The 144,179-nt window shown below is 44.5% G+C and overlaps 2 protein-coding genes across 3 annotated transcripts; one reads left to right on the forward strand and one right to left on the reverse strand.

Moving 5' to 3' along the window:
• Positions 1-11,015: 11,015 nt before the first annotated feature.
• On the reverse strand, positions 11,016-41,475 carry TTI1 (TELO2 interacting protein 1). The gene is made up of 7 exons (XM_068987744.1): positions 39,174-41,475; positions 33,465-33,674; positions 30,440-30,588; positions 26,948-27,088; positions 24,431-24,635; positions 24,052-24,139; positions 11,016-11,714 (listed from the first exon to the last, which is right to left on the reverse strand). Exons 1-7 carry the CDS (start codon positions 41,473-41,475, stop codon positions 11,531-11,533), a joined length of 3,279 nt encoding a protein of 1,092 aa, XP_068843845.1. The 3' UTR covers positions 11,016-11,530.
• A 9,362-nt stretch (positions 41,476-50,837) lies between these two features.
• Positions 50,838-109,084, forward strand: RPRD1B (regulation of nuclear pre-mRNA domain containing 1B). Of its 2 annotated transcripts, XM_068987138.1 has the most exons (8): positions 50,838-51,354; positions 56,288-56,417; positions 65,385-65,483; positions 67,020-67,035; positions 73,556-73,657; positions 75,198-75,318; positions 81,630-81,805; positions 106,506-109,084. In XM_068987138.1, the coding sequence occupies exons 1-8, from the start codon at positions 51,204-51,206 to the stop codon at positions 106,653-106,655; spliced, it is 945 nt and encodes a 314-aa protein (XP_068843239.1). In that variant the 5' UTR covers positions 50,838-51,203; the 3' UTR covers positions 106,656-109,084. The 2 variants fall into 2 exon arrangements, with proteins under 2 accessions (XP_068843239.1, XP_068843238.1); XM_068987137.1 differs by lacking the exon at positions 67,020-67,035 and having other exon boundaries at positions 65,385-65,518; positions 73,545-73,657; positions 75,192-75,318.
• The last annotated feature ends 35,095 nt before the right edge of the window (positions 109,085-144,179 follow it).

A 144,179-nucleotide genomic window follows, 5' to 3' on the forward strand; every position in this document is an offset into this window, starting at 1 on the left:
CTTGTCCTTGTTTACAGCGACACATAGTAGGTCCTCAAGAAATAGATGTGAGGTGAATAAATAAAAAATGAGTGAATTCCAGTCCCATTGACTAGAACTTCCAGTAGCCAGAGAGTATTTACCAGTTAAAGACCCCAGGAAGAGGAGGAGGCTAATTAGCAATTCATTAGGATTCGTTTTCACTTCTGTAGTCAATGCTAATCACTTGTTTGTTTAAAACAGGAAGTTCTACACTCATTAAATCCATTAGTAAATGAAAACGTTTCTCAGAAAAGTCTGGCCTCCCACACTGGAGTGTAAATTCTAGGGCTCCCCCCAACCCTGCCCCCGCTACTTTGTGCAGACTTTCCCAAAGTCAGGAAAGCAGGGACTCACAAGCTGGAATTGCCCTGGGAGAGCCCCGCTTTGCAGTGGGACCCTGGGAATCTGCTTCTTCAGCCCCCTGAGCTCAGTTTCTGCCCCTGTATAATGGGAACAACATTCAGTCTCAGGGCTGTTGTGAAGATTAGAGAAAGCTGTGTTGCCAGGAGTATCAGCTCACACCCTGGTGTTATCTTCCTTGATGGTTGATAGAGGGTCTATTTGAGAATGGCAGCCCCAGTGTCCTGAACTCTTTCATTCTTAGTAACAACCAGGCTCCTGGGACTTGTCTTGCAGCTCAGGGCTTAAGACTCTGTCTTCCAATGCAGGGTGCACAAGTTCAATCCCTGGTTGGGGAACTAAGATCCCACATGTGGGATCACTTTTCCTACATCAAATTTTGGTGAGTCTTCACAAAAATTCGACAAGATGAGCTGCTATTATTACTCCCATTTTACAGATGAGGAAACTGACTTGTCACATGATCATGGCTGGGAAGTGCATAAATGGCAGAGGCAGGCTGCCTTCAGATCCCATGCATTTCACCACATGAAGGACAGTTCTGTCCACACAAGAGGCCTCAGGGACAGTGGGAGGGGAGGACTGGGGGTGAACTCCGCCTTCCATCCAGTCCTGCAGAAACGTCACAGAGAACAACTTCCCCGGGGGCAATGCTACCAATCCATTCCTCAGGCACATACTGAGCACCCACTGGAAGTAGAGTTCTATCTGCCGTTGGGTGTGGAATAGACCAGTCTCCCTTCCTGAAGTTTCATCCTTTTGTTCAGACTTATTTCTTAAGGATTGTACCACCATGCTTAAAAAAGTTTTTTTTCTATTAAAATATTTTTTCTCTTTTTTAAAAAATGTACTTATTTTTAATTGAAGGATAATTGCTTTACAGAATAAATTTTTAATTAGAGGATAACTACAATATTGTGATTGCTTTTGGCATACATCAACATGAATTGGCTATAGTTATACATATATTCCCTTCCCCTTGAACCCCCCTCCCATCCCTCAGCACAATGCTTTTTTAAAAAAATAACATTGACTCATTTTGTGCTTGTAATGTTTATTTATTATTTATTTATATTTCTGGCTGCACTGGGTCTTCATTGCTGCACAGGTTTTTCTCTATTCTGGCAAGAGGAGGCTACTCTTTTTTGGGGTGCGTGGGCTTCTCATTGCAGTGGCTTGTTGCGAAGCATGGGCTCTAGTGTGAGTGGGCTTCACTGTGACACGTGGGTTCAGTATTTGAGGCCTTGGGCTCTAGAGTGTGAGCTCAGTAGTTGTAGCACACAGGCTTAGTTACTCTGCAGCATGTGGAATCTTCCTGGACCAGGGGTTGAACCCGTGTCTCCTGCATTGGCAGGCGGATTCCTATCCACCATACCACCAGGTAGCTATGGTTTTTCCAGCAGTCATGTATGGATGTGAGAGTTGGACCATAAAGAAGGTTGAGCCCCGAAGAATTGATGCTTTTGAACCATGGTATTGGAGAAGACTCTGAGAGTCCCTTGGAGAGCAAGGAGATCAAAACAGTCAATTGTAAAGAAAATCAGTCCTGGGTGTTCATTGGAAGGACTGATGCTGAAGCTGGACTCCAATACTTTGGCCACCTGACGCGAAGAACTGACTCATTAGAAAAGACCCTGATGCTGGGAAAGATTGAAGGCAGGAGAAGGGGATGACAGAGGATGAGATGGTTGGATGGCATCACCGACTTGATGGACATGAGTTTGAGCAAGCTCTGGGAGCTGGTGGTAGACAGGGAAGCCTGGCATGCTGCAGTCCATGGGGTCGCAAACAGTTGGACATGACTGAGTGACTGAACTGAACTGAACCACCAGGAACATCCCCAGCCTTACTGTTTACTGTCTCCACCTCCTTCCCTCTTCCCAGAGGGGTCCCTCCCTTTTTGTCTGAGGGGCAAATACTGCAAAGCCAGCTTGGATGGTCTCTCTTCCATGAAGCCTCCTAGTTTCCTTTCAGTTCACGTTCTGAGCTGGCACTTATTCCTCTAAGGTATCATCGTCGCCTGACAACCAGCTCCTACAGAGCACTGCCCAGGGGCCAGGCCCTGAGTCGAGCACTTTAATCTCACCAGGCTCTAATTCTCACCATGCTCTCAGGGAGGTATGACTTTTATGCTCATTCTGTTGAAGCTTGGAGCAATGAAGAGACTTGCTGAGGCAGCAGGGTCAGAAGTCAAATCCAGGCTGTACGTCCAGAGGCCATGCTCTTAACTGCTGCTCCCAACCTTCTTCCAATCCAGACTTTATCGCCGCCTCCTCATGATGACTGTCTTGTTTAGCTCTCCTCTGGGCTTCGCTCTTAGGAGACAGAATGTATGCCTTTTTGTCTTGGGGTATGGCACATAAAAAGCCTCGAAAAATGCTTGTTGGACGGACTTGAAGTTTCCAACCTGCAGATTCTGAATTCTGTGGCATAACCTGGTGTAACTGATCATGTAATTCATCATGTGATGTTGGCTGCCTCGGGTTTGAATTCTATCGTTGCCCTCTATTTGGTGCCTTTGGGCCCATCCCTAGGTGGCTGTCATCCTAACAGTGAGAGGAAGGTACCTGCCACAGCCCTGTCCAAGGTGCTGAAGATGCAGCCAGGAACACCATCTCTCCATAGGGACAAGGCTGCCAGCCTGACAGAGCCACAGTAGAGGCTAGGGCAGAGGGCAACGTGCAATGCTCAAGAGCACTAAGGCAGCCAGGAAAGCCTCTGAGCCTCCACCTTCTTTTAGGGCTCTGAGTGGCTCAGATGAGCTGGGGCACTGATGGGGGGATGGTCTTTCTCCATGCACACAGGAGCTGTGTGGTGGTTGCCTGTACAGTATACAACCCATCCTTTCCTTATTTGGCTTAAGCAATACCTCCTTTTCCCAAGCCTGGTTGCCCTGGAGAAATGCAAATCACATGAGAAGAAGCCCAGATGATGTTATACTCCTATCACCAAAATGTGAGTAGAATAACAGACTCACAAATGCCTTATATTTTAATAATAATTTTTTGAGTGAGTGAAGAAGTTACACATATGATTATGTATATGGCTTTAAAATGTGAAGATATGAAGGGTACAATGTGAAAAGATTTCTCATCACTGATCCTGCTATTCTTCCTAGAAGGCTGCCACTTGGGTATTCTTTAAGAGGAATTCCGCACATAAAGTATCTCTGTCCCCCATAAATATTAGCATTGCTCTGCTTGCCTTTTTCTTTAATAATAAATCTTGGTGATGTACACAGAGAACTAGCTCTTTTTTAAGTCTATTTGGCATGATAGTATGACACTTATTTAGTCAAGACCCTCTGGATGGACCTTGAGGTCATTTCCAAACTTTTATTAATGCAAACATTGCTTCAATGAACACTGTGTTCACCATCTTTGCATGCTGTGCTGTGCTTAGTTGCTCAGTCACGTCTGACTCTTTGTGACCCCATGGACTGTAGTCTGCCAGGCTCCTCTGTCCATGGGGATTCTCCTGGCAAGAATACTGGAGTGGGTTGCCATGCCCTCCTCCAGGGGATCTTCCCAACTCAGGGGTTAAACCCAGGTCTCCCCCATTGCAGATGGATTCTTTACCATATGAGCCACCAGGGAAGCCCATGAATATTGAAGTGGGTAGCCAGTTCCTTCTCCAGGAGATTTTCCCAGCTCAGGAATTGAACTGGGGTCTCCTGCATTGCAGGCAGATTCTTTACCAGCTGAGCTACCAGGGAAGCCCCCATCTTTGCATATGGACAAGCAAATCCCTAAAAGCAGGATTGCTGAGTCAAAGAGTATGTGCATTTAAAATTCTGATACCCATTGTTGTTTCGTTCATTTTGTTATACGATGGACCATAGTTCATTTAACCAGTCCCTCCCTCCGTCCCTCCCCCGCTCCCTCCGCAACCCCTCCTTCTGCTTTCTTTTTAATTCCGTATTTACTTTTAGGAAATAGTTAACAATTCATGACATTGGATGTACCATTGTTCAGTATAGCTCCCTAGAACTTCTGGTGAGGCTTTTTGGGGGGTGGGGTGAAGGGGTCTTTCAGCCTCCTCTGGGTGGATTTGAAGTCCTGTGATTAGGTTGTTTCCTATCTTTTGCTCCCAGTCTCTTGAGGTATTAATGTAAAGCATTAAGCATAATGCCTGGTGCATGCTGGGCCTTCAGTATTGTGGGTTTCTGCAAAGCAGGAGCAACCTTGCAGTGACTCGCCTGAGCAGGTACCCTTTGTGCATGTGTATCAGTATTAAATTCTTAGAGGCAGAATTAATGGTCAAAAGGTGTGTACACTTAAGCTTATGGGATATGGTCAAGTTGACCTCCAGAGAGCTTACTCCAATATACATATTATATATATATATTCCCCTAGAGAAGGGACTGGCTATGCATTCCAGTGTTCTTGCTTGGAGAATTCCATGGATAGAGGAGTGTGTGTGTGTATATATGTATATATATATACATATATACAGATATTGGCCACACTGCACAGCACGCAAGATCAGCATGAGGGATCTTAGTTCCCCAACCAGGGATCAAACCCATGCCCTCTGCAGTGGAAGCAAGGAGTCTTGCTAACTGGACTCTCAGGGAAACCCCAAGCTGGTGCCAACATACATGCCTGTTTCCCCCATATTCTTGCCAACACGTTATTATCAAGTCAGTCACCATGTAGGAGGTGGAGCAATTTTGGAGACTGCTTGGTTCAAATCCTTCATCTAGCAGACAGGGAACCGAGGCCCTGCAGAGGAGGAGGGTCTGCCCAAGGTCACCTGTAAACTGTGGCATGGTTAGATTCCCATTGCTGGCCTCTCTGGCCTCTTCTCGGGGACTGGGCAATGTCCCGGGTGGAACGTGTGAGAGCAGGAAGTGGGGTCTGTGAGGCAAGAAAGGATGTGAAATGGGGCAGAGGGGAAACGGGGTGCACCAAGGCCTGTGTCCACTGCATACCTCTGCCCTGGGGAACGTAACGGGTTTTAGTTCTTGTATATTTTTTGTTGGCTGTGCCATCCAGCATGTGGGATCTTAGTCCCCTGACCAGGGATTGAACCCGCGTCCCCCTGCAATGGAAGGCAGATTTTAGACACCGGACCCACGAGGGAATTCCCGTGTTTTATTTCTTGAAGAAACTTCTGACTCATCTCCATTACTTCTCCCTGCTCCACCTCCCCCGCCCCCCTCCATCTTTTCCCTTGGAAACGGCCTCAGAGATTCCGGAAGGTGCTTCCTTACCTCAGAGCCAACTGTGTGGGAGGAAGCTGAGGACGTGAGGGTACTGACTGAGAGAACAGGTTGAGACCCAGGAGCTGTTGTGCAAAAAGAATGGCGAATTACCCAAGGGGGGAAAACGGAAGAGGGTGTTGGAGGCAGCCGGTCATCAGCGCTTTTTAACCCCTTCCTGCTGCACAGGCGGGCAGCTCAGAGAGATTTTCATAAACGGCTGGTGCTGATGGCTCTGAAGGGAGGTGGGCACCGCTCCCTCCGAGCCCTTGGCAGACAGGTTTTGTACTCTGGGTGAAAGTGTCGGAAAAAAAGGGAGACCAGCTCCTCATCTCGGCGAGGATTCCTCAGGGAAATCAGGCTGCTTTTCAAGCATAATTTGGAAAGCCACTGCCGCCTCCAAACTTCTGTCGGGAAGGGGGTGGGGGGTGGGGAGAGGAAGGCCATTTATAAAGCAATCAGCGCTTCCATAGAGGCAGCCATCACTTAGAGTTATTTTCTGAAATTTGGCCTCTCTTCCTTACTCTGGAGGCAAGGCAACACGGGCAACTCTGCTTCCAATCAAGGCCGACACAGAGGCTGGGGTGAGTCACACAAAGGGAGAGGAGCCCTGCCTTGCTCATAGCAGCCGGAGCCGCTTTTGGAAAATCACTCCCCGGGCTTCTGAACAAGGAGGGAGCCTCATCAGAGGTTCCATTCATCTCACTTCTTACTCTTAAACTTTAAAGCACATATTTATGTGCCTCGAGTTGCCCATGAACCACGGCATGTCAAACAGTTTGGGGTTGATGGAAGAGGTATATTTTCTCGTCCTGGGACTTTCAGAAACACAATTTCATTGCCAGGCTCTCTCCTTTCCAATTTCTCCTGCATGCTGCCGCGAGATGAATATTCCTAAAACGCTGCTTTCAGTGCATTACTCATCCATTCAAAAACCCTCCAAGGCCTCCCCTCTTGATCTCTTAAGGCTGGGATCCCCAGGTTGACAAGTCAAGGCCCTTCGTACTTGTGGCCTTGGCCACCGCAACCTCCTCACACACCCCTTCCCTAGACAGCCAAGCCACCCTTGTCACCTGTCACAGACACAGCCTGTCGACTTGGCCCCTCTCCACCCCGCATCTCTTTTCCTGGTAACGGAAATGCAGTGCTTCCTTTTAGGGGAAACCACCCCAGTTCCCTCTCCATATAGTTTGGTGAGCTGACCTGACACCTGCCTCCAGGCCTGCCTGTGAAAATGTAGATCAGGGCAAACTAAGGTCCCTGGGGGGGGGGGGGGGGGGGAAATGGCCCCTGTCCTATTTTGAGGGGCTCCTGAGCTAAGAATAGTGCTTACATGTGAAAAGGTTGTAAAAAAGTATCAAGGAAGAAGACTCCATAGAGCTGTCTCCAGCCATGGGAGACAATTTTCCCATGGACCAAAGAGGAGGGAGAGGTTTGGGGATGATTCAAACGAATTGCATTTATTGTGCACTTTATTTCTATTATTAGTCCATCAGCTCCACCCCAGATCATCAGGGATTAGATCCCAGAGGTTGGGAACCCCTGTCCTGGAGAACCTGTCTGCAAAGCCTTTTTTGCCAGCTGGTCCTTTACAGAGAAAAGTTTGTGGATACCCGCCTGGATGCACAGTGCTTGGTTTGGGGCGTGGCGACAGACGGGCCGAGCTGAGGAGAGCAAGTGTTAGGACTAGAACTGAAGCTGCCAGAAGGAGGAACACACTCTCCTAGGTTTGTTGAACCTCTGTCTGGAGCTAGCGGTGGCCACCTCAGGCACTTAATAGAGAAAGGCTCCTGAGAAGGAAGGCAATCCTGGGGGAAGCAGAATCAAACGACAGAGGCTGGCTGTGGAGCTGAAGCCAGCTCGGCCTATTGGTCATACGAGCCCAGACACTTCTCTGTAGCTGAAGCCAGTTTTGAGTTGGGTCTCCTGCCAGCTGCAAGGGAAGGAGTTATGATGAGTACAGATATTGGCAGGTATGCCCAATGCCTTTGGGCATGTTATTACCTTGTCTGGAATGCCCTTTATCCTCTCTGCCTGTCTGCTTATCTTTTAGGATCTTATCTCCTCCACTGCTGCGGTGCCCTGTAGTTCCTGATGGTTCATTCAGAGACATAACCATCTACTTGCTCAGCTCTAAGTGTCTTGGAGGAGTAGGTGTTGCATCCCTAACAAAACCATGAGCAGTGGGGTTGGGAGATGGGGGAAGGACAGTGTGTTGTCCTGGGAGCCAGGCATTTACTTACTCACGAGAGACACTACAGCATTTACTCCTCCTGAAGCAGCTGCCAAAAGAGGCAGTGGCAGCGGCTCCATCTTGCTTAGTTATTTAAAATATTTATTTACTTGACTGCATCAGGTCTTCATCGCAGCATGTGGGATATTCATTGCGGTAAGCAGGCTTCTTTAGCTGTGCTGCGCGGGCTTAGTTGCCCCTTGGCATGTGGGATCTTAGTTCCCTGACCAGGGATGGAACCCACTCTCCCTGCATTGGCAGGTGGACTCAACCACTGGACCACCAGGGCAGTCCCAGTGGCTCCATTTTAGAGATGGGAAAATGAAGTAAAGTGACCCAATGAGGTCATGCCATTATGAAGAGGCAGAGTCAGAAATCAACCCCAGCTCTGATGAACTCATCCATGTTCTTTTCAGAGTATGGTGCTCCACCCCAGCCCCCGCACCAAGGGTCACATCTAACTCTTCTCAGGATCCCCTGGGTCCAGCTTTACATATCCCTGAATCCTCCACTTCCTGCAGATCAGAGCTCAAACATCTCAACCCCAACTGCAGGGCCTTTCAGCATCTGCCTATTCATTCCTCCCCTACCCGACTCCAGCCACACAGCCACTCAGGGTACTCAGGGTACACCCTGAATGAGAGGAGAAACCATCGCTGCACCAGAAATTTTAACAGGGGGAAACGATCGCTTTGCAAAGCAGACATTAACAAGGACTAGATTGAGTCAGCAGGACAGATTCAAAATTAAAGTTGCCTGAATATAATAATAACCAGAGAGGCACTCTAATTAGTTTTTTTTTTTTTTTAATCAAGTGCAACAATCTGCCTGCAGGAATCTGAAAGCGACTCGGGATATCTTAACTCTTTGAGGAAGCGGTGGGTTTTCGGAACATCACGGAAATTCTCTCGTGCAAGTTATCCCCTGGAGGGCTTCCCCAAAGCACGAGCTTTCTAATATCATGGTACAGGGTGGGTGTGCATGCACCCTGACTCCTTGGCACACCATCTTGGCCTGCCACACCCTGGCACCTGGTAAAGGAAGGCAGGCTGCTTTAATCTCTCTGGGAGCCAGGTCATGCTCGACAAGTCACATCACCTCTCTGACCTGTCTTCTCATTTGTCAGGACCTAGAGATTGAATTAGTCTATCACTGTGTCCCCAGCGGAATCGGGAACAATGCTCTGTGAATCCTTTGACAATCCCCTCAATTAGAGGGTATTTCCTCCCTTTCCCCAAAGGAAATCACTCCAGAATTTTCGAACTGGAAGAAAGTTAAGTGATTATCTCTCTCTTTTCAGGGCTTCTTAACTTGGAGTCCCTGTGGGGTCACAAGTGAGGTATCTGAAATTGGACACAGAATCTTTCGAGGTCCGCTGAGTGGACCGAGCAAGAGGTGGAGATGAGCCGTTACTGCAGGCTCAGAGGATGCTGTACCCTCCAGGGAGTGACAGGGAGGAGGAATGTTTTCGGGGAATGATTGCTAGCAGAGTCTACAATCGTCCAAGTTTAAGAGTTCTCCCTCTGGCCCATTCCGTCCACTTTCCAGGTGGGAGAACTGAGGCCCAAAGTTGTTGGCGGGGGGTGGGGGGGTGGAGGCTGATGACTCACTGACAGAGCCAGACCAGAAGCCAGCTGGGCCATCCCGCTGCCCTTGCATGGAGGCTCTGCAAGGCAAGGAGTGGGACCTCTCTGGAATGGGCTGGGGACCCTTGCTCCACGAGGTCCCCATGCCAGTCATCTTCTGGTTGTTTTTTTATTTTTAGAGCTTGGGGATTATCTATGTCACTGGAGGAGTTATCTAGCTAGTGCCTCACCATGCAACTGCTGAGAAAGCACTCATCATTCCTGCACGTGTGTCCTTCAGCACCTCTGTGTGTGTGCGCGCGGCTGTATACCTGAATTTACATAATCTGTGGGTTTTAAGTCTCCCAGCTACGAAAATCAAGTGTTTATCCTGCCTTTTCCACACAAACTCTCTCAAGGTTACTGAATGGTTGATGAAGGGACACAAGGCTCTAGCTACAAGCCAGCTGGCATGGTGGGGCAGGAAGAGCGTTGCTCTGCGATCCGTAATGAATGACTAGGTCCAAGCACGACCCACCAGTGCCAACATCACAAGAAGAGATCAGACATCACACACCTCCTGATGGAAGTGAGTGATACCACCCACAGAGGAGTGCTGCCAAAAAATAAAAACAAAAAAACCCTGATCTCTTGTTTTGCCTCATTTATAGGAAATACAGGTGACAGGAGGAGCCTGTGCAATGACCCCCAAGGGGATGTAATCAGTAAACCCAGACTGTGGGAAGTGCTGTAGAATAAATGACCTGTTTCCTTAACAAAAAACTTCCCAGGAAAAGAAAAGAGGTGGAGAATCTATAAATTAAGAGAGATTTATTAAGGGACATATCGACAATGGCAATGTACACACCTTATTTGAATCCTGATTCAAACACACTGGGAAAATCTGAACACTGACTGAATATAATATTAAAGGACCATTGTTAAAATTTTTTGAATGCTATTCTGTGGGTTAGTTGCTCAGTCGTGTCCAAGTCTTAACAACCCCATGGACTGTTGCCCCTCAGGCTCCTCAGTCCATGGGATTCTCCAGGCAAGAATACTGGAGTGGGTAGCCATTCCCTTCTCCAGGGGATCTTCCCGACCTACGGATCAAACCCAGGTCTCCTGCATTGTGGACAGATTCTTTATCATCTGAGCCACCAGGAAAGCCCAATCTATTCTGGTTGTCCATTAAAAAAAAAAAAAAACAGTTTGGATATGACATCTGGGATTTGCTTCAAAATAATGCAGGGGCTGAGTGGGGGCGTGGAGGTAACTGGGAAGGGGAGGGATGAAGCAGGGCTGGCCAAGTCCTGACTGGTGCAAATGCGTCACAGCCACCTGGCCATCAGTAGACCATTATCCATGATAGACAGTTGAAAAATACTTAAAAGGTATCCAAACAACTATCAGGAGTATTTGCCTCTAGAGAGGGAAATTAGATGTCTGGTGAATGAGGATGGGAAGAATGACTTCTCAGTGTTTTGTACCACTTGGATTTTATACCATGAGTCTGTATTATCCCTTTACAAACATAAACTCATTTTTAAAAAGTCACCCAATTGAAATAACAAACTTCAAAGTGAGGTCTTGATCATACTTTTCATCCAAGTAGTGCCTTTATTTCACCTCCTTCCAAAGAACAGTGAGGTTCCATCTCCTTATTTGAGGAGAGGGAGGTGTGTGAGTTGGTGCTGCTGGCCAGTGACCAGAAAACTCGTGGATGGGTGTCGCTTCCACGTGGTCCTTGAGCGCTCACAGGACACACACGATGCACAGGCCTCTGCCCGATGTGTTCCCAAGCTCTCAGGTACGGGTGTGTGTGTGGGGTGGCCTGTGAGGCAGCTGGGGCCGCAGAGGTGGTGCGCTAAGGAGTTAAGCCCTTAGAGCTGCCAGACAATGTCATTTGAAAACACCAGGTATGAAATATAAATAACAGTCGGCTGCTTTCCTTCAATCCAATTTCTGAGCAGTTGTGTGATCGATCAATTTATAAATCGATTGGCTGTCTAATCCACCTTGGCAGCCTTCTCTGCTGCCACCGCCACCGCCCTCGCCAGCGTGGGGTCGGCCCCACGTCCTCGTCCTCCTCGGCAGGGGAGGGAAAGGACCTCCTCTGGCATCCACTTGGCTGCCCAGGGAGGGGTGTCACTGCAGCTCCGGGAGCAGGCGGAGCACGTTAGCTGAGTAGGGGTTCTGCTGCCTGGTGGCCCCTCGCAGCTGCACAGGGTGGAGGCTGGGGTGGGGAGGCGTGAACTCCTCTGGGCAGTAAAGTTCGTTCAGGAAGAACCAGGTAGAGTCCGGGTCGACCTTCATCAGGTGGAGGAAAACGCTGTGGAGAGATGGCAAAGGACTATGGGGGCGTGGAGGGGGCTGCTGGGCTCCCCGCACCCCCAGAGGCTCTATACTGGGCTATTTGTGAAAAAAAACTGATAACCACATCACTTTGAACAGCAGAACAAAACCCGCTTTAGTTCTGAAGACCATTATGATGGTCCCAAAGTCTAACAGAAAGAGAGGTAAAGAGTTTCATTTCCGTTGACAGAGAGAGAAGGAAAGTAATTAGTCTGAGCGGAACCATATTGACATCAAACAAGCTCTTGGCAAAGAAAGTGGTTAAATTCTTGGCTACAAAGCAGTTTTTAGAAGGAAGGAAATGGATAAGGCCCACCTCCATTACAAGGTCCTCTCTGCTCACAGGACCAGTCATGGGCAGGGACTCTCTGTCCTGCTTGGGGAGCCTGGGCAAAATCCTCAACTCGTGGGCCTCAGGTCCTTATCTCTTCCCTCCAGCAAGCTGCTGAACTCAGTAGTCGAGGCCTCTGAGAGCCATGGAATTTTGGTGGTCTGGATTCACCCACAGAGAGATCTGATCCAGTTGTTTCCCATGGCAAGATCAGCTAAGCCCTGCCCTGAGACCTTTAGGAGACACCAAGTACTGGTGACAAACACAACACAAACACAGTGGAAGGGCCTGGGCTACCCAGCGCCAGGTACCCACCACAGGTGAGGTTCTTTATCTTGGTCTGAATCATGGGGTCACAACCCTTGCCTCTTATCTGCTCACATTTCATTTCTAAATGATGCCCGGGGCCATGGCACTGGGCAACCCAGGTGTAAACTTCTTATGCTTGGCTGACTCAGCGATGCAGAGTCTGGCTTTTCAGTCTCAGGAAGGGTGAGGCCCTTCCCTAGCTGGGTGGCTCTCTTGCAGCCATCCTGCCCATCTCAGCGCCTGTGCCACCTGCACAGAGAGGGCGGCCTTCCCGGCCACCTCGCCCAGGTGCTTGCCCGACTTTTCCTTCTCAGGATACTCTTCCCAGCATTTGTCAACAGCCTGTTGACTGACCATCTCCCTTCCTTATAGCACAAGCCCCTGAGGCCAGGGACGCCTGTTTCCCTGCTGTATCTCGGGTGTTTGGTGTGCACACGGTAAGCACTCAGTTTGGTTGAACCGGTTTCATGTTTAATAAGGAAGGGACTTATCACGCTGCACACTCATGACTTCAGATAGCATCCCTCGCTGAAATAGTTGTTGTTCAATTGCTAACTCATGTCTGACTCTTTGCAACCCCATGGACTGCAGCACGCCAGGCCTCTATCCCTCATCATCTCCCATCGTTTGTCCAAGTTCATGTCCATTGCATTGGTGATGTCATCCAGCCATCTCATCCTCTGATGCCCTCTTCTCCTTCTGCCCTCACTTTCTCAGCATTGGGGTCTTTTACAATCAGTTGGCTGTTTGCATCAGGTGACCAAAATATTAGAGCTGAAATAGCTATATTCTATAAAATGACCTAAAGAAGAGGTGAATGGCTCACCACTAAGGAAGGATCCACGGATGTCACTAACGGGAGTCACATTACCACAGACGTCACTAGCTGCATGATTTATCTTCATCTCAGCTTCCTCATTTCTGAAAATGGGAGATACACTTCACCCAGGGCTCTGCTGGGGTTTAACAGGGAAAATGCAGATCCGGCCCTACACAGGGCTGCCCGCATGGGATCCCTGTCTACCAGCTAACAGCAGACAGAATCTATCTGATGGATCACGTTTTTCTCTTGATGACCATTCTGAGCAGCCTCTCCCCTACTACTGGGCGTTGGACAGAACTTAAACAGTTGTGGCGTGCCTGCTCTGTCATGTCCAAAACGGTTGCTAACTGGTGCTAAATTCTGGGTTTTAATTTTGCTAATCTGAAAAGCCTGTGCCCTTGGGGGACGGATTCAGGATGTACTTCAGTGGAGCCAGTTTTGCTTCCTTCCTTGGGTTTAACAGATGTGGGCTCAGGTGGCCAGGGAGACAGGTGGAGGGGGCACTCTGGTTTTCTGACCTGTCTAGTGCCTGAAGTTTTCTTTACTCAGGATAATCTTGGGTTTATAACCTCAGCGGTGGATCCTGGAGAAGTGATTAGAATATTCTAATTCATTGTTTCCACTTCACCGCAGAAAGGAGATGGGGCCTGCGTAGGAGACAATTTTTGTTTAAAAACAAAAATATCTTTGATAATTACAGTGGCGAGGGAAGTGATGAAAAAATGCACCAAAACTGGGAAGCAGATTTCTATTTACACGTGATACAGTCGACAGTTTTCCCTGGTGCCAAAGGCTGTTAGAATGCAAATGATTTCATTTGATTTTTTTTTTTCTCCCCCTTCAAGAACTGGAACAATTCTTCAAGCGACAGCATGGGTGCACACTCTCAACTTCAAGGAGTATTTTGATCTGGGCGACACCCAGCCAAGTGGTGCTGCAGCCCAGATCAGTCACCACTCTGTTCTGCAACGCTGAAGTTCATTTTCGGCATCCCTTTTTAACTTGCTAAATTCGGGTGTTGCATTCGTTGGCAGGAAAGGAAAAGGAAGGAAGCCACTCTTTCTGCCCTTCAGGATCCCTAAATAAGACACTAACAGGGAAGCAAAGGAAAAATCACGTGCAAAGTTCATCTTCTTCTAGAAGCCAGGGCCAAACTCTTGGAAGAATTATTTTGGGTCTCATTCCTGAGCTCCTAAAGTGACAGAATCCCCAGAATGGCAGGTTGGCTATGCTAGTTTCTTCTCTCTGCGTCTGGAAGCAAATTATTTTGCCTCTGTGAACATGTTTTCCTCTTTCTCCAAAGGAAAATAATCACACTGGCCCCACCCTCTTCACAGGTTTGTTCGGAGGCTCTAAGGAGATGAGGTGCAGGAAAGCACTTTGAAGTGTATGATGAAAACAACTGTTCCTTCCAGAAAGAGTGTGTGTGTCTCAGGAATAATTATCACTACCAACCCCGGCAGGACTGCCACACCATGGAAAATTCTCAGATGCTCTGAAAGGGGCAGAACATTTGTCTTTCGCTTCAGTCATAATTTCCTTCATATTGACTTGGTAGGGGTCCCAATCCTCAGCCACTGGGGTTGTAATTTTGCCCATTATTTTCAGGAAGAAATGAATGCACTGTTCTTTGTCCTCCGTGTGCCTGAGGTCGGGAGCAATTACTGTGCCGTGCAACTGTGCCAGGTGGCTGGTAGGCAGAGCTGTGCTCTTTGCTTAGCAAAAGACATGCGACCTGCTGAACTCTAAACACTGACAAATTCTGAAACCAGACCCTCGTTCACTCTGAGGCCCTGGGAGCTGAGCCTGAGACCCAGGAGATGTTGTCTGACTACTCAGAGGCCCGGCTTTGCTCCAACCTCTAGGACCACCCTGTCCTAGGCCCGGTTCCTGCCCTTTTAGGGGAGAGGGGCACCCAGACAGGGAAAGGCAGAAAGCCGAAGACCCTGAAAGCATCCTTCTGCATAATCGAAAGATGAAAGACAAAGAGGAGACCTCTGTTTTGAACTGATTGGAGTAACTGCCTGGAAAATGTTCCTAATACATCTTGAGACATGGCTGGGATGGCTGGTGAACACGCCAAATGGCCAACTCCATCTTTTTTCAAGCCCCCCAAAAACACTTAAAAAAAAAAAAAAATATATATATATATATATATATATATATATATATGTATGTATGTACACCATTTAACTCCTGCACAAAAATTTCTTTCTCCTTCCCCCAGGCCCAAATCAGTGGCTCCAGGGGGCACAGTTATCAAGAGATTATCTGGTCCCCAGAATTCTGGGAGGCACTCGGCTGGGCCTCTTGCCTCCGAGTGTCCTGAGGCAAGTGATTATCTCTCAATAACCTGTAGGGCCATGTAGCTTAAATGATAACTTGACTTTAAAAAATTTAGAACTCGCCGTTAGGCAGTTTCTAAGCAACCTCTGTTTCCATGGCAAAGAAGCCTGGTGTTTATACTGATTTTTCACTTAAAATGTGGTTTTATTGAATTTCACTTCATGCAGGCAGCCATTTCCCTGCACTTCAGCCCTATCTACAGTTGACGGGTATCAGTAAGTACCTAATAAACTCCAGACACCAAACCAACAGAATGCGACTCATTCCTTTATGATCAATATCAGGTGCTCTGAGTGACAAAGCCGGGGGTGGGGGCACCTGGGGGGCTGGGAAACATGCTGCTTGAATCTGATTGGCTGGGTCTGGTCCCACCTCTGCATGGTTCACCAAATGTTTACTGGCGCCTGGTCCAGCACGGGGAGCTGCATCAGGTGTGTGGGACGCAAAGATGGGTGGACAAAGGCTCTGGCCTCAGGGTTCCCTGTCTGGTAGGGGAGGACAGATGGACCACAGACACCCACAGTGCGACATGAAGAGGGCCAGGCTCAGGTCACGGCTGGGCCGGAGCCGGGGAAGGACTCCTGAGGTGGGGACCCAGCAAGTCTTTCCTGGACATCAGTGGGATTGGTTCTAAGCCCCTTCCAGCTCCAACATGCCCCAGCAGTTCTCAAATCTGGGGGCTGAATCCTGGGCCTGTCCATCCCAAGTGGGGCAGAACCCAAAAGACACCCTTCTGCTGAAGACGCGAATATTATGGGGTACGTCCTCACCATCTCATGCTAGACCGCGCTGGCTTCAAGGGGAATTCTAGAAAACTGCCGGCCAATCGAGGCTCGGCAAAGCTAAATAAACCGTAACTGAAATTCAGTGCTCCCAGTTCTCCTGGGTGACAGGCTATTCTTTCTCGTCAATTACTTGCTTGAGGGATCTGCTGCTCCTTGTCTCCTTCTGGATTTATAAAATGCTCTCATGAGCTGTCTGCATAAATGCCAGTGGTAAAGAACTTGCGGCTCTGAGAGGTTTATTTATTTATTTATTTGGGGCATTGAAAGAAGTTACTCAGGGCGTCTCCTTAGGGACACGACACAGGCTGTCTCTATGTGGGTGCGACTAAACGCAACTGGAGGATAAACTCACTTGTTGGAAAGCAGGCATACTGCAAAGTGATTTTGGCTTCCCTGTGGTTCCCTTTCTGGCAGAACAGCCACCATGCTCTTCTCTTCCCCGGCCACCTCTTCTCCCATGATTCTGTACCTGCTGACTCGGTACATGCTGATGCTACAAATGAGGCTGTGTGTTTCCTTTTAAATAAACGGATGCTAAGGGTATCCACGTGTCGGAGTCAGCAAAGCAGTGGGGTGATGCTTCCATACTTGGTAATTTACTCTAATGGGTCTCGCTTCATTGGTTAACCAGTATTTCAAGCCTGTCCTCTTGCTATTCAATTTAGCCATCTTCCCCTGCACGGAGGCCGTTTTTTTGTTTCTAAATGTTGGAAATGGAGGATTATGACTTGGAGCAACGATTTACTCTCCAAATAAATACCACCAATTGCCTTTGCAGCTATACATACTCGCTCGACTTAACTATATTTACCTGTTCACAGTCATTCATCTATCGATCGCCAACCTGCATACTCAGAGGCCGGTATTAAAAACATTTTTAAATGCAACCGGGACAGGAATTAAAACCATAAACACTAGGGGAAGCTTATGATGCTAATGCAGTCCCTAAAGTACCAGAAGACAAAGTATCATAGTTGCAGTGGAATGACTCCATGGCTTTGTGCATATTTAAAAAGATATGGCACTGAGAGGCCCAATCTGTTACCGACAATTCAAAAATAAGCCAGAGCCGAGAAGGGTTTAAATCCCACTGGGGCCGGATTTAAAAGCAGTCCTTCCCATCTGGCTAGCTCTCCCGGCTCCAGGCCCCACTGACAGCCCAGATCCCACGATGGCAACGCTGCTGGGCATGGATCTCAAAGTGGCCCTGGCCGTCTGTACTCTCCGGCTGCATGCCGAGTTTCCTGGCCCTCCCTGGAAGATTCACACCCTTGCAGAAAAAGACATCTTCCTGGTAGCCTACCTGTTTTGCGGCCCCTTCCCTGCCACCTTCGAACTCTTGTCCTGCAACCCACACTTGGGCACCAAGCCAGCAGCCTCCACTGATGGAGCTGTAAGAAACAGCTCTAGGAAATGTGTTTCTGTATTTACTGTTAGGAGGCTGTTAGGAGTCATCAGTCACAAATGTACCTAGTGTTCTTCTAAGATGACCAAGGGGTTCAATACCAAGGGAATTCCAGAGAGGGCTGCCTTCTAAAAGCTTTCCGTTCTGACTTCAGTAATGACTAGAAGTCGCACAGCAGGTATGTCTTCCTCTCTGCCTCCTCTGTTAGGAAGCCCAGAGCCTGCTGCAGGCTCATCTCTAGCAGAGGTGAAGAGTTCCAAGTCTGTGTTTTACAAATGAACCTCAGCCCTGGCTTCACTTTGTTTTCCCTCTTCTTATTTTTCCTTTAAAAAATGTCTTCGCTTCTTATTTACCTTGTTGCATACACTTTGTTTGTAAGATACTCGAGGTCTTTTTCGGAATAAGGAGGAAGTTTAAATAATGAAAATGACTACTACTGATTGACTTTTTACTCTGGGCTGACATTCTGTGTTATAGACTAATATACATGACTTTGCTAAATTTTTGTAATAATTTTATCATGCAGAAAAAAAAAAAGATATGCTTATTCTAGTCTTGTAGATGAGGAAACTGAGACTTCCAGAAGGAAATTAATTTGCCCAAGGTGATACCACTACTAAGCAGTCATGTGAGGCCAACTCTACTGTGGTCTTCACCTTTGAACTCTCAGCACAGTATCTGGTGAATAAGAGACTCTAAAGCATCTTCTGAATAAATACATATATAATAAGATAATTGAGGCCATGTCCCTGGCTACTTCACTTGGCACTGAGATTGTCAACATTCACTCCTGCCTCTTAGGTGTTCATGTCAGACCTCAGACTTCACAAAGGGATGAAATGACCACTCCGTAGCCGGCCAAGGCTTTTGATATCTGAAATCCACTTGGTGCAGGCTGTCCAGCTACCAGGCTCGATCTCCCATCATGAGCATCACGGTTCCCGACCCAGTATGGCACATATCAATTGCATGCAGGCCCCACACTGGGCTTTACCACTGGGTGGTAGATTGGATGACCCTGGCAGATTATCAGTCACGTGACAACACCGAGAAAGCAGGGGAAGGATTGGTAGCATTTGATTTAATTGGTAGCACAGAGGTCCCTGGCTTCCGATCTGAAACCCAGCAACCCACTTCGTCTGTAATTTGCATGGCAGATGTCTCTTATCTTTGACACCAGGAAATCATGCCTGTATCCACACAGTGAACAGCTTCAGATCTGAGTACATTTTTAGAACAATGAGACTTGAAAAGCAGCAGTGCCTGCCAAAAGATGGATAATAGGAAAGCTAACTACTGGGTCTGGATTTGTCCACTATTAATCAAATGTCAAAAGGGAAAATATTAGGAGTGCCCTCATTTCCATGCTGGGTGTAGTCTGAGGGGGAAACAGCTCGGCAGCCCAAGCTCAAACACATTGCCCACACCGTTTAAGGGGGTGAGCTGCTAATTTCAAGCTCAGCTGAACTAACGGATCACCTCTGTGGCTGCTGATCCATTCAAATATAATAAGCCCACATGTGGGTAAAGAGAGGAGTTGGGGCTCTGACGGGGATGAAATGAACAAGCCTCTGCCAGTATGAGTTCGTCCAGGGTTTGAGGCAGTGGCTGCATCTTTGATGGGCTGAGATCCTACTGCTAGAAAGAATGTGGGGAAGTCAGTCAGCAAATGAACATTCAAACTTGGTCGTGGCTGCTCGAGCAAAAGTGGTAAGGGAAAGGTGGAACAACTAACATGAAAAAGATCTTTCAGGGACTTCCCTGGAGGTCCAGTGGTTAAGATTCTGCACTTCCATGCCCCCAAAATACCATGCCCAGGGGTATACATGTATGTGTAACAAATACCCAACACATCATATATTTGGCAAATTTATATATCTCCCCACGTGGATGATTCCCTGGTGTCTCAGATGGTAAAGAATCTGCCTACAACACAGGAGACCTTGGTTTGATCCCTGGGTCAGGAAGATCCCCTGGAGAAGGCAATGGCTACCCACTCCAGTATTCTTGCCTGGAGAATTCCACTGACAGAGGAGCCTGGTAGGCTACAACCTATGGGGTCACAGAAGAGTCAGACACGACTGAGCGACTAACGCTTTCCATACGGGTGTGCACATACAAATAAATATAACTCCAGAATGGGAGCATCATGAGGGCACAGGCCTCCTCTCCTCTGCTCCCCTCTAGTTTTCATGTCTGGAACAGTGCCAGGCACGGAGTAGCTACCCAGTCAATCAGCAGCATGAATGATTGCCGAGTGGAGTCTTACACACTAACGCTAAGCATCGGCGTGACATGTCTGGAGGAAGCTGTTATCACCAAACCCAGTTTACAGGGAAAGGAGATGAGGGGCAAGGAAACAAAGCCACCTGCTCAAGGTCCGGTCGCAGAGCTAGGAAGATGTGAACCTGGGTTTGCCTGCGTCCAGGACTGGAGCCCCGGGCCTGTCTACACAACGTCTGTGGGAGGCTCTCTCCCTTTCCCACCACATGCATAAGATCCGCAGCATCCCGCACTTGCCCAACCAGGAGGTGTACCAGCTGGTCACCACCTGCTGGCACCTTGCACCCCCACCTGGCGCCTCAGGGTGACAGGTGGAGTTAGGACTGTGGGGGTGGAAACCGGGTGGCCTGAAAGCATTGTCCCTCCCTTGCTGGGCATGGGCTTCCAAGTTTGAAAAAACAGATATTGCCCAGTTCTTGTTCTGTTTAGCCTGAGGGTGGGAGATTGACTGGATGATGTATGCAAAAGGCAGGGAACCTCAGAGGCTGCTCGGAGAGAGGCCTGAGGAGTGTGGTTTTAATGGAGCTGAATTGAACCAAGTTGAGAGCATGTACTGATTGGAAGGAAAAACAGGAATTTGGGGGAATGTGCGCTCATCTCAGATTCCTTTCATGTAGGAGAAGGAAAAGCTCCGTGGTCAGAAAGGCACAGAACCATGGAGGCCCACTGCATGCTGGGAGGTACCTCAAAGGCCACTGGGGCCACTGGGGAATTTATGTCAGTTAAGTTCTCCAAGGCTGAGATGGGGTGTGGCTGATAGAACATGTTATTTTGTACTCCAGTGCTTATTCTCAGGGACTGGGCCTTATTTATAGCTCCTGACATGCTGACCCCTCCTCCCACACCCCAAACATGGTTTTCTCATTTGTTATCCACTGAAATCACTTAACTAGGTGAACTCTGGGAGAGTTGGTATGTTTTCTTGCACAGCCAGTTAACAGTGACACCTGGTGGTAACAAACAGCAAGATTATACCCCTACTCCTACCACCCACCCCCATGCCCCCCATCCCACCCCCTCCCCCCAACCAAGCTGCAAGATTTATGTTCCTCCTTACAAGGCACATTCGCTAGATAAAAGCATTAAACTGGAATGGCATCTCCGTTCTTAGCATTTATGGCCTTGGTTATATCAACCACCCCCTGATCAATTTCCATTTCTAGAGTTTATAGCTGGGATGTAAAAGCCTGCCACAAAGGCTATATTTAATATCACAAATTAAAAAAGCAAACACAGGCTTGGTCATTCTTTGGAGCCAGGAGAAGTAAACAGGAGGAAGGAAAAATCCAACTGTGAATACACACAAAGGGGAACTTGCCTGGAGCTGTGAGTCTGCCTCCATCCCCACATGAGGCAGGGCCCCTGCCGAGGTCTCACCGAACCCCCACCTGCCAGACCTACAGACACAGCTGCTCCTCCATCTCCTTTCTGCATTGGGTTGGGGGCAGTGGGCCTCAGAGCAGCCACCTACCCTCCCAGGTTTCCTCACCAGCCCCGCCACAGCCAAAGTGAGCCAGTCACCTGCCCAGTGCTGGAAAGTCACTACCCCGGAGGGAGTTGGGGCATCTCTGAACGGCTCTAGTTTGTACTAGTTCTTTTGAATATGGAGCTGAGGTTTGAGTTTTTGTAACCCTCTGGTTACAGAACTCCCCTGTGGGCCCTGGCAAAGACCACACCACCTTTTCTTCTCCCCGAAGTGCGTAGGGGTGTCACTGACAGTTGCTGGGGGCGGGGGTAACACTGAGGGGCAGGAGTGGAAGCAGGGGCCTGGGGTGAGGCTTCTGCAGGGGATCGGGTGAAGAGATGAGGGTGCTTGGCCTGGCAGCTTGGAGGTAAGGAGAAGCAGACAGTGTTAAGAGAGATATCCCAAGTTCGATAGGCTTCACTTCTGGAATGGATGCGGCGTGTGAAGGAAAGAGGAGAATTAAGGACCAACAACTGGATGGATGTGCGGCCATTTGCTGAGCTGGGGCCTGTGTCTCACTCGGGGGACCTCGTTCGTTAGTCCCTGGAGGTCTGACTGCTTTCATACTCATTGGCCCACCCTTCTCCCTGTCTTTGCTCAGCAATCAGACTCACAAAGGGACCAGGTTGCCTATTGTCTCACGCTGCTTCTCCCATTTAGAGAGCTTATTAATTTCTGAATCAAGATGCCAAATCAGCTCTGGATCAAGGACAACACAGGTATTTTTTCCCCCTGACTTCAAAATAAGTTTACAGATGATGCGTTTGTGAAGCAACCTTGCACTTCCTCCCTGCCTGGCAGGAGGTCATCTGACTCAACCCTGAGTGGAATGTGGTGGAGCAAACAGAAGGCACTGCGGTCAGGCCAGGCCGCCTGGCAGCAACATCCTCCTTCCCCATCCGCCTCCTCCCGAGGCACCTAGAATTACAACTCAAGAGTCAGCAAGGTCCAGTTTGGGTTTGATTGCTTTCAGTGGCAAAAAAGAAAAGAAGATTAGAAATGAAAAGATAATGAATTGTGAATATTAGCCTGTTTGATGGGTCTGAATTTGAAGGACAGCTATGGGGAGGGTGGAGGAAAAGTAGAATGAGATGGGAGATGAGAAAAACCAGACCTTTCAGACTCTCGCTTGTAGCAGACACCCAGAAGAATCTGCTTCCAGATGGATCCGTCATGTTCGTGAGTTGTACTTTAAATCAGAGCACAATTAGCTTCAGGGACTCTGCCTGGGGGAGGATGATTTTCATCTTTAAGGAACGAGAATGTCTGGGGACAAGAAGCTGGTTGAGATGCGCCCCTGCGCTCGAGAAACCATGACTGATTCTGGGCCTAGAGGATGTGACAGGAAAGGGACAGAAAGAAAAAAGGGAACTGGGGAAATCAAGAGCAGAAAACTGCAAAGGATAATAAATCAATTCGAAGAGATATTTCCATCACTCCCAGAGAGCACAAGGTTTATAAGGGAGCAAGTGGGCTTTCCTCACTCACAGACAGAGAGCAGCCTTCCAGCCCTTCAGGGGGCAGCCTTCCAGCCTTCCAGATGACACCAACCCTACCAAGGAAGATTAGGGGCATGTTTCCAGAAGCTGATGGAGTGGGAGGGGCTGTTGCTTTGCCTGGGGAGGTGGAACTGTAAGGCCCAGGGCAGAAGGCAGTGCCAGGCAGACCAGCCAGCTTTCGCCTCCGCTGCAGACGTCCAAGGATGGCAGTTCCAGCGCACAGGTTGCTGCAGGCTAGAAGGAGGGCTCAGGAGTGGGGGGTCAGGGTGCACTGTGGGTCTTAAGTCGGGGGAAGGCTGCTGTGCTCAGTTTTAGTTTTTGCTGACTATTCCTTAGGACTCTAGGAACCAGACATAGGTTCTTCTGTTAGAGGTGGTAGAGCTATTCTTCAATAAGCAAATCTCTTAGAAATGAGAATCACATAATTTCAGAGTTGAAAAGGCCCTTTAAATCATTAGTCTAGGGGTTTTGAACGATTCTTGGTTCACAGACTCCTATTATATATCAGATGAATGATGTAGACTCCATCTAGGAAAAGACATGCATGTGTCTGCTTGCACGTGTGCGTGCATGCACGCACATGCACACACACACACACACACACATACACACACACACACACACACAGTGCTGCATACGATTTGTGAGGGTCTGTGGCACCCGAAGACCATTAAGACATTCTGTGGAGCCAAGGTATGCTAGATCAATAACCCAGTGCTTTCGCTTGGCGAGTGGGGGAACTAAGAGAGAGGTGCCAGGGTCACCAGGGAGGAGAGCTAGAAGCCAGTCACTCTCTGCCTGCTCCCCTCCAGGACACTGTCTTTATGCTTTTGGCCCCTTTGGAACTGTTGCTGACGCTGCACCAGAGGAAAAGGTTACTTTCAAAGAGAAAGGCGTCTAGTCAAAATGCCATCTCTGGATGTTGGCACAATTAAAGAACCCATCTTAACCTGGCGAGGAGAGAGAGAAGAGAAAGGAGCAAAGATGCCTCCACTCTGCTCGCCATTAGCAAATCATCCATAATTTAGGACAAACGTAAAAGAGATGCGGGTGATCAAGCAGACGTACCTCCTGGCCGCCTCTTGCAATTTCACAGGCTGTTTGGCACTGAGGTAAATCAAGCAGGCGTCCGCCACTTTATTCAGGTCACCCTCACCTGCAGAGAGGAAAAACAAAACAAGCGTTGGCCCTCAGACTTCATCAGGGACGAGCAGTAACCCTCTGCTGCTGCATGAAACTGGAACAGCTTGGCAAGATGCATGGGCTGTGTACTCCATCCCCAAGTCAAAAAACACAGCAAGGTAAATGGATAAATGAGGCCGAAGTGAGATGGAAGGATGTGCACAGGAAGGGAGATTGAGGGGAGCAGGGCCAAGTAAAGAGGGCAACAGAGGGGTGAGACAGAGAGGATGGGGTGTGGGTCCAGGCGAAACTGGCTGGTACCTACCGAGGTCCAGTCTCTCACAGAGGGGGCCCAGGCCCTGTAAGACGGCCAGCTGCAACTTGAAGGCCAGTGTGTGGGAGTAGACTGGTCCAGCTCTGGCACTGACGGGAGCCTGGCTGACTAAAGAGCCAGCCAGCTTTGGCAAGACATCTTTGCAGAACCGGCTCCTTAGAAAATCGCCACACTTGCCTCCCAGGGTACGCAAAACCTGCAAGAACAGTGCCTAATCCGGTGACTGAACATCGCTAAGGCAGCAAGAGCATTTAAGAGAACGTTTGGTAATTCAATTTCATCTCAGTCTCTGCTTGAAAAAAAAAAAGAATTATTGCTGTGAATTCCTTGCCCATGGTTTGTGATTCTGACAGTTATGAATTCGGAGGTCTCTGTTCCTGAGGCATGGCTGCTTCTATCCATAAATACAGATTACATGGAGAATAATTCAAAGGAATCTTGGGTTGGATGAATAATATGGTTAATACCTGGATTTTCCTCCCTTTTTGGTTTAAAAAAAAAAAAAAAACCCAAGGGCTTAAAGCAGTTCACATAGATCATCTCTTGAATCTTCCTAACAGCCCGTGAAGGAAAGACTTGTGCTTGTTAACTCTAGCTGGCTGAACACACACAAACAGGCCCAGGAGCCCAGGCCGAGCTCAGCGGCTGCCATGTGCAGGCATTAGGACGGCAGTGACTGGCCGAGGTCCTTGGCTGGGTCTGGGCAGGGACCCTGGTGGGCAGAGCTGAGTCAGAGTTCCTTCTGTTCCATGGCACAGTCTCTTATGTACATCATCCTCATTCCAACTTTCACAACAGGCAGTCTCTTTGCATGTCTCGTTTCAAACTTTCTCTAGCAGAACATATTGAAACGTTTTGCCCCACTGCACAGGACCAAGTGTACAGGATAATAAGACTTTCTTTAAAAATTGGTAAGCAAGGCATATCCAGCACAGAGAACATTGGCCGACTTTGTAGAGAATGAGGCACTTATTTCAGGGCCCTCAGCTGGACTGCACAAGGCCTGACGGAGCTTAAGGGTCACCAATGGGTCTGGCAGTGGGAAAGCAGCCTCAGTTACAGTGCATACACCTTTATATTTTTTGGTTTTTCCACACTTGCTGTCATTTCAGATAACCTATTAATTTTCTTAAAGGAAACAGCACAGATGAGTACAATTTGAGCAAGACCTCTTTCCTCCTCCCTTCCCCTAACTTCTCTTCTTCCCTCTCTCTCTCCCCTACCCGCCCCACCACCAGCACATGTGTGTGTCACCTTGCACATTTTGCTTTCGAAAATACATTAGCAATTTTGTATGTTATCAGTGTAAGCGTGCATTTTGGTCCAGTATATGTTGAAGAATCTTACAGAAACACAATATACTTCTGCCAAGCATATCTGTTGCATCCCTGGCTTCATTTTATATCCCTACACATCTTTTTTTCTTTGCTTTATCTTGCTCACCCACTTCTAATTTATATTAGCTTGCCATGGTAAATGTATCTCTGTAAACTGCCTTAAGTGCTTTTTAGAACAAGGAAGGATATAAATAAATAAGCCAAAATATGTGTGCTAACATAAGCCAAACTAACTTAGGGAGAATAATACCATACATACACAGAAGCATTTTACCTTTTCAAACCATTTCATCAAATAGTCCCATTTCATCCTCGACATCAACAACTATGAGAAAGGTGGGCTAGGTGGCCACAAGCTTCGTCCAGAGTTGCTCAGCTGGACAGAGGATGCCCACTGCTAGACTGCAGAGCCTCGGCCTCTTCACCTTGACTCTCTGTGCCAGGCACAGAAGGTGGGCATGAGCTCACAGATTCAGGTTCTATCACTCACTGTGTGACCTTTGTTTTGAATTTTGACTGTGCTGGGTCTTTACGGCTGTGTGAGGGCTTTCTCTAGTTGTGGTGAGCAGGGGGCTACTCTCTAGTTGCGGGCTGTGGGGTTCTCACTGTGGTGGTTTCTCTTGTTGTACAGCGTGGGCCCCAGACTGTGGGTTCAGCAGTTGTGGCACAAGGGCTTAGCTGCCCTGAGGTATGTGGGATCTTCCGGGACCAGGAATCGAACCTGTGTCTCCTATATCAGCAGGCAGATTCTTAACCGTTGGACCACCAGGGAAGTCCCTAGCTGTGTGATCTTGAGAAAGTTCCTTAATATCTCTGGGCTTGTTTCCTGCTCTGTCAAAGACGGGGATGTTAGTATCTTCCTTGCAAGGGTGTTGTAAGGAGATGAGCTCACACATGGAGAATTGCCAAGCGTGCTGCCTGGGGCACAGGAGGTGCTCAGTGGATACTGGTGGCCCTTTCATCTACTAGCTCACTCATTCTGATTCAAATTCAAAAGGACACTGACTTTCATTTTTTTTCTCTGTGCTTTTCTTATTTTTCTGTACTTTCTTCAAGGTATAGTAGGTCACATCAGATAAAAAGAGAACCAATCCCCTCAAAACACTGCTGAGCTTCCAGCTTACACCCCCCCATCCCTATGACTGATGGCAGTGGGGCACCAGTGCGGTACCTTGAAGGCTCTGAGCACCACCAGGGGGTCATCGTTGGTGAGTCGGTGTACAAGCGAGGGCCAGGCCCGATGAGCCAAGGGAAGCAGCTGGTTCTTGTGGGACTGCAGAACAACCACGCACAGATCCAGCACATCCAGGACCTGAAAGGGAAGAGGACGCGATTGCAGCAGACCGTAAAGGCTTGAAACCAAATACCTGCAATCAAGTCGCCACTTAAAAAGAATAAAGCTTAGACCCTCATAAGTCAAATAAACATTCATGAGTTCCTGACTACATGCCAAGCACTGGTGAGGTATACTGGGTGGGAGGCACACAGGGACAAAATACGTACGTTAGTAATACATATGTTTCCTTGCCTTCATGGGGGGCTTATGGTCAACTGGGGAAAGAGCCAAGGTCTTAGACCTTAGCTAAGACAAATAAAGGGATGAATGAATGCTAATTGTGACAAGTGCTACAAAGGACAAACTCAAGGGAGAAACGCAAAGACACTAAAGGGAGGGCTCTACACCATACAAACTGCCAGGAGGGCTGCTGGGCTGGCTTCTTCCTCTGTCAAAAGTGGGGAGGCCAGTATCTTCCTTGCAAAGTTGCTGTAAGGAGATGAGCAAGGCAGAAACAAGGTAGTAACCTCCACAAGGAGGCATAAAGGATGAGCAGGAGCTAGTCGCATAAAGAGCGGAAGGGTTGGGACTTCCCTGGCAGTCCAGTGGCTAAGGCTCGGCACTCCCAATGCAGGGTGCTTGGATTTGATGCCTGGTCAGGAAACTAGATCTCACATGATACAACAAAGATCTTGCATGTAGCAACTAAGACCTGGTACACCCAAATAAATGAATAAATAAAATTAAAAAGAAACTAGAGCAGGGCAGCCTGGAGTGTGACAGAGGAGGGGTAAGATGTGGCTGGACCATGAAGGCATCACGTTAAGACTTTTTTATCTGGTACTAAATGCAGTGGGGAGCCAGGGGAATGTTCAGGAATGTGATATAATACAATTCATGTTTTAAAAAGGTCACTCTAGATGCCGAGTGGAGAGAGGACTTGAAGTGGGAGCGAGAAGTGAGGAGGCCCTGGAGGAAGCCGAGACGTATGTCCACTTGGGTGGAGTCACACAGCCACATGCTGGAGACAGAGGCAGGGATGTGAAGCGTTTGAGATCTGTTTTGGAGATGAAATGGCTTAAATTGCTGAAGGACTTGCTCTTTGGGGAGGTGAAGAGAAGTATTAAAAAGAGCTGCTTGGATTTAGGCTTAGCAACTGAACAGATGCAGGTGCAGCTTTATGAGACAGGAACAGGGGAAGGGGAGGAAACTGGGAGTGGGGAGGGAGATCGGGTTCTGTTGCCTCTAAGCAGAGAGGTCAAGTAGGCAGCTGGGACACTGGTCGACCTCAGAAGAGAGGTCTGGGGTAGCCTAGATGTCAACTGGTTTTTTTACCTTTCCTGAAAATATGTCTCCTGATCTCTCACGTCTCAAAGTTCACTGAAGACAGACGGCCTGCTCAGGGTCACAGGCAGCAGTCACCATGATGAGCAGGCTTTTCCCCAGCACAGAGTGGGTGAGGGTGCATATATGAGTTAGGAAGACAGAGTGAGGTCCGCAGGAAACGCAGACTGGATGCCTAGTGTGTGCTGGTCATAGGAAGATTGGAACAGAAACAGAGAACAAAACAGGCCCTGCCCTTGAGGGCTGAATAGTTAGGGGAAGAAGAGAAGCCTCAGGAGAGCAGGGTAGTACTTGGGGAAATGGCTTTGGATTTCTGTTCCGTCAATAACCGGGCAAGTTAGATCATACCCCATTGACTCAAAGATGCACGCTTTCCCCCTTCTGCCTGGAGCATTCCTCCTCTCCGTTTTGCCCCTGCAGGGCTGGTTCCTTCTCAGCCTTCAAGCTTAAACATCACCCGACAACCTGGTCTAAATCAGAACGTGAGCTCCCTCTTATTCAATAGACTGTGGGAGTGAACAGGGGTGAATTTTCTATCACAGAACCTCTTACTACCCTCACAGCATTTCCTCCACGTACATGTGTGTTTCTGTGCATCACCTCTTTCCCCTCGAGAGTCAGAACTTTCCATGAAGACAGGGATCATGTCTGCTTCATTTCCTCCTACACACCCTCTGTCTGATCTGTAGCAGTCCTCAGTAAGTACTGAGCGAGCAAGTGGATGAGTATAAATGCCACATCTGATGCTACTGTTCATTTATAGCCAACAACTCAGTGAGGTAGGTCATCATCATGCCTACTTTATAGATGAAGCAGAAGATGCTCAAAAAGGTACACTGATCTACTCCAGGTGACGTGGCTAGTGAGGGGCAGAGCCAGGATTTGAACTCGGGTATGCCGATCTGACTCCAGTGATGACGTTCTCCATAGCTACAGTGTTTACATGGCAACTGGGCTTCCCCTGTGGCTCAGCTGGTAGAGAATCGGCCTGCAATGTGGGAGACCTGGGTTCAATTCCTGGGCTGGGAAGATCCCCTGGAGAAGGGAAAGGCTACCCAGTCCAGTGTTCTGGCCTGGAGAATTCCATGGACTGTGTAGCCCATGGGGTCACAAAGAGTCTGACATGACTGAGCAACTTTCACTTTCATACATGGCTGCTACAAAGTGTCCAGAAGAGGGAAGACACTTTGTTAATGTATCAACCAGACACCACTAACAAAAGGCACCTGAAAAATGACTCCTGAATGGAACAGAAAATACTAAGTATCTCTGGGAAGACTAAACAAGTCCCACAAAACCCAGATGCTAAAGTTTGAAGCAATCTGTGGGCCAGGGTTTCCCAGCCCACTGCCCCTGGTCAGGGCAAAGTGCCCTCATCGCTACCAGTAATTCATGGAGGCGGTTGTTTCTCACTCCTGCTTGGGGGTAGGCAGGAGCGGGTCAGGCTGTGCTTTCCTTTGGGTGTCAGATCTGCCCCCAGGTGATCTGAAAGCTGTGTCCCCCATGCTCACCCTGCCCCCATGCCCCTGGCCTGTTATCAGAATCACTACTGTATAGTTTAAGACCTTGGTGATGGGGAGGCTGCTTCAGAAACTGCCAGCAAGTGAGGATGTAAGATTAATAAAAGTGTTGATGCTTGGCCTAGGATGAGAATGGAAGCGGAAACAGAGATAAGGGCTACAGTCAGGCTTGGAAGAATAACCACTTTAAAGTATTAAAACCTGTGTCCCATATTAAGTCGGCACAGAAAATGATATCCTTCCCAAAGCTTATGACTCTCCCACCCCGCCCCTTGGAGATGCAATGACTCTGAAACTTTGTGCTTTTTAATTCCAACAAGGGGAGTCAGCTCCCTTTTGGCATCTGGGTCGATACAGAAAGACTAAGATGGCATCCCACAGATAAATTCCTCCTGGGGCCTTCTCTTGGCCACCGCACATGCACCAGAGATAAGGGTGGCTCCTGCTCACCCTGCAGTCACTGCCCGCAGACCAAACCTCATCCCACTGCTCTGTGAACGCAGGGGTAGTGCTGCACACTGACCTTCAAGCGGGTTTTCAGGCTTTTATCTGACATCAAGTGGATGCAGCGCTCCATCACGTCCGTGGCTATCTGGATCTGCACCGGCAGTGGCGGCTCCACATGGGGACCGGTGACATTCCCCTCCACTTCGGGAGGGCCTGACTGCTCCTCTGAAAAAAAAAGGATAACTGGGGGCAGTGTTTTCTGGGAGATGCTGCACCTCAACTTAACCTCCCAATCTCAGATCTGGAGTAAGACTTTAGAGGGAAAATGTCAAGGAACTGATCCCAAGAAAACCATGTAAAAAAGGTGGGTCAAGCTCTGAGTCAAGATATTCACCAAAGTATTACCTCTAACAGCTAGTGAAACCCTCCATGTCCACTGTATAGGGATGGTTATATAAACCACGGTATGATCCATAGAATGAATGGCATGTTATGAAGGCCTGAAAATTTGTGTTTAACAAGGGCTTTAAGGATGAGGGAAAATGCTTATGAAATACATTGTGTTAAAAAGAGAAAAGCAGGATACAAAATTGCATACACAGTGTGAGTACTATTATATAAAGTTTTATATAAAGACAGGAAGAAGTACAAAATATTAACAGAGATGGGGTCACAAGATAATGATTTTTATTTTTTCCCTATACCATTAGCCTTTTCTAAGTTGCCATTCATAAATATTTAAAATAAAAACATAAGAGGGCAAGGTTCTAATTGGGAGCCCTGAGGCTGGGCAGTTCCCTGGTGGGCCTCTGGCCCTTTATTCTCTTTCCTCCCCTTTTGACTAAGGGAGTACGTGCTGTCTTCTGTACCAGCCTGGAAGCTCTTTTGAGGGCCAAGATCAAGCCGTGTACATCCTGGTATGAGGGATAACACCAGGGCAGCTTGATACAATATACAATGATGGGGTTTGGTCAGAGGACTAGTCTTGCCTCCACATCCTACTAGCAGCTCCTCTCACCCCATGTTACCTCACCTGAAAAAAATGGGGATAAAGCATGTATATCTCATTGGCTTGTTGAGAGAATTAAACGAGATGAATGTCATCAGTTATTTATTTTCACTGCCTGGAGTGCTACATTGCATGAGATAAGTGTAAGTTTGTAAATTAAAACAAAAAACACTTGAGTAGTGTGAAACCCAGGCCAAAATTCCTTCCCTGAAATTCTTCCTCCCTCTGCTTATAGCCTCTAGCCTCCCCCACCATCTTCAATATCAGCTGTGCTCATTTCCATGGAGCTGAGCATTGCTCCCCTAACTTTCTTCCATTTCAGTTTCGTCTGCTGGAAAAACAGAATCTTAAGAGTCTACATCTGTCTCTAACAATGCTGAAAAGATAAAGGAAAATGTGTTTATAGGATGCTTGGATTTCCTGGTGAAAGGGGCCTTAGATACCCAAGGTATGCTTATGGCTAAGACAAAAAACCCATGTCAAGCCACTATCAATCTAAACATTCCTTATAATGCCAAGTGTGTGTTGTGTACTTGATGAATGATAATGATAAGAACGACAAGGCTGTGCTCTGCTTCTAGAGGAGGACTGGTTGTTTGAAATTCACCTACTGTGGAATGCTATTTGAGAGCTGTGGATTCTTGCTACTGGAATAAAAATTTGATTCATTCACTCCACTCCTGGCAAACATCAACTAGAACCAGAAGTTCCTAATCGTGAAAGAATGGATTCAGGGATGATGCTAGAATTTCAAACAGGAATGGCCAATCTGGATTACCAGGGATCAAGATGCCTCTCCTTCATAGTTTCTAGGCTTGGTTAAGGGGTGCAGTTTACAAGGATTGGGTTGGCTCCAAAAACAAAAAGGAGAAGAAAAAGCTGGATGGATTTCTGATTAGAAAATTCTGTTTCTAGAGAGAAAAACAACTCAGTTCTGCATAAACTTGTTTCTTGGTTGTGATGCTTCCCTGCTATTTAGAAGGAATTTGTTGTAGTTAGCTGCATTGAACTACTATTTCCTGTTATCCTGAAAAAGTATTGGCTTCAGTTCACCAGAGCCTCAGAGTAGAGACTGCCAAAAAAAAAAAAAAGAGAGAGAAATCTGCTCAACTCCAACCTAACAAACTAATTTGGGACTCAGTTCGATTTAGGATAGTTCTGAGACCACCAAGCTCATTATGACTTGGCATTTTATGTTTGCAGAGGAGATTCTAATAATTTATTAATCCTTCCGTGACCTGAAGCTCCAGATTGAGCTTGTGAATAAAACAACAGGCCAGAGCTTCAACTAGCCTAAACTCCCTTCTTCTTTATCATATCAGTTGGTAAGAAAAACACTGGAATCTCCTCCTACCAATAAATAAAATAAATGGACAAAGCGTATGAAAAGATAATGGGCATAAGAAAAAAAAAAAAACTGTTAGGAAAGATGCGTGCAGAAAGATGTTCGACCTTTCTAGTGATCAAAGACATGCAAAGTGAAATAACCAGAACCAATCTGATTCACCGAGAAGTAAAACTGGTGATAGCCGTTGTTGGCAAGTCTGTGGTGAAACCAGTATTAATCCTGTACTGCTAAAGGGAAGGCGTAAATTGACACAACCTTTCTGGAAGGCAATTTGGCAGGCGTAAAATAATGTTCATATCCTTGACCTAGAAATCCCACTTCTGGGATTTATAAAGAAATATGCAAAAGGAAGGAAAAGGTCACATGCACAGAATCATACACTGAAGCACTGTTTATCAGAGTGAAAGCAACCTAAACTTCCCATGGGGGAATGGATGCTTAGTAGCAGCTATTAAACATTAATTATGAAAACTCCATAGCAACGTAAAGAGTTCTTTCTTATATAACTGAATGCAAAAAGGGTATCTATACATTTCAACTGTGGCTGCAATCAAATAAAAACAGGCGTGCAACAGAATAGGATGGAAAAAAGGCAACACACAAAGTGAGAACGCCTATGTTAGCACGGTGGGCTATGAATGATGCTTATTTCCAAACTTTCTATAACGATGTTTCATTGTTTTTACAATAATCTGCTTCAAACATTAAAAAAAAACAGTTGAAGCCAAAATAAATGATAGTTACCATCTTCATTATCAAGATCTGAGACATTCCCAGCTGCCACATCCTTTTCCTTGAGGTAGTTCAGCACGAACTGTTCAATGTCTTCGGCTGTTGTGGGGTTCTCAAGGCCTTTCTCAAGACTTGCTGATCTCTGGCTCAAAGGACTTCCGTCTTCCCCTACACTTTGCTCCTGGAGTTGCCCGAGATGACCCGTGTCTGGGAACCACTGAACTGTAAAGAAAGTGTTATAACGATCACCTTGGTCATTGACAATAGGCATTAGTCCCTTCTAACTAGAATAAGCTCTTTGCTGTGGCCTGTGTGGCCACCACAGGATCCAGTCTCTACTTCTCTCCAACCTTCTCTTCTAACCACTCTTGGCTGCCTGTTCAATGACTGTCTTCTGGTTCCTCCCATCTGTCAGGCGGCCTCCCACCTGTGAACTTCTGCACGTGCTATTCTCATTGTCTGGAATACTTTCACCACCTACGTCACATCTGGTTAATTCCAACTCACTTTTCATGTCTTAATTCAAATTTACCTCACCCAGTAAAGCCACTTATAAGTCTCTTATATGCTATATTAGACATGTTCTTCATGTCAACTCATCACCATTTGCAGTTACTGTATTTACTTTCTATGTATTGTTTAGTGTCTGAATATCCCATTAGACATTGTGCTCCAGTGATCACCCCTGCAAAGTCAATCTGCCCAGCATGGAGTGGATGCTCAAAACACATGCTGAAGGAATAAATATGCCAGACTGAAGGACAGCTACAAGAGACAAAATTCTGAGTGCAGACTACATCGCTCATCAGCAGAAGAGAGGTTCAGCAGAGCCTCGAGAACTAACAAGTCTCACACAGGTGTTTGATACAAAATGCTTCAGAAGGCTGGCATTTTCTCTCCAAAGCTTTTCCTTCTTCAGTGATCCTCCAATACTTTTGATGTGTCACCACGTAATAAGCTTCAAATGGTACCGAATCAGTGGTTTTCAAACTGTGCCTTGAGGAGCCCTAGGGCTCTGCAGAAATGTCTCAGGGTCACAAGAGGAAGGGCACCCAGAGAGAGCAGGTTAAAGGGTGGGAACAGGGTTTCTCCGCCTTCTGCGGTCAGCACTGCTCTAGTTTTAACTCTTTTTATATATTGGGGTCCCCCAGGGCTTCATTTCAAAAATGGCACTTAATACTTAAAGAACAAAACAATAAGAAAGCCCTGTAGCCTGAATTTTTGTCCTCCTTTTACAGACAGCAGGGGAAAGTCTCTGATGACCTTCGGCACCTGCTAATCTCCTTTCTGCTTCCCTGGTGGCTCAGTGGTAAAGAATCCACCTGCCAAAGCAGGAAACGTGGGTTTGATCCCTGGGTCAGGAAGGTTCCCTGGAGAAGGAAATGGCAACCTACTCCAGTATTCTTGCCGGGGACATCCCATGGACAGAGGAGCCTAGCAGGTTGCAGTCCTTGAGGTCACAAAGAGTCAGACACAACTTAGCAACTAAGACAACAACAGCAACAATCTCCTTTCTATCGAGGAGTATCTGCAAAGTCACAGCAGTAGCAGATGGGCTATGCCCGGGCCAGGCAACTGGGAATGGCAGAGAGCGAATGCTGGACATGAGAACCCCTGGTTCAGTATTTGAAGGATCCTACACGAAGGGATTGATTACGCCAGTGCCTCACTGCCCAGACCTAAACCTGTCCTTACTGTACTCTGAGGGACTGCATTCCCAGTGGGTTAAGGCCAGTACCCAGCATTTACACTGCTGAAAGCAGACACGCTGTGAAGATTATTTTCTAGATTTAAGGCTACTGCCAGACATTACAAAGTCTTTGCTCACAAATGGCTTTTAAACATATGAAAAGAAGCTCAACCTCACTCTTAATGCAAATTAAACCATAATAAGGTACAATTTTTCTCCGACTGGATTAGCAAAGATCAAAAAGCTAAGGTAATATACAGGGTGGGTGGGGGGTGACAAAATTGCTGCTCTCTTATACTGCTGATAGGAGTTTAAATTGGAGTAACCTCTTTACAGAGCAATTTGAAACTGTATCTCTCTATCAAAGACTTAAATGTAACACTCTCTAAGCCAGCAATTGTCTTAGGAATTTACCCTATAGATACACTTAGACATGTCCAAAATGACCTACAAAGATACTCACTGCAGCATTCTGCCAGGGGCGGGGGTGGGGTGGGGTGGGGGAGGGCGGGGGGGGCGGGGGTAGGCAGTGGCACGAAAAGATCAGAACAAACAAAATGTCCACCAAGAAAGGACTGCTTAAATCATGGTGCAGCCACGCAACAGAGCACTATGCGGCCACCAAAATACGGCAGCTCCGTGTGTGGATGGCACGTTCTTCGGGGGCCAAGGTGTGTGGCATGGATGCTTTCTCATTTTTCAGAGACTCAATTTTTTGTTGTTGTTGCTGTTACAAATAATCAGCCAACCAGTAGCTGGTGCTAAGCAGTAATTTAACTGACAGTTCTTGCCTTCACTATGGAACCTTATGGCTTTTTAGTCAATGAGTGTGAAACACTGTGCTTATAGTAACTCGGTTTCCTAAAAGGCATACCAGGTTCTTTAAAAACCTTTCGCAAGTTCCCTGAGACCACACTTTCACTCCCATCTTAAGAGAACGTGACCATCAGTTAGAAGAAGAAAAGCCAGCAGGCAGTGCTACTTTGCTTCATGTGGGGCTGATCCGTTCCCCACAGTACTGCTTACCATTCAAAATGCAAGTGTTATCTAGGTTATTTTGAAACTTCTGGAATAGCTATCCCCACTTTGGCAGCTTTTCCTAGGATGTTCTCAAGTCAAGCTTTTGCCATCTTCATTTTCCTTTCTACAATTTAAGGAAAGGGTGCTATATAGGATCCCTCCTTTAGAAACGATCAAAGACACTGGCAATCTAAGGCAATTCCATTTTCAAGGCCCAAAATGAGATATCTCCTGAGAGAATATATATATATATATATATATATATATATATAAATAATTCCATAGACAGAGGAGCCTGGCAGGTTACAGTCCATGAGGTTGCAAAGATTCAGACATGACTGAGTGACTAACACACTTTGGCTTTTCTCGATGGCCAAAGTGGATAAACAATCCATCAGCAACGCAGGAAATACTGGAAGAGGGTTCGATCCCTGGGTCCAAAAGATCCCCTAGAGGAGGAAACGGTGACCCATTCCAATATTCTTGCCTGAATAATCCCGTGCACAGAGGAGCATGGCGGGCTACAGTCCAAAGGGTCATGAAGAGTTCACAATTGAGCAGGCACAACTATCATAGGTGTGTGTGTGCTGCACAGCATGTGAGATCTTAGTTCTTCAACCAGGATCAAACCTGAGACCCCTGCATTGGATGCATGGAGTCTTAACTGCTGGACTGTCAGGGAAGTCCCAAGGATATTTTTAATAGGCCTTTTCTTAACATATTTTTTAAAACTCAAATTAAGACATAGTAGAGTTCTCCAAAGCACTAAGGGCAGGAGTCTAGGCCCTGGAATATTTGGGCCATGGAAGCCATTCATAATCTAAGATCTATAAGCAGTCAGCAAGTGTTAGCTGCACTTCCACGAGGGCAAGGCCCTGGAACATTTGGGCCCTGGAAGCCATTCACAATCTAAGATCTATAAGCAGTCAGCAAGTGTTAGCTGCACTTCCACGAGGGCAAGGCCCTGGAACATTTGGGCCCTGGAAGCCATTCACAATCTAAGATCTACAAGCAGTCAGCAAGTGTTAGCTGCACTTCCACGAGGGCAAGGCCCTGGAACATTTGGGCCCTGGAAGCCATTCACATCTAAGATCTACAAGCAGTCAGCAAGTATTAGCTGCACTTCCATGAGGGCAAGGCCCTGGAACATTTGGCCCTGGAAGCCATTCACATCTAAGATCTACAAGCAGTCAGCAAGTGTTAGCTGCACTTCCACGAGGGCAGGGACCAGGTTCTCCTTGGTCATTGCTGCTATCCCAGTGACTAGCCCAGGACACAGGCTTCTTCGTGGTTGCAAAATACAACCCCGACTCTTTCCTTTGGTCTACAAGGCCTGTGGGATTCACATTTACCCACCCTTTCAATTTCATCTAGTGTCACTCTCTCCACAGTGACCTCTCTCCCATTCTCCAAAGACCCCAAGCTCTTTCTTCCCTCCAGGCCTTTGTCCCTGCTATTTGCTTGGCCTGCATATTCTTAAAAACCCTAAAAAGGACATGACAGCTCCATGATGAGCCCTTCTCAAACTTCGGGTCATAGCTATAATGTCCCTTCTTCTGAGAAGCCCCTCCTGACCACTCTGCTACTGTTCCTGTTACCCTCTCACAGGAGCAGGAAATCTCCTTGAGTTTATCCGTCCTGTTCACTGCTGTATCCTGATTATTTAGCACAGTGTCTGACATCTAACAGGCACCCTTTATTTAATGAATGAATCACAGAACATTGACATTGTATGTTCATGAATGAACGCTGGAAGCGGGATCAGCTACAGGGCAGAAGACTATCCCTGTTCAGTCATCTTCCTTGAGAAACTTTTCTTATGTGGTCTTGGCTTTGTCAGCTGACAGAATGAGGTCAGCGACCTTTCCACCCTAACTCTTGCCTGGAAGATCCCATGGGTAGAGGAGCTGGAGGCTGCTGTCCATGGGGTCGCTAAGAGTTGGACACGACTGAGCGACTTCACTTTCACTCTTCACGTTCATGCATTGGAGAGGGACATGGCAACCCACTCCAGTGTTCTTGCCTGGAGAATCCCAGGGACGGAGGAGCCTGGTGGGCTACCGTCTATGGGGTCACACAGAGTTGGACACGACTGAAGTGACTTAGCAGCAGCAGCAGCAGCAGCAGCAGCAGCAGCGGTACTGAAATAAATACTGGATATATGTTCTTTGCATAAAAGGAGCTCATGTATATATAGCTCATTTTTTAGTTTTTTATTTTTTTCATGCAAAGATGGACTATCCAGTGGAGGGATTCTCTTTCTTAGAGTCCAAAACTTTGCCATTTTAATGGTGGCTAATACCTCCAATAGACACCCAACAAGGTCAAAGGGAAGGAGAGAAATTCAAACCAACTCATACAATTAAAAGGTTAAAGTTTCTAGGCCTGCTCTGATGTGGCAGTCGCTAGCTACATGTGGCTATTTAAATAAAAATAATTCAGTCCCTCAGTTGCACTTGCTGCATGTAGTTAGTGTACTGGACAGAACACATATAGAACATTTCCACCATCACAGAAAGTTCTGTTGGACAGTACTGTTCTGGATTATCTGTGGACTGAATAATTCATGCTAGTTCTGTTCTCCATTAGCAAAGATACTGCTAACTCTAAATACTGTCAGAAGCAGTCTGGTATATTGAAGAGATCATAAATCCTGACTTTCCTCCTTATTAATTGTGTGACCTCGGCTAAGCAGGAGCTCATTGAGCTTTAGTTCTCCTCTGTAAAATAAAAATAACGTTTACACTTACAGTGTGCAGGGTTTATGTCCCTGGGATAGAGCAGGGGCGTTGAGCCTCTTGGGATGAAAGAGACTGTTACAAGCATAAGAACATAAGCAATGGAACCCTAGCATAACATGTGGGACCAGATAAACAACTATACAAATAATGAAACAATGTCCTCCATGGCATAACCACAAATAAACAAACCGACCAAAAAAAAACAAGATGCAGTAAACGAGGATACTAGTCCTTCCCTCCCATCAGCATTAAAAAGGGCTCTCGATTTACCTAACGCTGCCATCAGGGCGTGCAGGACACTGACAAAAGTTGCAGCTTTCTTATCATAAAATTGGTCCAGGGTGGTCAAGACATCTTGAACCACGTCTGCCACCAAAGGAAGCAGGCTTGCATCCGAGTTCTGTAGCATGACTTCCAGGACCTTCGGGGTGTGGGGGTGTAGAGAGAGATGACGCAGGTTTAAAGAGATCCCGTTCACCAAATAGTCGGAATTCTCATTGATCAGGTGCTGCAGGGAGTCGTAGCCACAAGCCTGGCAGATGTCCGTCATGGTGCTGATGGCCGCCTGACTGATGAGCAGGGTTTGGTCCCCAGCCTTCTCCAGTACTGGATAGAGGGCTGACATCAAGAGCAAACGGAAGTCCTTCCCTAGTGCGTGTGCAAAGTGGCCGATCCCTTCCAACTGGATGCATATCTGCCAGATGTTGCTGTTCATGGAGCAGACCGTGGGACTCGGCTTTGAGAATGCAGGGGAAGAGGTAGGCGGGCAGGTGTGTGCACCAGAAGCGAGGGCCTGAAGGCCTGTCCACCCCACCGTCAGCTCCTCTCCCGTGTCTTCAGCTTCCACACAAGTGACCAAATACCAGTTTTCTTGGCTTGTGTATACTTCAAGTATGGAGGTCACAATCTCCCTCAGCTCCTCTGGGTCGGCTGGAGTGTGTTTTTCATGGAGATTCTCCACCCCCAGCCCAGCAGCTCCCGCGACCAGCTCATTCAGGATCATGGCGGCCTGCTTCCGGTACACCACGGACTCGTGGTACAATTCCATAAAGTGATCCACAAGCAAGTAGAGGTTCCCATAGAAACCAAGCAGCTGACACACCTGCCTCAAGAGCAGAAAAACCCTCTCGTCGGTGAAGAAGCGGAAATATCTCCTCTGCATCTGAGCCCAGGGCCTCGCGGTTGGAGTCTCTGGAGAAGCGCTCAGATGTTCGGAGTTCCAGCGCCGCTCTTCAACAATTTTGATGTCAGCCACGTCTAACTCCAGGACTTGGATAAGTGCTTTGGAAAGGCGCTGGAGGTGGGCCACAGAGTTGAGGACGAAGTCCACTTTGGGGCCCAAGAGTTTCAGGTACCCGAGTAACAGGGAGAGAGTGGAGAATCGGCCCTGGTCATCTTGGGAGCTCATCAGGCGGGGAAGGGACGTGGCCAGGGAGTGCAGATTTTCTGACAGGATGTCAGCGAAGGCTCTGCTGCCCACCACCACCTTCTCATCTGCAAAACGCCTCAGGGCTTTATCGCACTGGGCTTGGACGTCAGGACTCTCATCGTTTACCAGACTCACCAGGGCCTTCAGAAGGGGACCAGCTGACTCAATCAGTGACCGACTACACTTTAACAGAAGGGCCTCGACAAAGTCTATCAGTTCCAGCCTGACCTTCCAGTGTGGGTGGACTGAAATGCACTCTGTTATCTTTTTAATAAGGATGGTCAACTTGTCACCAGTACTTTTTACCCAGCTAGCCTCCCTGTGAACCATCAGCTCTGCTACTCTGCGCTCCACGGCAGGCTTCACCCGGACCTCTGAGACCTTTCCGAGCTGGTCATCGGCCATAATGAAACTCACTGTCTTGTAAAAGACCTTGAGGGAAGACACGACGATGCTGTGCCCCTGTTTGAAGTCTCCTGTGATGACTCTGGTGAGGGTAGTGGAGAGTCCAGGTAAAAAGGAAGCAAACAAATCCCCCAGCTGCTTCTGCTGGAGGGCATCCAAGGAGCGGGGATGGTCCTGACAGTCACACTGAAAGAGCAGAACCTGCAGACATGTTAAGGCAGCCATTTTAATTTCCTTGGATTTCTCCTGTTCTGCGAGGCCCAACAGCAAAGATATGGCAAATCCTAAGCGAGGCAGAATGGAGGGCTCATAAAAAGTCAGAAGGATGTCCCCATAAGCTGAGTGCATCAATGTGCCGAGGCCCCGGATCACAGCCAGTTTCAGCTCCTCGGACACAGCCGCGGGTTTCCGAGAGCTGGGCGAATACAGGCAGGCAGAGAGCTCCGAGAAGAGCTCCTGGAGGAGGTCTTGTTCTTTGACGCATGTTGAAGAGAGGACGAAGGTGATGCACTCCACCACGCTCTGGATCAAGCGCTCTCTTTTGGGGCCTGGGGTCTTCAGGGTAAATCGCAAAGGGAAGAGGATGTACTGCTGAAGTTCCTGAAGGGCAGAGTCACTCACGGCTTGTAACTGGGCCTGCAGACGCTCCACGTTCTCCACCGTCTGTGTCTTGGTGAGCTGAATGCAGACCGGACGCAAGACACCGAAGGCCTCCTCCGGGGTATCAAACACCGCCATTGTGCAACAGCCTTCCTCTCATTTAGGAAACATCCTGCAAGCTGGAGGGAAGGAGACTTTTCAGTACAGAAGGCCACACTCAGAGCAAATACAAAGTGAACTTGCACTCATCACGCAACAGACATTCAGCAGGGGCCATGTGCCAGTCACTGCACGAGGTGCTGGGGGAGCAACAGAAAGGAAAAGAGCCAGGTCCTGGTCTTCAGGAGCTCCCAGTCCAGTGAGGGAAGCAGATATATAGTGACAACACGGTCTATGAAGAATTAGGAGAGACCGGTGCTTACTGTCCTACATGAGCCTGGAAGACCTACATGTCTTACACTCAGACAGACAGCCTGGGTTTCACAGGAGGAAAACGCTGAGGCAAGACTCAAGGGAGGAGTGAACAGAAACCTCAGTGAATTTCAACATATGCAGAGGCCCATGAAACACTACCCAAAATAAGATACAGAATTATTTCCAGCACACTGAATGGCTCCCTCATTCCCTTTTGCAATCAATTCCCACTTCCCCTACCCACTGGTTACTTACCCAGAGGTAACCATTACTCTTGACTTCTACCAGCATGGACTAGTTACGCCTGTTCTTATCATAGACAGGTTCTAAGCAGAGGGTGATTGGATCAGCTTTACTCACTGAAAAAGACTCCCTGGCAGCTAGTAATACAGGAGAAGACTCAGAACTGGGTGGGACTGAAAGCGACACAAAATGAAAGGGAGTGGCCGGAGAGATGGGAAAACCAGGAGCGCACTTGATCACAGAGACCACGGGAGAAGAGAGGCTGGGGCAGGATGGAGAGGTGGACGGCAGGCAGGCAGGGAAAGGAGACAGGTTTATAGGTAATCAAAGGAGCTCAGCAACTTTACGCAAGAGAAGCTCTTTTTCTCTACGAGGGGAAATGCAAAGTCATGGGCTGACAGTGAACAAGAAGGAGGGGAAACAGAGGGCTTGAGGAGAGAAATAAAAGTCTCCAATATTCCCTCTGGGGAAAGCAAAGCATGCTGGGAAGACATAAAAGTCTGGTCCCAGGGTACTGAGGACTGAGCTGAAGCTGGAGACCATAAATACATGTGGCTGTAAAAGGCAGGCACTGGATGGAGGCTTAGAGATCACCTAGCCTGGTGGTGTGTCTCTCTCTCTCTATTTGCTGGGGGCTTCTGAACAGATGATGACAAGAAAGTGTCTGCTGGCACTTCCCTGGCGGTCTAGTGGCGGTCCATGCTCCTAATGCAGGGGACCCAGGATTGATCCCCGGTCAGGGAATTAGATTCCACATGCTGCAAATAAAAATCCTGCATGCCATAACTAAGACCCAAGGCAGCCAAACAAATAATTTTTTATATTTTTTTAATAAAGGTGTCTGTTGCTTCTCCCTGTCCCAATACAGCTGGCAGGCAAGTGGTGCCTGGTAGGTGTGGGCAAAACCTGCTCAGCCCAGAGAGAGACAGCTGGTCCTGGATTTCTCCCCTGGAGTCAGGAGGGGGCTCTGGGGCAACGATTAGGTTCTCATATCCCGTATAGAGTTTGGTCCCCAGAGTTCTACGAGAGGAAGGGCACCGCTGGTCTGTGAGGTTCCTAGTCTCTGTGACCTCCAAGAAGCCAGGGAAGGGAAGAAGCTCAAATCTTCTCTTATTCAGGCTAGCAAAATGCCAGGTATGGATGCCAGAAAGCTAAGTCAAAGACTACCGATTCTCCATCAGCACCAGCTCACACACCAATGATTTGGAGGTACTAGTAACTGTAACAACAGAATGAAAGAAGTAACCACTTAATGGGACACAGACGTCAGGAGTAGGAAAGGCAGACAGAGCAGCCCTGAGGTGGTGAACCTTAGAGTAACAGAACAACTAAAGGAGATACAAGGTTTCCCGGTGGCTCAGCAGTAAGCAATCCGCTTGCAAATGTAGAAAACACAGGTTCAATCCCCCGGTTGGGAAGACCCACTGAAGAAGAAAAATGGCAACCCACTCCAGTATTGTTGGTTGGGAAATCCCATGGACAGAGGAGCCTGGTGGGCTACAGTCCATGGGGTCACAAAGAGTCAGACAGGACTTAGCGTGACCCAAACAACAAAAGGAGATAGATAAAAATCTGAAAAACAGTAAGAAGGAAATTCAACTACAAGACAAAAAGATATCTCTTAGAATTTTAAAAACATGTCTTTCCATACCAAAAACACTCAACTGATTAAAAAAAACTTTTTAAAGACAGTTAATCGCTGCGATCCTATTAGTGGTTGGCAAGATCAAGTAGAGCTATCTTAAAACTGAGCATAAAAACAGAGACAAAGAACGTGAGGCTTGGAGGACAGATCTGGGAGAACCCACATATAAATAGCTGGGAATTCTAGAAGGAGAAAAAAGAACAGATGGAAGAGCTAAGACAAATAAACAACTGAAACACTTCCCTGAGCTGCAAAAGGATTTACCTGGAGATTGAAAAGACTGGAGGATACACGTCTAGTCACATTCTGGTAAAATTCCTGTACACTAAAAAATAAAAGCAGGGGGAGATCACATATGCTTTCAGGAAGAAACAACCTATAACTTAGAAAAAGACCAGCTTTGGACTTCTCATTTGCAATAGAAGACAGCGGAATAGCATCTACTGACTGCGAATAAAGGATTGTGGCCCCCAAACCCTACTTACAGTAAAGAGATGCAGCCGTCAGGGTCAAAGAGCCACAGACAAGGATTCAGAGAGAGTAGCTCTGCAAGTCCTTCCACAGGACTCCATTCAAATAAGGGACTCAAAACAGACTTGAAATGGGAAGATGAATGAAGAAGGAAACAGTGCTTAGTAACTTTTTTATCTTTTAGCATGGAAAACTTCCTTCAAATAGAACAGTTTAAATGGAAGCTCAGCATGTAAAACTGATAAAAGCAGTGTCTGGTTAAAGCTGGGTGGAAGGCCTGGGGTTCTGCATCTCTCTTATTCATCTCAGGAGTTTCAGGAAGATAACCTGGGGGTCCCAGGATCTACGTTCTCAGATTACATGTCGAAAACTGTAACAGAGCTAGTGAAGTGAGACCACGGCCTGCCCCAAACTGAACTCATCTGCTCTTTCTGCTGCATTCCCTTCGTGATTTATGGTCCTCGCCTGGGCTAGACACCTTAGACTCTCTGCCTTCTTTCACCTCCCTTTAAAAAAAGAAAAAATTTATTTTTGGCTGTGCTGGGTCTTCGCTGCTGCCCAAGCTTTTCTACGGTTGCGGCGAGCAGGGGCTACTCCCCATTGTGGTGGCTGGGCTTCTCACTGCAGGGGCTTCTCCTGTTGTGCAGCACAGGCTTCGGTGGTGGCGGCTCCCAGGTCTGAGAATTCGCAGGCTTCAGGAGTTGCGGTGGGTGAGCTCAGTAGTTGCGGCTCCCAGGCTCTAGAGCACAGGCTCAGTAGTTGCGGCTCCCAGGCTCTAGAGCACAGGCTCAGTAGTTGCGGCTCCCAGGCTCTAGAGCACAGGCTCAGTAGTTGCGGCTCCCAGGCTCTAGAGCACAGGCTCAGTAGTTGTGGCGCGCAGGCTTAGCTGCTCTGGGGCATGTGGGACTCTTCTGGACCAGGGACTGAACCTGTGTCTCCTGCTTTGGCAGGTGGATTCTTTACCACAGACCCACTGAGGAAGCCCCTCACCTCTCTTAATTCCACTCTTCCCTTAAGCTTCATCAGTTCTACTCATTCAAACCTATTGATGCTTATAATCATCTATTTAATATTGGACTGATCATAATGGTTTTTCTTTGGCAACCCTTGCCTTGTGTGTATGTCCTTCTTGAAACCACATTTCACACTGACATGTAAGTAATTTTTTAAAACGAAAACCTGGATCATTCTTTTCCATGGTTAAAATTTGTCACCTGTTCTTTGTAGCCTGCCTAAAGTACAAATGCCTTTGTACCCATGGCGTACAGGGCTCTGCACCATCAGGCCCATGCTCATCAACTTCATTTCTCGCTGCTTCACCCCTTGAAATGGAAACTGCACCATGCGAAATGATACAACTTGCAATTCCCTAAACAGGTGGTGCTGTCATATTCGCCTTTCTCCTAGCACTGTATACACTGCTATTACAGGATTCAGCATGCTGAATTATTTTGTTTGTGCCTGTTTTACCTACTTTAGAATAGGCAACCATACACCTAGAAGCTGCAAGAGCATCTGGCATATGACAAAGCACTCAAAAACATCTGTACAGATTCTCCTTTCAAATAGCTCCAGCAGAGGGTAGCATGCCAGGACACCCAGTGACAACTAGAGAAACCCAGAGGAATTTCAAAAACCGTTTCTTAAAGCATCAAATAGTTGTAGAAGCAACAAAGACCAGATGGACTAAGACTCCAGTGAAGGATGAAAGTCACAGTGAGTCAACAATCAACAGCTGGTTTGTTTGCTTTCTTTTGGTCTATTTGCTGATTTTGGACATGGCTCAAGCTTATGATGAGGCCCAGGCCAAGCGCTGTCACTGATGAAAAAGCAACGATGATGCTTTTAATGTGGTCATATAGGATTGGGGTCCTATAAGCAAAACCATAGTCTTCAGGAATCTCAAAATACCTGACTTCTGAGAGGAGGCTGCTGCTGGGGGAAAAATGGCTGACAAATGGCTAACAAAATGAAAGAGATTAACCCACAGATTCAAGAAGTTCAGCAAACTCCAAGCTGATAATACGAAGAGAAACACAGAGACACATCATACAGCCAAAAAGCCAGAAATAAAGAGAAAAATCTTAATATGGCAGTAGAAGTGATAGATAACTTCTCTAAAGAAATGATGAAATCCACAAAACAATAGAATGACATCTCTAAAGTGATGAAAGAAAGTAACTGCTAACCTTGAATTTTACACTCTACAAAATAGCTTTCAAAATTGAAGGTAAAATGCAAGACAATAATGCACAAAAGGTGCATGGATGGTGTAAAAGGAGATAAGGATATTAAGAGACTAGTACCAGTAAGTGGTTAAAAAAAAAACCAAAAAACTGTATTAGCTAACATGTCAAGAATACATGTTGAAATCTGTAGGGTAAATTCCAAAAGAACTGTAAAAGAATATGTTCCTAACAAGTTCAGAGAGCAGTAAAAATGGGATAATAAATTCATTGCCGTTCAGTTGCTCAGTTGCATCCAACTCTTTGCGACCCCATGGACTGCAGCATGCCAGGCTTCCCTGTCCACCATCTCCTGGAGTTTGCTCAAACTCATGTCCATTGAGTCGATGATGCCATCCAACCATCTCATCCTCTGTCGTCCCCTTCTCCTCCTGCCCTCAATCTTTCCTAGCATCACAGTCTTTTCCAATGAGTCAGCTCTTTGCATCAGCTGGCTAAAGTACTGGAGCTTCAGCATCTGTCCTTCTGATGAATATTCAGGGTTGATTTCCTTTAGGATTGACTGGTTTGATCTCCTTGATGTCCAAGGGACTCTCAAGAGTCTTCTCTAGCACCACAATTTGAAAGCATCAATTTTAGGGGCTCAGCCTTCTTTATGGTCCAACTCTCACAACCATACATGACCACTGGAAAGACCATAGCCTTGATCTATGGAGCCTTGTTCCATGTCTGGTTCTACAGGGAGGGAACACAGCCTCATCCATTAGCAGAAATTTGGATTAAAGATTTCCTGAGCAAGGTCCTGCCCACCAGAGCAAGACCTAGCTTCCCCTACAGCTAGTCCCTCCCATCAGAAGCTTGCACAAGCCTCTTATCCTTACCCATCAGAGGGTAGAATGAAAATCACAATCACAGAAAACTAACCGAAATGATCACAGGGATCAAAGCCTTGTATAACTCAATGAAACTATGAACCATGCCATGCAGGGCCATCCAAGACAGATGGGTCATGGTGGAGAGTTCTGACAAAATGTGGTCCACTGAAGAAGGGAATGGCAAACCACTTCAGCATTCTTGCCTTGAGAACCCCATGAATAGCTTGAAAAGGGATAATAAATATTTTTTATTAATCCAAAGGAAGGTGAAAAATGAGAAAAAATGGAAGCAAAACCAGTAAGTCAAACAGAACACAAGATGGTAGACAGAAGCCCAAAAGAAACACTGATTACATTAATTCTGAATTTCTCTACAGTGGCTCTATTGACATTTTTGAGCTGGATAATTTATTGGTAGAGAACTGGTCTGTGCATTGTCAGATGTTGAGCAGCATCTCTGGCCCCATCCCCAACATGCCAGGAACGCTCCCCTAAGAGTACCAACCAAAAATGTCTCCAGATGGTGCCAAATGTCCTGTGGAGGGAAAAAATCACTCTGGGTGAGAACCACTGGTAGAGTCAACATAATCCCAACCAAAACACAGTAGCACTTTTGTAGAAAGTTACAAGATTATTCTAAAATTGATATGGGAATACAAACCACCTATAATAGATAAGATAATCTTGAAGAAGAGGAATTAAATTGGTAAGTTACACTACCTGATTTCAAGATTTACTGTAAAGATATGATAATTAAAGGCAGTGTGCTATTGGCAAAAAGAAAGACAAATAAATTAATGGAACAGAATAGAGTACAGAAATAACCCCCACACAAAGAGACTTAACCCCTTCAACAGAGACTCCACATGTAGAAGGTGACACTGAAATAAACTGGCAAAGAATAGGTCTTGATTACATCTCATACTAGATTTACATGTGAAATGTCAAATAATAAATCTCTCTAAAGAAAAAGGAAATCTTTGTAATGTTGGAGTAGCCAAAGATTTCTTAAACAGGACACAGAAAAGAGCTAACCACAGAAAAAAATGGATAAATTGGATGACGTTAAAATTAAGAACTTTTGTTCACCAAAAGATACCATTAAGAGGGTGAAAACAACCCATAAAGTGAGGAAAGATATCTGATATGTCTGCTAACACATCCATATTTATAATAAAGATTTTCTATAAATCATTAAGGAAAAGACAACCCAGCAGAAACATGGAAAAGGACTTGCACAAGCATACCACAATAGAGGATATCTAGATGGCCAATAAACAGATGAAAAGATATTAACAGATATTAACATCATTAGTATGGAAAATGCAATATAAAACCACAACAAAACACCACTACACAACAACTAGAAGGGCTAAACTGAAAAAAGGGGGAGAAAAAAGCAAATACTAGGTGTTGGCAAGGATATGAAGCAACTAGAACTCTCATTCAGTGCTGGTAAAGGTTAAAGCATCTGCCTCCAATGCCAGAGACCCAGGTTTGATCCCTGGGTCGGGAAGATCCCCTGGAGAAGGAAATGGTAACCCACTCCAGTATTCTTGCCTGGAGAATCCCATGGACGGAGAAGGCTGGTAGGCTACAGTCCATGGGGTCGCAAAGAGTTGGACACGACGGAGCGACTTCACCTTAAGAATATAACTGGTACTACTACTTTGGAAAATACTTAGGCAGTATCTATTATTCTTAAGATAAACAAACATACACACTATGATCTAGTAAGCGCATTCTTTGATAAATATACCCAACAGAAATGCATACAATAGATGTGTTCTGGAATACACTATCCACAATTGATTGCCTCCACATTAAAAACTACTGCACATCTATAGTAGAATGCATAAATAGCAGTATATTCTCCCAATGGGATACTGTACAGATGAAGATTTACCACAATTGAGAGTCTTCAAAGAATGGCTTATGGGTTCAGAAATACATAAACCAGCTTTCTGTAAGGAAGAGAGTATAACAAATGGCTACTTTGGCATGACTATAAAAGGTACTCATATATAACACCTTTATGGGATGGCCATGAAATCACACCTGTGTGACAATATGTCAATTACAGAAGAAACTGTTTAGAGATTTAGAAGCTTAGGTGTCCTAGATTCTATTCCTATAAAATGCAACCCTGATTATTTAAAGTGGTACTGCAAAGTCTGATGTTTATATAACTTATAGCAAGAGGCATTCTGGCCCAGAAAGCGATACTGGGATGAGGCACTCAGAACAACCTGATTCTCTGGGTGAGCAGAGAAGACAAGCCAGAGTTCAACTGTGGCAGAGACTGACTGAATAAACCAGTTCTTGACTCTCATCTTTTCCAAGTTCAGTGGAGCCCTTCTGGGTTGTGGAAAGCAGTCCCTGGGGAGGTGTTGGAACAGAACTGCAATCAGTGTTTGAGTGAACCCATTTCCCTGGCAACCTCTCCCCTCCTCCCTGTCTCTTTCTGCTTTGTCACAGGCATGGGCGATATAAGACCTCTGTGCCATGGTGTACAGGTGTGGAAGACAAATGAGACACTCTGTATAGGATAAGGTGCTACACTTTTGTTGTTGTTGTTTAGTCGCTAAGTCGTGTCCCATTCTTTTGTGACCCCATGGACTGTAGCCCACCAGGCTCCTCTGTCCATAGGATTTCCCAGGCAAGAATACAGGAGTGGGTTGCCATTTGCTTCTCCAGGGCATCTTCCAGACCAAAGGATCCAACCCGAGTCTCTTGCCTTGGCAGGCAGATTCTTTACCACTGAGTTACCAGGGAACCACCCCTCCCCCAGAGTACAGAGTATTTCTGTTTCTGAAAACACAGTGTCAAATAGTGTTTCTTAAAGGTTAACGAACCCACTGACTTTCTTATCAACCCACAAAGTTAACATATGGTACTTAAATTTGAGCAACAGTCAAATGGACCCCCCTAGAGGGCAGCCTTTAATTCCCCGAAGAGCAGGAAGATCCCCTGGAGTAGGAAACGGCAAACCCACTCCATCCAGTATTCTTGCTTGGAAAATCCCATGGATAGAGGAGCCAGGCACGGCAGTCCATGGGGTTGCAAAGAGTCAAATACTAGTGAGCACGCACGCAGGCACGCACAACAACCAAGAGCACAAAGGTGTGTTTTACAGCGGTGCCGTCACAAACTGAACATTGGAATTGGCCACTAAGGGTGGTTCTGAAGGTGGAGTGGGAACCCACCACGTGGGGAGGGGGGCGTCACCTCTGGAGAAAGATGAGCAAAAGCCAAGATGTGGAGGCAGAAAAAGTGCACGTGCGTGGCTCGGCGGAACCAAAAAAAAAAAGCTTTTTGTGGTGGGAGGTCAGAAAGCAGGAGGAAGAGTGTGGCTGCGGCCTGCCAGGTGAGCGAGAAAGGCCCCGTTCCATTCCCAGGCTATGATCTCTCAACCTCATCGTCTCTCTGGGGTTCCCCTCTAAGGGCTCGTGGTTGCTGGGCTCCCTCCTGCTCGCGCCACTCTTCCCTTACCTCGTCATCCAGCCTTTCCCTCACTCTCCCGCCTCCTCCGCCGCGCCGGAAGTGACGCCTAATTCGCGCACCGCCCAGCGCCAGAAAGGTTCTGTGGGAGCGGGAGAAAGGGTTCCGATGAGACTCACTGCGCCGGCGTGCAGGCGCGAGCGGTCAAAGCGCCTTCCGGAGGCCGTCGAGTTGCGCTCTTTTCCCGGTCTGCCGCTCTCGGAGTACTCAAGAGCGAGATTCAAAGAGGCCTTCAACACTAGAGTGTTTTCTACACTCTGACTCCCCCCACGTCGGTGCCCCACCACTTCTGCGCTTGCCCTTTGACCCTGCGCCCGCGGCGGGGTGAGAGGTCGGTGGCCATCTTGTGGTGGCTGTGCGGGTGGCTGTTACTGCGGAGACCCATCCCCTCCCCCGCCGGGCCCCCCGGCCGTCTGTCAGTCCGTAAAGAGTCCCGCAGCGGGTGGAGTGAGGCCCCGGCCTCGTGCCGTCACTCTTGCCGCCGCACTGGGCGGCCTAGGCCGCTCCCTGCCGGGCCTCGCCGCCGCCACCATGTCCTCCTTCTCCGAGTCGGCGCTGGAGAAGAAGCTCTCGGAGCTGAGCAACTCTCAGCAGAGCGTGCAGACCCTCTCCCTGTGGCTCATCCACCACCGCAAGCACGCGGGACCCATCGTCTCGGTGTGGCATCGCGAGCTCCGCAAAGGTAAACATCCTCTCCGTCCCCCTCCGGTCCCCCCCCCCCACCCCGGCTAGCCCTCGTCCGCACCCTGTAGCTTCTTTGCTGAGCCTTGGCTTTCCAGGCCCGGACCTGTGATCGATTGCGCTTGCTGAGGTTGGAGACAGGGTTATCCTCATTTCTCGGAGAAGGAAACCGAGGCCTCGGAAGGTTTAAGGTGCTTAAGTCCCACCGACCCGGGCTCAGGATTCTCAAGTTCATCCAGTCGTTTTTCCCCTCTGGCTTCTTCTGACACTTGTGACTATTATTCTCTCGGCCCCGTTGAGCGCCAGGTGGAGGGTACAGAGCCTGTTGTGTGCCAGGCACTGACTAGGGATTTGAAGCAAGATTGCCCAGATCGAGCCCTGGCTCAGCCACTTTTACTAGCTGAGTGATATCTGGCAATTTTCTTCTAAGCCTCTGTTTTCTCATCTGTCAAACGAAAATGAAGACAGTTGGCCCTTACAGAGGCTTTATTCTGTGCCAGTTAGTGTGCTAGGACCTTTCATACATCCTTGCACTCAATGCTCAGCACTGTCCTGGGGAATGGATATAGTCACTGCCATTACAGAGAAGTTAAGAGGCCACTCCACCTAGACCTAGCCTCTCAGGCTCCTCTTCTCATGCAGCTCTTCTTGGTTCTAGATCCTGCTCAGGATCTGGCCGCCATTGATTGAGCTCAGCCTGTCATGTGCCAGGTACTGGGTTGGGTGCTTGAAAGCCAACTGCCTGGAATCTAAGCCCGACTTTGTCATTTACTGAGCTCCGGCGGCTTAACTTCTCTGTATCTCAGTTTCCTGATCTGTGAAATGAAGATGATGATAAGTGATACTTACAGTGCGTTTGTTCTGTGCCAAGTGCAGTACTGATCTCTTTACACACATGTCATTTTTAAAAAATTCTCAGAGTTCTATGAAGTAGGAACTTGGCAGGTGAGAAAAAAGGAGGCTCAAATGTTGTGTGGTGAAGAGTAATCAGCCTAATCCGCATGAACGCCTAGCATGGTGTCCGGCACAGTGTAGGCACTGGATGGATACGGTGAGGGGGATACTGGTGACTCCATGTGTGACATGGTGTTTGCCACAGTTGCTTTCAGGGGAGGAAAGATGGGCACCTACATAGCTGTCGCAGGCACCGGTGAGTTTCAGAGCAGAAAGCCAAGGAAATGAAGTGTAGCGCTGTTTTGGACAGCCTGTGTGTGGTAGACCTTTTATAGCATAGGCGGTAACTTTACATATGTCCTCTGCTCTCTGAGAGCTCAGGATGTCACCCTGTTATGCAAATGAGAGAACCTGTGAGCCTGGGATAACATCAGATTGGCAGACACCCAAATCCAGGATTCTTTCGGGAGACCCAATTCTAGTCCTCTGGCAGAGACACCCCCCCCCCCAAATATCATGTGCTGTACCGAGGTGTGAGGGGGCGGTCCGCCTCAGCCTTCTAGATAGTTGGAGAATAGAGCCTGGGTCTCCCAGAACCTCATTCACGTACCCCACTGTGCCACTCAGATCATCTGAGATGTGGGGAGAAAATTTGAATTGCCTCTATAGGATCCTTTCTAGTAGGATCTCAGAGGCATGTCAAAATCCATCTCAAATGTCACTTCTTTTGTGATGCCATCTTGATTCCCCACCTCACCGTATTTGAGTTACTGAGAGTAACAATTTAGAGTTCTTTTGTTTATGAAGCTAAATGGCAGTCCACTCCAGGACTGTTGCATGGAAAATCCCATGGACAGAGGAGCCTGGTAGGCTACAGTCCATGGGGTCGCAAAGAGTCAGACACAACTAAGTGACTTCCCTTTAAACCCTAATCTCGTATAATGGAACCTTATGTTGTAAGTAGGTCAGCATTATTATCCCTGTTTTATAGATGAAAAGATAAAGATATGAAGAGATTAAATGCTTTGTCAAGAGTTATCCAGTTGGGACATGAGCTTTCTGTGATGAAAGAAATGTTTTACATTTGCTGTCCAATAAGGTAGCCTCTTGCCATGAGCACTCAAAATGTGTGACTAAGGAAGTTTCAAATAAATACAATGGAAAATTCAGTTCCTGAGTTTTGTTAGGTACAAAGCAAATATTCATAGCTGCATGTGGCTAGTGGCTACCATATTGGACATTATAGAACTGGAGGCTGGTCTTCCAAGCCTCATGATACAGTTTTCTAATACCCAAGCTTCCTTCATGAATTGAAAATGCCTCCACACTAAAGTGGAAAGGGATTTTGTGCCCTAACATTCAAATTGACTAGCCCTTTAGGTTCTAGCCCACCCTGAGTCTTTAAAAGTGGGCATTTCTGTCTGTAGTCATTTCTTTAAGACACTCACAGATTGTCTTTTTGCCTCCAAATATTTATGAGACTTTAAACTTTTTCCTTTTCCTGCTTGAATACTATTTCTATTCCTGGTGTTATTTTCTTTCCATTTCCGAGGAATAATTCTTAATTTATCCCTTTGGACTCTGTTCTAGGTAGAACGGCTCCCTTTATTTTTGAAACAATTTGATGTAAGATACTCTGTGTTGTTGTTATTTAGTTGCAAAGTCGTGTTCTGCTCTTTTGCAACCGCATGGACTGTATGTAGCCTGCCAGGCTCCTCTGCCCATGGGATTTCCCAGGCAGGAATACTGGAGTGCTTGGCCATTTCCTTCTCCAGGGAAAATGCTCTTAGATGAACATTTTTCAGTAGTGTTTTGTACCTTAGCCTGAATGCAGGTAAATAAACCTTTTTTTTTTTTTTAAAGTAGTTTCCCTAGATGTCAGAACTAGCCAAAGTGAAAGTGAAAATTTTTGGACAGCCAGTTACTTAAACTTTGCTCAATAACTGTTTCAACCAATTTGGAATGGGCCTCTGTAGGGAGTGAAAGAATCTGTACTGACATATTGGAAAGACAGTTGAACAAGTGAGTTATCACCCAGGGCTGGAGTAGACGGGATGTGTGTGTTTTTGTATGTGTGTGTGTTCTGTGTATTATGACTGTATTTTCAAGTATTCTAGGGTTTTGTAGGGGTTTTTTTTTGTTATTTTGTTTGTTTCGGCTCTGGCTTGTGGGATCTTAGTTCCCACAAGAACTAAGGTGTAGAACCCCGGGTAGAACCAGGCCCTAGGCAGTGAGCGCTCAGAGTCCTAACCACTGGACCACCAGGGAATTCCGTCTAAGGCTTTGATATATTGCCTTTGCACACATGGTGCTACTGTTGACTGTTCAGGACATTGAATGTGGGGGGATGAAGTTTTATCCTAAACAAATTTCCATTGCTAAATTTGAGGGTAATGAGAATTAATTGGCATCATAGATGGTGAAAACCTTGGCTCTGTATCTTCTTAGCTATCATATTTATAATAGTATACAATGTATCAGGTCTTGAATGGCCTAATAGACATTTTACAATATGGATTCTGGGCTTTTAAAAATAAAAATAAAAATAAAGTATATCATATTTGTAAACCTTCACTTAGTCCGATTTGCTTTGTAGAAGTTCTGTTTTACTTCTGAATCTTCAACTTTCATGGTGTTGTTAACGTAATAGTTTAATTTGCTGCAATATCCTAGAACAAGGTTTACTTAAAAAAAGCGCTTTTTGCTGTAATCATACCTTTGTAGCAACAGTGGCATATTGAAACTATTGATGCTTATGTTCTGCTTTTGAATAATCATTAGAAGAATTAAAGATAGCTCCAGGTTTTCAATATTCTCATCAGTTGGCTGTCTAAACTAGGTTATTACCAGAAAGTTAATACAGTTCAGTGTATCCATGTTTAATTTTATGAGCACTTTAAGTCATCAGTTTAAACTATAACATGCCTTAAAAATCTTGTTTTTACCTGAGTTATTCTCCTGTACTACATTTTAAAATGTCAGATCTTATGCCTGCTGTGTCAGAATTTATGCATGGTGTGTGCATTTCAAAAGAAACAGAAATGGTTTCTCAGAGCAAGGAATAAGGACTAGTAATTCAGTGTGTAAAGTTTGACAAAGGGCTTGCTTGAGTTTTTCGGGCACTTTGATGTTGAAGAAAACTTTGTTTTGAACTGATTGTGTTACTATTTATTTCTTACAAAGGAAAACTGGGACCAAAAATGATATTGATGTAACTCCACGGTTGAAAAGTTATGTGCAGAGAAGCCGGGAAATTCAGTATGTTCCCCTAAGCAACTGTAACTCAGATATATTGCATGAGGTTTTTATGGTTTAATATATGATGCCATGTAGAGTAATAGAGAATGCTGCATTTAGTAGGTATAAGAGAGAAGAATTTTTGTGGGAGCCATGATTTTGCATATCCAGATTTCAGACGTGTGTAAATTTTCACTGATTATGTAGCATTAACATGTATTTTTATTTAAGATGAATATCCACGGGTACATCTAGAGATTCCTCTGGATTGTAGAGTTGGTATCATTGACTGATTATGGTTATTAAACTGTTGAAAAAGAAATTCTTGGTCCAGGAGCATAAATTACAAGAATCTATTTTAAAATTGAAACCTAACTGAGTTTTTCATTCTGTGGTATTTGATAATTAACAGTGAGTTAGAAATGTTCATCTTTGCAACAGAATAAATGAAAATCTTGCTTTTGTCTTCTGGAGAATATTAACTGCTTATCCTTTAGGAATCTTCTTTGGATTATCTTCATTTTTATTGCCAATTAATTATATTGATTAAAATAACAGAAATTAAGATGGCTTTTCTTGTTTCCTGTTTTTTTTCAAAATTGTATTCTCAGTCTATTTTACTAGACATACCTCCAGGAGTTCCTTAAATTGCGGGTTTTTTTGGTTTGTTTTCAAACATAGCAGTCTAGACCTCAAGTGGATAATGTTTGTCTTAGTATTCTTTAGGAGTAGCGTAAGGCGAAAGAATCGTGGATTGAGAATTTCCTTGGTGTAAGCTAAATTATCTTTTCTTTTTTTTCCAGCCAAATCAAATAGAAAGCTTACTTTTCTATACTTAGCCAACGATGTCATTCAGAACAGTAAAAGGAAAGGACCTGAATTCACGAGGGAATTTGAATCTGTCCTTGTGGATGCTTTTTCTCACGTTGCCAGGTATGTTTTATTTTTAAATGCATTACTTTTCCCTTTTGTTCTTTTTTTGTGATAGCCTTTGTAACTTACCAACTTCATACTTAAAAGAGATGTGCTTTATAGAGAGTATGGTTTTATATTTTGCCTGGGCCCTTGAGAATTATCTCAGACATGTAAATATTTTGTTGTGTTGAAGGGATTCAGTCTACCACTTGAAGCACATCTTTTCTCCTAGATGTACTCAATCCTAGATGTACTCACTATTGAATTTATTTCTAGAATATGGTATTTTCCTTGGTTTGGCTGAGTTACCTCATTAGCTTATGGTCAAAAAACAAAGCTAAATTGTACAAGGGAACTTTCCAGTAACAAAACCATGCTATTTAGCAAGAAATTAGTTGCTTGTGCCTTTGTTTTTATTTACTTCCTTCTGGGTGTCTGGATGTCTAACTCACTAAAAATAGTAGTCATTATGGTAACTGCAAAGATAGTAATTATTAGTGTTAAAAGTTTCTCTGGCTCTATCATATTGAGACTCTGCCACTGTTGTGTTTTGTGACAAAGGACGGGAGCGTAGGGCATACATATAGCTGAGATCATGGAAATTATACATTTCATTAAAAATTTTACAAATCATTTTTATTCATTTAAAAGCAAACTGCTTTTGACACTTAGCTGCCAGAAGAAGCAAAGAAAAATTACTTTTCACTAGAATGTTACTAAGTAGACATATGAAAGTAAACATCTTTGCCAAAGGAAACTGGCAGTGAGGAGACTAGTGGGTTAAACAAAAACTATTCTAGGGTCTAGAGCATAAGTGAAAGACCTTAAGTGTGGAAATAAGTCTGGCATTCCATGAAAGATTTGGAAAGTTTGAAAGAATGAAATGAGAAATTCAGAACATTTTTAAGAGATGGCATCTAGCTTTATAGAGATGGAAACAAAATATTTGTTTGTCAAGTGACTTTTTTTGTGAACATGGCTACTTAAAAACCAGAATGTGTTAGGAACTTGAAAACATATGGAATCCTCATAACAGTGAATAAACTTAGAACAGACTACTAGAGTAGCCGTCTGAAATTGGAAAGAGGCAATTTCTTTGTTCGAGGAGATTTAGTTCACAGTTTCTTGGATGTGGGCTGTAGCTCTGCCTCCAACACTGTCTGAGTGGCCTTGGATATGTTACTTAGCTTTTTGAACCCAAGTTTCATAATTGATTAAAAGGGGATGTTACCACCTATCTCCTTAGAGTTGTTGTGAGGTTAAAGTAAAACAACAGTCTTTGCTCATTCATGGGAGAGCACTAAATTATAAACTCTGTAAAGAGAAGGACTGTTTCTTTTTTATTCTTTGCTGTGTCCCAGGCACCTAGTGCAGTGTCTGGCATAGAGCTACTGGCTTACGGAGCTTAGGTAACACCATTTAGTCTTGGTATCAGTGATGTCCCAAGAGCTGAGCAACATTGTTGCATAGCCTTGGCACAGAGTAGGGATACAGGAAATAGTCACTGAATAAGTTAACTAATTTAGAGTATAGGAAATTGACTAAAATAATTCCTGTAGGGATAACACACATTTTCCTAAACATTGAACAGTAATCATTAGCTGCCCCCAAATCAGAAAAGGATAAGTAGCCAGGGGTGGGAGAAGAGGGATGAGCAATACCAAGATTAAAAATTCCTTTTCTACTTGGTTTCATCTTAAAACCTATCTAGGAGACATTGTAAACGTGTCTTGGCTAATTCCATGGCATCATGGGGAAAATAGATCTGATCGTAAAAAAAAAAAAATAGGCCTGTTAGCTTTCCTCTTTGCGTTCTTCTAGTTCTTTTAAGCTTCTGTTTGGATATTATTTCCAAGATCCCCATGTTTCTAAGTTCCCTCCCTCCTCCCACTCCCATTATTAGGATAGAAAGTCCAGCCACTCCACTTTGATCCTGAGGCACCTTATCAACAATGAGAAGTGCTCTCTGTATTGTTGTTTTGTGTCCAATTAGTGAACAAAGATAGACCCACTAATATTGACTAAAACTGATTAGGAATCTCTGTGATAATTTCCTACTTCCTCCTTCAAACCCCCTGCCACCTAGGGTGGTGGGAGGGGAACAAACCTCTCCAGTCAGGGAAAGCTTGCCAAGCTTGTAAGTAAATAATTGTTAGTTGATCATTTGTGTCTGACTCTCCTTGATCCCTTGGACTGTAGCCCCCAAGGCTTCTCTGTCCATGGACTTCTCCAGGCAAGAATGCTGGAGTGGGTTGCCATTCTCTTCTCCAGGGGATCTTCCCCACCCAGGGATCGAACCTGGGTGTCCTGCATTGCAGGCAGATTATTTACCATCTAAGCTACAGGGTGGAACCCAAGCCCCTGGGAGTAGATATAATTTGAATAGCAGTTTAAGTAACCCGAGAGGTAGCCAGGTGACAGTCACATATGCCCTGTGAGCCTTGGGAGAGAGTTAGGATTTTGTCCTGATGGGATGTCAGTGAAGGATTTTAAGCAGGGGCATGATGTATTCCAGTTACTTTTGTTCTAGCATCCCTCCACTTTGGGGTGGAGAATGAACTATAAAGGGCAGGGACATGGGCATGGGGGGTGTTGCACTTGCATGGGCTAGAGATGACATTGGCTAGGGCTCAGAAGCAGTGAGAAGATTACAGCTTTATTAAATGTGTATGGATAGATTGGCATGGCTCACTCCCATGTAAAATCAAGAAGATTTGTGGGAATTAAGCGGGAGCTGGTAGTGAGGGAAACGAGAAGTCAAAGAGTGCGTATTTCTAGGTTCTTGACATGAGTATATGGATGACTGATGGCCCTGCTTACTGTGATGGAGATTGGGGTAAAGAATTGGTAGAGGAAATCAGGAATTTTGTTTTGGCTATATTAAGTTCGAGATGGCTGATAGACAGTCCAAGGGGTGATGCCAGATAGGCAGATGGATGAAATAGTTGGAAGCTCAGTAGGAAATTAATTTCTGGAGACATGAATTTGGAATTATCCCCCTATACATATTTATTTCCTGTTATAACAATCATGGGTCCCCAAGACCATGGTGATAGAAGCAAGGTCCGATGCTGTAAAGAGCAATATTGCATAGGAACCTAGAATGTCAGGTCCATGAATCAAGGCAAATTGGAAGTGGTCAAACGAGATGGCAAGGGGAACGTCGACAGTCTAGGAATCAGCAAACTAAAATGGACTGGAATGGGTGAATTTAACTCAGATGACCATTACATCTACTACTGCGGGCAGGAATCCCTCAGAAGAAATGTAGTAGCCATCATGGTCAACAAAAGAGTCCGAAATGCAGTACTTGGATGCAGTCTCAAAAATGACAGAATGATCTCTGTTCGTCTCCAAGGCAAACCATTCAACATCACAGTTATCCAAGTCTATGCCCCAACCAGTAACGCTGAAGAAGCTGAAGTTGAATGGTTTTATGAAGACCTACAAGATCTTTTAGAACTAACACCCAAAAAAGATGTCCTTTTCATTATAGGGGACTGGAATGCAAAAGTAGGAAGTCAGGAAACACCTGGAGTAACAGGCAAATTTGGCCTTGGAATGCGGAATGAAGCAGGGCAAAGACTAATAAGAGTTTTGCCAAGAAAATGCACTGGTCATAGCAAACACCCTCTTCCAACAACACAAGAGAAGACACTACACATGGACATCACCAGATGGTCAACACCGAAATCAGATTGATTATATTCTTTGCAGCCAAAGATGGAGAAGCTCTATACAGTCAACAAAAGCAATACCGGGAGCTGACTGTGGCTTAGATCATGAACTCATGCCAAATTCAGACTGAAATTGAAGAAAGTAGGGAAAACCGCTAGACCATTCAGGTATGACCTAAATCAAATCCCTTATGATTATACAGTGGAAGTGAGAAATAGATTTAAGGGCCTAGATCTGATAGATACTGAGTGCCTGATGAACTATGGAATGAGGTTCATGACATTGTACAGGAGACAGGGATCAAGACCATCTCCATGGAAAAGAAATGCAAAAAAGCAAAATGGCTGTCTGGGGAGGCCTTACAAATAGCTGTGGAAAGAAGAGAGGCGAAAAGCAAAGGAGAAAAGGAAAGATGTAAGCATCTGAATGCAGAGTTCCAAAGAATAGCAAGAAGAGATAAGAAAGCCTTCTTCAGCAATCAATGCAAAGAAATAGAGGAAAACAACAGAATGGGAAAGACTAGAGATCTCTTCAAGAAAATTAGAGATACCAAGGGAACATTTCATGCAAAGATGGGCTCGATAAAGGACAGAAATGGTCTGGACCTAACAGAAGCAGAAGATATTAAGAAGAGGTGGCAAGAATACACAGAAGAACTGTACAAAAAAGATCTTCACAACCCAGATAATCATGATGATATGATCACTAATCTAGAGCCAGACATCTTGGAATGTGAAGTCAAGTGGGCATTAGAAAGCATCACTATGAACAAAGCTAGTGGAGGTGATGGAATTCCAGTTGAGCTATTTCAAATCCTGAAAGATGATGCTGTGAAAGTGCTGCACTCAATATGCCAGCAAGTTTGGAAAACTCAGCAGTGGCCACAGGACTGGAAAAGGTCAGTTTTCATTCCAATCCCAAGGAAAGGCAATGCAAAAGAATGCTCTTTTGGCCAAAAGTGCCTGTGACCAACCGCAACAAAACCCCTAGATACTAAATCTCTAATGGGCCCCCAGGTAGATGACACTTGGCCGAAATTCTAGACTCCCAGAAGAAAAGCAGGTGTTCAGCATAAAACCATACTGTTTGTACAAACAGTTTAAGCACAGTAAATCACCCTCTTCCATTAGGACGTGATGGGACCATGTCTGAAATCCAAGTTCCCAGATGCCAGTCCATGGCCAGCCCTGTGAGCAGGCCTTTCTCAGGGCAGCAGTCTCAGGCCTGCCGTGTTAACTCATTTCTCAGTTCAGTTACTCAGTCATGTCAGACTCTTTGTGACCCCGTGGACTGCATGGACGCCAGTCTTTCCTATCCATCACGTTTTCTATACAATTGCAAAGGACTGTTTCTGCTCTGCCGTTACATGAGGTGCTTTTGGAAGTGCTGAGGGTACTTAGCATTTCTGTGCTGAATAGGCCTGCCATGGGCCTACTGTGCATGGGATTAGAGAGAAACACACGCGCTACGGTGGGTGTATCAAGGAAGGCAGTGCCCTTAGCACTGCAGAGGAAAACCTGTAACCTGGCTTGGCGGGCCCTCGGGTATCCAGCTGACACTTCAGTCAGCAGTCCCACATGGGTATAATACATACTTTTCACTTTTTAGATCAGATTTTCAGTGGTTGAATTTATAATAATTAAAATTAAGATACATACTAAGTTGTGTTCCACAAAATAAGTTATATATGTACTTATCTCAGTTTATTCATTGATAGGTGGCAAGGGGTTTTTTGGTGTTTTTTCACTTAAATGTTTCTAATTAGAATGAAATTAGTACAACTTGAAAAGATAGCTCCTCCTGTCATAAAATGATTTTATTGCTTTGGTTGTATCCAGTTCAGGTACTAAAGTGACTTCCACTTCATTGGAGCTACTTACAGCAAAGCCCCATCTGTAAAAAGATTCCTTGACTGTTGTGTCTCTGTCTTTGGACATTAGGTGGCAAAACTTTGTTTTACTATAGTGCTCAAGGAATCAGCCTATCATGGTTAATTAGTTCACTGATTAAACTAGAGTGCCCTTTCGGCTTTAGCCTTTAGTGGCGAAAGCCTTTGAAAATCTTTTGGTGATGATAGATTTGAGCATCAGTATCCACTGTCCAATAGTGAGACTGCAGCTGTACTATCAGCCTTAATGGAGCACCAGACCAAAGCCGCAGGATTGGTAGGTGGTGTTTGGGTAGGTGTCCCTCAATCCTTTCAGGAATTTGTTGACATGATTGGTTTCTCTTCTAGGAAAATTTGCAGACAATGGATTTTATTTATTTGTTTCATTTAAAAAATACATATATTTATTTATTTGGCTGTGAGCTGTCTTCATTGCATCAGCAGGATCTTTCCTTGTGGCACACAGTCTTTAGTTGCAGCACGTGGGCTTAGTTGCCCCGTGGCATGTGGGATCTTAGTTCCTCTACCAGGGATCGAACCCACATTCCCTGCATTGTGCGGCAGACTCTTAACCACTGGACCTCCAGGGAAGCCCCAAGAGAACAGATTTCATGTTAAAATACCAACCAGTTAAACTCTGGTTAGTTGTGATTTTGTTGTTACAATAGTTAAAATAACTTTATATTTCTGAAGCCTACATTTGATCACATTAGGGACTTCGTTGCCTCCAGGATAAAGGCCATAACGACTTAACAACAAAATAAGGTCCTCTGTAATTGCAAGCCACTCTGTCTGTCCCTCCAGTTTCTTCTGTTGTTTCCACACACTCCCTGTACACTTCAGCTACCTGAATTACAGCTTCTTGCTCTTCACCTTGTTCCGTTTTGGGGGTTCCATTCAAGGGAGTGGAGATAGCATGAACACAGTCACATTCACCAGTGGCAGCAAAATGCTGAGTAGAAAATACGGGTGAGTGTTCTAGAATGTGAAGGTATGGAGAGGTGCTGCGAGATCAAGCCCTAGAGGTGAGGACCTAGACCTTGTTCAGTGTGTTCCAAGCACAGTAACAAACCCCAATGAATGAGCAGATGAATATTTAATTGAATATTTAATTGAATTGACGTCTGACATGAATGACCTCCATGTGATAAAATGGTCTTTGAAAGCTAACTGTCTGGCCTACTGAAACTTATCTAAAATTTTATTAAAAACATTGCAGTTCAGCATTTATTGTGTTTATTCTTAGGCATATAGCAGTTGGGGGAAGACACATCCCTGCCCTTGTGAAAATTACATTCAAATGGAAAGAGTATAAACCACAGGGAAACTGTACATACAGCACATCCAAATAATAAATGTTGTGGAGAAAAATTAAGCAGGAGTAAGGAGTGTGCTTTTAAATAGGAAGATTAGGAAAGGATTCACTGGAAAGGTGCTGTGCGTACAGACACACCTGAAGGAGGAGAGCAGAGGGCCCTTGTTGGGCCTGAGCTGTGTCGGGTAATGTGGTTCCAGGCGAAGTGCAAAGGACCTGAGGCAGGAAGGCCAGGGAGCTGCTGGGGAAGGAAGGGAGAGTGAGGACAGGAGGTGAGGTCAGGGGAATGATGGGCTGGGCCGAGAAGGGGTTTATTGGCTTGATTAGGCCTTTCACCTTTATTCTGAGGGAGAATGGGAAGAACTATTGAGAGTTTGGAGAAAAAAAGTGATGTGAACTGCCTTCACAAGACAGTTAGGATTGGAGTTTGAAAACTTGGGAATAGATGGAGGACAGGGTGGAAGCAGGGAGATTAGTAATGAGGCTGCTGTAGTCATTAGATAAGAAATGATGGTGACTTGGACCAGGCTGATAGCAGAGAAAGAGAAGTAATTTGTTTCTAGATGTATTTTGAAGATGGAGTAGAGATTTTTTTTTTATAAATATCAAGGTCATATCTTTGTTTTATAAGCTATGAGTGGAAAGTTCCCCCCCTTTTCCTCATCCTGACCTCTGACTTAAAAAAAGGCTGAATAAAAGAATAATTAACTTTGCAGGTATCCTGATTTAGTTAGTACTTTGACCCTCCAATTTAGTGAAATTTGCCACTAATAATTCATAAGTAATACAATCTGACCAGATGAGGCCAAAACCTCAGCTCATCTTTTAAGTTTTAAAAGTGTTGTTAGGGCTGGTGGTGGATGAAATGCCCACCTAAGTTGAGCTTGGTATGGAGGGCTTCCCTGGTGGCTCAGTTGGTAAAGAATCTGCCTGCAATGCAGGATTTCCCAACTTCCCTGAGTTGGGAAGATCCCCTGGAGGAGGGCATGGCAGCCCACTCCAGGTTCTCCAACCCACTGGAGAATCCCCCTAGACAGAGGAGCCTGGAGCCTGGGGGACTCCTGTCCATGGGGTTGCAAAGAATCGGACAGGACTGAGTGACTTTCACTCACCACTTTTTGAGGTTCTTGTTAAAGCTATATATTGACTTAGATGCTAAGATGTCGGGGTATCTCTTCTTGTGTAAAGCCCCTCAGGGCTTCACAGAACAGAACAATTCATAGTGACGCAGCAGATGGTGAGGGGATTTGTTTTCCTTTCGAAAAGTCTTCCCCCCACACTTCCACTTGCTGTCTGACACTTTGTGATAAACAACTGTCTAACGTTGAGTGTGAGCTATGGTCATTGCCCTGAAAAATGGTCTGTTTTAAGAAGAGTAATATGTCAAGAATAAAACTATCTAGCTTCTTTCATTCAGATATAAATTACAAGGAACTGTATTATGCTCTGTGTGTTCCGAGATTATCTGCTCAACACCTTTGTGTGAACCTGGAATGTAGACCTAGCAAGGAATGAACATAATTATGAGGTAGTGAGTATAAAGTTGAGATTAGTCTTGACATATATATGTGTACAATTGTATTTGTGCATGTTAGAGGTGTTGGTGTGTTAGCATTGATGAGTTGTTACAAATGTATTCCCCATTGTAAACATTTGATTTTAATAATTTTTTTTCTCATCCTAAAAAGTTTTGGCCTGCTTTAATTTTCCAGCAGTATGTCTGGCACCAGATTTAAGTTAATGCATTCTAAAAAGCAAGCTGTCCCATTGATATGATTGGTTTTTGATAATTTTCTGTCAGTGAAAATGAGCCTTTGGCTTTTGTCCTATTTGCCTTTCAAAGAGGATAAAAGACACAGATGACTTTTGTAACATAATCCCTCTCTCTTCCGTACACACCACAGGAAGAATATAGTTTCTGGTGAAGTTTTGAGTATCCATTAATTACAGTATGTACCTTACTCTTCCTTCTGGTTTTAAATATGTAAATCATGTAGTCAGTTGTTGGTGTTTTCTGTTTTTTGTTTTTTTTTTTATAAGTCTGTCCTAATTAAAATAAAAAATCTTAAACTTATATATATATCTTTTCATCTTTTCTGGGCAGAGAGGCAGATGAAGGCTGTAAAAAACCTTTAGAAAGATTGCTGAACATCTGGCAAGAAAGAAGTGTGTATGGCGGCGAGTTCATCCAGCAGCTGAAGCTGTCTATGGAGGACTCCAAGAGCCCTCCCCCCAAAGGTAGAGACATCACCACATGCTTACAGCTCTTGGTCTTTGCCTACTTTCGAATCAGATATGAAAAGCTGCAGTGGGGGTTGCTGTGAACCACCAGCGATTGTATGATTCTTCAGAGAGAGATGATCATAAATGATGGTGAGAATTTATGTAGTGCTTGCAGCGTGTAAGCCTGATTCTAGTATTCATGCTGTTCATCATCTCGTACCCTGCCTTTTGCTCTGTATTCTCCTTGGTTCGCTCCTGCCTTTCTGAGACTTTCCTTGCACAAGGGAAAGGAACAACACACTTGTTTAGAGTTGTAGGGAACTAGGAAGTACCCTGGGTAAGATTTTGTCCTATCTTTGCCGTTAACTACTATAGGCTCTTGAATAAGTCCTTTAGCCCTTTTGGAACTTGGTTTCATTAAATATTCATGTGGTTTGGGGCTGTACTTTTGATGGGTGTCGGCTGTCATCAAAAATTGGTTTTGGTCTTTACTGAACCAAGAATATCCTCAGGTAATGTGTACATGCATGTATGTGAATTTTGCTAAGTCCTTAAAAGCTATGTTGTTTTTTCCTTTGAAGAGGAATAAGACCAAACATTATCTGGTTCTTTGGCTTCTGGTTAGTTGTGATTGAATTCTGGTTGGCATAGCTCTCATGTGACTGCATATATACCCATTACCTGGAGGATCAAGTCTGAGTCCTGACATGGTGTTCTCTTTACAATGTGAACCAGTCTCCTTTTCCAGATTCTTCTCCCATTTCTTCACATGTACCATATTTGGCCATTCCTAACAACTTCCCTTCTGAATGCTCTGTGGCTCCCCTTCCTTTGCATCTGCCGTTACCTCTGCCTAAAATGTCTTTCTGCCCCTTGTATGTGGTGAACCTACTCTTCAAGATTGCTACTCTCATTCTGACATCTTTGCCAGCTTGTCTGGGCACATGTAGCCAATTCCCTCCTTGTTCCTCTAGTATTTTGTACATGTGTCTGCAATAGAATTTAACCTTGATTAGGAGAAGGCAATGACAGCCCACTCCAGTGTTCTTGCCTGGAGAATCCCAGGGACAGGGTAGCCTGGTGGGCTGCTGTCTGTGGGGTCACACAGAGTTGGACACGACTGAAGTGACTTAGCAGCAGCAGCATACATGATATTCATTCAGCAACTCTTTATTGTATACCTTTCATGATCCCTTCCAGATCTGAGTTTATATGTGTTTTAAGGTAGGGTAACTTTCCTGTGAAGCTAGAGGTTAGAGGCTTGCTAAGAATGGCATAAGTGCTTTCAGGCTGCAGACCATTGTTGTTTTACTTGGAGTTGACAGTGGGCAATTTTGGGGCCGCTGTGAAGAGCACGATGTTTCCTACTTCAGATTCTGGCCATGTTTGCGTCGTGTCCTTTGGAGGTGTTCTGCACAGCGTTGGGGAATTAGCTGGCATTCTTTTCTCTCCTCTGACTTTAAGTTCATTGGTAAACAGTGCTGATTTCTTAAAAACACCTTTGGGCAAGTAGGAGAGCTCTGAAAGATGATGTTTGAAGCCAAGTGTTGAATTTCAATTCAGCAAACATTTGCCAGACATATGCTATGAGTAAACAGCTCTGCTAGACAGTATAGGAAAGAGCAGAGAGGAGTGAGAAATAGTTATGCACTCAGGGAGCAGTCAGACTAATTGGGGGATTTGTGGTAGCAGTAGATTTGAAAATAGCTCCATTAGGTTTCTGGGTTTTTTTTTTTTTTTTTTTTGGAGTGTCTAGACATTAACAATAGAGGCAGTATTCCTTTACTGTGGCGGATGATGCTGATCCAAAGATAATTTCTCTTTTTCTAGTTTGTAAAGATGAAAACACGTATCAAAAGGTTCCAACGTGTGTATTCGTCTCAGCTAACTCACTGTCTTCTTCAGACTTCAATTACCAGAATATTTTACACAGTCCTTTCAGAATGTTGATGAGTTTTTCCAGAAGCTTATTTCAAAATTTAAATAGTCCATTTATATTGCAGTGTTAATTCACGAGTAATTCTTTGTCTGCAGACAGCTTTATATAAGAGTTTACCCTTGGAATAAAAATTTTCCTATGGAACTTTGGCAGTTGTAATCTTTTAGAATGTGTGAGTTTAGGAATTTTTAGAACTGGACCTTTTTTGAGTTTATATACCTGTGATAGCTTATGATGAGCAATGTCAGATTTGTGATCTCCAAAGAAGATTTAGCTACGGGACCAGGGACCAGTCTTGAAAACTCGAGCTTTTGTGTAGCAGAGTTTTATTAAAGTAAGACAAGGGACAGAGAAAGCTTCTGACAGAGACATCAGAAGGGGGATGGAGAATGCCCCCCTTGCTAGTGTTAGCAAGGGAGTTACATACTTTTTAATTATTACAATACATCAAAAGAATGTCTCAAGTTGGTGAAAATTTTATCAGACCCACTCCCGCAATTTACATTTTAGGATAACAGGATTAGCCAGAAGGTTTTTAGGAAAGAGAACTGCCCTCAAGCGGATACATTGTTGTTATATAATCCTTAGTAGAGTTTATTTTTATTTTTTTATTTTTTGAATTAATCAATTGTCTTTATTTTTTTTTAGTAGAGTTTAAACTGAGTTGTTTGTTGTGTAATCATCAGTTCCGGGCTTAAAGAGAAAAACGCTGTGACTAAGACTAATGAATGTAGAGAAAAAAAATGTTTATCCTCTCCTCCTTGAGAATTCCAGACCCCTATCTCCTCCTCGAGAACCCCAGACCCCTCTCTCCTCGGGGACGCCTGGACTTATCAACCTGCCTAGGAATTGACTCTCTAACCTGTCTCAGGTACAGGACCCAGAGATTCTAAAGTTGTCTCTCTGTTCTTGGGAATACTCAGGCCGTTGCTTGTCTGGGTGGAACGTCATCATTTACTTGAGTCCCGCATAAATCACACAGTTCCCTATGGGTGTGGACTTTGGAAGTACAAAGGTGTAGCATTTATTCAACTCCTGTCTCTGCTGGCTTCTTTTCCTGTTAATTTATGTTAGGTACTGAAGGACTGTATGTATTAAGTACAGTATTAATACTTAATCTACAGTATTGACTCGAAAGGATAGAGTAATTTTGTCCAAGTAGATACAATTGATAAGTAAGTTTATATAACCCCAGGTCTATATAACTTAAAAGCGTATTTTCTTCACACCATAACTTTTCCTTGCAAGCACATGGATTCAGTAGACTTGAATTAGGGTATGAATTCATGAGTAGGTCACTCAGCTTCCCTGGACCTTTAGTGTAGTTAGTTTAGCTCTTCAGGGCAAGCGTTTGAAAGCAAACTTCCAGAGTATGAAACCTAGCTCTGTCGCTTGCAAGTTGTGTGACCTTGGGCATGGCATTTGACCTCTCTGAGCCCCAGGTTCCTCACTGTACAGTATGGCTATTAATGGTAATACCTCATAGGCTTGTGTGAGGATTACTTGAGATCATGTAGATATTAAGTTATTAATGTGATTACATGGCTTCTTTTTGGCACCCCCTCCCAGTTCTAATATCTAATATTCTAAGTTTCTAAATACAAGCCAATAGCAAAAGTAGGAAGAATCTTGTTAGTATTTTAAGTTGGAAAGCATGGTGGTTCAGAGCACACACCCTAGGCCTAGCTTCCTGGGTTCAGGGCTGGACCTGGCGGTTCAGTCCAGCGAGATGAGACAGGTCGGGTGCTCCCAGAACCATGCCTCGGGTGTCAGTCCTCGGTTTGCTTCACATCTTTTTCTCCGCACAAGTAGAAGTTAATGTGTTTTTAAAAGAAAAGTCTCTTATTTTGCAGGGAGGGAACAAAGAAGGAGGGAGCTATTAGAAATAGTATTTCCTCTTTTCTCATTACAAAAGTGATATAAAATCTGTGGGTTTTTTTTTTTCTTTCTTTTCTTTTTTTTTTAATCTTAGAAATTTTTAGTAGATCTTTAGAAGGTCCAGGTTTTTGGGTAGATGATTGCATTTTCTAATGTAATTGGGGATCCTTCGGGCTAACTTTCTGCCTTAGAATTAGTTTTACTGTCGGAAAAACTAGTCCATAGGCAGGTCTGTGCATACTGTAAACCCTTCGGTCATCAGAGCATTTGATGATTAGCTGAGTGCAAGGTCCCCTGGAGACACGGGAATGAGTTGGAGGACAGAACAGAAGGTGTGCGAGATGAGGACAGAAGGAACTGTGCCCCTGAGATGTTTGCCCTGCCTATGAACAGAGTGAGTGAGGGTGTGAAAAGGGGATGAGTGGAACTGCTGTGGTCAGAGCTGAATGGATAGCGGAAGGTGCCTGGTCTGAAATCCACTCAGGAAAGGGCCTGGCATATGCCTGGGTCGTTTGAATGGTTGTGTGACTCAATTGAGGATTCTGGGCATCCTCACTGCTAACTCTGCACATGAGCAGAGGAGAGTCCGGTTCATGTGAAGGACAGTGGGGATGGTCATTTGTGGCATAGCACCAGGGTTTTCCAAGCACTGTGCTTCCTCTTCCCTCAGGAGGTTTCAGGCTCAGGTGTGTTGACACTTTCCTGAGCATCGTAGGGCTGTAAAGGAATAAGGTACTGAAGGTTTCTATCAGAGAGGGAAGGCCCGTACCTGCCAACGGCCATGCAAAGTAGCAGGGCCAACTGCTTTCAAAGAGAAGCCCATGGGGTTAGAGGGAGACGGTGACGGTTGAAAGGGAGTGCTGAGAGTGATGCTGCCATTACCACTCATTACCAAGTAGACTGAACCTCGGTGGCCTTTCCAGGGTTTTGAATAGAGGCCTGATGGGGCCAGAGCTCAGCTTTAGTGAGAGACAGAGTATAGTCCATGCTGGAGAAGGAGTGATTGGAAGAGGCAGGATGGGACAGCAGTCTGGATGAGGCATGAGAAAGGACAGGTGGCTGATAAGAGGCTTTGGGAAGAAGCAGAAAGCAGGCATATGGAAGAATTCCTCACAGGTGTGGAATCTGTTTCAAGTTGGGACTTGGGGAGAGATTCTGCTGTTCTCCAAGGCATGGTACTTGGAAGATGGAGCCAGTGGAAGTGTTCATAATGGAACTAGATAGCTCAGGAAAGGTGGAGCCCTGTGGGGGAAAATAAAAATAATTTATTTCCAGTAGGTCCTCTAAGTGGAGACAGGAGAGAATGGGAAACATAGGATGATGATGGTTACTTCCTATTACACCCTCTTCCATCAGGATGTGAAGGATGGAAACAGCCCTAAAATTGTCATCAGTTTGATTTCAGTTTTGCGTTGCTGTGAGTGAGTGACAGCAAGAACTTCCGCTTATGAGGCAAAAAGCTTTTGCTGTAGGACCCAGACTTACTAAACAAGCTCTCTGGCTTTAGAGAAACCTCAGCTGATGGGCCTTGACATTCTCATGAAAAATGAGGTGGGGAGCAGTGGGGAAAGCGAAGACATAGGTATGTGTAGGGCTTCCACTCTCTGAATTCAGTGGTTCTGAGTGACCTGAGATGTCCAGTGATACATGGTTTTTATATGTAATAATTTCTGTATGAGAGTTGGAAAATTGAAGGACTCAAGTTTTATACATTTTTCTACCTTCTTTAGTGTCTTTAACAGTTGTTTGTTCAGCATTCTCTTCTAGGTGTTTGGAAGTGAACAGAACAATACTATAAATTCTTTTTTTGCTCCTGTGCTTACATTCTTGTGGCTACTAATCAAACATAGCCACTTTGACACTGTAGTGACTGAATGTCGACAGGGTCATACCACACGCTACACACTACTTAGGCAGCCACTGTGTGCAAAGGTATTTCATATGCAAATTATGGCCTTACAGCTTTTCTGTTTGAAAAATACAGCCATCCTTGCTTTGCATAGTGCAGGACTGTAAAAATGACTGGTCAAGCTGAATACCATCAAAGTGATCTTAATAATCAATGTGGAAAATTACAATTGTTCTGTGACTTTTAAAATTTTTTTGTCAAAGAAAGAAAAACTCACTGTTGATCTCAATTGTATAAGAAAACAAAAAAGTAAAGATTTACTTAGCATTTTTAACATAAGTTAGTAACATGAGTTGCGATGTTTATTTCTCTCTAACAGACTTATCAAGAGTGATTTGAACAAAGCTCGTTGCATCTTTCCCGTCTTTGTCATACTCCTTTCTAACTTTGGATCAGTTTCCAACGTTTTTTCCTTTGTGCTGTCAGTGTTGTGAAGTATCTCTTAAGCGTTCCTCTAAAGTGAATTTTGTCAACATTACTTCCTCCAGGACATTGTCATTCTTTTCATCACAACCACTTTCTTCATTTATGTTGATTAGCTGGCCTTCACTGAGTTCCCTCTGGCTATGAATCCGGAGTCTCTTGAAGAACATGACAACGGTCCGCATCCCTACAGCCAGCTGTCTCTTGTGCAGCCCCATTTATGTTTCGTGTGAATTTCATTTCCAGCGTTAATTTTAGGTTTAGTTTCTTTGTTGCTCTTTCATCTTTATCAGTCAGTTCCCTGTTGTGATTATTTATTTTTATAAAATGTCATGTGGATTTTGACACTGGGAGACTAACAACACGACTAAACACTTTGTTGCCTGTGTGTGAACTGAATAACAGTGACCAGTTACTGACCTTGAAAGAAGTGATGCGGTCACTAATCATGATGCCCTTCTGTTATTTACGTAGTGATTTGTGGACCGAAGTTAGCAGCGAGGTTTGTTGTTGATGCAGTTACTCTGGGTAAATACGCCATGACAACTGAAATTTAAAGTGTGTTGTTGGGGGAATGGTGTCATTTAACCAAACCGTGGTAATAAATCTGTGCATAATAGAATAGCACGAAGACAGGACTGCCTGTCATACAAATGCTGCTGTTTCTCTTCTTTAGTAGAGGAAACAAAGCATTAAGAAAAAAGAATGAAACCCATGATACTGACTTGGCTTTCACGTCAAATGCAGTTTGCTCAGTTAATATGTAAGGTAGAGAGCAGAAGCTACATCCTGGGTTCCAGAAGAGAATGTTGAATTAAGCAGGAAGTATCCGTGTCCCATTTATAACTCACAGAATTCTTAGGCAGGTGCATGGCGCCTCTCCCTTAACAAGAGGAGAGGATAGTTGTGTGGCACTAAGGAAGTTTTAGTTGTGTTCAGGGGAAAGACACAGATGTTGAAATCATACCATTACATGAGTTATTTAGCCTCTCTGGGTCTTCATTTTTTCACCTATAAAATGGAGACACACCATGCCTTAGAACTGTTGAAAGGATCAAATGTAAAGAAACTATTGGGATGCCTGGCGCATGTTAGGCATCCAGTAGTTTCTTTACTTTCCAAACTTGAATTTCTCATTCAGCTTTATGTCCCTCAGTTGTTTGGCGTTTGTTTTGTATTGTCCAATTTAATGCAAAAGGAATGATTTTGGAATTAATACATCCGTCATAAAAATTTAAGAGCACATGATACAGATAATTAAAAAATGTAATCCGTTAGCCTCAAAAGTGGTTAATTTTAAAATGTTGACTTAGGTTATTTCTCTTAGTAGTATCATCATGCTCAGCAATGGTTATTTTAAATTTTAGTGTAAAACTAGGTTTGTTTTGTTCTTAAAGGGATGATTTAAAGGGTATTTGTTTTTAGAGCTTTTGACACAGTCTTATCGATGGGTCTCTCTCGACTACTTATTTTCTGAAATGATCCCAGAAAGTGTAAAGTCTCTCATTGTACACACGTTGGCTTGCTTCATTATATTTTCTCATGAGGTTTGTTACCTTTTTACTGTCCCTGTTAACTTCTTGTTTTCTTTTAAAGATAATGAGGTTTTTTAGTGAAATAGTTGGGTAAGTTTCACTTTTAGATGCTTTTTTCTGGTGGTGTTTTTCCAGTGAGTCAATCTGAGATGACCAACTGAGGCCATTTTGACTCTTCTCAATAATGTACGGAGTGACCACCACTTGAAAATAAGTGGCAGTTAGGGTTAATGTTAAGCTGTCTCTGGAAAGGTACACCCTTCTACCCTTTTTTACTTGTGACCCATTGTGCTTAGCATTTGACCTGCCTCTTCAGGCTGCAGTGACCCACGTGTGTCACTTTTTTCTTTCCTCTAGCAACAGAGGAGAAGAAATCTCTGAAGCGAACTTTTCAGCAAATACAAGAGGAGGAGGATGACGACTATCCTGGAAGCTACTCTCCCCAAGATCCTTCTGCAGGACCCCTTTTGGTATGTCTTGACCCCCCAGAGCATAGGGCCGAGTGGCTTGAAGTGACCCCTAGTTGAAGGTTCTGGCCACAAGGTGGAGCTAGTGATCAAGAGTATGGAATCACCAGAGGGCAGCTCTTGGCACTGGGCGCAGGATCCACGTCGTGAAGCAGGCTTGATTTTGTCTTTGCATGCCTCCACTCCAGGATGGATTTGTGTTTTACAGAGTAACTGGATTTGGCGTTTTTTCACTCCTATAAATTTAAAATATTCTTTAAAAGTAGTTTATGTAAAGCAGTAGATATTACAAAGACATTCAGAAGTCCTCTACCACGGCTTGTCTTATAAGTAAACAGCGTGTTAGTACCTAAGGATAGTCTGTCTAGCAACAGCAAATTTGCCACACTATAGCCTATTTAAATATTAGACCAGGTGCTAGCATTGACTGAGTTTTTAGCCATATATTTGCATTGTTTGACCCCCTTGTGTAGTTCATGAACTCTGTATGGTTGGTTCGTTTTAGCTGTTTGTTTATTTATGTATTCATTTACAGTCAAAGAAAGTGAGTCTCAAGGAGACAAGTAACTTACTCGGTGTTTCGATTGAATCTGGGCCTGGCTGACTTCAAAGACCATGCACATCTCACTGAGTTGCACTGCCTCTCCTTCTGCCTAATGCAGCTTTATTTTATTGCACGTGGGTGTGTGTAAGGCCAGTGTAAATAGAAAGCATGTCTGATGTGTGTTATGTTAAGATGTCAGATTAGCCTGGGAGTTACATGAAAACAGTGTTAGGCCATGTATCTTTGCATTTGAAAACTTTCAAGAGAACAGCCCAAATGACCAACTTTCAGGATAACCTGACTGCCATCTCCATGGTACTCTGGGGGTCATTGTGAACTAGCTAACCTGTCAGTGTTGTATGTTTCCCTGACAATTAAAAAACCCTTTTTTGCTATACACAGAATATGCATTCTTGGTTTGTTTTTTTTTGTTTGTTTTTGTTTTCTTCCCTCTTTGTTTATAATTAATGAGCTTGACACATTTAATTTTGGTAGTGGCTGCTGAAATCAAAAACGTCATCTGTGTGACATTCTTTTTGTAGAGCAAGTCCAGGAAAGAATTGAAGTAGGTAGTGTCCTTTCATTTAAACAGCCAACACACAGGTTGCTAGAGCATTTCATACATGTTCCTTTGCTCTAAACTGGAGGCCGTTCTATACTAGATATCATGCATCCTTTGAAACTAAGCAGTGTAAACCAGACTGCATTTTCTTAAGTTTCCAAAAACATACTCTTTAAAAAAATTTTTTCACAGTTATGTAGAATTTCATTTGTGTTCTGCCTCATACTTACAAATACAGTGTGCATTCTCTTAGAATCCATATCACTGATTCAGTATACACTCTGGGGTAAGGACAGTGGTTCTTTTTTAAATGTCAGGGATGATCATTTATAGAATTCGCCTTTACCTTGTTGAACTCCAGCTAAGTTTCTCTAAACCCCACATCCCCACATATCTTCATGGATGGTGTTATCTTTGTTTTCCTTGTACAGACTGAGGAGCTGATCAAAGCTTTGCAGGACTTAGAAAATGCTGCATCAGGGGATGCTACTGTCCGACAGAAAATTGCTTCTTTACCCCAGGAAGTGCAAGACGTTTCTCTTTTGGAAAAAATAACAGGTGAGAAGTTAGAGGTCGGGTGAAGGATGAGGGAGGGGAAACATATCTCCAGTGCATCAGACCCCAGGACATGCCAACGTCTGCAGATAGAGACCTTCCACCTGGGGCTGGGTGCTCTATTGTCTTGAGATTTGCAAACATAACTCACAGACTGAACAGAGGAGCTGCTGGCATAGTCTGAGCTTGAATACTCGAGGAGTTATTGCGGAAATGCAGCGTGCCTCAGCCTGTGGTACTCAGTTTAAGTAAGGTCTTTTGAAACCAGGGTACAAACTGTGTGTGCAGGAGGGCAAAGGAGGGGGAAGCATTAAACTCAAGACCCCCTTAACAAAAAAGAGATGTATGGCTCAGTGTCACGATTTTTACACTGTACCCTGCCACGCCCCCTTGAGGTTCTTCAGTGCCGGGAACCCCGGGTTTATATGGTTAATCATATCACCTTGGCCTTGTGATGATCACCCCCAATTAAACAGGGAGGGGCGGTTGACATTCTTCCCGCTCTATGCGTGGTCAGTCGAGAGGAAGGAGTGCGCGTGAACTCCACACCCCGCCCCACCCCCGTCCCCACCTCCATTTAGGAAGCAAGCTGTGAGGAGATGTGAGGGAAGGCAGTGCTACTCAGACAGAGGGGCCGGGAAGCCCTTCAGGCAGGAGTGGGATAGCTGGAGAACACAGCCTGGCCTCTTGGCTCGCTCTCTGCTCCCCCAACCCCAGCAATCAAACCCACTGGATCGAACAACCTGTTGAGTGTACAGGCTGTTGATCTTTCCCCCTTTTCCCAACCTTTAGCCCCCTCCTGGCCTCGTGTTCTGTTACTCGGCTTCGGATCTTTATAATCCCCCTTCACACACACCCTCAGTGCCTTTTGCTCTTTTTCCCCTTCACCCTATAGTCTCCTGGAAAAACCCAACTTTTTGAATCACAGTCTGCAAAACTGAAAACAAGTTAACATAAAATTAGCAGCATGTGTAATTGCATTTGTCTGTTTTCACTGACTTGAAGGACTTCAGTTTCAGTTCAGTTCAGTCGCTCAGTCGTGTCCAACTCTTTGCAATCCCATGAATTGCAGCACGCCAGGCCTCCCTGTCCATCACCATCTCCCGGAGTTCACTCAAACTCACATCCATCGAGTCAGTGATGCCATCCAGCCATCTCATCCTCTGTCGTCCCCTTCTCCTCCTGCCTCCAATCCCTCCCAGCATCAGAGTCTTTTCCAGTGAGTCAGCTATTCACATGAGGTGGCCCAAGTACTGGAGTTTCAGCTTTAGCATCATTCCTTCCAAAGAACACCCAGGACTGATCTTTAGAATGAACTGGTTGGCTCTCCTTTCAGTTCAAGGGACCCAAGAGTCTTCTCCAACACCACAGTTCAAAAGCATCAGTTCTTCGGCGCTCAGCTTTCTTCACAGTCCAACTCTCACATCCATACGTGACTACTGGAAAGGATTTACATGGCTTTTAAAAAGTATTTATTTATTTTTATTTTTAATTATGGTGAAATACACCTAACAAAACTTGCCATCTTAACCATTCTGAAGTGTGCCATTCAGAAGAGCTGAGTACATTCACGTTGTACAGCCAATTTCTGGAACTCATTCCATCTTGCAGAACTGAAACTGTCTATCATTAAAGTAACAATTCACTGTCCCCATCCACCCCCCGGCTCCTGGCGGCCACCACTCACAATTGTATGTGGCTGGACAAAACAAATGATAAACATTGGCTAACTTTTCTTCCTATTTCTGTGGATGAGCATGCTGTTTTCTAAAGCAGCCCATTAGCCTAGTAAGCCTGTTTCTTCTTATCCACCCAAGGGCACGTTCCAACAATTTTCCCCTTTTCTCCTGCATCTCTAGTCCCTCCCCCGCCCTCGCCCCCGCCCCACTGGGTCATTCTCCATAGCATAAAAATACATATTTTTTTCCCATGTGGAAAATTTTTTTTTCTTGGCCTGGTACATTCCTCTGGCTATTCTCTCCTTTCTCTGTTGTGTAGCTGAACATTCTAAATAGATGGCATATACTCATCTGTCTCTATTCTCCCCGCTCCCCCTTCTGGTTTCACTTCACTGACTGCTCTTATCAGTGTTGGCTGATGACTTCCATGCTGCTAAATTCAGTGGTGAACGTTTTCTGCCCATTCTTTTGTGTGTGTGGTGCAGAGTATAAAAAGAGACAAAGTTTCTGACATAGACATCAGAAGGGGGGATGGAGAGTGCCCCCCTCACTAGTCTTATCAAGGCCTTATATGTTTTTGCCCATTCTTAATTTGGCCCAGTTGATCATTTCTTCTTCCTAAAAATACTTTCTCACTTGGTGTGGTAGGCAGAATAATGGTCTTCCCCAAATGTCCATGTTCTAATCCTTAGAGCCTGCAAATGTATTGTCTTACATAGAAAAAGGGACTTTGTGGATGTGGTTGAGTAAAGAATCTTGCGGCGGGGAGGTTATTCTCCTGGGTTAGTCAAGTGGGCCGGGTCTTTAGAAGAGCAAGGAGAGCAGGAGTAAGAGATGTAACTGGGGAAGCAGAAGTTGGAGGGATGCATTTTGAAGATAGAGGAAAGGGCCATGATGATAAATGTCAAGATAGTACGTTTGTGTTGTTCTAAGCCACCAGGTTTCTGATGCTGTGTTACTGGCGGCAGGAGGAAGCTGGGACGGCATATGTTCTGGCCTTCCTCTCTAATCTCGTGTCTTTTCAGGCTCCTTTGTTGATTTCTTCCCTTCTTCTCCTCTTAATTTTGAGTAATTAGCTCTCTTCCCTAGTTAGTTTCACTGACATTTCCTTTCATCCTGTTTGATGACTTTAAATAACAATTTTTGTGCTAATGATCCCCTAGTTTACATCTCTAGGGTTGACCTCTTCCTTGAACTTGAGACCCATACATCCAGCCTCTTGCTCTGAGTGTTACTGAGTTGGATATCCTGAAAGACATTTCAGACTTGACCTGTCCCAAACCAGACTCCTCCTCTTCCCTCCAAATTTGTCTCATGGTCTTCCCTATCTCAGTAGATGACCCTCTCGTCATTCCTGTTGATCCGAACTACTGCTTGAACCTGACGCCTGTTACCACCTCCGCTGCTGCCACCTAGTGGGAGTCTCCACCATCTTCACTCGAATTATCCCAGTAGCTTCCTGTCTGCTCTCCCTGCTGCCTCTTGTCCCCCAGCCATCTGTCTGTCTTCAACATAGTAACCAGAGTGATCCACTAAAATAGAAGTTGGATCATGCCCCACTCTGCTCAGAACACTCTAGTCATGTGGGCTTCTTGCCAAGCACTCTCCAAGGGTCCTTGTACTTGACAGTTTCTTCTGCCTGGAATGATCTTCCCCAGATGGTCACATGACTTGTTCTCTCACCACCTCCTTCCAAATGCTTTGCCTTTTTGTTCTCTAGAGTTATCTTCAGCTGGTAAAGAAGTAAAATATAGTGTATTATTTATTTCTCTTCCTCCCTGAGAATGTAAACTTGAAGGCAGAAAGTTTTGGTCTTTTGTGTTACTAGAACAGCGTTGGACACACAATAGGAGTCCACATATATGTCAGGCTGCTTGGAAGGGTTGGGGTATAAAAGTCTGATTGGAGTGAGTTTATTGACCTGGTAGGAGAGAGGGTGGGGACCACTAGGAGAGACAGCTCTGTCGAGTAGCTTCGCTGTAAGAGGAGCAGGCGTGTGGCACGGTAGCTGGGGAGTGACCCATGGTCAGAAGGTAGAGCAGTGTGTGTGTGTGCTAGTGGGAATGCTTCCGGAGGGAGAGACGGCTGGGGACACACAGGTGACAGTCCCAGACACTTGGGTCTTGGAGGAAGTAGATGGGGTGCCCATGCATAAGTGACTGAAAGAGGCACACAGCACTTGTCTGTGGACTTGGGAGGGCAGAGCATTTGAGGGTAGCCACTGGTGAGTTCCCCAAAGTGAGCATCTCACTGCTACATTTCAACTGCATTTTTTTCTTTGGCTCATAAAACTATCACAGGTTCTTTTTCTGGGTTGTAATTACTTGTGTGAATGAATTATTTCCCTTGTACAACTTCATGGAGTGTGAGAATTGATTTTATTTTTTGATCTCAAAAAGTAGTGTTTTACTTGTCATTTTCTGCCGCAGGCCCTGAAACATTTTAATGAAATTAACCATTACAAAAATAGTTCAGCAGTGATAAAGGTAACCAACCTAACGACCCCAGCAGCTTGTTCCTAGACTGTGCCACCGGTCTAGAAGAGTAAGTTTTGCTGTCCTCTTTACTCTCGGTGACTGAAACTGTCTCTCTCCTTTGTTTTCTCTTTGGCTCACTCCTCCTCCACCAAGAACATCCTGTTGTTTCCTTGTCCCCGAGGAGCCTAGAAGTACCTGATCTTTGGCATCAGGCCTAATTTGGAATCCCTCAACAGTTCACCTTCCAGTATTCATATTGAGGCAGCATCTAATAGTCAGGCACTGTTTGCCAGAGAAACTCTGTGGGGAATTCTTAAATCTGGGTTACCTATGATTGTGCTGAACTCTCTCACCTTGACCGCCTGTATTCAGAGGAAGCAACAAATCTGTATCACTGACGCTCACTTTCCGTTTATCCCATGGAACTACTGGCATCTCTAGTGCTTTGTTTCAAAGCACCAAACTCTCTTGATCCTTTAAAGCCTTTTTAGCTATGACAAACCTAGACAGCATATTAAAAAGTAGAGACATCACTTTGTCAAGTCCGTATAGTCAAAGCTATGGTTTTTTAGTTGTCGTGTACTAATGTGAGAGTTGGGCCATAAAGAAGGCTAAGTGCCAAAGAATTGATGCTTTTGAATTGTGGTATTGGAGAAGACTCTTGAGAGTCCCTTTTACAGCAAGGAGATCAAACCAATCAACCCCAAATATTCATTGGAAGGACTGATGCTAAAGCTTCAGTACTATCAGCCACCAGATGTGAAGAGCTGACTTATTGAAAAAGATCCTGATGCTGGGAAAGATTGAAGGCAGGAAGAGAAGGGGGCGACAGAGAATGAGATGGTCAGATGGCATCACCGACTCAATGGACATGAATTTGAGCAAAATCAGGGAGATAGTGAAGGACAGGAAAGCCTAGTGTGCTGCAATCCATGGGGTTGCCAAGAGTTGGACACGACTTAGCAGCTGAACAACAGCAACAGCAACATACATACTTAAGTGTTAACCTCACCGTCCCCACACGTAATTAATTACATCAGATTTTTAAAATACAAATCATCCTTTGTCTTTTCTTACTTCTGAGGTTGAGTGTGGTTCACTTTTTCCCAAGGACACCCTTTCTTATGCTTTGATTCTTCTGCAGTTTCTTCCCCAATGAGTTGCAACCCATTAATTAGGCCTGAAGTCAGTCTGGTAGATAATAACCAAGCTTTTTCTTTTTTTTTTTTAATGAGATGGCAGAGAGAATGCTCTGCACACACTGAAGGAAATACTGTCTAATAAAACTTTGGTTTCTTTTTTAACATAGATTTATATAAAGTGTATTTCTTAGCATGGGTCACATTCAAAAGCATTTAAAAGCTTCTGTCTTATCAGACTCTATATTTTGCTGAACAAGAGGTTTAATGCTTACACAGATTAAGAAATATAATCTTACAGGTCCATTTTATTTATTTATTTTTAATCAAGCTTTTTTTTTTTTTTTTGTCTATTGAATTTGTTATAATGTTGCTTCTGTTTTATGTTTTGGTTTTTTGGCCACGAGGCATGTGGAATCTTGGCTTTCCCACCAGGGATCGAACCCACACCCCCTACATTGAAAGGTGAAGTCTTAACCACTGGACCACCAGGGAAGTCCCTATAGGTCCATTTTAAAGCGATGGTTTTGAGTCCACAGCTCCTCAGCAAAGCCCACGATACTGAATCTGTTGTGTAGCTTTTATTGTCTTAGTTTTCACACTCAAGAAATGGGCGCTTACTTTGTATTTCAGATAGATATGCAAAGAATATTTAATGACGTAATATGAAGAAAGCAGTTTTGAAATTTTCAGAGATGGGGAAATATTGTTTCACATATGACTGTAAATCTTTCTGTTTATTTGTAGAGCTTTTATAGGAATAGGCATTTTGAAGTCCTTTGTCAGATTCACCTCTTTGTACAATTATCTCATTTCAGGAAGTTCAGAAAGATCCCATTTTGTTGACAGGAGTAAGTACCTTTGATTTTTTTTGCCAGCCAGTCCATTGTGTACAGGTTCCAGCCTATTCTTGGACTTGGGTGTTAGGGGAGAAACTGCTAACCTCCCCCAGAAGTCTTTGCAATTATGCCTGTGTCATTATTTATTCTCTCTCTCTTTTTGGTCTCACTTGTATTTAGACAAAGAGGCAGCTGAACGTCTTTCAAAAACAGTAGATGAAGCATGTCTGTTACTAGCCGAATATAACGGGCGCCTGGCGGCGGAGCTGGAAGACCGACGCCAGCTGGCTCGGATGTTGGTGGAGTACACCCAGAACCAGAAAGACGTTTTGTCAGAAAAGGAGAAAAAACTGGAAGTGAGTACACGGCAAGGCAGACCCAAACTCCCCAAGTTTACCTTCCTAGAGCCCACATTACGAGGGTTTTATTATGCCTTAATTAGCACATTTTTTTCTTTAAAACGATGAGAACATCCATCAGATACTGTAATGATTTAAACGAAGTCGAAAATTGAAGTCATGTTTTTTATATGTCCAGGAAAGAACAAAGTGGAATGCAGAAAGCAAGCAATGAAGTCTTAAATCACAGCATTTAGGGTCTCATTGCTTTAGTTTGAACTCATATTTCAAGAAAAACAATTGTAGATTGAGGTTTGAGAAGAATAGGCATTCAGCATAGCCAAGGAATGATTGCATTTGGGAAATGCTTAAAACTTTCTTTTGGATTATATTGAGATTTATTTCCAGCTTATATCCTTACTAAGGCCAGTAAGTAGTGTGCCTCCAAGCTTTGTCTGCAGTCTGTTCTAGAATTCTACATAAACCTAATAATGTTTGTGGAGCCCAGTTCTCAAACTGTTGAGAAGGAGCTGATTTTTACCCTGAGTTGACATTGTCTGAATGCCCCTGGAGAGCGGCTCCAGAACTAGTTTCTCTCCATGCATTTGTCTGGCTTAATTAAATACCTGGTGGTTTATCTCAGTTCTTTGATAACTGAACCAGCAGTTTGGATATCTGGGAACTTTTGCTTGCATCCTGCAGCTAAGCTTCCTTTTAAGGAATATCTGCCCTTCTCTTTTTCAAAGATACATAGAGAAGAGTTGCAACCAGTGGCTTGGGAAGGGAAGACAGTTTTGAGTTGAAGAATTAGTCACTTCTTAACAGGAAACAAGAGTAGATCAAGGAAGGAGGGGGTTGTCCCCATCTGCCAACCCTGCACTCAAGAAACACTCTCTCTGGCCCAGAGGGACGGAAAGTGAGCTAGCCCTGAGGCTGCCATGATTATGTTTGCCTTTCAGCACAGTCATTCGACTTGTGCAGGGAAATGAAAGATGGCGCTTCTTCCCATGTCGTTATTGCAATGATTACGAGAGCTGTGATGGGCAGTGTTAGTGGGAACTTCATATTCCTAGCCAGCTTGAAAGTGGAAGATGGGAAAGAGATATAAAAATAGTATGGCTTAGATTTAGAAATCAACACTGACCAGAAATCCTAAAGGGAGTTTCATAGGCAGTACCAGACGGTCATTTATCTGAAATGCTCATCTTTCACTGAGGAAGCATTTTCAGCCCTGTGCCCCGGGACTAATAAGAGAGTGTAATTAATGATTCTGGTTGTAAGTCACCATACCATCTGTTGAACTGCCCCTTGGCGACGCATTAAGGGTTTTCTCTGATCTGTCAGACATTGATTATCATGAGCAGCTGCTGTTGGGTGGAACGTGGCAGGCTACCATAGAGGACAGTCTTTGAGAAGGAGATTGGGTTGGTAGAGTGAATTAACTCTTTGTTCGTCTCCTCTCCTCATGGTTGCACTTTCCTCCCTGTGTTTCTTCTGGGGGAATCTTCCTGGTTTCTGATGAACCAATGGTTTGCTAAATGCCCCAGGAAGGTCATTAAGGCAGAAATGGATCAGAGATTTGGATCCGTTTTGTTGCTTTCCAGCCCCAATTTTTTTACTGACTTGGGCATTGGAATTCCATCGCTTTAAGAATCAGAACAGGTATGTCCCATCACCCGAAAGTATAGATTCTGAACTCCCAGTTCTTATCCCAAGCCATGTCTGTCAGCCACACGAGTGAAAACTGTTCATTGTAAAAATGGAGCTAAATTTGCTACATTTTAAAAAAGCAAACTGTTAGATATAAGATGTTGAGAGATGGTTTTCATTCTTTATCCATGTTTGCTAAAAATATGAACAGTCTGCTCCCTAGAATCTGAGATTTTTTTTTCTCATATCCCATAATAGAGTGATCTTAATTCCATTATATCTTCATGGTGATGATAAAACTTAATAAGTATGTGCCACTTGAAAGACACATTATTACTATGATTTCTTCTAAATCTTCCAAAAGTGTCTTATTGATAGGGGCAGTACATAAAGTATATGTATTTTTTTAACTTTCTTTTTTTTTTTTAACATTACCAGTCCTTGTTTTAAAACTGCCACATCAGAAGAGTAATGAAATCTGCTTTTATTTTTTAATCTTTTCATTGCCATCAGTGTATGAACATGGAATTCTTAGACCTCTGGAAATGTAGTTACTTGCTTGAGAGTCTTTTTCTTCCCAGAGTTCTAATTTGATAACACATAACATTTTTTTCTACAGGTTTATATCTTCCTGATATAATAAGTGTACCTCTTTATTCTTTCACTTGAGAATTTTATCTTAGATTCTCAGTGTCTCCTGAACTTTGGGATGGGAAGATTCAGAGCCTAGGATGATTCAGACCCTGAGACGTAGAAGACAAGAGTTATGGCTCCCAGAGAGATTGTGTTTCTTCCCTCAAGGAAATAATATTTTTGCATAAACAGGATGGTTAAACATAAAACCAAACCAAGGGATTGTATGTAATATAGATCAAGGAGACAATTGGCAATTATGATTGTGGTTGCAGTTACAATTGTGGTTTAAGGTTAGGTCTGAACTTCCTGGCAGACTTTTCATAAGAGGAAGTAGCAACTGAAGAAGGGAAATACATTTGTAAATGGAGAACAACCAAACTGGTGCAGACAGATGAGTGAAGGAAGACAAAGACAGAAGGTATGGGAAGCGGGGTCCCAGAGCCCTCCCGTGGGAATTAGGCGTCTTACTCTTTCAATAACAACAAAACTCTTTTAGCAGCTGCTCATTCAGCCAAGAAGTTAGCAGAACCCATGCCAGGCAGGAGATGAGTGGAGATGAGCAGGATATGTGCCCTCCCTCAGTGAGCTTCCACTCTAGTACAAGCAAGCATGAAGTTAAAGTAGAATGTGAGAAATGTTCTCAATAAGGGGAATACCTTAACTCACTATGTCTAAGCTAAAATCAACTGAGGAAAGTTGAAAATGTTATTTGTTTAATATACTGATTTGATCAGACATTTATTTAAAATAGAAGCGACTTATAAAATGCGCAGTTTTTGAACAATGCTGTGCTTTCAGTGGGCTTCTCTGGTGGCTCAGTGGTAAAGAATCCACTTGCCAATGCAGGAGACATGGGTTCGATCCCTGGGTGGGGAAGATCCCCTGGAGAAGGAAATGGCCACCTACTCCAGTATTCTTGCCTGGGAAATCCCTTGGACAGAGGAGCCTGGCAGGCTACAGTTCATGGGATTGCAAAGAGTCAGATGCAGCCTAGCAACTCAACAATGCCTTCAGCAAAGCTTCCAGAGTTCACTAGAATAGGTGTTCTTTGGCAGCTCTTACAGTATCAGGAACGTAATTTTTTTCAGTAAATATTTGTTCTGGGAGTGAAATTCATCACCTGATACAACCTTACTCAATGAAGAGGGTTTTTTAGGTTGCATTTAAAAACTAATTCTTGGTTGTAAAGACTATCTATATTAGTAAAGAAAGGCGAGTATTTGATGGAAACTGGGTTTCCTCCTTTGTATTTCTTTCTTTCTTTTTTCTTTTTTTTTTTTTTGCCTTTAAATAGAATCATGACTCATTTTTTCTTTACCTATTTTTTTTTCTTTTCTTTTCTCCCCATGCTATTGCTTTTGGATGTTATAATAGACATTGGCCTTAAACTCCAGGCAAGTTAGAAGGAAAGCTGCTTAATATTTGTCATGTTTTTGTCGTAAACATGAGAAAACGTAGACATGGGAAAGAGGGCATGCAGCAGGAAGCACAAATAGCAGCATGAAAGGGAGGATCAGGAATGTGGAGGAGCTAGAAGAAAGTGAGTTCAAAAAAGGCGAAGGAGCCAGAAAAGCCTCTAAAACTTCAGTTCTTAGAGCAAAGGGAGAATTTGTTTCTGGGGGACAGAGGTGGCCATCAGCCCCAAGTGATTGCTAGAAGCTCACAAGCCGTAGAGTCGTGGGGGACAGAGTTCCAGTCTTGTCACTCTGGAGAAAGCCTGATGTGGTATGTTCCATCTGGGTGTATGCAAAGGAGAAAGAGAGCGAGGGAGGGAAATCTTATTTGTACATGCATTGAAGAAAAAAATCAAAATGGGGAAGGTGCTCATAATTTTACCACCTTGACACATCAGTCCTTTTTTTTTAACATCATGGTGTTTGACTGTTGACATTCTAGCGATGCTTTAGAACTGAAAGGAGACAGATCTCTGTGTGATGTCCCTGCCAGTGGTACACACACAGACTGTATGCCACACAGGGACGAGCTCTGGGGAACTGTGTTCCTATCTGCAGATGTTTTAAAAATACGAGGTGAAACATGAAAATAATAACCCTTTTAAAGTATATGCGTTTCAGTGACACATAGTACATTCATAGTATTGAGAAACCACCACCTGAATCTAATTCTAAACAATTCACTTTCTGTCATACCAAAAGAAAACCCTATATCCCATTAACCAGTCCCTCCCTGTGTGCCCCTCCTCCCAGCCCCTCATAACCACCAATCAGCTTTCTGTGCCCATGGATATGCCAGCGCTGGATATTTCATATAATTGGGTCTGGCTTCTTTCACTTAGCATTTTTGGGATTTATCCAGATTGTAACATGTATTAGTACTTCATTTCTTCTTATGGCTGAATTGTCCATTTTATAGATATGCAAAAATGTCTACCCATCAATTTGCTGATGCACGGTTGGGTTGTTTCCACCTTTTGGCCGTTATGAATACTGTTGCCATAAACAGTTGTATGGAGAAGGCAACGGCAACCCACTCCAGTACTCTTGCCTGGAAAATCCCATGGGTGGAGGAGCCTGGTAGGCTGCAGTCCATGGGGTCGCTAAGAGTTGGACATGACTGAACAACTTCCCTTTCACTTTTCACTTTCATGCATTGGAGCAGGAAATGGAAACCCACTCCAGTGTTCTTGCCTGGAGAATCCCAGGGACAGGGGAGCCTGGTGGGCTTCTGTCTACAGGGTCGCACAGAGTCGGACACGACTGACGCAACTTAGTAGTAGTAGTAGTAGTAAACAGTTGTGTATGAGTTTTTGTGTGGACATATTTTTATTTCTCTTGGATATATGTATACCTGGGAATAGAATTACTGAGTCATAAGGTAAAGTCTGTGTTTAACTTTTTGAGGAGACGCCAGAACTGGTTCCCATAGCAGCTGTGCCATTTTCCATTCCCACATCCTTGTCAACACTTGGCGTTGTCTGTCCTTTTTAAGTTCTAGCCATCCTGGCGGATATGAAGTGATATCGTGTGGTTTTGATTTGCATTTCCCTGGTGACTAACGAGGATGGGCATCTTAGCATGTGCTTGTTAGCCATTTGTGTATCTTTTTTAAGAGCGTGTTTGTTCAAGTCCTGTGCCCATTTTTGATCTGAGTTGTTTGTTCTTGAATTGTAAGAGTTCTTGGTATGTTCTGGATATCAGACTTCTACCAGTTAAATGTTTTGCAAATATTTTGTTCCATTCTGTAGGTTGTTTTTTTACTTTCTTCAGTATGCTGTTTGAAGCAGTGAGTTTTGATAAGATCTAATGTGTTTTTTCTTGTGTTGCTTATGTTTCGGTGTCACATTTAAGAATCCATTGCAAAATCCAGGTCATAGAAAGAGTTATTCCTGTGTGTTCTTCTAGGAATTTTATAGTTCTAGCTTTTACATTTAGGTTGTTGAGTTCATTTTTGTATATGATGTGAGGTGGGGCAGGGGGGTGTGCATGCACCTTCTTTATTTGCATAGATACCTAGTTGCCCTAGCACTGTTTGTTGTTCCCCACTGAATACTCAGTACTTTTGTTAAAAATCGATTGGCCATAGATGTATGGGTTTATTTCTTGACTCTGTTCTGTTCCACTGATCCGTGTGTCTGTCCTAGGCCAGTATCACACACAACTACTTTGATCACTGTAGCTTCATATTTTTTAAGATCAGAAAATGTGAGTCCTCAAAGTTCGTCCTTCTTTTTTAGTGTCATTTGGCTGTTCAGACCCTCTTTCAGTTCTGTGGGAATTTGAGGACCAGCTTTTCCATTTCCAATAAAGTTTGTTGGAATTTTCGTAGGAGTTGTGTTGAATCTGGAGATTGCTTTGGACACTGTTGCCATCTTAATAGTCTTAAGCCTTCCAGTCCGTGAACGTGAAATGTCTTCCCATTTAGTTAGATAGTTCTTTAATTTCTGCTGCAGAATTTTCAAAGGCATGCTGGAGCATCGTTTCCCAGTGCATTTGGTTTTACAGAGGCCTTACTTAGGTACCCTCAGTGTCCGGAACCACAGTAGACAGTGTGTGTCGCTCCTTACAGTGGGCAGTGTTTACCCACCTCTGGAAGGCCTGCAGATGTACTCATGTGTGTTTAATAAAGCCACCAGGACACAGGCAAGACTGCCAGCTTTATTCTGCAGAGGAGAGGCCTGGATGTCTAGGTAAGGTCTTTAACAGGATTATGGAGTTGGATAGGATCTCAGAAGATGTATAGTCCAGCTTCTGAATTGTATAGTCTTCTTTTCAGACCCAGAGTTAGCCCAGATCAGAAGTATCATTTAAAGCAGACATCTTGTCATTTTATCAAGTTTGTGTTTTGGTTTATTTATTGTGGTTTTAAATTTTTATTTATTTATTTCATTAGGTCAGGTCACAGCAGAAAGACACTCTACACAGAAGAGTAGCCAGAGTTGATCATTTCAGCAGTCCCAAGAATCTTATTTTAGAGACATGATGTCTTCTATAGGGGCATTTAAATGGTTGCAGGAAAGCATTCTGGAATAGCCCCTGTGAAAACCTTTCTGAGTTTGAGAGAGCCCACTTTGCCACCAGGCTCCTAAGTACCCTCTTGCCATAACTCTGCATGCTCTTGCTCTGAGAGGAAGGGAGAAATTGATCATTGAACTTAGGCCTGTTGCTGTGTCTCCCAAACTTGGTAGGTCACCCTCCTCTGTAATGAATACTCAAGAGTACATGTGACTTTTCCTTAGAGACTCTGGTGGCCCAGATGGTAAAGAATCCGCCTGCAATGCAGGAGACATGGGTTCCATCCCTGGGTCAGAAAGATCCCCTGGGGAAGGGAATGGCTACCCACTCCAGTATTCTTGCCTGAAGAATTTCATGAACAGAGGAGCCTGGCGGGCTATATAGTCGGGGTCACAAAGAGTCAGACACAACTGAGTGACTAACACTTTCACACTTTCACTTTCACTTATGACAGCACAGCACAGCTGGGAAGGGGAAAGTGGCCCAGAATCCAGCACTGACTTGTGACTTCTTGTATCTGTTTGTAATTTGGTTCCAACAGACTTGAGAGATTCTTGGGCTATAGCTGAGGAGGCACTAACGGCATCTGTTATTTCTGGCGGCATCCCCCACCTCCCCGCAGGGTGCAGATGGTGAAAGGTGTTCATTCCAGTAATGGGATGGGCAGTAGGTAGGGCTAGAGAGCTCCATTTTTGGTCAGCTTTGGACAAATCCTCCCCTTTCTCCATGGTGAGGGAAGCCAGTATCTCATTGTCCATTACAATCAGGGCAGATGGGAGCAGGTAATCTAATCCCCCTATTAGATGAGAAGACAGAGCTCAGCGTTCCTTTGAGCAGCTCAGGGTCACAGAAGGAAGTCAGTGAGGAGAGAACCCCAGTCTGCAGAATCCTGACCCCAGTGATCATCTGCCATGTTCCCTGGGAACTGAGAGGCCCTGCCTGTGGGTCCTCTGTATCGCTCCCGTCCTTAGCGTGTCATTTTCCCCTCCCTAGACTAGCAGCGCTGTCAGCACCGTGGGCGGAAGCAGGCCAGTCTGCTCACACTGGTGGGCTGGTGGAATGGAGTTGTGCTTGTGTCCTTCCCCACCCAGCAGGCCTTGGCTTGCTCACTGCTTTTTCACCCCTGCTTTGATGTGCGCCCCCTTTTTTTCTTTCTTCTGTTTTTTTTTAAAGTTTCCCTCCAGTAGGTGGGGACTTTTTGAGTTGCGTGGTTCTGTAAGTGATTTGGAGTTTGGAGGCTGTGTTTAATCCTTGGATTCCTTCCATTCTTTTTAGGTACTGCTGACCCTTCTAGCTCAGGCCAGATTTGTAGCTGGAGCTCTTATCTATCAGTGTGTGCACTTAGGGGTGTGTGTGTGTCTTTCTATATTAATCTCTCATTACTCCAGGGGAGAAAAGTCCCCATATAATGTACTTCACTTACTTGGTGACCTAAGGGCATGGTTCCCTGACACTTGAGACTTTACTTTGAAAACAGTGACGCAAATTCAAAGCTCTCCCAGCTGTAAATCCACAGCTTTAGCCACAGCATTGTTTTCCTGTTTATCAACTTTTGATGGTTCCTCCTCCTTCCCAGAACAGCTCCACTGAGTTTTAGCAAGTGTGTGTAGCACTAATTCTTCATATTTATTTATAAAATGCATGTATACATTGAATCAAAACAGTATTTGAGCCCTGCATCACTGCTTTGTCTGCCAAAATAGTCATTCATTCTCTTTTTTTAAACTAACTTAACTTAACTTGGCTAGCTGCCTAACTGCACCAGGTCTTAGTTGCAGCATGTGGGATCTAGTTCCCTGACCAGGGATTGAAACCAGGCCCGCTGCATTGGGAGCTTGGAGTCTTAGCCACGCCACAACCAGAGAAGTCCCCAAACATTCATTCTTACTCAACTAATATTCAGTTCTTTTTCTTTTTTGAATTACAAAAGAAGCACTCACAGGAAACTTAGAAAAAATGAATATAAAGAAAAAAAAATCATAATCTCACTATTCAGAGATAACTACTTTTAATTTTGGTATATTTCTTTTATTTTTTCCTCCTGTTTTAAAATTAAAATGATCATATGTGCCTTTAAAAACTTTGCGTGATTATTTTCCCTTATTAGCAAAAAACTTTGTAAACATTTTAAATGGTTTCTTGAATATGGTTTGATATTCAGTTACTTTTATTGAAGTTTTTTTTTTAACTTTGGGCTCACTTTTAGTATCTGGATTTTTTAATTCCTAGAAACTTTAAAAAATGGATTCTGTATGTGTGCAGATATCTGCTTATCTTTAAGTATACTCCAGGTTATATGTATTTCAAGGTCTTTGCCTTCAGTAGGCATTTCTGACTTATGGGTTCTTGATCTTTTTCAGAGCATCTAAAGTAGACTAGAACTTCACTGAGCTTTATAGACAGACAGATAGGTAGAAGATACATAGGTATGTGTGTAATGTGTGTATATACCCACAAGTTAAGGATTAATCTTGGTTTTATGAAGGCGTGAATGTTGAAGTAGACAAATTAGACAAATGGGGCTCTCTTCTGGGTTTTAAATTAACTGTTTACATTTGAAACAGCTGTGTGAAGATGGCAACTACTTATTATAACATTGACTTGAGTGAGCATAGCTTTGAGAGCAGAGTTCAGATTACAGAAATTTGAGCTCTTGTGTCTTAAGTGTCTGTTTGACCCAAGGGGTGCATGTTATTTTGAACAAAGCTCTATTTTGGTTTTTATGAATGTTCCTACTCTTGTTCAGGTGGGCCTTCTGCTCCCACTGTAAGCTGTGGTTTTTGAAGAAAGTGAAACTAGATTATGGCATGCTCTGCAATTTTGTAAGTTGTATCTCTGACTTTGTTTTCCCTTATAAAATGAAGGGCTTAAAGTAAGGTCAGAATGAGTCTTTTTCCATGTTTAGAGGAAAAATTTGCTTGCTTATAATAAGGAGTCAACATGAAACCTTTACAAAGTCCCTGAGCTCCCAAAGGTATGGCACGCATCATGTGAAGAAGTGATGGTACCAGTCAACTTTCTCTGTGACTCTGCAAGCCTCCTTGTTTGTTCTCCTCCTTATTCAGATTCTTTCAACATCTTTATGGACATCTCTCCTACTCCAGTCATGAGGTTCTTTGAGAATTTTGAGCAGAGTAACTTTGCGAACTTCAACTCAGCAAAAATTTGCTGGTGGTTTTTAAGCATTCTTGGGGTTTTGATAATGATTAAAATAGACTCATCCCACTTTTTCCTTCATGGTGTCTGGTAGGCTCTGTTTGGTGCTTTTATTTTGCCCACCATTGTTTCTGCTCTGTGAGACATAAGACTCACAAGGAGTTTTTCCCAGAAATATACCATTTAACCCCAGTCAGGATTTAGTGATGAGGATCCGCAGTGCCCATTCCAGGCTCTTTGCGACTTTCTCTACTGAGGCCAGTCAGTGGTTTTGGCAGCCTCCTATCTTTGGCATGGTTTTTCATTTATAAAAGAACAATTTTACCTTCACCCGTAATAAAGAGGTAGCGCACAGGACCCCTGCTGCTGCTGCTGCTGCTGCTGCTGCTAAGTCGCTTCAGTTGCGTCCAACTCTGCGACCCCATAGACGGCAGCCACCAGGCTCCACCATCCCTGGGGTTCTCCAGGCAAGAACACTGGAGTGGGTTGCCATTTCCTTCTCCAATGCATGAAAGTGAAAAGTCAAAGTGAAGTCACTCAGTAGTGTCTGACTCTTCGCGACCCCATGGACTGCAGCCCACCAGGCTCCTCCGTCCATGGGATTTTCCAGGCAAGAGTACTGGAGTGGGTTGCCATTGCCTTCTCCAAAGGACCTTTAGGACCAAGTTATTTTCCTTTCTGTGTAAAAAGTCTCCAGTAGGCTGGCTGAAGGGCTCCTTCTCAGCAGGTGTATCATGCCTTGCCTCTCTAATATGGTTTTTATATCACGTTCACATGTGTGTTCACACGAACACACCACGTGTCACTACTACTCTCCCTTTTTTACCACATCACTGCGTTGTGGCTCCCCATTTTGTCTCTGCTTACCCCACTGCAGCTTGGCAGGTACATCTCCATTACTGTCTTTAGAATCCCCCACCAGGAGCCTAGGGTTTCCCAGATGGCTTGGCGGTAAAATAATCAGTCTTCCAGTGCAGGAGCCTGAGAAGACTCAGGTTTGATCCCTGAGTCGGGTAGATCCCCTGGAGGAGGAAATGACAGCCTACTCAAGTATTCTCATCTGGAGAAGCCCATGGACAAAGAAGCCTGGAGGGCTACAGTCCGTGCAGTTGCAAAGAGCTGGACATGACTGAGCACCCACCCACACCAGTAGTCTAATCTCAAAAGCCTAAAGATATTTCTCCGTCTCTGGCTCTCTTTTTCTTTTCTCTTTTTGGCCTTCTCTGTGGCATTTAATGGGGGCTTCCCTGGTGGCTCAGTTGGTGAAGAATCTGCCTACAATGCAGAAGACCCAGGTTCAATTCCTAGGTCAGAAAGATCTCCTGGAGAAAGAATGGAATGGCAGCCCACTCCAGTATTTGCCTGGAGAATTCCATGGACAGAGAAGCCTGGCAGACTATAGTCCATGTGATCACAAAGAGTCGGACATGACTTAGTGACTAACAGTCATCTACATGAAAACCAGGAATCCTAGCCACCAGACCAGCAAGGGCTAGAGGCTAGAAACTATAGCATTTAATACTGTTTATTACTTGTCGTGTGTTTTCTTTCTCTTGGTTTCTGGATCCCACCTTCTGCTGGTTCTAGGCTTTTTGTCCTTTAATATGCTTTTCTCTATTCTTGCCCAATAAATGGATATTCCTTTAGCTTTGTTCTCATTCTCATTCTCTGCAGTGGCTTCAGCTACCACCTCTGTGCTGATGCCTTCAATCTAGCTCTATATCTAGATCCTTCCTTGTACTTAAGACCCATGCATCTAATTTCCGCAGACACCTCATACTTAATATGATCGCATTCACCATCTTCTCCCTTACTGCTGCCATGCATCAGAGCCAGACACTGGGCCTCATCCAGTGTTTCTCTTCATGTTTTCCTCACCTCCCACCTGAGTCACTTCACTCACCTGATGTCCTAGTCGCTTCTTCAGCTCCACTGCTGCAGCTCTGCAAGACAGCCTCCCGCCACCTCTTCCACGTTGGAGTAGTCGCCAAGCCATTGTGATTTGTATCTCCTCAGTTTTTCCTGAATTTGTCCTCCTTCTCTTCACCTCTGTCTCCACTTACCGCTGTAGTCGCAACTGACACCATCTCTCACCTGAGTGTGTGGATGCTCAGTCACTCAGTCGTGTCCAACTCTTTCTTATTTATTTGACTGAGCTGGATCTTAGCTACAGCATATAGGATCTAGATCCCTGACCAGGAATTGAACCTAGGCCCCCTGCATTGGGAACACCAAGTGGAGTCTTAGCCACTGGGCCACCAGGAAAGTCCCTGAATCTGGAATTTCTGACTCCAGGTTTTTTCTGTTTTACTATGGAGACCTCCCTCCCATGGGAGGGTGACGTACCTTCAGTCTTATGGAAGAGTTAGGAAATGCATTTTACTTCCTTTTTTTTTTTTTTTTTTCCTAACGGGAGGAAGTGAAAACTTTTTATTGCTTGTAGAGAGAGCTGTACCAATGCAGAGCAGTAACCTACAGGCCACCTTGCTCCAGGCAGACCTTTTAGCACTTTAAATTATAACAAACATTGCTTAAAGTTATTTTGTGTGAAAAATGCCCTTTTCCTTTCTGCCCTTTGCTTCTCACTGCCCTGCAGGAATACTTGACTCCACCAGCATCAGGCTCAATAGGAGAAACGGTTGAAAGGTCTGCTTGCACCTTTCATCTTTGCACAGCATCAATAACTTGGTTTTTTTCTTAAAATGGTTATTAAGGAAATCAGTTTGTGGGGGCTTTATTTGCATAAAGCTTGTGGTTTTTGAAGGCTAACTTTTTTAAAAATGAATTAATTATAAATATACTTCCTATACATTAGTGGTTTGCTTTTACCTGGTTTTGTATGAGGGACCCGTTGTATAAATGGTGTAAGCATTTTTGAGGGACCCAGGTGCATTTTTAAATTAGTCTCTTTTTAAAGCACTTTCACAGGCATCTGTTCAATTGTAAATTTTGGCTTTATGATTACATTACGATTTGAAAATTTGCCCAGTCCCAAAATGGAGTTTGGGCTTCCCAGGTGGCACTTGTGGTAAAGAACCCATCTGCCAGTATAGAAGACATAAGACATGTGGGTTCAGTCCCTGGGTCGGGAAGGTCCCCTGGAGGAGGGCACGGCAACCCACTCCAGTATTCTTGCCTGGAGAATCCCATGGACGGAGGAGCCTGGCGGACTCCAGTCCCAAGGGTCACAAAGAGTCGGATACAACTGAAGTGACTTCACACACATGCACGCAAAACGGATTTTACTTTTGTTAGTTTCATTTTTATTAATTACGTGTGTTGCGCTTCCCTGGTGGCTCAGATGGTAAAGAATCTGCCTGCAATGCAGGAAACCCTGGACAGCAAGGTTTGATCCCTGGGTTGGGAAGATTCCCTGGAAGTGGGACTGCAACCCACTCCAGTATTCTTGCCTGGAGAATCCGGTGGACAGAGGAGCCTGGCGGGCTATAGTTGCAAAACAGTCGGACATGATACACAGTAACTTTTCATTCTTCTTCCCTTGCTTTTTCAAATCCCTCTCAGAAGGGGGTTTTTGTTGTGATAGTAGAAGCTCCCGTAAACCTTTTGTGTAGAGGGTCTTCTGGGGAGAAAGAAATACTTCAAAAACACTTTGTGGTATGATTTCCAGCTTAAGAAGCCAGTTCCCATTTGATTCTGCCAGTCAGTTCAGTCGCTCAGTTGTCTGACTCTTTGCAACCCCATGGACTGCAGCACGCCAGACTTCCCTGTCCATCACCGACTCCTGGAGCTTGCTCCACCTCATGTCCATCGAGTCGGTGATGCCATCCAACCATCTCATCCTCTGTCATCCCCTTCTCCTCCTACCTTTAATCTTTCCCAGCATCAGGGTTTTTTCCAATGAGTCAGTTCTTGACATCAGGTGGCCAAAGTATTGGAGCTTCAGCTTCAGCGTCAGTCCTTCCAGTGAATTTCATTCAGAACTGAATTCTTTTAGGATTGACTGGTTTGATCTCCTTGCTGTCCAAGGGACTCTAAAGAATCTTCTCCAACACCCCAGTCCAAAAGCATCAATTCTTCAGCGCTCAGCTTTCTTTATGGTCCAGCTCTCACATCGATACATAACTACTGGAAAAACCATAGCTTTGACTAGACAGACCGTTGTTGGTAAAGTAATGTATTGCTCTGCGAATACTTCGAATTGTAGTCATTTTGTCACTTTCCCTCCTGAGAAACACTGTGTGTGTACTTTTTGGAGAGGGGGGATTTCCCCCTCTGCTCCTCTTGTGACTGTACTACTAAAACAAAAAATAAAAAGGACAGAAGGCAGATTAAGAGGAGAAAAAGAAATGTGTTCTTTTTTTTCATATACACAGAGGTCTTCTAAATATGAGACCTAAGAAGTAACCAAAGCAGGCAGCTTTTATACTTTCTACACAGTAAATTTGTAAGGAATGGACAGCACAAAGAAACTTAGGCTTTGGGTGCTTCATTAGAAGAGAATCTAAACAGAATTTGAGTGTGGGGTAGTAAATCAGAGAAGTAACAGAGTTTGTTTATACGGGCTCCTCAGCTCTGAATTCCTATCTCTGACAATAAGGGTGTCTGTTTTTCCACCTCCAGATGCAGAAAGCGAACCTTTCACTCTATAGATTTATTTCCTGCTTTTCAGGGAGACAGAAGAGGATCAGAGTTTTTCTTGTTTTTTAATTTCTTATATCAGTGCTTTTCATGCAACTTCAGATAATTAATATGCCATGGTATACCATTTTGAGGTAGCCCGCTCGGAGCCCCAACAGTAGTAGTCCCTTTATGACTGGTTTTGGTAATGGAGCTGAGAGCCACTGAAGACTAGAATCAGAGCCACAGCTTTCTTTTCCATGTATCTTCCCCAGCATCTTAACTCAGCAGCTCCAGCCCTGCTGTGACACCTCAGAAGGGATCATTTTGAAATGTCACAGCTGCCACTAAGTCACATGGAGCAATGGAGCTGGCTAGGAGAGAGGTGCGAGTCAGTGATGGGTTTTTAATGTTCCCATGTAGATCCTTGAAAAATTAAAAGCAGCATTCTTATTTTCAGCCCAAAGATTTAGATACTGTATTTTCCCATAAAAAATGAAGGATGAGTTAATTAGTTGTAGTTTAAGTTGAAGCTATGATTTCAAAGTGTAGATTTCTAAGTCTATAGCCTCAGCAACTATAGAGTTAAGCCTCCTGGAAAGACAAGAGGGCTGAGGGGGCATGTTAAGTAACCTTGGGGCAAGGTTCAGCTTTCCCTTTCTGCCTGGCTACCTTGGCGTTCCTGTGATGAAGCCGTTCTTTGACTTTAATTCAGTGTGGCAGATCACGTTTCAAACTGGGCCCTTCATAAACTTCTTCATGCATAATAACCCTTTATAATTCTTAATTGGAAGTAGCTGAGCAGTGGTGATTTTTATATACCATATGTCCTATAGCACAACAGGGCCAGATAAAGGAAAACAGGCATCTTGTTACTGGAAATCTTATCAAATCAAGCCCCTGCCTTTGGTGTTATTTCTAACATAATTTTTGTTGTGTAAATACTTCTTAGCAAGGAAAAAACATAGGTTTGACAGTTTACATTTTGATATGTATTTGTTACATGAGTTGCTAGAGGAAATGCTTACAATTTTTGTTTGTTTTGAAAGTGAAATTCTCCTCGAAAGGTCGTTGCGACATTGGCCCCTGTCATTTCTAACCGTCTTATCCCCCAGCTCATCTGCAGCGTGTCAGGTCTGGCTTACCCCTCTAACCAAAAAAGGCAAAGAATGTGTCAGCCTCGCTTTCCTCGGCCAGTTGTCTCTCTGCGCTGTGCTGGGCTGTTCCCAAGTGTCAGCTGGGTCCATAGGAAGCAGGGGGATGTTGGACACATTTTCTGCTTCTGGTTCGAAGAATCTTTGAGGCAAGATTCCAGAATTTTGCCAGGAACATAAATCCTAGGCTCAGTCTTAGAGCCACACCTCCATCCTTTACCTTCTCTGTTTTCAGCATTTCTTGGCGATCACAGAAACCCAGGCAGTTCATCATGCATGCCTGCTTCCCCCTCCACTACCTACCCTCCAGGATCCTGCACCAGGGCAGCAGTAGCCACAAGTCTGGTAGAATGCCTGCCTGTTTCATGGCTCCCCGTGGTGGGGGTCGGTGGAGAGATGTTTTGCTGCAGTGAGTGCCTGTAGCGAATGGCAGATTCGGCTGAATCCTTCGCCTCTGCCACCACCCCAGTGTAAATTATGCATGAGCAGGGAAGGAAAAGCAACAGCACTTCCTGGGTTTGTCTTGTCTTTCCATGCTTGCCTGGTAGTGGAGGAAAAGGCAAGTGTCTGAAGATACGAGTGTGAAAAAGAGCCAAGTGAAGTGTGGGTGAGGTGAATCAGCTGGTGGGGAGAAAAGACTGAGAAACAGGAGCAGGGCAGGGTGGCATCTGCTGGTGTAAATGGTGCAGGGCTCCATCTCGAGTTCTGGACCAGGCAGGGTAGTGGGAGCCTTAGAGTAAAGGCTGAGTCCTCTGTTATACACAAGTCTAAGGTATTTAAAGCAAGGAGCATGTGACCGCCTTGTCGCATCATTTGTCTGTCTGGTACTTGGTGTGCTGCAGAGATTGTGGGACGCAGCACACTTGAGTGAGTCCAAAGAATTTGAATGGGTCTCATCACTTGGAAGTTGGTTTTCATGGTATCTTGAAAAAAATCCTTGATTTCTGCTGAGAACAGGAGTTCCTGAGGGCTCGGGGTGGAGCCTTGCAGAGCTTATGGGTATTAATTGTCAGAAAGCAGACTAGTACCTTGAGGAAAAAGATGCTTGGATTCTCCTGAGGTCTGTCTCCTTTGCCTATTTAGAGCCTAAGTGAATAACAGGAAGGCAGCTATCAAGGGTGTGCCCTGCCCCAACTGAGGGAAGAAGTGGAGACAGGTAAAGGCTGGATTTGTGTCTGGGGGAGTAGTTTTATTTGGATTCGTGCTTAATTTTCTGTTGGTCAGTGGCAGCATTAAGGGCTTCCTAGGTGGCTCAGTATTAAAGAATCTACCTGCCAATGCAGGTTCGGTCCCTCAGTTGGGAAGATGCCCTGGAGGAGGAAATGGTAACCCACTCCAGCATTCTTGCATGGATAATCCCGTGAACAGAGGAGCCTGGTGGGCTACAGTCCATGGGGTCGCACAGAGTCTGACACAATCTGTACACATATACACTTGGGAAAAGGCTGAGTCTAATTTTTTAAAAAAAGGTTAGGATATCACAGAGTCAGTTACTACTAAATCTGTTTAGGGGACTATAAAATTACTATATCCTCAGTTTGACCTAATCAGAGCTTGGGGTGAGCTCTAACCTGTTTGTCTTTCCTCAAGGCATTAAGTGGGGTCATTCAGCTGTCCCAGTTAAGCAGCTACATATTTTAACGGTTTTGTTTGTTTATTTATGTTTGTTTTTTCCACTGTGCCATATGGCTTGTGGGGTCTTATTCTCCCCCTGTCCAGAAATGTTTTAACAGTGTTAAAGGCAGTCTTTACCTGTATTTAGATATTCAGAGTATATACCTAGTGGCTCTTGCTGATACATTTTAACTAGTTGGCCCATTCACCATTTTTCAGAACAATTTTAGGTTCACAGCAAAATTAAGAGGAAGGTACAGAGATTTCCTATATACTCCCTTATCCCCAGACCTGTATTGTCTGCCCCACTATCAATGTCCTCCAGATGGGGTACATTTTTGCTCTTGATGAACCTGCATAGTGAGTAGTGAAAGTTGTTCAGTCTCTTCGCAACCCCATGGACTGTAGCCCGCCAGGCTCCTCTGTCCACAGAATTCGCCAGGCTAGAATACTGGAGTGGGTAGCTGTTCTCTTTTCCAGGGGATCTTCGCAACCCAGGGATTGAACCCAGGTCTCCCGCATTGCAAGTGGATCCCTTACCGTCTGAGCCACCAGGGAAGCCCTGAGGAACCTGTGCTGACACTGTATTAGTAATTACCTGAAGTCAGTAGTTTATACTAGAGTTCACATCGGTGTTGGACATTCTGTGGGTTTGGACAGATGTGTAATTCATCACTATTGTATTTCTACTAGCCTAAAAATCATCTGCTTCACCTATTCATCCCTGCCTTCTCCCCCCAACCTTTGTTTTGCCTTTCTCAGAACGTCATATAGTTGGAGTCACACAGTAGTTAACCTTTCCAGATTGGCTTCTTTCGCTAAATAATACGCATTTAGAGTTTTTTCATGGCTTGATAGCTCATTTATTTTTGTTGTTGTTCAGTCACTCAGTCATGTCCAGACTCTTTGCAACCCCATTGAACGGACTGCAGCTCGCAAGGCTTCCCTGTCCTTCACCATCTCCCAGATCTTGCTCAGACTCACGTCCACTGAGTTGGTAATACCATCCGACCATCTCATCCTCTGTCATCCCCTTCTCCTCCTGCTTTCAATCTTTCCCAGCATCAGGGTCTTTTCCAGTGAGTCAGCTGTTCACATTAGGTGGCCGATAGTATTGAACCTTCAGCATCAGTCCTTCCAATGAATATTCAGGGTTGATTTCCTTTAGCATTGACTCATTTGATATCTTTGCAGTCTAAGGGACTCTCAGGAGTCTTCTCAACACCACAGTTGAAAAGCATCGATTCTTCTGCACTCAGCTTTCTTTATAGTCCAACTCACACATCCATACATGACAACTGGAAAAACCATAGCTTTGACTAGACGGGCCTTTGTCTGCAAAGTAATGTCTCTGTTTTTAATATGCTATCTAGGTTTGTCATAGCTTTTCTTCCAAGGAGCAAGCACCTTTTAATTTCATGGCTGCAGTCACCATCTGCAGTGATTTTGGAGCCCAGGAAAACAAAGTTTTTTACTGTTTCCATTGTTTCCCCATCTATGTGTCATGAAGCGATGGGACCGGATGCTATGATCGTAGTTTTTTGAATGTTGAATTTTAAGCCAGCATTTTCACCTCCTCTTTCACTTTCATCAAGAGGCTCTTTAGTTCCTCTTTGCTTTCTGCCATAAGGGTGGTGTTATCCTCATATCTGAGGTTATTAATATTTCTCCCAGCAATCTTGATTCCAGCTTGTGCTTCATCTAGCCCAGCATTTTGCACAACGTACTCTGCTTATTTAATTGAAGTTAAATAAGCAAGGTCACAATATACAGCCTTGACGTACTCATTTCTTTTTAGTATACTCTCTTGTTTGGATGTACCAGAGTTTATCCATTCCCCTGCTTGACGTCTTGGTTGATTCCAGCTTTGGGTAATTATGAATAAGGCTGCTGTAAACAGTGGTGTGATGGTATTTGTGTGGGCACAGATATTCAACTCCTTTGGGTAAATACCAGCCAGCATAGTCATATGGTAAGAGTATGCTTGGTTTTGTAAGAAGCTACCAAATTGTCTTCCACAGTGGCTGTGCCATGTTGCACTCCCACCGGTGGTGTATCTGAGCATTCCTCTCGCTCTGCATCTCGCCAGCACATGGCGATGTCTTTTCTGCACTCTGACTGTTCTAGCAGGTATGGGGTGGTATCTCAATGTTGTTTTTGTTTTTCATGTGTATTTTATTTTTTGCTGTGCTGGGTCTTTGTTGCTGTGTGCAGGCTTTCTCTAGTTGTAGCGAGTGGGAGCTACTCTTCACTGTGGTATGGGGGCTTCTTATTGCAGTGGCTGCAGAGCACAGACTCTAGGGTGTGTGAGCTTGAGTAGCACAAGCTCCAGAGCACGGGCTCAGTCGTCGTGGCAGATGGTCTCAGTTGCCCTGAGGCATGTGGGATCTGCCTGGAACAGGGATCAAACTTGTATCCCCTGCATTGCAAGGTGGACTCTTAACTACGGGGACCACCAGGGAAGCCCTCAGTATTGTTTTAATTTGCATTTCCTTGATGACATATGATGTCTTTCACAGACATTTTCTCCCAGTCTCAGGCTTATCTTTTCATTCTCTTGGCAGTCTTTCCTAGAGTCGAAATTTTCATTTTAATGAAATCCAGTTTGTCATTTCTTTCATGGATCATGTTGTTGATGTTATATGTAAAATGCTATCTGCTCGCCATTGTATTGCCTTTGCTCCTTTGTCAAAGATCGGCTGACTGTTTATACAGTCTGGGCCCTCTGTTCTGTTGCACTCATCTTTTTGTCTGTTCTTTTGCCAGCATTGCGTTCTTGATTACAACAGCTTAAAGTAAGTCTTAGAGTTAAGTAGTGTCTAGCTTTGTTCTTTTAATAGTGTGTTGACTCTTCAGAATCTCTTGCCTCACCGTATAAACTTTAGAATTAGTTTGTTTATATCTTCAAAACAACTTGCTGTGGTTTTGATTGAGATTGCCTTGGATCTGCAGATCAAGTTGAGAAGAACTGACATTGTAAGAGAACTGCATCTTCCTATCCATCAACATGGAATATATCTCTATTTATTTACCTCTTCTATGTTCGATCATCAGAATTTTGTAGTTTTCCTCTAGTAGATGTCATAGATATTTTGTTAGCTTTATACTTAAGTACTTCATTGTTTTAAAACTAATGTAAATGGTATTGGGTTTTAATTTCAGTTCCACTAGTTCATTGCCAGTATTTAGGAAAGCAATTGACTTTTATATATTAATGTTGTATCTTGCAACTCTCTTTTTTTTAATCTTGTTCATTGGCTCCTGCTTTCATCCTTTGTCTAGTGATGCCCTCCTCCTAGACTCATGAACCTGCTCTTAAAATAGAAATGTCTGTGGGTAGAAAACAAGAAGACCTCCCTGGCTCACGAGGATGTGTGGGCCTGATCCATCCACTTTCAGAGTGCTATGAAAAGAGGACTTTAATGTGGAACATACTTCCTTTCATTGAAATGAATTTTCTCTAATGATATCTAGAATATAATAGCAATCTAAACATGATGAGATCTTCATGACCCAGATAATCACGATGGTGTGATCACTCACCTAGAGCCAGACATCCTGGAATGTGAAGTCAAGTGGGCCTTAGAAAGCATCACTATGAACAAAGCTAGCAGAGGTGATGGAATTCCAATTGAGCTATTTCAAATCCTGAAAGATGATGCTGTGAAAGTGCTGCACTTAATATGCCAGCAAATTTGGAAAACTCAGCAGTGGCCACAGGACTGGAAAAGGTCAGTTTTCATTCCAATCCCAAAGAAAGGCAATACCAAAGAATGCTCAAACTACCACACAATTGCACTCATCTCACATGCTAGTAAAGTAACGCTCAAAATTCTCCAAGCCAGGCTTCAGCAATAGATGAACCGTGAACTTCCTGATGTTCAAGCTGGTTTTAGAAAAGGCAAAGGAACAAGAGATCAAATTGCCAACATCTGCTGGATCATCGAAAAAGTAAGAGTTCCAGAAAAACATCTATTTCTGCTTTATTGACTATGCCAAAGCCTTTGACTGTGTGGATCACAATAAACTGTGGAAAATTCTGAAAGAGATGGGAATACCAGACCACCTGACTTGTATGCAGGTCAGGAAGCAACAGTTAGAACTGGACATGGAGCAACAGACTGGTTCCAAATAGGAAAAGGAGTACGTCAAGGCTGTATATTGTCACCCTGCTTATTTAACTTCTATGCAGAGTACATCATGAGAAATGCCGGGCTGGAGGAAGCACAAGCTGGAATCAAGATTGCCGAGAGGAATATCAATAACCTCAGATATGCAGATGACACCGCCCTTATGGCAGAAAGTGAAGAGGAACTAAAGAGCCTCTTGATGAAAGTGAAAGAGGAGAGTGAAAAAGTTGGCTTAAAGCTCAACATTCAGAAAACTAAGATCATGGTATTTGGTCCCATCACTTCATGGGAAATAGATAGGGAAACAGTGGAAACAGTATCAGACTTTATTTTTTTGAGCTCTAAAATCACTGCAGATGGTGATTGCAGCTATGAAATTAAAAGACACTTATTCTTTGGAAGGAAAGTTTGACCAACCTAGATAGCATATTGAAAAGCAGAGATATTACTTTGCCAAGAAAGGTCCATCTAGTCAAGGCTATGGTTTTTCCTGTGGTCATGTATGGATGTGAGAGTTGGACTGTGAAGAAAGCTAAGAGCCGAAGAATTGATGCTTTTGAACTGTGGTGTTGGAGAAGACTCTTGAGAGTCCCATGGACTGCAAGGAGTCCATCCTAAAGGAGACCACTCCTGGGTGTTCATTGGAAGGACTGATGCTGAGGCTAAAACTCCAATACTTTGGCCACCTCATGCGAAGAGTTGACTCATTGGAAAAGACCCTGATGCTGGGGGAATTGGGGGCAGGAGAAGAAGGGGACGACAAAGGATGAGATGGCTGGATGGCATCACCAACTCAATGCACATGAGTCTGAGTGAACTCCAGGAGTTGGTGATGGACAGGGAGGCCTGGCGTGCTGTGATTCATGGGGTCTCAGACTCGGACACTACTGAACGACTGAACTGAAACATGAAGAGATACCCTCCCACCTCTTGTACTCCTAAAGAGGAACAAATGAGGTTTTTTTTTTTTAAGATGTGAGTTGTTTGAATTTAAGGTGGTGTGGGAGTGTTAGTCCAATCAACCACCTTTTGATCTCAGGTGGACTTGCTAAATTAGTCTGAGGATCACCCGAGAGTACCGAACCTTGGATTCTGATCCTAGGTCAGCTCTACAGAGACTCGGTGATTTTCAAACTGTCCTTGAGGAATTCCTCCTTCAACTGAAGTACTCTCTGACTGCTCTGGATGGCTCTGAGTTGAGGTGGCTTTCATGTGTCAGCTTTGGTCAGAGGATGGTCACAGGGAGCAAGGGGTAACAACTATTACTCTTTTTGTACCTAGAATTCAGGAGAAGTTCAAGAAATGAATCCGTGTCCAGTAATAGAGAATAGGTCTCCTCTGTTAGCTTCCTGTGACATCTGTAAAAACAAAGGAGAAAACTGTTTGTAGAAGGAAGAGCAGAGAACTTTGACATTTTATTAATAGATCCTTAGATTTGAAATCAGTTTTTTGTTTCAAGAAAGAAAGGTGATTACTGTTACATAATCCTATCTTTTATATATTGTTAATTCATTGGGCAGCTTTGTAGATAGTTACTGTTTGCAGGGCACTGCTGGGCATGGTGGATGCTGGGGAGGCAGTTGGGTTTGGTCCTTGCCTTCGGATGCTTACTGGTTTGTTGGGGGAGTCACTAGGAATAGTTTACAGAAGTCATTATTTTAGTTGTGTAAAGTCTACAGAGGAAAGGAAGGGGCTAGCAGAAGAGCTTCCTTTCTTTACTTGTCCCTTGACTCTGTTTGAGGACTTGTGTGAGCAGCTCTCACTTCAGGGGGAAGGCTGACAGCCAGCAGTCACTTGGGGGCAGAGCCTCCCTGCTCATTTCCCCACTCCCTCTCCCACTCCTTGCTTGGAATTTGTCTTTACAACTTCAGCTAAGTGTTCTTTTTTTTAACCTATTTCCTGTCTTATCACTCTTCTTCAAACCTTTTGCCTCTCGAAGTATATAGAAGGTATCTGGTATGAAGGAATCTAGAATATGAAGAAAAACCTTATGGGTGCTCCACTTCCCCCATTTTCAGATAAAGAAGGATGGAGGAAAGGAGGGAACACTTCCACAGTCACACCGGAACTTGGGAGTCGGAGCCAGGACTAAGCCCAGGGCTTTGTGTCTCAGCCCAGTGCTCTGTTATGTTCCTGTAGGAGAGGCTTTAGTCAGCAAGGGCCCAGTCTCAGGAGCCTCCTTGTCTTTGCAGAAACACCGAAGAGGGTGAAAAAAGAAAAAAGTCGAGCCCCAAAGGAGCCATAAACCACAGGCGTCCTCTGGCCTAGAGTTGTTACCCAAGACCTTTTACCTGGGAGCTGAGGAAAGAGAAGAGTATATTCAGTTCCTGTCATCAAGGAAGTCGTATTTTAGAGGAACGCAGAACTCTGACATGTGGAGAGAGCACCTAAGAGCAGTCCATTAGGGGCGCGGCGCCCAGGAAGCCAGCGGAGATGGGGACCAGTGTACTGGACGAGGAGGAAAGATTTTCCTAGAGGTGCGGGACTCAGCAGTTGGCGAAGGAGCAGAGTCAGGACCTTGCCAAGACCAGGAGAAGAAAGAGAGCCCTTCAGGCTTAGGGGGATCCTGAACAAACGGCCAGTGCAGGCTCTGGCCTGTGCAGCATGTGGGCAGGAGCTAATTTTAGAAGACCTTGCACTCAGATCAGTCATGGAGATAGTGTGGCACCATGCTTCCCTTTATCAGAGGAGGGACTTGATGAAAGCTGGGCTTCTGAAAGATAAGTCCAGGGGCCTGTTTAGGGGTGACTGCTAGAAGGCCTCAGCAGGGCCTTGCTACAGTGCCTACGTGTGGAACAAGGAAGTCCTGAACCAGATGGTGGCGGTGGGAATTTTGAGCTTCTGAAGTCCTTGTCTATGAAGATGCTAACTCTGGGTTAATCTAAGTTTAACATAGACAATACAGTTAGCTCTAGAGTGGTTTTCCTAGTCATGTCTAGGTGGAGCCTTCAGAATAATTGTAAAGCTCAAGCATTATTTTATCTTAGGAAGTATTTTGAAATAGATAAGCACCGAAGACACTGCAAATACAAAGCATCACTTTTTACTTCCAGATCTCAAGCGCTCAGTTAAATACCATTTAATTCACTATTGCCAATATCGAACTCTAGAGCTTTGGTTTTTTGTGTAAAGTCTTGCTTTTGAGCATTTGAAAACCTGAGCCTGGTAGCCTAGCTGAATGTGTGAGGGGCTTTCTGGTCAGGAGCACACACACTAGGAGGCTGAGAGGATCTGTATCAGCTCCGTAACGTAACTGCATTGTCTCCTCGGGAATATAAACAGAAGCTTGTTTTCTCTTTGTCCTTAACGTAACTCTTTGTCTCCTCAGGAATATAAACAGAAGCTTGCTCGGGTAACCCAGGTCCGCAAGGAACTCAAGTCCCACATTCAGAGCTTGCCAGACCTCTCGTTGCTGCCCAACGTCACAGGGGGCTTGGCCCCCCTGCCCTCTGCTGGTGACCTGTTTTCAACTGACTAGGGCAGGTGTCATGCCCCAGATTCCCATCTGTACCAGCAGAAAGAAGAGGGCACGTCATGGTTGGAAATAACCTGGAAGCCCCTGGTTCTGTCCCTCGTTCAGTCAGCCCCCATCCTCAAGAAAGAACCACAGACTGAATCTCCTCCCTCTGCGGCCTCTCCTCTGTCGAGCACAATTGAGAACAGTGGCAAATGGAATCCAGTTTCAATGTATACTTGGAAAGAATACAAACTCACTTCATGTTTCCATGCCCCTGTTGGTTTTCCCCTTTTAGCCCTCTCTTGTACACCTAAGAAGTTATGAAAATCATGTGTAGAAGAATCTTGTCCCTCATGACGACATTGTGTCATGAAAGCAGTTGCTCCTTTTCGAGCTGGGCTTGTTCAGGTTCAGGGCAGGCTTCTGCCAAGGGACTCGGGTCTGGAATCGTTGGCTTTTCCTGGCTGCCATCCACCCCAGAGGTTGGAGGCACAACTGTTTTGAGCGTCTTCGCCATAAAGAGTTTGCCAAATCTCAGATTCTCCCTTGTTGTGACTTCTGGCAATGTGTTGCCAGAGGTTAGGTGCACGTGTTCTGTGAGCATACTAGAGAATCTAGCAGTAAAGATTCAAAGCTGATCTGGGACATCAAGCCACAGTTCCGAGACAGACTCACGGGGATCACAAGCGTGAATCAAAAATAAGGTATTTGCTCAAGGTTCCTATCAACCTTCCCAGGCTGCTCTGATCAAGGGTCCCACCCTCTCTGTTCGGGAGCACGTTTCTAGAAACATTATCCTTGCCCCACATTGTGAAAGTTTGAGGCAGTTATTAGAAATAGCACAGTGGGCCCCTGAAACTGAAGGCTTTCTGGGAGTCCAGGTTCTGCTGTCGCTTTGATCCCTTTGGGGGAATAGGGCACACACTACCAATTAATGCACTGTGTGGGTGCACGTCCACCGCATGGTGACTAAACTTGAAGCTCTCCCCTGCAGACCCGACACTCTGCATGCTTGTCTGTCCTTCAGTTCACACCACTGTACATGTCTCTGTGCCCCTAGGAGGAGGAGTGCTTTGTGTCAGGTATCGCTGAATAACCCATCTCGGGAAGGGGGAAAGTGAGGGATATTAATTGGGCGGTCTTAATTCCATTATCATGCCAGCTGACATTATGACTGTATGATGTAGTTAGGATTTTTATCTTACTTTTAGTAAAGGCTAGGCCTGCTGTCTGTAAATCATTCTCATTTGGCAGGCTGATTTTTGACATTGGAAAGGGCAGAAAACAATTCGCCCTAATAGTGTAATAGGAATTAGAGTCCGGAGGCTGAAATCCAAAAGCTATAAAAGGAATTCCTTGGAGGGGGCTTCAGGATTTCCATCATTTTGAGTTGCTCTTTTCAGGATTACCAAAAAACCCAATTACATGTGATTCTACATGTTCAACGTGTTAGAGCATGGTGATGTCTGCTTTTAGAAGTGTAACAGGCTTCCCTTCAGGAAGCTCTCCTGCCTGCCATGAAGCGAAAACAAGGAAAAGTCGCAGCAGGTATGCAGTTTAACTCTGTAGAACCTCGTAGCATTTAAGCTATTTTTCAGATTGAATATGGACTGTGTGTTGGTTACATATCGACACTGCCTGTCGTCCTGTCATTATTAAATTAATGGGTCTGTCTATAAAGTGTTTCTCCCAGAGGCCATAGGGCAGTAAATGACTTTATCACAATTGCAAAATAAATTCCAGCCTTTGCTGTATCTGCATATGAGCCCCTCCCCATGTGGTGTGCTGCTGCGGTCTTGCAGGCGAGCTGCTTCTAAACAGATTGCCATGGACATACTCTGATTTCATCAAGGAAGCAGAATCTTAGCAGCCACAAACCAACCAAAAAGGTGGAGAAGGCATTTGCTCTCATCAGCTAGATGAAAATGTTATATAACATAATGGATTTTGCCCACTGCTGTGTTTTATCTGATTGAGTCTTTGACTAGAGATTGGTGCGTAATTATTACAGCAAGAGCAAGAGATGAAACTGTAGCAATTATGTAAATGAATGTGTTGGCCTCTTAACACCTGTTACTAGTAGACTTCCTATAAGGAGGTTAGTCCTGTTTTTTTTTTTTGCCAATGAAATGCTTTTGTTTTTTAACTCAGTTCTCCCACATCCTCCCCAAGTGTACTTTTTACTTCATTTGTTTAATTTAAATGACCCTTTCTCCTTGTATGTATGAGGTGACCAGGTGGGGTGGGGGTGGGGGGTTTGTTTTGTGTTTTCCTACACTTAGGACATCCATCGGCCTCCAAGACCTTTCCTTTAGGTCATGTTCCTCAGAAAGTCTTCAATCTTCCTTTGTTTTGTTTTTTTTTTTCTTAAAGAATATTTTTAAAGCTTAAATTTGTATATTAATTTAGGACTTTATTTAGAAGTATAGGCTGCCATTGGCGGTAGCAGTATATTCTGAAATGTCTCATAGATATATATTTTTGAATAAAGATGGTGTTGTTGAATGACATTGTACAATGTTTCTTTTCCCTTCCCTCTTAGGGAACCCTCAAAGCTTTCTTTGTAATCAGTGGGTAATTAGTAATCACCAATAGAGATTGTACTGTCTGCACAGAATCCTGTCTCAGGAGTTTTTGTGACTGTTAGTGGCCCATAAATACTCAGCTCTTACATAGAATTTTTTGGTTCTTTCCAGGGGGTCAGTTAGCTTTAATTAGCCAGTCTACACAGTATCCAAGAGAGGTACCTCCAGAGTTTTATCCTCATTGTACAGAAATGGGACTGATGGGGAGGTCACATGACTCTTTCCCTAGTACCACAGTCTCTGACAGATTAAAACTTGGAAGTTCTTTGATTTCAGTGCCTTTGTTCACACCACGAGGCCTCCTAAGAGAGATTTTATGTTGGCAGTACAGTGAAAGCCACTCTGAACAGTAAAAAGAAACATGGGAGATAAAAAAATATTTTTTTGTGGGTTCCTTTTCACTTTCAAATTCATGAGAGCATATTGACTATTACCAGTTAAAATTCAAAATATTGAAAAAAATGGTTTGAAATGTAGTCCTTTGAAGCAGTTGATGCTTTTAGAAGGATGGTTTTAACCTTTGTTATTGGTGAGAGCAGCATTTATCAGAGGTATAGTTATATGTTTATCTCATGATGCAAAAAACTGCTGCAGTCATGGTCCTTCAGGGCTACATATGTAGCAAGTCAAGATGAAGATCAGAGTTGGAAAGTTGAGACTATGGCATTAACCAGGTTCTTCCTTAAAATATAAAGGCTGGATGTAATATGTGCATCTCAGGAAACAATCTCCTTCTGTGTCCCCAGGTTTCATGGCCTAGTTAATGTCTTCACTCCTACCTATAAATAGTAAGTCCATAATTCCTCAGGTTTAATTAGCACTTCAGGCTACAAAATGTGACTCCGAGGTCCTCAGAGCTGAGGGTGGAACTACCCAGGAGTTCATGAATCTGTCAAACTGCTTTACTTTTGTGATGAGCGCCATTAACTGTGTGACCTTCCTGGAAAGTTACTTTTCTCTCTGGGCCTCAGTTTTCCCAACTTTGAAGCGTATTGGATGAAATTATTTCTAGATGCTCTGCCAGCCCTGAAGCATTTGATTTGTTGTGTTTCAGTAAATGAACGCAGGACTGAGGTCTGAGAATGCTGAATGGCATGTCCTGGATTGCCAACAGTACTTGATAAATAGAGTAATAATATCATCATACCATATATACTTATTTTTTAAGAAATATCTATGAAACCCTGGGGTACTGTACCCGATAGAGGTCAGAACATGAGACAGTGCCAAGACTAGGAAGATGAGAGTAAGCACAGTAGTTCACTATCTGGGTACAAACTGCCTGTATTTGGTTTATTTGAAATCTTTAAGAAAAAGCCACTCTCTATCCTGGCTTTGCTGTCTTAGTTTCTCTTGAGATCATTCATCTAGCTAAACTCATTTCTCATTACCACCTCTGTGAGATTTTCCATTTAAAAATCATTCTTCCACTCTGAGGCACAGATTCAATTAAGAATCCATTATTCTCCTGTACAGTAGATTAGGATTCTCACAGCTTTATCTCGTGTTGAAAGTCTAGATTGTTCAATTTTTTAGGACTCTGAAATAGTTATTTTGCATTAAGAAGTCATTTCTACCATTGGTTTGATAAATATTAAAATTAGCAGTATGCATCAGAATGTATTAATACTTTTCACAAACAAGAGCTGCAGCAAATGACAGTCCCTATCTTCCAATCTCCTGTCACTCTGATGACCTTGGGCACATCCCTTAGCCTCTCGGGACCTCAGTGGCTTCTTAAGGGCAATGAGTGAGGTTGGATAACTTTTGCCATCATTTCCAGATCTACAGTTTTGCAACTAGGGTTTCAAAATATTTCTTCCTACTGAGAATCTTATTAATACCACCTCACTCTGTAGATTTTTTAATGCCAGTTATCTGTGGGAACTCATGAAATTGATAAATCAAGTTAATTATAACTATTAATAACGTTCAGTGAATTTAAACCGTTAATAACTTTAAATGTTGTTCAGTCGCTAAGGCGTGTCTGGATCTTTTGACACCCCGTGAGTTGCAGCACACCAGGTTTCCCTGTCCTTCACTGTCTCCTGGAGCTTGCTTGGACTCATGTCCATTGCGTTGGGAATGCTGTCTAACCATCTCCTCCTCTGCCGCCCCCCTTTCCTTTTGCCTTAGTCTTCCAGCACCAGGGTCTTTTCTAATGAGTTGGCTCTTTGCATCAGGTGGCCAAAATATTGGAGCTTCAGCTTCAGCATCAGTCCTTCCAACTTTAAATGAGATGTAAAATAGGGCCTAATACCATGTCTGGGACAAATTAGGGGCTCAACAGTAGCTGTTAACTGTATTCAGTAATGGTTGTAGTTATTTAAATGTGCGTTTAACAAGATGTGAAAATACATGTCTTTTGGAAGACACTACATACCTATACCATACACTGAATTTATAATGGAGAGAGTCAAAAACCTGAAGCCCTCTTAAATTCCCTAACCCACACTGAAGGTGTAAAAGAAGAGTTAGAGGTGAAGGAGGAGAGTTCCTGGTGTGAATTTCTTTGAGAGCCATTTGTGTGTTTTGAGTCTCCTCAGGGAGAGTAGTGGGTGTCAGCTGCCCCTCACCTCAAGGCCAAGGAAAGGGGGCCTGGGTGGAAACTTAATGTGCGTCCCCTGTAGGGTGACAATCCAGTGGACTACACAGACCCCAGCCTGGAAAAATCTAAAGGATGAGCTACCAGTGTCTGGCTGGGTGCTTTGATGATGGAGCAGATGACAGAGGTGAGTATGGCCTCCACTCCTGGAGCCTGGATGTGGCAGAGAGGGGAGGGGGGGTGCATGCACACCTCCCTAGGACCGGTCATCTCAGAGCCTGAACAAGAGGCAAGAGTTTCCTCCGGGAGGCGAACTTCCAGCTCACAGTGTGGACAGAGGAGCAGAAAGCAGGGCCACAGGGTGGGCATCACTCCTGAGGGGTCTCTGGGCATGAAGACGGCAGGACTGGGAGGGAGAAGCCGCCCTGAGGGGTGCTGGAGGAGTCCATGGGAGAAAGACACAGTTAAAACTTGCCAGGTCGGTGTCCAGTTACCACAATACCTCAACTCAGGATTCTGTTCCTGCTTTGCCTTCATTTCCTCACTCCCATGGCCCTATCCCTGGAAGGGTCAGAAAGCTTAATACACAAGCAAGACTTCGCCTCCCTAATGCTGTCTTCCAGTCTGCAGCTGGCCCAGAGAAGCCTCAACTTCAAGTGGTAAGCCATTTTGATTATAACGGAATTGGACATTGAAATTTCTGAACTGAGACTGTTATACAACTTAAGTGTGACTGTGTGTGTGTGTGCATGCTCAGTTGTGTCTGACTCTTTACAACCCCAGGAACTGTACCCCGCCAGGCTCCTTTGTCCATGGAATTTTCCAGGCAAGAATACTGGAGTGGGTTGCCATTTCCTTCTCCAGGGGATCTTCCCGACCCAGAAATCGAACCGCCATCTCTTGTGTCTCCTGCATTGGCAGGCAGGTTCTTTACCACTGTACCGCCTGGGAAGCCCCAAATGTACCTACAGGATGATATTAAGATGCACTAAGGAAGTGGAGCAAACTCCGGGAGATAGTGAAAGGCAAGGAAGTCTGGCATGCTGCAGTGTATGAGGTCACAAAGAGTTGGACATGACTGAAGAGAAGTTGCAGAGGCCTGAGTTTTCTTCTAGAATTAAGGGAGAGTAGGAGACAAAAATAAAGTTGCTTTGTGATTGTAATTCTCTACAAGCCTACTTGTTCATTGTAATGGTTGTTTAGTCACCAAGTCATGTCTGACTCTTTGTGACCCATGGACTACGTGTGGCCCGCGCCAGGCTCCTCTGTCCATGGGATTCTCCAGGCAAGAATACTGAAGTGGGTTGCCATTTCCTTACAGTTACACACATGATTTATTTTACGACCTCTAATTCTTTATTCACGGTTTTGTTTTTTTTAACTTAAAAAGTTCACTTCCGTATCTTTCATTTGTTTCTTAATTAGTAATTTCAAGAATTATCCTTCTCTGTGTACTTGAACACATTTTTTAATTGTAGTAAAATGAACATGATATAAATTAACCATTTTAGCCATTTTAAAAGTGTATGGTTCATTGGTATTTAATACATTCATGATATTGTGCAACCATCACAGCTTAGTTTTAGAATATCTTCACCCCTCAAAAGGAAACCCCATAGTCATTAAGCAGTCACTCCTAATTCCAAGCCCCTGTGAGTGAAAGTCGCTCAGTCGTGTCTGACTCTCTGCAAGCCCATGGACTATACAGTCCGTGGAATTCTCCGGGCCAGAATACTGGAGTGGGTAGCCTTTCCCTTCTTCGGGGGATCTTCCCAACCCAGGGATCGAATCCAAGTCTCCCACACTGCAGGTGGATTCTTTACCAGCTGAGCCACAAGGGAAGACCCTGTGCCAAGCCCCTGGCAACCACTAGTTTGCTTTCTTGTCTTTATGACATTCCCTATTCTGGATACTTACAATGTAAACAGAATTATACAATGTGTGATCTTTGTGTCTGGTTTTGTCCATTCAGCATAGTGTTTTCAACGTTTATGTTATAGCATTTATCAGAATTTTATTTTTTTTATGATTGAATAATGTATAGATATGCCACATATTCATCAATATTTATCAGTCAACAAACATTTGAGTTGTTTTTTACCTTTTGGCTATTGTCAGTAGTGTTGCCATGAACATTCTTGTACAAATTTTTGTTTGAACACCTATTTTCAATTCTTTCAGATATATACTTTGGAGTGGAAATCCTGGGTCCTATGACAACTCTTTAACTAACTGAAGAACCACCAAATGATTTTCCACAGTGGTGGCACCATGTATATTTCCATCAGTAGTGGATGAGAACTGCTATATTAGGGTTTTCCAGAGAAACAAAATCATCAGGATATTGAGACAGATGTTTTCTTCTAGAACTATGTATTTTCAGCTCTTATATTTAAGTCACTGCTGCATTTTTAATTTTTGTGTATGATGTGAGGTGAGAGTTCAGCTTCATTCTTGCATGTGGATATCCATTTATCTCACCCAGTACCATCTGCCAAAGAGATTATTTTTTTCCCTTGAATGGTTTTGGCATCCCTGTCAAGATCTTGAACGCTTTAAGAAAACAAATTTAAAGGTTAAGTAATGCATTGTGTCTTGATCAATTCGAGTTAACCTTGAAAATCTTTGCCTAGTTCAACTTTTCACAAAATCTTCACAGAGCCTGACTTCCTGATAAAATTGTAAAACTCAAAAATATTCATGAACTAACTCCCAACACAATTTTCTTAAACTGTCTCTAACAACTTTTAATGAAGTCACCATCTATTAAATAAATGATATTTTAAGGTATAAACCAATGGTGAAAACAACTAGGGTAGAGATTTTGAGGTCCACCCATGAAGGATTAAGTGCATGGGATTTGCCTTTCACCATAAACAACTAGAAAAGCAGGTGAAATACATAAAACAAATGTTTTTAGACATTGGACATCAGGAAGCACAGGCTGTGACTCCCTGAGAGACGGGAAATGCACAAGAGGTGATCACCAATCTTGCTCATTTAGGATGCCTCCAACCTTCAGCACTTCCTGGGTGGCTCAGACGGTAAAGCATCTGTCTACAATGCCAGAGACCTGGGTTTGATCCCTGGGTTGGGAAGATCCCCTGGAGAAGGAAATGGCAGTCTACTCCAGTACTATTGCCTGGAAAGTCCCATGGACAGAGGAGCCTGGTAGGCTATAGTCCATGGGGTCACAAAATTTGGACACGACTGAGTGACTTCACTTTCACTTTCACTTTTCTTTCAACCTTCAGCACAGAGATGGGGAAACTGACACCCACTGTATCACTGAATTGAAGAGACAGAGGTAGGGGTACAGGAAGGCTGAGGCAGCTAAAATTTACATGGATATGCAACAGAGATATTTTCTTGGGCTCCAAAATCACTATAGATGGTGACTGTTGCCATGAAATTAAAAGACCCTTGCTCCTTGGAAGAAAACCTATGACAAACCTAGACAGCATATTAAAAAGCAGAAGCATCACTTTGCTGACAAAGGTCTATATACTCAAAGCTATGATTTTTCCAGTAATCATATATGGATGTGTGAATTGGACTATAAAGAAGGCTGAGTGCTGAAGAAATGATGCTTTCGAACTGTGGTGTTGGAGAAGACTCTTGAGAGTCCCTTGGACTGCAAGGAGATCAAACCAGTCCATCCTAAAATTCCAATATTCATTGGAAGGACTGATGCTAAAGCTGAGGCTCCAATACTTTGGCCACCTGATGCAAAGAGTCGACTCATTGAAAAAGGCCCCAGTGCTGGGAAAGATTGAAGGCAGGAGGAGAAGGGGATGACAGAGGATGAGATAATTGGATGGCATCACTGACTCGATGGACACAAATTTGAGCAAGCTCCGGGAGATGGTGAAGGACAGGAAAGCCTGGCGTGCTGTAGTCCATGGGGTCACAAAGAGTCAGACACAGCTGAGTGACTGAACACCTGAACAACAGCATAACAGAGAAGGCAGCTGCACAGAGATAGAGCTCAGAAAATCCCACAGGGTTTCCTGGACCGCTAGGTGAGTTCTGATCAGGACATGGGATGAAACTCCATGTGACCAGGGAAAGAAAAAAGAGAAAGTTGCATGCCAAGTAATTCCCAGGGTTCCCATAGTTCTGGGAATAGTTGAAGTTTCTGCCAGCCAGAGAAGAGACATTCTAACACACAGTGTTAGATAGACTCCTGCAAAGGTCATGCCTTTGAAGTGGGGCTCAAGTAATCCTAGGGTAAAGTTTGCTTTTGGCCTGCCACAAAACAAGCTCAATATTAATCCTCAGACTGATCTGCAAGCAACTTAACTGCTTGGCAGAACAAAGTCCAGCATGTTTAAAGAAATACAACAAAACCCAACACTCAACAATGTAAAATTTATTATGTTTGGTGCAAAACAAATTCACCAGGCAAAGCGTTAGAAACATATGATCAGAGTCAGGAGAAAAATAATTCCACAGATCCAGAATGACACAGATAGATGATAGGATTAGCTGACAAAGACCTTAACAGATAATATTATAAATACATAAGGATACATAAAGAAAAGCATGAACATAATGAGGAAAGGCATAGAGCATATACTTAAAAAAAAAATCCAAGTCAAATTTTGGAGATGTTACATGAAATATCTGAAATTAAAATAAACTGAATAGGATTGACAGCAGAAGAAATTAGACCCTCCCAGAAGAATGGGGGCTTCCCAGGTGACTTAGTGGTAAAGAATTCGCCTACCAATGCAGGGAACACAGGAGATGTGGGTTTGATCCCTGGGTCGGAAAGATACCCTGGAGTAGGAAATGACAACCTGTTTCAGTATTCTTGCCTCAAAAATTCCATGGATAGTGGAGCCTGGTGGGCTACAGTCCATGGGGGTCACAAAGAGTCAGACATAAGTGATCACACAGAAGAAAATATCAGTGAAATTGAAGGCCCAGAAATAGATATTCAAAATGAAGCACAAAGACAAAATGCTTTTAAAGGAATGAACAGAAGAGGCTATGAAACAATACCAAGTATCAAAAATACATACCAGAAGGAGATGAGAGAGAGGAAAAGAAAACATACTTGAAAAAATAATGACCGTTCTCCAAATACGATGAAAACAATAAAGGCATAGACCCAAGAAACTCAGTAGTCCTCAAAAAGAATACATGAAAAAAAACCTTATATCCTAGGCACATCACAGACAAATTGATAAACCACTGAGAATGAATAAAAAAAAAAACAACCATACACCGAGGAACAAGTACCAGAATAGCAGCAGACCTCTCGACATAAGCTATGCAAGCCAGAAAGGAATGGCATGACGTCTTTAATGTGTTGGAAGCGGGGGGGGGACGTCCATAATTCTGTATTTAGTAAAAACGTCCCTCAAAAATGGATAGTGTGGCCAAGATGGTGGAGTAGGAGGACCCTGAACTCAGCTCCCCCCACAGACATACCAAAATTACAACTATTTAGAGAGCAACTCTATGAGAGCAACTTGAAGGCTAGCAGAATAGGTTCTCCACAACTAAAGACATAGAGAACGACAGCAAGATGGCAGGAGGGGTGGAGCTGCGGTGTAACCAGGACCCACACCCTCGGGTAGGTCACCCACTGTAGGGGCATTAGCTTGATCCCTGGTTGGGGAAGTTCCGCATACCGTGTGGTGCAGCCTAAATAAATAAACAAGCAAGCAAATGATGGATTGTTGAAGAAATCAAAGAGGGAATTTTTTAAAAACTTGAGTGGGAGACTCCTGGGCATATATCTAGAGGAAAGCAGGGTCTGAAAGGATACACACACCCCAATGTTCATTGTAGCACTGTTTACAATAGCCAAGACCTAGAAGCAGCCTAAAAGTCCAACAACAGAGGGGTGGATAAAGAAGATGTGGTACGTACATGCAACGGGATATTACTCATCATTAAAAAGACCGAAGTAATGCCATTTGCAGCAACATGGATGGACCTAGAGAGTGTCACACTGAGTGAAGTGAGTGAGAAAGAGAAATAGCGTGTGTGACATCCCTTATATGTGGACTAAAAAGAAATGGTGCAAATGAACTTATTTACAAAACCAATAAACTCACAGACTTGGAGAATGTACTTACGGTTGTGGTGGCAGGGGGATGGATCGGGGGGAAGGGGTAGTTAGGGAGTTAGGAATTGACTGTTCACAGTGCTATATTTGAAATGGATAACCAACAGGGTCTTGCTGTATAGCACAGGGAACTCTGCTCAGCGTTATGTGGCAGCCTAGATGGGAGGGGAGTTTGGAGGAAATGAACATATGTAGATGTATGACTGAGGCCCTTGCCTGTCCACCTGAATCTATCACAATGTTAATTGGCTATATTCTAATATAAAATAAAAAGTTTAAAAGAAAAAAAAAAGCCTGAGTTGAAGAACTTATGTGTGAACCATATAGCCAAAGGGGGTTAATACTCGCATCAAAATAAACTCACATCAAAAAGACAAGCCTTTTTTTTCTTTATATATGTATAATTTTAAAGTTTATTTATTTTTAATTGAAGGATAATTGCTTTACAGAATTTTGTTCTTTCCTGTCAAACACCAACATGAATCAGCCATAGGTATACATATATCCCCCCTGTTTTGAACCTCCCTCCCATCTCCCTCCTCACCCACCCCTCTAGGTTGATACAGAGCCCCTGTTTGAGTTTCCTGAGACATATAGCAAATTCCCATTGGCTATCTGTTCTACACATGGTAATGTAAGTTTCTATGTTACTCTTTCCATACATCTCACTCTCTCTCCATGTCCATAAGTCTATTCTCTATGTCTGTTTCTTCACTGCTGTTCTGCAAATAAATTCTTCAGTACCATTTTTCTAGATTCCATATATATGCGTTAGAATATGAAATATATCTTTCTCTTTCTGACTTAGTTCACTGGTGTATAATAGGCTCTAGTTTCATCCAGCTCATTAGAATGGACTGCATTTCTTTTTATGGCTGAGTAATATTTCATTGAGTATATGTACCACAACTTCTTTCTCCATTCATCTGTCGATGGACATCTAGGTTGCTTCCTTGTTCCAGCTATTGTAAATAGTGCTGCAATGAACAATGGGATACATGTGTCTTTTTCCATTTTGGTTTCCTCAGGGTATATGCCTAGGAGTGGGATTCCTGGGTAATATGGTGGTTTTATCCCTAGTTTTTAAAGGAATCTCCATACCATCTTCCATAGTGGCTATATCAATTTACATTCCCACCAACAGTGCAAGAGTGTTCCCTTTTCTCCACACGCTCTCCAGCATTTATTGTTTGTAGACTTTTTGACCAGTGTGAGGTGATATCTCATTGTAGTTTTGATTTGCATTTCTCTAATAATGAGCTATGTTGAGCATCTTTTCATGTGTTTGTTAGCCGTCTATTTAGGAGAAAGGTCTGTTTAGGTCTTTTCCCCACTTTTTGATTGGGTTTGTTTTTCTGGTATTGAGTTATAATGAGCTGCTTGTATATTTTGGAAATTAATCCTTTGTCAGTTGTTTCACTTGCTATTATTTTCTCCCATTCTGAGGATTGTCTTTTCACCTTGCTTATAGTTTCCTTTGCTGTGCAAAAGCTTTTAAGTTTAATTAGATTCCACTGATTTACTCTTGTTTTTATTTCCATTACTCTAGGGGGTGGATCATAGAGGATCTTGCTTTGATTTATGTCATCGAGTGTTCTGCCTATGTTTTCCTCTAAGAGTTTTATAGAACGAACAACCCCCCTTTTTTTTTAAATGGGCATATATACAGAATATACCTTTTTTCCAAAGAAGGCACACAAATGACCAGCAGACACGGGAAAATATGCTCAACACCACTAATCATCAGGAAAATGGAAATCAAGCAATAATGAGATATAGTATCATACCTGTCAGAATGGCTATTGCCAAAAATACAAGAAATAACAAGGGTTGGTGAGGAACTGGAGAAGTGGGAACACTCATGCAGTGTTGGTAGGAATGTAAATTAGTACAGCCACTGCGGAAAGCAGTACGGAGAATCCTCAAAAAAAGTAAAAATTGAATTGTCATATGGTCCAGCAGTTCCACTTCTGGGTATTTTCCTGAAGAAAACAAAAGCACTGATTCGAAAAGATTTATGTGCCCCTATGTTCATTGCAGCATTATTGACAACAGCCAAAATATGGAAGCAGCTTAAGTGCCCATCAACAGACGAATGGATAAAGATGAGGTATATACACATAATGAAACATTAATAAGCTGTAAAAAAAAGAGAAATCTTGCCATTCGTGACAACATGGGTGGACCTAGAGGGTATTATACCAAGTCAAATAAGTCAGAAAAAGACAAATATCATATGACCTTACTTATATGTGCAATCTAAAAGCCAAAACAAACATCACAAAGCAGAAACAGACTCCGAGCTACAGAGGTCAAACTGGTGTTTGCCAGAAGGAGTGGTGTATAAAACAGGTGAGGGAGATTAAGAGCTACAAACTTCCAGTTACAAAATAAATATAAGTCATGTAATGCACAGCACAGGGAAGATAGTCAATAATTTTGGAAAAACTTTGATGGTGACTGATGGTAACTAGACTTATCATGATGACCACTTTGCAGTTATAAAAATACTGAATCATGATATTGTACCCCTGAAACTAATTTAACATTGTAAGTCAATTTTACTTTGTTTTAAAAAGAGAGAAAAATGAAGATGAAAGGAAAACCCTTTTGTTTTCAAAGCAACAAAAGCTGAAATAATTTCATCACCAGTAGACCTGAACAATAAGAACTGTTAAAGGAGGGTTTTCAGACTGAAGAAAAATGATACCAAGATACAAATCTGGATCTACACAAAGGAATGGAGAGCACTGAAAATAACTCCATGGGGGAGAATATAATTTTTCTTATAATCTAAATGTCCTTAAAAGATAATTGACTGTTTAAACAAAAATAATAATCTAGTTAGAATTTTATGACATACAAGAAAGCAAAACTCGTATGACAACAATAGCATGAAGTCAGAAGGAGGAGAAATGAGATTAAAAGGATCATAGTATTTGTGACATAATGACACATAATGAGGGTAAAAAGTGATAAGATAAAGATGTATACTAGAAAGTCTAAAACAACTATGAAAATAATGAACTGTATGTAGCTAATAAGCAAAGGAGATGCAATGAAATCATAAAAATTATTCAATTATTCCAAAAGGAGGCAGGAAAAGGAAAGAAATAGAGCAAAGAATAGAGGAGACAGGCAGAAAACAAATAGCAAGATGATATGCTAAAATCTGATCATATCAGTAATCACATTAAACGTCTAAATACCTCAGTTAAAAGTCAGATACTAAGAAATTTGCTTATTTTTTACTGACCACACCTCATGGCTTGTGGGATTTTAGTTCCCCAACCAGGAATGTGGCTCAGTCAGTAAAGACTCTGCCTGCAATGCAGGAGACCTGGATTCGATCCCTTGGTTGGGCAGATCCCCTGGAGGAGGGCATGGCAACTCACTCCAATATTCTTGCCCAGAGAATCCCCATGGATAGAGGAGCCTGGAGGGCTGCAGTCCATGGGATCACAAAGAGTCAGACACAACTGAGCGACTAAGCACAGCACAGCACCATCAGGCACAGAACCTAGGCCCTCGCAGTGACAGCCCTAACCACTGGACTGCCAGGGAATTCCCAATAATAAGAAATCTAAAGTGTATGGTTTCAGGTGTTGGAGTCACCAAGAAAGACACGACTCACACAGGCTCTAGATGGAATGATGCTTGACCCACAGAGAGAAGAGAGCAAGGTCTGCATTAAGAGTGAGCACGTGTTCCCGTGGTCAGCAGGTCCCATCCTGCATCTGACACAGAAAGATGGTCTGCCTGCTCCCCTCTCATGCTGCAGGGGGAGGACCCCGTTCCCTCTCCCCAGGCACATATTGAAGCGGTGGGGTTGGCCAGGTGCCACTCAAGCAGAACAAAGACATACACATCAAGCCTGTTTGCAGGGAAAAGATATTTGCAAACAAGTGCTTTCCCCAACACTGGCTATGAGAGCTCCTTACTCTCCTGTAAGGAAATGTTTCAGGTCCCAGGAACACTTTCGTGCAACTGTGCAAGAATCACCAGCCTGAGACTTCCTGGTGGCACAGTGGATAAGAATCTGCCTGCCAGTGCAGGAGTGAAAGTGAAGTTGCTCAGTCGTGTCTGACTCTTTGTGACCCATGGACTGTAGTCCACCAAGCTCCTTCATCCATGGGATTCTCCAGGCAAGAATACTGGAGTGGGTTGCCATTTCCTTCTCCAAGACATGGGTTCAATCCCCGATCCAGGAAGATTCTACATGCTGCAGATCAGCTAAACCAGTGTGCCTCAAGTATCGAAGCCTGTATGAGACTGAAGCCCATGCACCCTAGAGCCTGTATCCACGAGAAGCCACTGTAATGAGAACCCCATGCACTGCAACAGAGTAGCCCCTGCTTGCTGAAACTAGAGAAAGCCTGTGCAAAGTACCAAAGGCCCAGTGCAGCCAAAAATTAATTATTTTTTAAAAGGATTGGTACACCTTAACAACAACAACAAAACAATCACTAGGCTATGGATGACTGACTTTCTCAACATACTTACTATCTGACCCTTTACCAAAGTTTGCCCATCTTTGAATTAATGTAATGTGCATTTCAACCCAGCAGAGACCATGATGCCTTCTGAATTAATGGGCTATGAATGAATGAGGACTCCATGTATGTTCTAACATGGGCACTTTCAAACTATCAGGCCTAGGCTGGGTAGTTCTCCTCTCCCTGGCCCAGGAACCCACTGGGTTAACTGTGGTGTGTTATATATGCATGTGGGCTCAAAGCCAGTTTAGAATGCATTTCACTTCCCTAGGTAAGATTAAATCTGATAAGTGCACTCCGCATGCTCTCAGTTCAGTTCAGTTCAGTTCAGTTGCTCAGCCATGTCCGACTCTGAGACCCCATGGACTGCACCATGCCAGGCTTCCCTGTCCATCACCAACTCCCAGAGCTTACTCAAACTCACTTCCATCAAGTTGGTGATGCCATCCAACATTTTCATCCTCTGTCGTCCCCTTCTCCTCCCACCTTCAATTTTTCCCAGCATCAGGGTCTTTTCCAGTGAGTTAGTTCTTCACATCAGGTGGCCAAAGTACTGGAGTTTCAGCTTCAGCATCAGTCCTTCCAATGAATATTCAGGACTGATTTCTTCTAGGATGGACTGCTTGGATCTCCTTGCAGTCCAAGGGACTCTCAAGAGTCTTCTCCAACACCACAGTTCAAAAGTATCGATTCTTTGGTGCTCAAGTTTATAGTCCAACTCTCACATCTGTACATGACTGTTGGGAAAACCATAGCTTTGAGTAGACGGACCTTTGTTGGTAATGTCTCTGCTTTTTAATATGCTGTCTAGGATGGTCATAACTTTCCTTTCAAGGAGCAAGTGTCTTTTAATTTCATGGCTGCAGTCACCATCTGCAGTGATTTTGGAGCCCAAGGAATTAAAGGCTGCCACTGTTTCCACCGTTTCTCCATCTATTTGCCATGGAGTGATGGGACCAGGTCCCATGATCTTCATTTTTTGAATGTTGGGCTTTAAACCAACTTTTTCAGTCTCCTCTTTCACTTTCAAGAGGTTCTTTAGTTCTTCTTCACTTTCTGCCATAAGGGTGGTGTCATCTGCATATCTGAGGTTATTGATACTTCTCCCGGCAATCTTGATTCCAGCTTGGGCTTCATCCAGCCCAGAATTTCGCATGATATACTCTGCATATAAGTTAAATAAGCAGGGTGACAATTTATAGCCTTGACGTACTCCTTTTCCTATTTGGGACCAGTCTGTTGTTCCATGTCCAGTTCTAACTGTTGCTTCTTGACCTGCATACAGATTTCTCAGGAGGCAGGTCAGATAGTCTGGTATTCCCATCTCTTGAAGATTTTTCCACAGTTTGAGCCCTGGACTTGAAACCAGTTGAGGTTCCAACTCCATCACTGCAGAATGGAGTGACTTTAGACAAGTCGCTGCACACCTCAGGGTGAGACTGACCTTATCAGGATGATGTAGATTTCCAGACCTCCCTGGAGATCTTTCTTCTCAAGCTTAACATGAACATCATGGAGAAGCAGCACAGGGAGGTTAGGAGCTTCAGCTCCAAACTCCAAGGATCTGAGTTTGAATCCCAATCTCCCCACTTAACTGACACCCTGGCCAAGTGACTTTACTTTTCTGTGTCTCAGCTTCATCATCTGTACACTGGGGATGATCATGTGCTATGCTGTAAGTCACTTTAGTCATGCCCGACTCTTTGCAACCCCGTGGTCTGTAGCCCACCAGTCTCCTCTGTCCGTGGGATTGTCCAGACAAGAATCCTGAAATGAGTTGCCATTTCCTTCTCCAGGGGATCTTCTCCACCCAGGGACTGAACCCGCATCTCTTAGGTCTTCTGCATTGGCAGACGGATTCTTTACCACTAGCACCACCTAGGATTATGGGGATTTAATGAATATTACTAAAGTAAGCTGAGCTACAAGAGTATTCATTAAGTAAATAAAAGCTGTTAACCCATATGGAACACTTTGTGCAAATTCTGGGCATGTCAACCTGAAATGCGGTACAGCTGGACTCAGCCGTTCTTCTCTAGAAATCATAGAGCAAGAGCTGTGTCCTCTGAAAGTCACAGCTGTTGTGAAAAGATGCTGGAGAGAGACATGGGCCAAGTGTAGGGGAGCAGCTAGGTCTCTCTATCAAGGTCTCCCAGGAAGGATGACCTGGAACAGTGCAGCCTGGTGATGAGAGAGTAAATATGGTGATGCTCAATATACATAGATGAAGAAGGGCATAAGCATGGTTCTAACTTTGAGGATAAAACTGGGGACAGGAGCTGGAGGTTTCAATGGGGAGAGCTTCTGACCCATTATCAGGAAGATGTCCCACCAAGGTTGGCTGAGTCTTCTTGTCTGGGGTGCTGTTGGAAGCTACTCAATTAAGGTAGAGAGTTAGACGAGTTGAAACATACAAGGGCCCTCCCATATTGAATAGTCCTGAACTCTAATATTTCTATTGGCTTTGAGATATAGGCCTGGACTCTAATGTCTCCGCTGGCTTTGAGATTTGACTACTGATAAACGTGGTAAGAACAAAGCCATTGCTTTTAAAGTTCCAAAGTTTGAAGCTTGCCAAGAACTCTGTAAGAGTATCTGCCCAGATTCTCTGGGCCACCTCCTGATGAAGTGCTCAGTGGCCTAACATTACTCTAAGCACCCTCCCTCAGCCCCACTCCCTACTCCCCCGATACCCATGGATTATGAAACACAGGGCAGGCAGTGGTGACAGCTCCTGGCAGGGTCATAGAAAGGCAATTTATCTGAGCACTGTCATTGCTCAAGAACCCGAAGACAGACCTCCAAACCCTCTTTTGATATCAGCACGGATTTCCCTCAAAACTTCAAAAAGACCATCCCGACCTGGTCTCGAGTTTGGCCAGAATGCGATGGCATGTGGATTTCATTTTGATGGCCTAAAAGTCTATGAAGTCATTTCCTAGAGTCATTTCTTATCTGTCCCAACCAAAACAAGCATGGACTGTCCTGGTTCTGAGGTAATTAAAGTTCATTAGAATTTGGAAGTACATTACAGCATGACCTGTTATACATGGATTCAGATAAGCCACGGTGTAAATCAAGCCCTCCCTCCCCACCACCATCTACTTGGCCAGCCGCAGAACAGACTGGAAGCACACCACTTGTCCCTATTGGCATCAAACAGTGCCTATGTGACCCGTTACCTGGGGAATAGTTACAGAGGGAATTTGTAAACCCCGAAGGAACAGGGTCTCCAAATTCAAATGCCTTCAGGACCTGGGAAGGCAACAGGAAGCAGGCACTGTGGCCAGCTGTGGACAGATGAGGGTGACGGCCGCTGGGTAGTTTAGCCAAGTGTCATACACTGGAGGGGAAGATCAGGATTATAACAGATTGGCAGATTTTTCTATGAGAATGTGGAAACTTGGATTTGCCTGTAAAAATATTTTCGTTTTTAAATGTTGGCAACTAATTTGAATACCAGCTTGGAATTTTTTCTTTCTTTTTTTTTTTTTTTTTGGAACGTTGGTTGGTTTTTTTCTCGGAAGGCTGATTTGTTTCGGAATGCCATATTTTCATTTCAGAACTTAGGAAGTTACTCTCGGCTGAAGATCTGAGATAGAAATTTGCACAGCTGAGCACAGTCTGAGGAAGAATCTCTGTTCAAAGAAGAATCTATTAGCCTCAGATCAGAGCCTGTAAGTACCCTTAAGTTAATCCAGTCCAACTCCTTGCAGCCTACTGTAGAGACACAGGGGCCACTGGCCAGAGAGTGGAGAGGCCTGGGTTCTGGTCCTCACCCTGTCACTGGTTCCCTGAGTGACCTTGCGAAAGTCTCTGCCCTTCTCTGGCCTCAGTTTCCCTTTTGGAATTGGCCCAGAACCTCTTAGGTGCTGGCCAAATCAAAAGGTCAAAAGCTCCACTTGCAAGGAATGGAGAATGCCTCAAATGGAGAATTTTCAAAGGCAGGGCTTGTTCTTGACGTGGGGTGAAATGGCTGTTTTCAGACTGGCTGTGCATCTTTGGAACTGGTAGTTGCAGAGCTAAGAAAATAATTTACCTGAAGGGAGGCTTTGTCAGCAGCTTCTGGAGTTTTTGTGCCGAGGTCTTAGGACTGATGGAGGTGATATGTTAGTGTTTATCAGGGGCCATTGGTAAAGTTTAGGTGGTAATAGGAGGTTAGTGCGGAGAAGGCAATGGCACCCCACTCCAGTACTCTTGCCTGGAGAATCCCATGGACGGAAGAGCCTGGTGGGCTGCAGTCCATAGGGTCGCTGAGAGTCGGAGACGACTGAGCGACTTCACTTTCTCTTTTCACTTTCGTGCATTGGAGAAGGAAATGGCAACCCACTCCAGTGTTCTTGCCTGGAGAATCCCAGGGTCGGGGGAGCCTGGTAGGCTGCCGTCTACGGAGTCACACAGAATTGGACACGACAGAAGCGACTTAGCAGCAGCAGCAGGAGGTTAGTGGGGCTTGTGGCAGATGGAAAGTGGCAGGCGAGGGGGTTATCCGGGGGTCTGTCTCCTTGTCTCGGTCTCCACTCATTCTGCAGCCCAGAAAGCCCTTTCCCATCTCTGGGCCTTAATTTCCTCTGGCTAGTTTCTGAGCCCCCTTTGAGCCTCAAAATTCTATGATTCTAATGAATTCTGTTTTAAAATTGTAGTTTTATCTTCCCAAGGACTTTAATTTTTTAAAAAAAATTCTCTGTTTCTTTCTTTCTTTTTTTTTTTTTTTTTATGTTTTGGCTGCACCTAGTGGTATGCAAGATCTTAGTTCCCCAACCAGGGATCGAACCTATGCACCCCCTACAAAGGAAGTGCAGATTCTTAACCACTGAACTGCCAGGAAAGTCCCTTAAATATATGTTTCTTAAGCACCCACTGGTGACAGGCACAATGGTTGCAGCTAGCAAAACCAGATTCGGTGGCTGCCATCATGGCACTTAGAGTCTTGGGGAAGGACAGACAGCGACCAATCAGATAAAGGCACAGAGGGCCTGGCAACACGCTACAACTAGAGGATGAGTTTTCAACAGACAACTTGAACTCCGTTAGGGGTGGACAGGGTCAGCTTCTTCAAGGAAGTGACTCTTGTGCCAATATCCCCAGGGTAATGAGGGTCTGACTAGGTGAAGGGTACAAAAAAAGTGTTCCCGGAAGAGGAACAGCGTGTGGGAAACCTGGGTCAAGAGGGCTCAGGGCCTGTTCGAGAGGAGCCAGCAGTGCTGTGAGGGGAGGCTGTCGAGGTCCAGGGCGAGTCAGACCCTGCAGAATCTTGTTGTCTGTGGAGAATTCTCATGCTGAGGATCACGGAGAGCCTCTGAAGCATTCTCAGCAAAGGCAGACAGCATCAAGTCTGCATTTTGACTCCTCTGAATGCTATTAGGAAGGGACAGGTGATGGTGGAAGGGATGGTGGGGGCAGAGGGGGGCAGAATAGATACAGGGGGACCAGTGAGGAGATGGTGATGGAGTTATGACATCCTGGTGAGACATGATGGGGGCCTGACTGGAGCCGTTACAGTCCAGAGTGGTCACACTCGGAAACGATTTAGGATTTTGAATTAACAGGATTTGGCGATAGATGGAATGAGGAGTCGAGGCCAACTCCCAGCTCTGCAGAGGTTCATCTGAAGGTGAGTCGGCCTTAGGTCTACCTGCGTGTCCCAGCCGCGGCCCCTCTGAGGTGGGCACCTTGTGAGATGGTCCCCAGTGACCCCCGGCTTCCTGGTTTTCCCACCCTCATATAATTCCCCTCCCGAGTGTGGGCTGGGCTCACTGACTGACAGCTAAGAAATAGGAAACATTGGCAGGGGCAACGCACTGACTGAAACCGCCCACCCTAACCAGGCACCACAGTAACAGTTTGCCTGAGTTATTTTACATGTTACCACAGGGGTTACTGGAAAGGAACATGGAACTAAGGAGCCGCCACCAACCAGAAGCGTTCAGGAAAGGTCCAAAGGAGACACCACGTGTCCCACCACCTCCCAGAATCCTCACTGGAATTCATCGTGGCTGAGCATGCGTGCACCACCAAGACGGACCCTGAGTCAGAGTGATGGGCCAGAGACAACCCAGAAAGTAACTCCAACACCATAAAACCCAGGACTGCAAGCCACGTGGCAGAGCAGTCCTCCTAGGTCTCCTTACCCTCCTGCCCCCAACCCAGGCCACCCTTCCCAATAAAGCCTCTTGCTCTGTCAACACATGTGTCTCCTCAGACAATTCATTTCCGAGTGTTAGACAAGAGTCCACTCTCGGCCCAGGAAAGGATCCCCTTTCCTGCAATAGCATCACAAGTGGTGGGTGAAGAGGGTGGGTTATTAAAGGTCTGTGCCTTCCAGCTTGGATGCTTGTCTTTCTCCCTCTTCACCTCTTACACAGAGGCGCAGCGGGGAAGGTATGGGGGGAGCCCAGCTGCCTTGACACGAGGCAGTTCCGTGCACAGGCACGTGTGAGTGAACTGGGTCATAGCTCTTCAGAAGCTGGCCAACAGCTACACAAGTGAGGGTGGAATCCAATCCTCCCAGAGTCAAGCCTTGACGTGTCTGCCATCTTGCTTCCTGCCTTGTGAAATCTCTTGACCCAGAACCTCCCAGTGACGCCACATTCAGATTCCTGAGCCACAGAAGCTGAATGTTAATAGTTATTTATTTCCAGCTGCTAAATGTGGGGGTACTTTCTTCGGCAGCAAGGGATTATCAAGTCCTCCCTCACATGTGCTCTGCTCTTTGCTTCTCTGGGGCTGGGAAGGGAAAGGGTTAACCCCAGGGCCCAGGCAGCAAGGTTAACGCCTCCAGCCTGAGGGACAGCTCATTACAGACTTCTCTAGTGGCTCAGCCAACATGTGGTTCTGCTGCCAGCTAGCTTCAGCCCTCCTATGAGGCAGGGGTCCCCGATAGGGGTGGGGAAGATGGGGGCATCCAGGAAACTGACAGATTTATTCACAGCCATGCTTCCCTACATCAGCCCGGATGCTACAGCTGCAAGGAAAGCCAGTGAGGCTCTGGGCCATGTCCCCAGAAGGGGTCAGAGCTGCCTCAGCTCCTGGGTCACAGCATTTTCTAGAGATCATGGCCCTTGATTTACGGTGTTGAAATACCAGAAGGTGAAAGTGAAAGTTGCTCAGTCGTGTCCGACTCTTTGCAGCCCTGTGGACTTTAGCCCCTCCAGGCCCTTCTGTCCATGAAATTCTCCAGGCAAGAATACTGGAGTGGGTCGCCATTCCCTTCTCCAGGGGATCATCCCAACTCAGGGACTGAACCCAGATCTCCCACATTGCTGGCAGATTCTTTACCATCTGAGCCACCAGGGAGGCCAGAAGGAGGTGCTAAGGGGCTACCCCAAACCACAGAGACTGCCAATAACTGCAGGCGATATGTAAGGAGCACCTCCCAGGTGATGAACCCTTACATTAGCGATCACGTCTAATCCTCACTAAAACCCTAAAAAAGCAGGAAGGCCTTCGCCCCATTTTGCAGGTGAGAAAACCAAAGCTTAAGCTCAGGTAACTAGAGAGCACAGGTCGGACTCCAAGGTCTGCAGCCACAAGTCTCTGCCTCCTGGGCCCCTCCTGTGAGGACGGTGGATCTGGTGGCTGAGTGCCCGTTGAGGGAGCTGCTTCGGGGGATGAGGTGGAAAAGTCTAGGAGTCCTAGCAGTCCAGGCGTGAGAGCAGCTCTACTGCGCCCTGCTGTGCCTTTAAAGGACTATGTCGAGCTTCACTTGGAAAACAGTTACAAAAACCAAACCAAGAAAAACAAATATCGCATATCAACACATATGTACGGGATCTAGAAAAATGGTACAGACGAACCTGTTTGCAGGGCAGGAATAGAGATGCTGAACAGACATGTGGACCTAGGGAGGGAGTGTGGAACAAACTGGGAGAGTAGCATTGACTTATATAAACTCTCGGTGAGAAAATAGACAGCTCGTGGGAAGCGGCTGTGTAGCCCAGGGAGCTCAGCTCGGGGCTCTGTGATGACCTAGAGAGGCGGAATAGGGGGTGGGAGGGAGGCTCAGGAGGGAGGGAAAATATGTATATTTATGGCTGATTCACTTTGTTGAACAGCAGAAACCAACACAACAGTGTAAAGCAATTATACTCCAAGAAAGAAAAAAAAAGGAAGGAAGGAAGACAATAATGTGGGGGGGGGAAACAAAAAGAAACAAACAAACAAAAAAACAGATTAACATGGTGTTTCAGACTGTGTGGCTCAAAGTGAGACTGACCCAGTCCCAAGCTCTCACTTAGCGACCTGGAGCTAATAATAGATCCTACCTCATGGGGTCTAATGGGGGAGTCAGTGAAGTCAAGCCTTAGCGCAGTGCTGGACACAGAGTAAATCTCAGTAGAGTGCCGTTTGCAAGGAAGGATTTGCCTTTCTCAAGGGGTCTGTGGGGTTGGGGAAAAAGCCCTGACTCTAGGCAGCAGGGTGCCTTGGAAGGTTTTGAACAGGGTGAACCTTCTCCAGTTTTCCCTTGTGGAAAACCCTGAGGCCAACACCCATCCCCCTCGGGGGAGCTGTTTTGTTTGCCAGAGAACTTGGACTTGGTAGATAAGTCTGGTGGGGTGGGGATGGAAGGCAAGAGGCAGGGCAAGAGAAATATCGTTGTGGGTTTTCTCTGAAAGGGGAGTCTAGGCAAGGGGAGTGGACAGCGATAAGATTAGCAGTTGTGTTCTGGAGCCGTAAATCCTGGCTCGTTTTACCTACGTTTCCAGAAGCATTAAGTTAATTTTGACAAGAGCCAAAAGAAAGGAGAGAGGCTGCCTCCTGGGGCCAAGTGTGAGAAGAGCTGAGGTCCAGCCTGGGGAGAACCAGCCTTTAGTCCCCTTGGACGCAGCTCATCCTGTCCCTGCTTGAACCCTTCCACTGACAGGAAGCTCACTCACACACGGAGTAAACCGTTCCCACAGGTTTATCTCTGATTTTCAGAAGATCTTGTCCTCCAAGGGCAAATCTTCCCTGTGGTAGCTTCCTTCAATAATTCAGTGGGTGGTTCTATGGAAACATATTTGTAATATGTTTATTTTGAGTCCGATAAAACTGCTACATTTTCTCGTTAATTTAGATAACATAGTTGTAGAACATTTTGCCTTCCTCTATACGTATTAACTGTAGCACCTTTGAAAGATGATTTTTATTTCTTTTCAAAATCTTACATCTTTCATTGCTTTTCTAAATCTTACATCTTTCATTTCTTTTTCCCGTCTCACTGCACTGGATAAGACTGCCAGTAATATGTTGAATAAAACGGATGCAGTAGGCATCTGATCTCAAGAGGAAAAGCTTGCAATATTTTACCATTAATTATGGTAGCCACAGACATAGTCTTTAGCAAAGTATGGAAATTTCCTTCTGTTCATAATGTTGTAGATTATCATCTTTTTAGTTTTAAAATAATGAATAAATATTACTTTTTTTATCAAATGGTTTTCTGAATGGAGTTTTTGTCCTTTAATCAGTTTATGTGCTGACTTGTATGAATAGATTTTCTATTGTTAAATCAATTTTGTGTTTCTGGGATTAGCCTACTTTTGTAGTATCCTTTTATATAGTGATTTTTGTGGCTAACACTTTATTAAGAATATTTTCATTTATATTTATAAATAAAATTGGCCTGTAACTTTCTTTTCTTGCTTTATCTTTGTGCTATTCTGGTCTGTGGGTTATGTTAATCTCATAAAATGAATTAGGGATTATATTACTCTTTTTCTAGTCTCCAGAAAACTAAAATTGTTTCTTCCTTGAATATTGGATAGACTATGCCAGTGATGACCAGAAGGTTTCTTAATGAAAGAGATTCTCAGGGCTCTTAATTGTTAGAGGATTCTCTAGGGTCTCTATTTTGTCTTGCGCCAAAGTTGGTAAAAGGTACCTTTCTAAGTTGTTGTCCATTTCATTTAAATTTTCAAATGTATTGATCAGAGTTGTTCAAAGTACCCTATTTTTTCCTTTAATGTTGGCAACATCTGTAGCGATGTTCCACTTTTTATTCCTAATATTGTTTTTTTTTTTGGTGCCAGGTCTGTTTTTCTCTAGACTAACTTCATTCAGGGGTTTTTCAATTTTTCTGTATTTCCAAAGAACTGTCTTTTAGCTCTGGTTTAATCTTTGCTTTCTTATTTTATTTTCTGTTCTTTCCTTTATTATTTAATTCTTCCTACTTTTATTGGATTTGTCTTGACATTCTTTTTATAACTTCTTGGGGTGGATATTTATTTTTATCAATTTTCAGCTTCTTATCTTTCCTGACATATGTGTCTAAGACTATAAATTTCCCTTATATGTACAATTTACCTACACTTACAAATTTTGATATGAATTTTCTTTATTATCAATTCAAAATATTTTCTAGCTTTCTTTATCAGTTCTTCAACTCATGCATTATTTAGAAGTGTATTTTAAAAAAATTTTTCCCCTATGAATTTATTGGCTGCACCACACAGCATGTTGTATCTTAGTTCCCTGACCAGGGATCAACCCCATGCCCCCTGCATTGGAAGCTTGGAGTCTTAACCACTGGACAACCAGCAAAGTCCCTAGAAGTGTATTTTAATTTCTTAGAATATGGAAATTGCTAACGCACTCTTATTATTGATTTATACCTTAGCTATAAGAAATAACTAGTTAAATAATATGCTCTATTTTTGTTCTTTGAAATTTAGTGACACTGGCTTTATAGCCCAAGTTATAGTCAAATTTTGTAAATTGTCTTTTGTGTTTGAAAATAAGGCATTGGATGCAGAATTATATGTGTCTATTAGGTCGAGTTTGTTTGTTGTTTTGTTTAAATTCTCTGAGTAGAGAGTATAAATGCTCTTTCCTACTTGGTTTTCCTCTCTTTTCTGTAAACATAGGCAAACTACACTTCCCAGTACCCTTAGAGATGGGAGAGAACATGTGACCAGTTCCAGCAAAAGATGTGAATGCAAGTGATATGTGTAACTTCTGGCCTAAGGGATTTAAGAGCCAGCGGGCTATAGTCTGTGCGATCTCAAAGAGTCAGACACAACTGATCAGCTGAGCAAGTGTGCACATGTTACCTCCACACTTTCCTTAGAAGCATCTGTGGGATTTGGGGTACCTTCTATTGTTTCTTGTACCATGCAGATATTTGCAGGATCACACTCCTTCCTTCTTCTGTTCCCCATCTGGATTGCAAATCCTCACTTATCCCTCTCCATCCTCCACACCTGGAGACAAGCCTCATTTCCTTTAAAAAAACTTTCACTGGATAGTCACAATGGAAACTAAAGCCATCTTCATCATTTAATCATTTTCTGTTTACTCAACAAAACTACTAAGTGCTAGGCTGTTCCTATGGAGGATACAACGATGCCTCAACCTGCTGTTGAGAAGCTGTATCCTGGGAGAAGGCTGATGTGAGAAAAAGAGAGTGTAGGGCTTTCCTAGTGGTCCAGTGGTTAGGAATCCACCTGCCAATGCAGGGGACATGGGTTCAATCCCTGGTCCAGGAAGATCCCACATGCTGTGGGGCAACTAAGCCTGTGTGCCGCAACTACTGAGCCTCTGCTCCAGAGCCTGTGGTCTGCAACAACAGAAGCTACGCAGCTGGGAAGTCCAAGCACTGCAAGCAAGACTGGCCCACACTCACCACAACTAGAGGAAGCCCACACGTAGCAACAAAGACCCAGCACAGCCAAAAATAAATACATCAAATATTACTAATATTAATAAATAATATATTTTTTAAAATATACTTAAAATACTGTACTGTATTATTTGTTTATTTTTGGCCGTGCCAAGTCTTCGTTGCTGCACTGGCTTTCCTCTAGTTGCAGGGAGTAGGGGCCGCTCTCTAGTTGAGGTACACACAGCTTCTCATTTCAGTGGCTTCTCTTGTTGCAGAGGACAGGCTCCAGACATGTGAGCTCAGTAGTTGTGGCTCTCAGGCTCCAGAGGACAGGCTCAGTAGCTGTGACAGGCGAACTTAGGTGCTTCAGGGCATCTTGTCTCCTGCGTTGGCAGGCAAATTCTTTACCACTGAGCCACCAAGGAAGCCCAATAAGTAAAATATTTATTTAAAGAAAGAAAAAGGAAATGTAGAATGAATTCTACATACCTTCCTTGAATGCCTTTTAGGTGCCTGTCACATAGCTGGGTTCTGAGTACACAAAAGGGAACAAGATGTAATCTCCTCCCTCCAAAATTTCACAGCAGAGTAACAGAGATGAAATCAGGTCTTAAATAATCCTGTGAAATGTAATAAGTGCCAGACACATGATATATGCCTTATAAACCATTCCTGAGTGAACGAGGTGAATTAACGTGGGAGTTCAGAGAAGAGAGAAATTATTTCTAATGGAAATAGATCAAGGAGATCTTTGTAATGGCATTCGAGTTGGGCCTTAGAATCGGTTGTTTTGGGGGCATTCAGAGAACTAGCAGAAGGTAGGGACAATCTAGGTATGGGAAGAGTATGAAGAAAGGAATGGAGTATGCTTTTATTTTTAAACAGCTTTATTGAGATATAGTTCACATACCATAAGGTCTATCTATCTATAGTGTACAATTCAATGGTTTTACGTGTATTGAAGAGCGGGGCAACCATCATAATATAACTTTAGAACATTGTCCATCATCCCTCAGAGGAAACACTCATTTGCCGTCATTCCCTATGCTCTCGACCCTACCTCCACCCTCCCATCCCTGACCCTAGGCAACTACTACTCTATTTTCTATTTGTCTATTCTGGACACATCGTGTAAAATAGAATCATAGCATATGCGATCTTTTCATTTAGGATAGTGTTTTCAGATTTCATTCATGCTGTGGTATGTATCAGTACTTTATTTCTTTTTATTGCTGGATAATATTCCATTGTATGGATGTACCACATTTTATTTACCCATTCAGGAGTTGGTGGACATTTAGGTTTTTTCTACTTGCTGGGGGGGCAGTTGTTTATACTCTGAAGCTACTGTGAGTAATGCTGCTATGAGTTTTCATGTGCAACTTTTTGTGTGGATGTATGTTTTTTTATTTTTTTCCTAACTCCAGTAGGAGCAAAATTAATGAGTCAAATGGTAACTCTATGTTTAACATTTTGAGGAACTATCAAACTGTTCTTGCAAAACAGCTGCACCATTGTATGTTTCCAGCAGCAATGTAGGAGGGTTCCAGCTTGTCCACATCCTACCCATACTTGTTATTATCTGTTTATTGACCATAGCCATCTGGTTACTATGAAGTGGTGAGTCTTTGTGGTTTTAATTTTCATTTATTAATGTCTAATGATGTTGAACATCCTTCCATTTGCTTATTAGCATCTGTATGTCTATTTTGGAGAAATGTCTTTCCAAGTCCTTTGTCTCTTTTAAAATTAGATTATTTTCCTTTTCATTATTGAGTTGTAAGAATTATTTACATATTCTGGATGCTAGTCTCTTATCAGATAGATGATTTCAAATATATTCCCCATCATGTGTTGTCTTTTCACTTCTGGATGGTATCCTTTGAAACACAGAAGTTTTAAATGTTTGTGAAGTCCAATTTACCAGTCTTCTCTTTCACCACTTACGCTTTTGGCGTTGTATCAACTGTTCCATTTTTAACCTAGGTGCTGGTTTCATGAGTGGGTTCAGTTTATGATTTGTGGACTTTTCTGCACATGTACACAAGGCTTTAACAAACATTTTTTTTTTTTAAGGGGGTGATAATAAGTGCAGCTTCCTCCCCTGGGTCATTGTGGGGACTGAATGGATAAATGCATATGCAGCATCTGGCACCCCTAGTGCTAATACACAGCAGCTGTTAACTGTTGTTAAAAATCAGTCTCTGCTCCTGATGAAGTGAATGATCTTGGTCCCAAGTTACTTCACCTCATCAGACCTCACTTTCCTCATCTGTAAAATGGTTAGCACTATGTGTATGCCCAGTCGCTCAGTCATCCCTGACTCTTTGCAACCCCATGGACTGCAGCCCGCCAGGCTCCTCTGTCCGTGGAATTCTCAGCCAAGAATATTCCTTGATGATCTCCTTAATGCTTTAGGAAGCTCCCTCCAGCCACCAGAATGGCTAAAACACAAAACGAAAGAAAATAATTCGAATTGTCGGTGAAGATAGGGAACAATACGTACTTTCCTATGGGTTGCCATTTCTTACTGTAAGGGATCCTCCCAACCCAGGGATCGAACCCAAGCCTCTTGCGTCTCCTGCATTGGCAGGCGGATTCTGTGCCACTGAGGCACCCGGGAAGCCTGTATGGGTAGGTGCCGCCCGTTTCGCCAGGACCACACGGTTTCTCAAGGAGACGTCCGCCTCTGCTGTTAAGGCGAAGCTCCCTGAGCCTCATTTCTCTGTGTGTTTAAGCCAGAGACCTGTGGTTTATCAATCAGTTTAAAATGAGGCAATTTTAAACCAACTACGATCTTTCGCTCCATCGTGCTTTTCTCTTTTGAGCTACTCATGAAATGAAAATGAAATACTGTTTCCCAGTGTTTTCTTCCCTTCCCAAGAAAGCCCTCCTCATGCTTTTTCTTTCTTTCTTTCTATTTTTAAGTTACTCATGAAATGAAAATGAAAGACTATTCCCAAGAAAAGTATTTTCTCCCCTTCCCAAGAAAGGTCTCACAAGAGTTTGGGTCAATAAAACAAGGAAGATTGAAAAAAAAAAAAAAAAGCAAACCAGTCATGACTGAGGAGAGACAAATTTTCAGCTCTGTGAGCATCTGGGTGGCTGCCAAGAGCTGGCTGTGGGCCCCTCAGAGTTTCCATGAGCAGAACAGGCTGGGCCTGGGAAGGAGTGAAGGAGGAGCTGGCTGACAGAGAGCTGGCTTCCAGGTGGAGCTGGGGTGCCAGGCTTGGGGAGAGCTGGAGCTCGAGCCTGGCCGGGCAGGGGCCAGGGGAGTTCACTGCAGAATGGTCGAAGACTAGCCCTCCTCTCCCGTTCAGACCCCCACTCTGGCTGCCCCTGCCCTAACCCCAACAATCCTTCCCACCTACCCTTCCCCTCACCTTCCAAGCCTGTCTTGCCCTTGAGTTGCTGCCCAGGAAGACTTCTCTGCCCTCCCCCAAGCATCCCTACTCTCTCCCTGGGGTGGCTGGAGGGAGCTTCCTAAAGCACCAAGGAGACCATATCAACTGCTACTCACCACCCTCCAGTGGGAACCACTGCATGGTAATACATTTAATAAATTCCAAATCCTTCTCTGGTCTCGAGGTCAAGCCAAGGTCTCGAGGTCAAGCCAAGGTCTCGAGGGGCTTGAAACTTAGACCATTGGAGGGGTTATTAGTTAAAGCACAACACGCATACAAAACATACACCATAAGCATGTGGCTGGATGGTTGTTGTTCAGTTTCTAAGTCATGTCCGACTCTTTGTGACCCCAGGAACCACAGCACACCAGGCTTCCCTGTCCTTCACCATCTCCTGGAGCTTGCTCAAACGCGTGTCCACTGAGTCAGTGAGGCCGTCCAACCATCTCATCCTCTGTTGCCCGCTCTCTCCTCCTGCCCTCAGTCTTGCCAGCATCAGGGTCTTTTCCAGTGAGTCAGCTCTTTGCATCAGGTGGCCAAAGTATTGGGGCTTCAGCTTCAGTACCAGTCCTTCCAATGAATATTCAGGGTTGATGTTCTTCAGGATTGACTGTCTTGATCTCTTTGCTGTCCATTCCCCTGAATTGAACACATCTATGTATACTGGCCCCCAGTTCACGAATCAATCCAGCACAAGCACCCCAGATGCCTCCCTGATGCGCCTTCTCCTGCTTTGGCTGGCAGATTCTTTACCACTGAGCCACCTGGGAAGCCTTCTAGCTACAACCATTCCCTATCAGCAGTCCCTATCTGACTTCTCACATTCTCACATCATAGCTGAGTTTTGCCTGGGGTTGAGCTTCACACAAATAAAATCATTCCATGTGTACTGTGTGTCTGGCATCTTTCCTTAACGTGCCTGTGAGATTCAACTAAATTGTTGCATGTAGGTGTTGCTTATTTTTTCTCATTCATTCCTGTAATATTACTTTGAATGACTATACCAGTTTATATGGGGCTTCCCTTTTGGCAAAGTGGTAAAGAATAGCCTGCCAATGCAAGAGATGCAAGAGTTTCAGGTTCAATCCTCAGGTTGATAAGATCCTCTGGAGGAGGAAATGGCAACCCGTTCCAGTATTCCTGCCTGGAAAATTCCACAGACAGAGGAACCTGGCAGGCTACAGTCCATGAGGTCACAAAGAGTCGGACATGACTGATCAACTGAGCACAACACAGCACCAGTTTATATAATCGTTCCGCTAGTGTTGGACTTTTGGGCTGCTTTCAGCTATGGGGGTGGGGGATGTTTGCTAGGAACATTCTCACACGTGTCTTTCAGAGAATATATGGACTCATTTTCTGTTGGGTAAACATCCATGAGAGAAATTACTGCCTCATAAAGATAAATGATCGTAGCTTTAGAAGATATGGCAAATAGTTATCCTAAGTGGTCATACCTATTTACATTCCTCTTACGGTCACATAGGGAAGTACATCTTGGTCCATCTCTCCACCAACAATTCCAATTTTTTCTCTTTTGCTTTGCATTTAGTCATTCTGGTGAGAAGTTTGTGCTATCACATTGTACATTGAGTTTTAATTCGGAGGGAAACTCATCTTAACAAAAAGAATAGAAGATAAAATTACAAATATAAAATTGAGTAAAGAAGTGATTATTTATGAAGAATGTGAAAAGACATCATAACAAATTGCTGGAGACACGCAAGTTTCTGATTCCCTCCTTCTGAGCGTTTTTTTGGGGCTCTTTCCCAGAAATGTTTATGTTGAAATGCTTTCTGGCAGGAACCTGGCTCCCCTCCCTGCCTGGAACACTCCACAGCTGCCTGTGGTCCTTGTGTGAACAGGGCCCCACACCAGTGAGGGTCCCAGAACCTACAGCATGAGCTTTCTGGAAAATGGCCTCTGCACCCACCTGCCCCTGACATTTCCCTGGCCTGGCTCCTCCTCTCCAGGGTCTCAGCTTCCACATCAGCTTCTCAGAAGGCCTTCCCTGCCCTCTTGGTTGAAGAAGACCCTCTCATTTTGTAGGTCCATCTCATAAGACAGATGATAACACAGCAAGAGGTTAGGAGCAGTTGCTGTGGGCCCAGACTGCCTGGTGGGCACCCTGGCTTCCTTGTTTTCTAGCTGTGTGACCTTGGCTATGTCACATAACCTCTCTGGGCCTCAGTTTCCTTGCCGGTAAAATGGGGACAGTAAGGCTAGCTTCCTCCTGGCAGGGTGTTGAGAGGCCGCAGGAAGCTAATGTATGTGATGCATTTACTTTTTAAAATGTTTATTTATTTATTTTGCCTGTGTTGGGCCTTCGTTGCTGTGCAGGCTTTTCTTTAGTTGGAGAGAGTGGAGGTTACTCTCTAATTGCAGTACATGGGCTTCTCACTGTGGTGACTTCTCTTGTTGCAGAGCATGGCCTCCAGGCACTCCAGGCACCCACAGTTGCAGCTCGTGGGCTCAGTAGCTGTGGCCCCCTGGGCTCCAGAGCACAGGCTCAATAGTTGTGGCACATGGGCTTAGGTGATCTGCAGCAAGTGGGATCTTTCTGGATCAGGGATCAAGCGTGGGTCTCCTGCATTGGCAGGCAGATTCTTTTCCACTGAGTCACCAGGGTAGCCCCATATGATGCCTTTAAATGGGTGCTTGGCACCCTTACTCTTATGATTGTTCTGCTGCTAAGCTGCTAAGTCGCTTCAGTCATGTCTGACTCTGTGCGACCCCATAGACGGCAGCCCACCAGGCTCCGTCGTCTCTGGGATTCTCCAGGCAAGAACACTGGAGTGGGTTGCCATTTCCTTTTCCAATGTATGAAAGTGAAAAGAGAAAGTGAAGTCACTCAGTCGTGTCTGACTCTTCAAGACCCCATGGACTGCAGCCTACCAGGCTCTTCCGCCTTTGGGATTTTCCAGGCAAGAGTACTGGAGTGGGGTGCCACTGCCTTCTCCACGATTGTGCTAGTGGCCCCATTATCCTGAACTCTAGTCTTTTTTTCTGACACATCTCATTTCACTCTGGTAATCTGCATGAATGCTCTGTAGGACAGGACCTCCACCGTATCCCCAGCACCTAACTCAGTTCCTGGACCATAATGGCAGCAAAAAAAGGGGGTGTTGAATGAATGAGTCTCCTTTGTGTATCTCAAATCTGTCCAGATAACTCCAAGACAGCCACACCCTGGTCCAGGCCACCCCCATCCCTTCCTGCTGACCCTGGTACTAGTTAGAGAAATGACACCTTGATTTTGCCTTCCTCAGATGTGACCAGAGTTCCTGTTGGCTTCCATAGATACAACGCTTTACAGTTTATAAGGCCTGTTCCCATTATAATCACATCTCTGGGGGGGGGGTGGGGAGGCGGGTAACAGGACAGTAACTGGGAGTCTCAGTGTGACAAAATCCTGGAGAGGGAAAGTGGTTTCCTCAAAGTCACACAGCAAAAGAGAGGGGAGATGGGACACAGGCCTGGGACTCCTGGGGAGGGGCTGCCCACCCTTCTCAGGGTCTCTCTCATCCCTTCCGGAGAGTACCTCAGGCTGAGCACATAGTAGGCACTTAGGTGTTTTCATGACAAATGGAAAGAGCAAAGTCTGTGGGTGCAGCCTTGGCTCTGGGACCGTGGACCTGCCACTGCCCACCCACGCCTGTTTCCCCACCTCTAAATGGGCTTCACTCACCAACTGAAGGCAGATCCCGGTCTCTTCTGGTCTGGTTGGCATTTGTCCTCTGTCTGTCTGTCTGTCTACTCCAGATGACTTTAGAATGAGCTGACATGGAGTTGGGTTTCCCTGGTGGCTCAGACGGTAAAGAAACCACCTGCAATTCGGGAGACCTGGGTTCGATCCCTGGGTCAGGAAGATCTCCTGGAGGAGGGCATGGCAACCCATGCCAGTATTCTTGCCTGGAGAATCCCCATGGACAGAGGAGACTGGCAGGCTGCAGTCCATGGGGTCAGACATGACTGGTCGACTAAGCACAGTACAGACATGGAGTTGGGAAATGATGAAGTGCTTGAAGAGAAACCAGGGCATCTACCTGTACCTCTGGTATCCTTGAGCAGCGGCCAAGAGCAAGGTTTGGAAAAAATGTCCCTTCTGCCATTTTTCTTTTTTTTGGCTGTGCTCTGTGCAGGATCTTAGTTCCCTCACCAGGGATCGAACCCATGCCTCATGCAATGGAAGCTCAGAGTCTTAATCACTGGACCTCTGGGGAAGTTCCTCTTCTGCCATTTTAAAAGGAGTGCAAAGATCTCAATGAATCATTATGAGTTAGTTGCCCCCAGGTGACCCTCCGATTCCACAGGCTGGGCAAGGAACCGACGTGGTCATGAACATCATGGCCACATCAGTGGTGCCTCAGTACTTCTCTGCTGCTACCTTCATCTCTCCCCTGTGACAGCTGGGCTAACTAAGGCCCAGAGAAGGGAAGAGCTTTACCCAAGGTCACCAGCACATCCAGGCAGACCTCCCAAATCCAAATCAAGTCAGATTCTGGGGCTCAGCCTTTCCCCCGCCCTGTTCATTATTAATTATTTATAAGCAGCTTTATTGAGACCTAGGGCACAAACCTTGGAGAAGGCAATGGCACCCGACTCCAGTACTCTTGCCTGGAGAATCCCATGGATGGAGGAGCCTGGTGGGCTGCAGTCCATGTGGTCGCTAAGAGTCAGATACGACTGAGTGACTTCATTTCACTTTTCACTTCATGCACTGGAGAAGGAAATGGCAACCCACTCCAGTGTTCTTGCCTGGAGAATCCCAGGGACGGGGAAGCCTGGTGGGCTGCCGTCTATGGGGTCGCACAGAGTCAGACACAACTGAAGTGACTTAGCAGCAGCTGCAGCAGTGCACAAACCTTGCAACTCACCCTTGTAAAGTATGTAACTCAGGAACTTGTAGTACAAAATCATGCATCTATTGCACAATCAATTTGAGAACATTTTCATTACCCTAGAAAAAAAAAAACCTCCATGATTTTTAGCTGTCACCCCCTCCCAGTCAGCCTTCCAGCTTCCCAGCCCCAGACAATCGCTGGTCTACTTTGTCTCCATACAGTCGCTTCTTCTGGACATTTCCTATAAATGAACTTATGCAATATGTGGTCTTTTGTGATTGGCTTCTTTTCACTGATTGTGATGTTTTCAAGGACCAGTTATGATGGGACATGTATCAGTACTTCATTCCTTTTTTTTCTTGCCAAATAATATTCCACTGTATGGACATGCCACATTTTATTTAATCATTCATCGTTTGTTGGACATTTGGTTTGTTTTCGCTTTTTGGCTATTATGAAGAACGCTGCTGTAAACATTTACAGACAACTTTTTGTGTGGTTATGTATTCTCAGTTCTCTCGGGTTTATACCTAGGAGTGGAAATAATGGATCATATGGTAACTATGTCTGAGTCCAGCCTTTCAACACTGGCTTTCTCAGACCTTGAGGGGTGCTTATGTGGAGAAACTTGCTATTCCCAGTGGCCAGAGTCTATGGATCACATCTCCATCTCACTTTGGACTTAATTTTAGAAACTTCAAGAAAATATTAATATGATATTTTTTAAACTAGACACATTTTTATAGGCTGAATGTACTTGTTTACCCAGCACACAGATAAAGATGGTCAAAGCCATCTCCATGCTTCCAAACCCACCTTGTGCTTCTGCTGAATCTCTCCCCTGCCAGGGAAAATAGGACCCTGATTTCTCAACACCATGGATGAGTTCATGACCTTCATCCAAGTAGAATTATGTGGAAAATGGTCTTTCGTGTTTGTATCTGTTGCTCAACTTCAGATCATTACAGATCCTGTGTTCTCGAGGCTCTGTGTGTGTGCATGCCAAGTCCCTTCAGTCGTGTTCATCTCTGCGACCCTGTGGACTTTAGCCCGCCATGCTCCTCTTTCCATCGGATTCTCCAGGCAAGCATACTGGAGTGGGTTGCCATGCCCTCCTCCAGGGGATCTTTCCAACCGAGGCATTGAATCTGTGTCTCTATGTCTCTTGCAATGGCAGGTGGGTTCTTTACCACTAGTGCCACCTGGGAAGCCCCTCTCAAGGCTGTACAGTCCATCATTTCTGTCATCCCTTCTCCTTTTTATGGAAACCTTTGGACTTTGCCTCTTGAAACAAAGCATAGGGCTGCACAGACTTGCAGATATGTGTCTCTGTGGATGTACTCAGGTCTGTTGGGGAGGGAGGTAGGGAGGCTGGGAAAGTGTATGTTCTGACCTGGTCCTGGCCCCGTGCTTGTGCTTCTAGGAGGCCCCTCTTGGCCCTCCCACTTATGCCTCTCCTCATGGATTCTGTCAAAGTTCTGTTATTCTGGGCTTGCCATGAGGCTGGGGGGTGAGCTGGCAGACATCCCAAGTAAACAAGAGCAGCTGGAAAGGAGAGGGACTTTTGGAGGTGGAAAGATGGACCCAATCAGACACCCCACTCCACGAGGGCTGTGGTGGAGGTCTCTGCTCACATACTCTGGCACGTGGTGGAAAAGGAGGGTCCCAGTAAAAACTGGGCCTTCTCTGGGATAGACCAGGCACTGGGGTGGGCGTGCAAGGCAGACTGGCTGGGTTCAAATCCCCACTCTATGCCTCACTGACTGTGTGACTATCAAATCTGTAAAATGGGGGAACTCTGGGTAAGAATATTTGAGGCATGAATAGCTCACTGGGTGAAAAGGTTCCTGGCCCAGAGGAAAGTGAGCTGTTAGGTTAGAATGTGCCAGGAGCCAGCTAAATGTTTTGTGTGCAGCGTTCTACTGAACGTGTGCACCAATCATGGAAGCAGACCCCAAATCACCCCCATTCAACAGATGAGGAGACAGAGGCACAGAGAGGTCAAGAA

The sequence above is a fragment of the Capricornis sumatraensis genome, chromosome 15 (genome assembly GCF_032405125.1).
Source record: "Capricornis sumatraensis isolate serow.1 chromosome 15, serow.2, whole genome shotgun sequence".
NCBI classification, from domain to species: Eukaryota; Metazoa; Chordata; class Mammalia; order Artiodactyla; family Bovidae; genus Capricornis; species Capricornis sumatraensis.

Coding starts and splice junctions, on each gene's coding strand:
- RPRD1B (XM_068987137.1), top strand. CDS start 51,204: ATGTCCTCCTTCTCCGAGTCGGCGCTGGAGAAGAAGCTCTCGGAGCTG. Junction 51,355..56,287: donor GCATCGCGAGCTCCGCAAAG/GTAAACATCCTC, acceptor TTTTTTTTCCAG/CCAAATCAAATAGAAAGCTT. Junction 73,658..75,191: donor CTTCTGCAGGACCCCTTTTG/GTATGTCTTGAC, acceptor TTCCTTGTACAG/ACTGAGGAGCTGATCAAAGC.
- TTI1 (XM_068987744.1), bottom strand. CDS start 41,475: ATGGCGGTGTTTGATACCCCGGAGGAGGCCTTCGGTGTCTTGCGTCCG. Junction 27,089..30,439: donor GCCTGAAAACCCGCTTGAAG/GTCAGTGTGCAG, acceptor CTTCCCTTTCAG/GTCCTGGATGTGCTGGATCT. Junction 24,140..24,430: donor CTGTGAGAGACTGGACCTCG/GTAGGTACCAGC, acceptor TCCTCTCTGCAG/GTGAGGGTGACCTGAATAAA.